The sequence below is a fragment of the Limanda limanda genome, chromosome 8 (genome assembly GCF_963576545.1).
Source record: "Limanda limanda chromosome 8, fLimLim1.1, whole genome shotgun sequence".
Lineage (NCBI taxonomy): Eukaryota > Metazoa > Chordata > Actinopteri > Pleuronectiformes > Pleuronectidae > Limanda > Limanda limanda.
In genome coordinates, this window is record NC_083643.1 from 17,427,604 (window position 1) to 17,549,224 (window position 121,621).

A 121,621-nucleotide genomic window follows, 5' to 3' on the forward strand; every position below is an offset into this window, starting at 1 on the left:
GAGATTTGTGTGTCTTTTAAAATATACTATTTAAGTCTTACTCTAAATAATATCCACGAATGGTTGTGTAATGATTTGAGGGGAATTCTGTATCAAACATGCACCTCCACACTTCACTAACCAATCAAATAAGGAGTGCAGAGTGTAATTATGTATTGATTAGAGCTAACTATTGATCTAATCCTCCATTCTATAAGACATAGTTATAACTCAAACGCTCAAAATTAATGCTTGGGTAAAGAGAATCCTGTGATACATTTACTCAATAGCTTATATTTTTTAATATGTTATTTACAGCTTTAGATTTTTACAAAATGAAACTATACTGAATAGAAACACAAAATGGTATACTTTGTTAATATTACTCTGGGACCAGAGTAATTGTATCTATTCTGTGTATCTGGTTTGTGCAAACACAACACTTGTATACTACTAATACTGCTAGTACTACTACTAATAATAATAATATTTTTTTTTTAATCTGGCCTATCTAGACATCTTATAAATGTTATAATACATCATAAAGTTATCAATACAACATCTGTAACACAAAAATAGTAAAATAGTAAACCCAAGGTCTAATCAGGTTAAGAGGCATACACACCTACAGTGTCCAAACACAAGAGTAACTAATAGTATAACTATTATGATCATAGTATTATTATTATAGTATTAGTAATAGTAATATTACTTTCCAATACAGGAGGCAATGAAGGGAAGATGTGGTTTAGTTTAGTTTTTCAGTAGAGTAGTCAATGCATTACCTATAGATTTTGAGATCAGTTTATTAATTATTCTAAATTTAGTAAGAAGCATATTCATCTAGTATTATGTATTTAAATAACATTTATTAGAGAAACATTGTAGCTTACCAGCAATGGGTGTTTATCATTTTTTGTATTGACATGCATCAGTTCACAGAGATGAAAAATGCTGATATTAAATTTTTGTGGAAAAAAAATTAAAATGTCCTCACTCTCATTGAGATCTATTGTCTGTCAGTTACTCAAATAAAGAGTCATCTGTAATGATGTTTATCTTTACCTATATCTTCACATTGTTTATTGTGAAGTGTTGTGTTATTGATAAGTTGTGTACAAACAGGAAACACGATCACTTATTCCTTCTGAAATATGTCGACTCACAATGACTAATGTTGTTCTGCGGAGGTCGGGGTTAGCGCTAGGAAGGCGGTGATCAATACGGTTAAGGTCATTAACATGTTATGAATATCACGAGGCCATGGGAAAGCAGAGCAGGGGGCCGGCGAGCTGGACTCTGATTGGCTGGTGTGTGTCTCTAGAAGAGGCCACCCCCCGCTGACCTCAGAGGTCATTTGAAGAGCTGATGACCTGTGACCTCATGTCAAGGGCTGACGGAGAGCTTTCGCATTTGCATAGACTTGACTGATGAGATATTAAAAGCGTGCGGTCTGTGACCAAAAACAAATAAACAACAGTATTACCATAACATCTGGAAAAATCAATAACATTGTGTCATAAAGATGCGACAGTCCAAAATGTAGCTTTTGTCTTTCTATCATTTGCATTTAGAGACAGATACAGGTTTAATATCCTGAAATGACATGATCAGTGAAACTTGATATAGAAATTGTTGAGCTAATAAATAAACCAATTAAATTATTAATGCATATTATGAATATTATTAATCTACAATGACAACTAAGTCCTGCAAGGTTCATTTCTCTTTCTTTTTTATTTACCGCAATAAAAATACAAAATGATCAGCACATAAACACACAAGAACATTCTTTAAAAAAGTTTATTGGCTTTTAAAACCACTTTAAAAATCTCACCAGTGAGTACTTTCCATTGAAAAAAAGAAACAACGCGTTTGCAATATTAACAAGCTACTGTACATTAAGCAGTACACCAGACAACACCACAGAGGAGGGTTTTCTTAACTGGTAAAAATGGACAAGAGAGTCGAACAGAGTTGGTTCTGGGTCAGTCAAAGGTGAAGAATCAGTTACCACTTGATGGAGCTCCTGTACACATTAAGAGGTGCATTTCCTTCATTCATATTCAAATATCAGTGCCTTATTGTTAAAATAAAAAAAGAGAAAAATTTTAAATTTCTTCACAAACGCATTTAGCAAAATAACAATATGTAAAATCAACAGGAGACAGTTGTCAACAAAACATATAGAACAACATTAACTTAGTAAACAACACACAACAATGTAACTTATAAAACTAGCACTGCCAGTCTGGTTAACAGAACCTGCCCAAAATCACAGAAGACAGTGGTTACCAAGGATACAAAGTACAACATAAGTCATCACACATGCGTGCGTACAATCATTTATCAACATAATGAGCATGTAGGTTTTAAAAGGTTATTTAACTTTTTTCCCCCTCTATGCTTTAAATTCTCATGTATGAGAATGAGTAAGAAATGTGTATCTCACTGAGATTAATGCACATTTTGCTACAAGACAATTCGTCATTTTCTGACCGTTCAGTTAATTTCCTTACTCATCTTGTCTTTTTTTTTTTTTTTTGCGGGCATCCGTCGTTACATTTGTCCATAAAGATGTGTCATAAAAATTTAGTGCAATAATGTGAACCTCCAAAGTTTGTTGAAACATAAGTTTTTTTTCCAGTGTCTGCTGAAAGGCTTTGAGCACAATGTCTGTCACAGAGATGTTTGCAACCAGCTAACAGTATCACAACTTTTTTTTTAAACCATGCTATTGATCCTGCTCAAAGCGCACATCACTTCTGCAACCGCAGAGTCCTATTATCTTTGAATAGAAAATAATACAAATGAAAATCAGCAAGCGAGACCAGACAGCATTACTTTTACGACACATTGAGCCAGAAATGTAACACACAACATACAGTATCTTGCCGACTATAGATCTGTTAAGCTTTTTTTTTCTCTTTTCAGTGGCACATACTTAGCTAGAATAATGGCCATAATATAGTGTCTTGATACATCAAATCTCTATGTATCTATCCTATTTACAGATGGAGCTTAAACATGACTTATACAACATTGACAGTAGCCAAAAAACTCAAGCAAGCATCCTACTGTATCACAGCGCCTACCTGGCTAGCAGTGATGGTTTCAACATGCTTTCAGGTCCATGGTTACCTATAAAACATAGGACAGTGACCATTTCACAAATTTACATACTGTACATAAGATATCTGCAACTTAATCATTTTTTCTTAAATGCAATATATCGTCAGACGCTGCTCGTTTTCCTGTTGTTTGCCAGGAGTGTCTCTACGTGTAATAATCTCTTCATGTTATTCAAACAGATCATCTTTGGTATGGAAATAAGGCTGGATCTCCACAAACATAATGATTTAGTTTCTGCTTGATCTCAAAATGACATCAAATCAAACACGTCAGCCTTCAGCTTTTTTTTTTTCTGTAAGTAAGCCTTCTCCATACCGTTTATATTCTTATCCGAGCTGGGAGTATAGCATGCCAATAAAATCTATGACATGTGCCTGCTGTGTGTTTTCATGAAATGACAGCATATTCAATTCCTCTAAATCCATCACTGGTTAAGGGCACACAGAGTGTAGTTGTTTGCCTGTACAATACGCGTCTATATTGTAACTGCAAAAAAAAATAATAAAACAGAATAAGAAATTGTACTGAAAATATCACAGTAACAGCTGCCTTGATATGATGAAGCTCTGGATGGTTCTGAAGATATCTTAACATTATACTATATACAGCCTCTCTAAAGATGGCATAAGGCCTTGGACTTTGGGGAGTAAGGCAGCCAGTTGTTGATTCCTTTCCATGTATAGTCCGCAAAGAGGCCTGAATTCCCATCGTCTCCCTACTAATTCATCTACTCCCTTTATAAGATATTAAACAGTACAAGAAGTATAGGTTTTAAGAAAATTTCACTTGCGGACAATGCTCAGATGTGAATCAGTTTTCCACTGATTTTGGTTTATGATAAAAGTATAAAGATTATGTCATAAATTCAGCACCTGGCAGCGGTAAGATGCCGCCCTTTTTCATATTCCGATATGGCAGGCAAATGTACTACAACTATTATGTGCATATACAACAATCCCAATATTGTTTCCATTTGGTTGATCTTGAACTGCACACACTGAAAATAGTATACAACAGCATACAATTTTTGGTGAAGTCTTTTGTGCCAAATTTCCTACCCATCTCACTTTCTTGAAGTGTTCATTAAATACAAATATTGCATTATTGATTGGCTATAACATGGAAGATTACGTTCCTCATTATGTTGATACCATACAGATCTGCTCTCGTAGGTGCATGCCGCCACCAAATTCTTACGCTTCTTGATTTCTGATGAGGGAGAAAAATTGGTTCAGTACTGAAACTCCAGGTGACAAGTGTAAAAGGAGAGAAGTAACTAAACGTCAGTAGGAGAGATTTTCTGGTACGCCTGGCACTTTTAACAGAACGGATGGCAAAGTCCAGACAAATCCCAACAAACTATAGTTTCAAAACAGATATACTACATATGCACCAAACAAACAACAGAACGGAAATCATACAGAGTCAAAGATATCGTTAGCCCAGCATCTCTACTGTGGTAGGCTGGTCTTTGCTTTCTAGCCAGTCGAAACCAGAGTTCACAGTATCACTGCATATCTGCTGAAAAAGCGGGTCGTTCTTCAGTTCTTCCAGTGTTGAATCTTCATATTGTTCCTGCTGCTGGTTTGGGTCAAACAGCAGGTTGGTGTCCAATGTGTTAAGGTCAGTGATGCTACTGGACAGATCCGAGGTCAGTCTGATGTCGTTCGAGAAGTCAGACGCCACAGCGTTGAGCTCCGAGGCTACCTGACCCACCAACTGGGAGCTGGGGTTGAGACCATCATCCCCCAGCAAGTCCTTAACAGTGTTGTTGAAATCCAGCTGCTGTTGCTCGTCCTCCGCCTCCTGCTGTTGTGTGCTCTGGAGGAGGAGCTGTGGTTGTGTCTGCACAGGATTCTCCTGGAGCTGCAGCTGTTGTTGCTGTTGCTGCTGCTGGTCTTGCTCACCAGGCCCTGCTTGTGCTTGGCTGTCCCCGGTAGAGAAAGTCACCTGCTCTCCACTGCCAGTGGTGAGGTAACTGTGTTGCTGGAGCTCGAAGGCAGCAGGGCTCGAGCCGACAGGCAGCTGAGTCTGGTGAGCAGTCCCCCCAGTGAAGCCAGGAGTCGTCTCCAGGATCTGTGTGAGGTTCATACGGGCCGTATAGTTAGAGGGGAGGTTGTTTATTCCCAGGCCACGGACTGAATCATCCCCATCCGATTCCATCTTGCTGAGAAGGACGTTTGTAATTTTTGCGGTGTTGCTCTGACCCTGCACGGGCAGCATCTCACTCTGCATCATGATGTTCAGAGGGACAGACTGACTCCGCTGGGCCATGCTGTGGACAGAGCTGACTGTCTGGCTGTTGGACAGGATGCTGAGCACCTCGGAGGTGATGGGAGAGTTAAAGGGCGAAACCACAGCACGGGTGGTGGTGCTGGTATTCGTGGTGGTGGTCAGAGGGCCGGTGTTGCCGCTGAAGTTCCTCTGGCGCACTGCTGGGCTGACGCTGCGGCAGCGGAAAGTGATGGACGCAGATGAGGTCGATGCTTTGTTGTCTAACGGTGCAGGCACAGCAAAGCTCTCCTGTTTAGTGGGAGTAGTTACACCTGTGACCAGCTGCTGCTGTGTTTGTTGTTGTTGCTGTTGTTGTGGCTGTTGCTGCACTGGAGAAATGGGAGTCAAGCGGCCAAAGTGAGCAGCATCTGGTCTCGGCTGGACTTGAAATGACTGGCCGGGAATTGCAAAAGCATGTGGCTTTCGAAACTGGTCGTCTACCAGGTCTTGGTAGCTGGGCAGAATACCAATACTGTGGTTGGATAGAGGGCTGGCAGAGTTGCTGTTGTAGCGGTTGTTGATCCACTCCAGTTTGGCCTTGTCAGGATGTGTCGCCATTGGCCTCTGCATGGGCTTTACGGGACTGCTGGAGACAATACTGGCATCATGGTAACCTGTTATACTTGAGTTTATGGGAGTGAAAGCAAAAGGGTTCCTGCACTCCACTGGGCTAGGGGGGACACTGCTGCTGCAGTTGGACAGTGGAGTGCTGATAGGTGTGTGGCGACCCATGGCTCCATCCACAGGGGTGATGGGATTCATGCGGGAGCAGGGGCTCTCTCTCGTCATGCTGTGCCCGATCGTCATTTCGGAAGTGGGCGTGGGAGTCGGTGTCGGTGTTGGAGTGGGAGTTTGGACGGGAGTGGTACTACTATGGGCAGAGTGGTAGAAGGTAGTGTTGGCCTGGTGAGCGTTCAGGATAGAGCCTTGGTTGCTGGCTGACTGGCCTTGTAGAGACACGTCAACACAACTACTAAACAGACCCTTCAGCTTCATTTGCTCCTCCATTTGCACTAGCTCCTCCACAATGCTGTCCTGGGTCATGTCGTCATCATTGAACGGGAAGTAGTCCATGTTGGGCTGAGAACCTGCAAAGTCAACCATCTCCTGTGTGAGCGTGAGCTGGCCCGAGGTCTCAGGGGGTTGAGCTATAAGGGAAAGTTGGTCGGTAGGGGCTTGTTTGTGTTCTGCTGGTATCTGCTGAGCAAACGCCTGCTTTCGAAGCTCGTCAAGGTGTCCCTCCTCCCATATTGTGCTCTTTAAGTCACTCATCACAGAGGCTTTGTGTGCTCCTGAGTTGGCTGGTATGGCCCGGGGGTCCCCAGTGATCTGCTGTAGCAAGGCCTGATCAGACGGGTTGTTTCCAGCGGCCCCGGTGCTGGTGTTAGTGCTGAGAGAGTGGTCATTCGGTTTCACAACCAAGGCCTGGGGTTTGACAACAGTCTGGGAGCCCTCTGTGTGTGTGATGGGCAAGTCGGAGAGTGCGAGGATCTGCGTGGGCCCAATGGTTGTGTGTTTCACAGTCACTTTGCAGGGGGCACTCTCTGGTCTGGCAGGGGTTCCCGGGCGAGGGATCCTCTTCAGTGCAGCACCAGCGCCAGGTTTTAGATTGTCAATTACAGCCATTGGCTGCTGGGAGATAAACACCCTCTTCACAGGAATCACGTGGGACTCCCCGACTGGGCCTGTGCGCTTTCGGGGGCTTTTAGCATCTAAGCAGGGATCTTTTGACGTTGGAGTAACAGCGGATGACCCATTGGAGTTGTGATTATCAACAGTCAAGTACAAAGTACCGTCATGGCAGTTACTGTTATTGCTGTCCTGAGTCCCAGCTACAGCTACAAAGGTGGGAGGCGATGTGGGGTCACTTTTTATCCTTAACCCTTTATCTGGTCCCAGAGAACACTTAACAAGGAAGCTTGGCTCACTGGCAGCCCTGAACTTGGCCACTCTCTCCTCTTTGACCCCAGCAGCAGTTCTCTCTGAGCCAGAGGTGGGGTTATTGTCGTTTCTAGCGTCAGAGACCGCTCTAAAGTCTGTGAAGTTCAGAGTGAGGGCTGGGGCACTGGGCCTGACTGCAGGAGAATGAGACATGACCGCATGTGATTGTTGGGAATCATCCAAAGCAGCCATGGTCGTCACACCTGCCGAGGCGGGACGCACAGTTGTGCTGCTGCTGCTGCTGGGAGCCAGAGCGATAGCCGTCATTTTCACCACATTCATAGAGCTCACGTGGGAATTGGGCATCACAGTTTTTATGGGGCTGTTGGTGATGAGGAGGGTGGGGGGTGAGCGCAGCGTGATGGCACTGGTGGCAGAGGGCTTGGGCAGGATTTGAGCGTATCGCGTGCTGTGTCGCGCCAGTCGGTCACCCACTGGACTGGCCGAGATATTCTGGGGAGTTTTGGGGGACTGCTTAAGAGACTGAGTGACCACTTGGAAGTTCACAGGCAGCACTTTTCCCTCCGCTGTCCCCATAGGGCTGGGCGATGTCATTAACTGCCTGGTTCTCTGTACCTGGAAGAAATATAATACCGAATTTAGGCACATTGAATCAATAATATAACTCAACACAATAAGTGGGAAAAATTCAGCCCCATACCGTGACTGGGCTGGGGACAGCTGCTACGACTATGCCTATTGTGGGCTGCGGGGAGAGCATAGCAGGGCTGCCACAGGGAATGTTGGGGCCAGGGGTGCTGGCCTCTGCTCTCTTGACCTGGCACTCATTGGGCAGGGGCGAGTGGAGCTTCTGCTCCTGCTGCTTCTTCTGGATCTTTCGCTGCAGTTGCTGCTTTGCATCAACAGAGGGCGAGGGCAGGGTCTTCACCTGTGGCTGGAAGGAGTTTGCCTCTGCTGTGGGCACGAACGCAGAGATAGGAGTTGGCGTCTTCAATCCTGTCAAAAGAAGAAAAGTGTTAGGAATTATGATGAGTAGCTTGCTGTGACACAAATACAATAACAAAGGAATATATTAACTAATGGAAAACAGTATTATCAAGGATTTCAAACTTGCAAAATGGATACAAAAATGGAAAATAACCTGTAAGTCTAATAGTCTTTCCTTGTCTATTTGCACCACACTGTCTGATAACGCCAAATCACTGATATGAATATGTCAGCAAACCATTGAAAGGATTTATTAAAGATGGGTTTAATTGTTTTTTTCTCTTAGGAGATTATGTTTTTGTTCTCTGTTAGTGTTTGTGTCTGTTTGTTTGTTTTGTGCAAAAAACTACTGAATCGAATTCCAACAAAGAGCCCATGCAATTTTGGCAGAGATCTGAAATGAAAAGTGGCAATGGGGTTAGGTTTATATAAAAAATAAATTATCTTTACAAAAGCTGTCATAATTAGGGGATATACTTCAATAAGTGTGTGCAAATTCATGTGTCTATAAATTAAATGTGGCAGATGTAAATGTGGTTTCATAGGAGATTGTTGGTTGATATTAGGTTTTAATTTGCATTTAATCCAAGAGCAAGTGTGATGATGAATGATTTAAGAATTTATCGTATCATTTTAAACATCTATCATATCTAGCACAGACAGCGAGATGCAGACACATACAGTAATCCAATCCCCTAGAAGAAATTAACTTAGTGCTACTGTCTACAATGCCTTTATAAGCATGTTTAACATGAAACATGTCTTACAAAAAGCTGAATCACGATTCCAATGACCTAAAATAAGACTAGGAGAGTACTTTTTCAAATCTTTAAGCTTTTAACTTGTTAAACATGATGACCAGGTATGATCAACATGAGGCAAATAAGCAGCAAAGATATGACAGACGACAGTATAATAACACATCAGCTCAGAGGACATCTTTACCTGTGGGTGTGCCAGTCATAACAGTGAGTGCAGCCATGGATTTAGTACCAATGTAGTGGCTGTTGAGCAGGAAGCGGGCCAGGTCCTCCACGTGGTCAAACTGACGACTCAGGACCTTTTGAGCCCACTCACACACCAGTCCGCAGGCTGCAGATCTCATCTCATCTTCAGCGCTCGGCGACTGACCCGACGACTCCATCAGCTCACACTACAGTCAGACAGAGCAGAGCAGCGTGTGGATGAGCAATCCAACGGTTTAAAGTCTAACGAGATATGTACTTCAAGTTGAAGGTGTTTATGATGAAACTTACCCCATCACCAGATTTCTGCAAATCCAGGTTGGGTAAAGACGGCATGTGAACAAAAGCTTTCTTCCTTAACCCGCTATAACAGTACGTGAGAAGGAGTTAAGGCGTCTGATACGTAATGGCTGTGGATACAGAAATGATTACAATATGCTAATGCTGACTTTACACTGAGTCCGTCCATATCTTTCACTTGAACTGTTTCTAATCTATCCATCGACAAAAGAAGTTACTCTGCGAATCTGTCAAGGAAGTGTAAAAAACTAACTTCAAAGCCCAACATTAGCTTTTCAGCTGAAGCACAAATGCTTTTGCTGTTTGTTTGATCAAAATCAAAGGATATTTGGATTTGCCCCTCATGCCCAGTCGACGGGCCTTCATGTTCGGAAAGACATTCTTCATGATCTTTCCAAAGTCTGCTGCACTCAGTGGATTGTAGCCGAGATTGTCACAATAGCTCCTGTAGAATAAGAGAATCAGCCATGAGATTAAAAAGGTTGTTCATACGTACTCGCCGTCACCTCCCCTGACCCCCACAGCGAAGATGACACACTCACTTGTACTCATCATACACCTCTTGCTTTGGGAGGGAGGTCTCTGGGTGCTCCTCCAGGTGATTCCGTATCCAGTTGAATGCATACATCTGTTGAGTGCGGCTTGATGACATGGAACTCTGGTCACTGAAAGTGGTGCACAAGAGAACCAAAGCTTGTGAGGCAGTGTCCGGGACTTGTACGCATCATTTCTTGTTAATACAGAAACTTTAATACCATAATCCAGGAGTGGAGGTCCCCCTCTCATTCTCAGTCCAAATGGGCAGAATTTGGGGGTTGGGGTGATGAATAGATATGGGGAAACAAATGAAACACAAACAGCTAGGTATAGCAAAATTCTACATATTTAAGCGGTTTGCTTTATAATAATCAGTCAATCATCAACAAATAAAAATGAAAAAAAACTCACCAATGAGCAACAACCCCTCAAAAAATGTCACAAATCACAAAAGATCAATTTCATTTCGAGGAGCTATCAGCCCAAACTAAGTCTTTGTAGTGTGAAGATTTTGGACAAGCAATCAGAATCACAAACAGCACCAGTAACGTAATGAGAGCCACAACAAAGCAGCGGTGCGTCACAAAGTGGAAAACGTGGGGACAAGTGTGTGTGTGTGTGTGTGTGTGTGTGTGTGTGTGTGTGTGTGTGTGTGTGTGTGTGTGTGTGTGTGTGTGTGTGTGTGTGTGTGTGTGTGTGTGTGTGTGTGTGTGTGTGTGTGTGTGTGTGTGTGTGTGTGTGTGTGTGTGTGTGTGTGTGTGTGTGTGTGTGTGTGTGTGTGTGTGTGTGTGTGTGTGTGTGTGTGTGTGTGTGTGTGTGTGTGTGTGTGTGTGTGTGTGTGTGTGTGTGTGTGTGTGTGTGTGTGTGTGTGTGTGTGTGTGTGTGTGTGTGTGTGTGTGTGTGTGTGTGTGTGTGTGTGTGTGTGTGTGTGTGTGTGTGTGTGTGTGTGTGTGTGTGTGTGTGTGTGTGTGTGTGTGTGTGTGTGTGTACCTTTTATCATTGCCACTGCTGGGACCAGAAGGCAACTTAAGGTAGAGGTAGAGTTTTTCGATGTCTGTAAACTTCTCAACATCTTGCTGCGAAAATAAAAACATCAACAAAGAAAACAAGTCCATAGATTATTCAAATACAAACGAGTGAATAAAACGCAGGCTGGTCTACATCTCTATAACATAATTATTTCACCTGTCGGATACTCCTTCACAAATTAACAGGCAGAGGACCCACAGATATAATAACACTGATATTTTTTTATTTGCTTCATAATTTGGCCCCGATTTAAAAACACTACACGAGCTTGATAGTCGCTCACAACGTCTTTGACTGCTTTTCAATTGGCTTCTAAGAATGGATTCTTTCTACCTGTTCCTCTTCATTTGTCTCTTTGTTGCTAGGGGAACCACTACTTGAATGAATGAGGTGAGAGCTGTTAGCCAATGAGCACTGAATGAAAACGCTATTTACTACACTCACTGCGTCCCTACGAGCATAGAGTGAATTACCTGAGTCATTCTCTGATTACATCTGGGTTGGAGCTTTAATTCTCTTCTTTTGTATCGTTTCTTTACATTTGTGTTTCCGCGGATTTTCGACGATGGCCTGTATATACCTGCTATTAGCTTGTATATAGGTTACCATGGCAACTGTAGACGTTTGATTTAATTAACATGATTTGACTTTTGTTGCGGTAGGCAGGTTTGAATAGCTCAGGAACTGAACATTTCACATCAAAATACATGACATGAAACACATTAATAGCAATATAATACTATCCTTACAATTCTTAACTATACTAAATCAATGTCAATGAAACAGGACAATGGGGAGCGGTATTGTTCCACACAACAGTTCATCCAAATATACAGGAAATGTCCTGAGATGTGGAGGTTTCTGGTGCTGGAGTTTTCCTATTTTTTAATATATAGTTTTGGAAATATAATTGTACATATAAAATTAATTGTAAGAGATTTTTCGGATACCTTTATTCTATGGTAATGTAATGTCCATAAAATTGTATTTCTGCACATATGTGATAAGTATCTTAATATTTAGGTACGTAGTATACTGAAGACACTCCAGGATTAGTCAGATTACTGTGTCAATGTCAATGGTTAACATCAGTAAGTATATGAACATCAGATTAAAAATCATAATAGAAACTACATGCATGTCATTAGATGATTGCGTCCACACATCACCAACCCCCTGATATAGTTATTGAAAGTGTTTCGAATATTTTTTGGAATCTTACATTATATCCAAATTTAGACCCAGTCTACCTGTGAAAGTCGTATTTTGGTACCACGTAAACTCTAGGTAGATTTATTTGACTGAAATTAACCCTATATTCTAGTTCTTTAAACTCAGTTAATCTGGTGTGCTGTGTCAGTGTGTAACTATCAGATATGCAGGAAGGTGGATATTTTATTAGGACAGACTGACCGTCTGTATATTCTGTTTTAAAAGTGATTTATAAATAGACAAAAGCTTTATCATGCAGCTTTGATCGTGGCTGAAAACAAGGTGTGTGTGACACTTAAGCTCAGACAAAATGTGCATAAATAGATCTGGTTTTACCAACTTAAAAAACACTAATACACTTACATACAGTGTATATCCCTCTTGTATATAGTTGAAATATTATCAAAATTTGGATGAAAGAGTATTTAGGGGTCAATAATGTGCATTTATATAATTTAGAATTTGTATTATTATTATTCTCCTAAATCCGTGATGTAAATGATAGATAGCAAATTCAAGCATCATGGTTCCAGTCAGTTATTTGTACATTGTGGGACAACTAAATAACTTCATCAGGTTATAATCATTAAACATGTATTTATTAGTTTTAAACAAATGCTAAGCTTCACACCAAATCTAATGATCCAACAATAGACGGTTACATGTGTCTCTATGATAATAAGGTGGGTGACAGAGTGCTAGGTTACCACAGAGAGTACAGAGAGAAGGACACTTTGTTACTTGTTTACACTGATACTCACCAATATGCTGTCCACTTTTGATTGTACAGATTTGCTACAATGAGAAACACAACAAAAGACAGAAATGAAAATAACATTGACACGTCAGACTTAATCAAATTTTAAAAGTCCAGTGTGTAAGAAATTTAAATTTTAAAATCATTTATATTTACATCAGGGGCAGGTCCTCTCTACGGAGTACACCATGTTGTTGTTTTTTTACCACTATTCACCACTAGATGTCACTAAATTATACACACTGTACCTTAAAGCAAGTTATTTTTCATTTCCTAACACTTTTACCTTTTTCTATAGTCTTTGGTACCATCAGGGAAATTGTTTTATCTTTAACCATGTACTTTTCATTGAATTAATCTACTCACAAAAACCAAGACACAGAGTAGAAAAATGCTTAAGAAATATTTGGAAATGGATAAAAAATAAAAAAATTCAAATTTTTGGAATATTTCAGAATATTTCACTTTTGTCATGTCCCTATTTCTAGCAGATGCAGTCAAGGTCTCTATTAGATGTTTTTTCTGTGCCACAACCTCCACTTTCTCCCTCACTCTATCATGATATAAGATTTTTCTTCAAGGACCTCTCTGTGTTAGGGTTAGGGTGTAATAGTTCTTCTGACTACTCTGACCAGTGTCCCTCCTCCTGCACCTCCACAGCCCGATGCTGCCATCACTTGGTTTTATTGGAGAGGAGGGGTTACCGAGGTGAAGAGCAGCTCCCTAAACCTCAACTTCCGGGTCACCTCCCTGAAGACCCTCTTGCTTGGTTACAGGAACATCAACTCTTAAAAAACATCCTAGTGGCTTCAATTGTCATACAAACCCAGTGGGCTACTGGGAACATTCAAAGCTCAAGACATGGTTTCACACTCAGGTCTGTGCTGTCTTATGATTCATTTGAACTAAATCATTCGCTTCACTTACCTGCTGTCGTCAGTCAACTGAATTCACCACAATAAACTCCTGGGTTGTGTCTAAATTCACTTCCTGGTTCATTCAATCTCCCTGAACATAAACACTACAGAACTATTAGACCTGAGGCATTCATGCGTTCACAAACACGGTGTATCACTGCCTTCAGGAGCAGTGTTACACTACTGTCATTTTCACACAATAAAAGTTGTGAATTGACAGTTGTGGAAGAACCATGGATGCAGTATCAGTCGAGCTGAGTCTGTGGTTCAGAGACTGTGGATCAGCAGCTGTGGAGGTGGACCAGTGTCTGTTGATCACTCTCTGTGGACTAGTGTGTCTGCGGATCACTGCCTATGGATCATTGTCTGTGTACCAGTGCCTGCGGACCAGTGTGTGTGTGGACCAGTGTGTCTGTGTACCAGTGCCTGTGGACCAGTGTGTGTGTAGATCAGTGTGTCTATGGGCCAGTGAGTGTGTGGGCCAGTGAGTGTGTGGAGCACTGTGTCTGTGGATAAGTGTGTCTGTGGACCAGTCCTGGTTTGACACCTGTCATCCTGAGCATCAGCAGCCCTGCTGGATCATGTGTAACATGGCCTCCTGTGGCTCCACACTAACAACTAAAACCACCACAGCTGGAACTAACCTGACGTCCCCGTGTCCCGGACTCCCTGACAGGAACCACGGGGTGGATCTGTCACCGTGCTGCGGGTCACACGTTCCCCGCTGCACTCGTGTTATTTTCGGCCGCTTTGTGCAGCCCTGCCTCCCCACAGCTACACAGGCTAATTACGAGGCTACGGCTAGCGAGAAGGACAGTGAGCCACCACATCCTTACCAAATTGAATTCTTGATTTTGAACTGCAGAGCGTTGGCCTCGGGCCCCTGGAGTCCCGGCACCAGCGCTGGAAGAGAGCCTAATCCCGAGGCCGGCTTCTGGCCGGGCTGTTGTTGATCATCCGCCATCGCGACGGAGGGGTGGTGGGGGGGCTTTAACGAGTAGGCCTCATCCCCGGCTGTGCACTGCACCGGACCCACCGCTGCTGGAGCGGCTCAGGCAGCTAGGACAGCCCGCTGGATCCAGCGCGGAGCATGGCCACGAACACGGAGATCCGACCCTGGCGAGGACGCAAAACAGAAGCGGGAAGAAAAACACACCCGGGCGTACAAAAAGGCATTTCTCTGAGGAGGGCTCTCTCTGTGTGCGCTGCCGCAAACAGCAACCAGCGACCCGCACGCCTGCAGCAGCAGCCAGCGAGCAGCCGAACACGTCAGGTCAGACACCGGCAGCGGAGAGCAGCCCGGAAACACCGCGACAAAATAAAAGCACCAGGTGAGCTGTGCTGGCAGGGATGAGTTCCTGGTTTCAGGGCGGCTACGTTAGTGCTGTCAGCGTGGAGAGAGATGTGCAGACGGATCAAGCATTTCAGGTTGTGTGAGGAGGCTTTTAGAATTAAAAAAAATCCATGGAGTCATTAAAAATTTGATGCCAAGTGGAGTCAACAGAAAAAAAACATCATTTTTTGAAAGGAAGTTAATAATTGAACAGACCACACTGTACCTGCTCCTCTTTTTACCCATCAACCCTTCCTATACCTGGTCAACCCATCCTGCTTCGCTTGTCTCAGATCTCTCGACCCAACCTCCCTTCCCTCATCCATTTACCTCCTTACACCATCCTCATCCCTACCTACATCCCTCCATCCTTCCTTCTCTCATCCATTTACCTCCCTACTCCATCCTCATTCCTACCTACATCCCTTCTTCCTCCCTTCCCTCATCCCTTCCAGCTCAATCCGGTGCATATTTCTCTCATGTCGCTCCCTAGGTGCCTGAGACGGAGGCCCCATACTGAGTCTCCATGCGCCCAGTCCACAGCATATCCTCCCAGACCAGCCTAACAGAGACCATCCATCTCCATCCTCGCCCTTCACATCCATTCATCCATCCGCAATATCCCATACTGCCTGAATTTCCATCAAAAGATTTAATGCTACATCATTGTTGAGTGGTCCATGCCAGTGAATGTGTAAATGTTTGTATTATTGGGTTTTTATGGGAAAAAACTAGAATGACACTCAGTAAAGCACAAACCTCCACCAAGGCCCAGCACTCTCCTTCAATTACTCATAGATATCAGTTCCTTACATTTGTCTGATTTTTTGCTCATCAAGATCCATGAATTATTTTTCTGGGAATTCTGTCAATGTTAAAGACATTGAAAAAAAAATATGGACCCCCCCCCCCTGTTGACCCAGATCTACACCAAAATGTTATATACAACCACAATAACTTTCTTGGTAGAGGTAAATATCCACAGTTCTTCTGTACTTCGTTGAAATTTTATACTGAAAAGACTTGATATGTACAACTGCAGACATTTCATAAATGTTTTTGTTCCCTATTATTTACATCAGGAAGGGATCATCTGATACCATAAGTGAGAGAGGTGATTACTGTAAGCATAACTGTTTCAGAGTTCACCTGGCTCCTGTCTGTTTTCACACATTTTCAGTTATACAGTGCAATGCAATGTTCGATGTGAACCATATCCAATAAAACTATTTGGGCAACTGGGGACATTTTTCTTTATTGTACTGAACTTGAGTGGTTTTATTTTTCTACTTTCTTCTACTTAAGTATATTTCAGAGGGAAACAATTTACTTTATCACGCACATAGTATGAAATTAATATCCTGTTTTGTCTCATATCAAATTGAAAGTCCTTACATCAGTGAACAGTTGTCAGATAAAAACCAGTATCTACAAGACGGATATTTACAGGAATAATTTTTTTTTGTCATTATCCCACCCTTCCTCCAAAATACCTATGTTTTATCAACCACTTCTAAAAACTAGAAAAACAACGTTTTCATTGATAAATAACAGCATCCATGCCTTGTCAGTTTCCAGTTGTTCATGTTATTTATTATACTGTTTTAATTTTAAAACGCTGACGGTAATTTGACTCCTCATTACGTCTAGCTTGACGCTGCCTGTGCCTCTGTGTAGTTCCGCTGTCAGCTAGCAGGGGCGCTGCTGCAGGAAGCCACTTGATCAGATAGTGACAATGACGGGTAAACATCCAGGATCACATCACTCCTTCATGTAAACCGCACATTGAGCAGCGCCTGCATCGATCCCGATACCTTTCAATGTTCCTATCGAACGATCATCTGATCAGACATGTGATCGGGACGCGCGCACACACCGGAGCGTGTGCACGTTGTCCGGGGTTTGTCTCAGCTCATCACACCGCGGACTATTTTCTCCTTCGCCTGAAATCTGAGACTCACTTGGTGGAAGGAAAATAAGCTGAGTGGGTGAATTGTAAAGAGAGCAGATATAAATATAACGCTCCCTTGCATCACACCAGTAAAACTGCCATTAATCACATATTACACTCATGTCCTGATCGTTTGATACTAGCTAGTGATTTTAACATATTGGTAATCGATAATGATCCAGATCCTCTCCTTATGTGAGTGAAAATGTGGAATAATCAGAAGAATGAAGTCACCAGGTCAAAAAAAAACAAGACCTATAGAAATGCTTTGATCATGACTTATTTTGTGCTGCCATCTGTTGATGAAAACAGGAAATGATCCTCCACTGCTCCGTGACGGCTCAGGTCCTGATGATGCAGGACAGCAAGAGACTGAGGGAGTTCATGAACCTCTCTATAGACAGTCTGTGGTTTGATTCGAGCTGTGACCTCACTGACTGACAGATAAGTAGAGCAGGAACATAGAGGGAATTACAGAAATGTGTTTTTATTTTTTTTGCACAATCACTAATTGCTCTGCTCTAATTTAGTTTGTGCACATGTTTATTAAATGTCAGCTTTTTCTGTTTGTCCTCTGCAGCGACTCAACCTTTTTTTCCACCCATTGTGCAGAATGTGATGAAGATGGGGAAACAAGAAGGGAACGGCACCATTACGCCCTTTAAACCACCAGAAAGCTTTTTAAAGCGTTAAAACAGATATTTGTCTCAGAATATTTTAAAATACATATTAGAATTTGCGGTCAAGGTTGTTGACAGAGCAGGAAACAACAAGAACTTGTTAAATGTCATATATGTCAAGATCCTTTCAGTGCTACAGACCAGGGAAATGGTTAATATAAAGTTAAAATTAGATTAAAATTCAAACTAGGGCTACGTTGTAGCACTGACGAGGCCGAGCACCTGCACGTTGAAGCCTGTTGCGGTCGGTGGAGAGAGAGCGATTGATGACCAAGCACACGTCTCCGCGTTGCATGCGTTTTGCGCACCTCGGCAAGGTTAAACGCTTCACTTCCTGCGTCCGTCACGCGAGGTCGATCCTTGCCTGCTAATTGCGGTCCACACTATCAAATAACAACAACTTAATTTTCACTCTGATCAGTAGGTGGCACTATGACCCTGAACTAATATTAATATATGGATGTGTTCAGGTCACGATTGTGATCATAGGTCAGTAGTACGGAGCCGGTTGGATAATGCAGAGTGGATTTACAAAGTACTTCCTGTTTCATGGCATATCAGTAGGTGGCGCTATGACACTGAGGAATTAATGACACATAGAGCTGTGGTTTCTGATCATGAGACAGAAGTTTGGTGGTGATAGGACAATGCAGAGTGGAGTTATGACAACATTGTCTCCTTTGCCAAAGGAGACAATGTTGTAATTGATGTGCAGCGAAGGATGATCCGTCGCCGCACATCAATGTTTACACGGTTTTAGGAAGGGTCACAATTCTGACCTTGATCCAATGAGTTGACTGAGCTGTTTTTGCAGGAGCAGTTCATCAAAGTATAAAACATGTCACTTCCTGTAGCAAGCAGGTGGCGCTGTGATTTTAAGCCATGTTTTCTGTGTAGATGTCTTCAGGCCAAGACTCTTGTCCTACATGTCTAGTTTGGACCCGATTGGACCAAATATGCCAGAGATACAGAAGCTTGTGTTTTGATGGCGTGTAGTCAAACTTTGATGCCATGCCATGGTCACACCATGTGATGAAATCAAATACACCGAGGTAGTGTATATCTCTATCTTGTTGAGATGACATTCCCAGAAGTTGAAGTTGATCTGATGAAAGCTGTACGACAAGTTAGTCAAAGTACAAATGTGGAAAATGGCCAAAATAGCCATTAAAGTAAAAATGGCGGGCTCCCTGTTTGGTCTAGCATATCTGTCCCAGAGACGTATTTGTTTGTTATGAAAAGACACATGTCCCTCTTAATTTTTGTAGATGTCGGCCAATCGTAGTGCGGGGGCTGCCCTTTAGGGGGCTGCCCTTTAGGGGGCTGCCCTTTAGGGGGCGCTAGTCAGTTATTTTGCCAAGCCGTTTCCTTAAAACCATCTGAATGTCTGTAGGGGGGGGGGGGGGGCTGTTGCTACACACATGTAGTTTGAGGGAGGTTGAACCTTTAACACCGAAGTTACAGCAATTTCGCCCTGAAAAAATGGAAATGCAAATCCTTCGAAATACAATAGGGCCTCCCACCGCTCACTGCTCGGGTTCTTTCAAACACATTTATGTCAGTGTAATTATAGATTTCTGTCTTTACAAAGTGAGAACTAAATATGTGTGATAAAGGAAGGTCGGTGTTTGATTGACAGCTGATCTCTGTGCGGAGCAGAAACGTCACCACGACGAACTTTGATCAACAAATATGGAGACAAAAGAAGTTAAAGATTTACACACAGAATCTTAATCACTGCTTTTAATGACTCGAGTCTATTTGAGTTTACACAACTCAGCTGTGTTTTCATGACAATTAACCTTAGCTCCAGCATAGAGAGGCTGAGTGAATGTGGTCTGGACTCTGTGGAGGAGAGTCATGGTGCCAGAGACGCTGTAGAAGGACAGAACACCTGCACTGTGATCCAGGTACACTCCTACTCTGGAGGACACTGTGATTTTAAGTCATGATATCTTTGTAGATGTCATCAGGTTGTGAGTATTGTCTTACATGTCTAGTTTGGACTTGATTGGACCAAATATGCCAGAGATACAGAAGCTCGTGTTTTGATGGCATGTAATCAAACTTTGAAGCCACGCCATGGTCACATCATGTGATGAAATCAAATATACTGAGGCAGTTTATATCTCCATCTTGTTGACATGACATTCCCAGAAGTTGAAGTTGATCTGATGAAATCCCAAGGACAAGTTAATCAGAGTAAAATTGTTCAAAATGGCGGGCTTCCTGTTTGGTCTAGCATATGTATCCAAGAGACTTTTGTGTTTGTCATGAAAAGGCACATGTCCCTATTGATTTTTGTAGTTGTTGAGTTGTTGGCCAATCGTAGTGCCGGGACTGCCCTTTAGGGGGCGCTAGTCAGTTATTTTGTATCTGAATATCTTCAGGGGGGGAGGGGGGCTGTTAAAACACACATGTAGTTTGAGGAAGATGGACCCATGAACACGGAAGTAACAGCAATTTCGTGTTTCACGGCGAGTTGATGAACTTTAATGCCACACCATTAATAATGCGCTTGATGAAAAGTCACAGTATTCTTATGGCTACATTATAGATGTCTTGAGACCCATTTGACACAGTTTGACATTGTTGCTCAAAGTGGATGAGGAGGAATACATCCAAGTGTAAAGGCCGGCGCATGCTTCTGCGTTTTCACGGGAACGGAGACGCAAGAGCCCTTCCGGGCCCCTCACGGCCCTTCCTACATCCTTACGTGCGTCGGCCAATTTTTCTAACTAGACGGCAAAGCCCCGCAAGCGTCACCCGGCCGCGAGGGCTGTGATTGGTCTGCTGACTACATAATTTCCGGAGTCGCATTTCCGGTTCATGCCCGGAAACCACGGAAGATTTAGAAGAACGAATATGGACCAGATAGAAGAGCACTTGGCAGAAGAGATCCGACACTATGTCCACTAGTATAACCCGTCACTAACCGGCGGATTTTTCCGCCAGAAAAAGGCTCTGCGGAGCCGCCGTGGCGATGTAAATAAATCGCTCTTCTTCGTGCAACACACGAAGAAGAGCCGACTTCGACAAAAAACATTACTGCGCCTAGTGTTCTGGCGGGGAATTGCACGGCAACACGCGCAACGGTTGGAGAACCATGAATGACAACGAGTCCTGCGTTACAGCTGCGTGCTTGCAGGCCCCTGACAACGCAGAAGCATGCGCCGGCCTTAAGACGTTCCAAAAACACGACATTTCCTGTAGCCAGCAGTTTCTAGTTTGGGATCAATTGGACCAAATGTGTCAAAGATACAGAAGCTTGTGTTTTGATGGCGTGTAATCAAACATTGACGCCACGACACAGTCACACGGTATGCCGAAAAGTTAAAATTCGAGCAAATTTTGATCTCCAGCTTGTTGTGTTGACACTCAAAATTTTAAGTTTATCTGATGAAAGCCCTACGACAAGTTCGTCAAAGTAAAAATATGGAATATGGCCAAAATGGCCACTAAATCCAAAATGCGGGCTTCCTGTTGCGTTTTTCATAATGCTCCTTGAGGCTTTTTTCACCTTTTCCTGATTTTGGTTAAGATTGGTCATATGGAAACCTAGGGGCTGCGTTCCAGGTGATGCTGTTGACCCATTTTGCCACGCCCATTTCCAAATACTCCAGAATACGTAAATTTTCACCACTTTCTAATTTACTGCAAACTTAAGATGATTTTGGGGCATGTTGAAGCCGTCAAAAAGCCCATTCTGTTGCTTGAATAATAATAAAAAGAATCCTTTCAATTTCAATAGGGCCTCCCACCGTTGGTGCTCGGGCCCTAATAAGTATATCAGTATATCAGCGTGCGTAGGGTTCGTGTTAAATAGGTTTTGTGATCGGTAACCTTCTCCCATCAGTCAGACATTTCAGGAGAAAGTATATGATAAGAAATTTGGTAGGAGTTTTTTAACAAACTTGGAACGCCATAAATTTATGAAATTTTCAAAAACCAGAATGAGAACTGGACTGTGACTGTTGCTTGCTTCTTTGAAAAAGTTTTAATCAGGGTTCTTAATTAACGTCCACGTGTTGTTTAATCCAAGTCATTCAGTATGTTACCAAAAGCTGAAAGTCGTTTTTTAATTTAAATCCAGCTCCTCTTTCTGTGTGAAACCGAAATTTGTGGAATCTCCCTTTTTACGTGATGTTGACTGTGGAGATGTGTTTTATACAAACGCCCCAGCAGCTCATTGTCTTCCCAAGCTTTTATCACTGAGCTTGAAGAGATGAGTGTTGAGCAGCACAGGGACATGGGGACCCACAGTCTGCTGGAGTGGTGCCACAGTGTTCTTATGACCTGTAGGGTCACATCTTTCAGACAGACAGAGGACATGCTGTGGTCAGGATCCTGAGAACTGTGTGAGTCTACCACTGCACCTTTCCCAGTACTGCCTAGAAGTCTTTTACATATTCACAGCAGTACTAGGAGGATGTTACGGTGTTAGACCACATTAGAAGAGAGCCTGGGGATGACAACACCGTTACAGCAGCATATCAACATTTTATTTATTGGCAACATGACTCTTTAGCCCAGGGAAACCTTCCTGCCATCCCCAGCTGCTGTATTTGTCCCCCTGGAAGCTTCATATAGTACCACAAGTATTCACACACCTGCATATAAGTGCATTAGGATATAATTAGGGTTATTATTATAACTTATTTTTTAAGTAATTGTTTTTCAATACACATCTCTCCATCAGAGGATTTGTGATGAGGTAGACCATAGAACCATAGAACCAGTCATAAATATGATCTATTTTATGAAATATATATACTAAAGTTAATTTGTTGCTGCAGAATATAATGATAATGATATAATATAAATATATGGGATTCGAATTGCATATTCATTTATCATATAAAGGCCAATCAAGCCTATTCAGTTTGTCTTAGTGATGAAAAGTATACAATTATGTAAAAAAGAAAACAGGTGATGTAAAGTTCCAGGGTTATTTCATGAATGAAGTTGTGAACAGTGTCTGAAACTGTGTAAAATTTTCTCATACTCTTAAGAGGCAAATTATTTTTATCATTGTTATATTATATAATTAACAGAGAAATCATTTGATTATTATTATTATATTATTAAATTCTTTGCTCAAACATTGAGATAATCCTGATAACCTCCCCCTCTCTCCACAGTGTATCACACACATCCATCAGGCCTTGTCATTTGCTGACTTGTTAACGACACCGGAGGTGAGGAGCAGTGACACTTCATCTAAATCTCAAGAAAAAAATGTTGTTTCCTTGTTAGTCATTGTTTTCTCACTCTATTTTTGACCTGTGGTTGCTGGCTATTCTGCGCTGATTTATTTCACTGTCAATCTCCTGTCACTTCTGATTTGGGCTGGAAGGTCTCATCTCAGCAGTCTTTGCCCTTGTTCATTCCTCCAGATGTTAAGATTTACAGAGGAGTCCTGCTGAAGAGGCTGCCGACTCTGTGCAGCTCTGCTCCACTCACAGTGTATCTGTGTAGGTTGGACACAGCACACTGCTCACACTAAATATTACCTCTCAATACCTCACATTATGCTGTTCCCTGCTTATCAAACACATGGCATTAGATTTTGTAAAATTTTTCAAACTCAAGCTTTTTTAAAGAACATATTGAAACAAAGAGAAATATATAAGAATGAGTGTGATAAGGATCATTCAGAGGTTTTTCATCAATATTTCATCGATGTTTGTCTGTTTATCTGGTTTGTTTGTCTGTTTTCAAATTTGCTTTTTTAACTGGCTTATTGTTTGACTTCAATCTTTTTATTCCGAACTTGTAAAGCAGCTTGTAACTGTGTTAAGAAAGATACCATATAAATTAAGTTTAATATTATTTTATCTCGGCAGGATTACACAATAACTACAGAACCAGTTCTGTGTGTTTTTCAACATTTTAATTATAATTCTCTCAGAAAACAATTTCTTGGATCTTGATGAAAAAAATCAGACGTGTTTCGGGGGACTGATATTTATGAGTGTGTGCAATTGGGTGTGGCTCCAAATAAAAAACTAGATCTAGTGAATTTACATGTGGTTTCATAAAGGGAATATTGGGTCTTGGTGCAGGTTATCAGCAAACCATTCTAGTTTGTTGTTTGGTTTGATTTTGAGCAAGATTACCCACAAAAATACAAAAGCGATTTCTACCAAACAAAAATAATTTAGTTCTGGGGCAGATTTGAGCTCATTTAGATCATCAAACGACTTCCCATTGTCTTTTCTACTGTAAGAACTAAACAATCAGGTGTAGGATTGTTTGACCTTGGTCGAGGTATACGGTCTACTGAGTTTCAGATTTTTATTTCATTTAATTTCATCTAAAGAAACTAATTAATAGATTTCAGGTCACACATGAGACTGACAGTGACCAAAACACACCCTCCTCCTCCTCCTTATAGGTGCTCCTGAATGTGGGACAGCGAGGTCACTGCGGTGCAGAGGTCGCAGAGTCTGGCTCGCACGTGCACCGTTTAGCCACAGCCGATCCAATCCTCTTACGCTACCCCCCTACTTCTTCTTCCTTCAGCACTCAGGCCAGACTATAAGATCAGCTCAATGCATGCAGGTCTTATCCTGAAGCAGTAGATCCTCAGAGTCACGTCAGCAGGTATCAAACACCGCACACAACCCACGTACCTACAGGAGAACCTGTTTTGTTTTGAGATGCATTCACTGACCCTCTGTGTGTATAGAATATCAGCAATTAATTATATATAGCAACTAGATTAGAAATAAAAAAACTGGCAAAACCAACAATTGGTTATTTTATTATTTTCTGACATCTTAGGGACTTCCATCGACAGTAATTCCTCACGATGTCACCAGTGCTCACTGGTTCTGCAGGGGGCGTTTCTCAGTGGGCGCTCGGCTGTAGGAATAGGACGACATCTGAGCAACAACATTTACAACGCACATGGATTCATTTTATTCTTTTTTCTGATGTGGTCATCCTGTTTGTTCATGCCTGGCTGGGGAATTCCCTGATTAGTTAGTTCAATGTTACTGTCTTTGTACAAATAGGCTTATAAATTGTTAAATAACACTAAACACTCAAATTGCTTTTTTCAGCTGTTAAAATGCTAGAGATGACTGTTTTTGAATCGATATATGATGGGATCTTGAAGATAATATGGTTTTAAATAGATTTTTAGACTAAACTAATTTTCTGAATATGTCAGACTGAGCTTTGGGAAATTAAATTATATTTCTTTTTACTCTTTCCATTTTCCATTTTATACATAGTTAGGAACAGTTACTCAACAAAGCAATCGCCAATGACAGAAGACAGACTAACATATAACAGAAATATAAATATGATTTCCCATAGCCAAGGATGATGTGTTCAAATAGTTTGTTTTGACATAACAAAAACAATATGTTCATTAATTCATCACATGTGAAAGAAAAGCAGCAGATCTTTACATTTTGTTGTATGTTGTTATTTTCCGACCTTTTATAGACAGTTATTAACAATTACTATAGAAAACCAATCAACAGATTAATCAATAATATTAAGAAATGCTTCAAACCACCGAGGAAGTGTCACGTTTATGTAGCAGCTATAAGTTATAGTTATATATAGTTATAAGGTGTCATGTATAAGTGTACATCAAGTATCCAGTGTGTCTGCAGTGCAGGTCTTCATTTAAGTCTTTTCAGCCTTTAAATGCAGTTATCAGGTTCCACTGTAATTTTGTAACATGGGAGTCCCTGGCTCTGACGTCACTCACACAGCGTATCCCAGGCCGGGCTCTTATTGCAGATTTTATGTTGTGTGTGTGTGTGTGTGTGTGTGTGTGTGTGTGTGTGTGTGTGTGTGTGTGTGTGTGTGTGTGTGTGTTTTTTTTTCCCTCCTTCTTTTTTCTTAGCATCCTGTGGAAGAGCGGATGGGAAATTCTGATGTCATCAACCTTGGCACAGCGTGGCGGAGGAGCATGCAGGCCCTCAGGGTGCCACGATCAGTGCCCGTGTATTTGTGCCCCGTAGATGGTGAAATAGATGGTGTGGTGCTGCCCGCCTGTGCTGCACCTGCGTCCCAGCATGCTGATTGATCAGTTTGGTCATGTGGAATGTCACCATCTGCTCCCCAGTCCCACCCACCCCTTCTTGTGTGAATGCCAATCACTGGCAGGAAGATAGTTATTTAAGCCATGTCAAATCAGGCGCATGACGATGAGGAATATGCCAACAGCACTTCAGATGTGTTTCGAAGGCATCGTATGCACAGCAGCACAACACACAATAAAAGCACAACCATGACTTCAGACTGCGAAGAGGTTCTGGTTTTGTTCTTATTTGTCTCTCACGGCAATACCGATTTTCTTTTTCCCCCATACAAGATATAATCAGATTTTGTGCACCTCGAAACATTTTGAATTGAATTTGATAACCAAGGATTGCAATGATGGTGTGATTACGTGAATGTGTTTTTATTTATTTGCATATAAACGTCCTGATTTTATTTTGAGCTCGACTCCTTGTTTATTGATGCTCCATCCCCTTCAGTTCAGCTCCTTTTTTTGTCCTCTTAATGGCCAGCAGCGTATCAGGGGGCCATCAGCAGCGACATTCTTCATTGTAGAGCGCCATAACCAATGACATTTCAACCATGGGAAAATAAAGATATGCAAATTTGAACTCATTAACATTTGCATTACCTGTTTGAATAATCGCACTCCTGACAAGACTGCAATTAACTAAGATTGATGCAAAGTTCAGGGTTAGAGAACTGTATATATTTGCTCTTGGATCATTTAGCCAAGATGTGTGCGTGTGTGTGTGTGTGTGTGTGTGTGTGTGTGTGTGTGTGTGTGGTATGTACGCTTAGTGTGTCAGATAGGAGAACTGATCTCTGTCAGCAGAAAAGGTCATTCAGTAGCCACTGATGTTCCTCGATTATTTGTAATATATACATATATTTCTATTTATTTGCATCTTCAGATTATTTTTATTATATATTCAGTTTAATACAATTAAATATGTCAGTTTTTCCCAAAGTAGGGAAACACAGATAAGGGGTTACAAGATGGCAAATTAAATTATAAAACAATTTAAAAAAACATATTTAAGCATTGTTACTAAAAGTGAAAAATGTGTTTAAGTTAAAATTAAAGCTTTGAAAATCACAAAATTAGTTATTCGGATTTACTTCATCCACACATACTGTGATTACGACAAATTAATGACTGCAACATTTACAGCAACCCTGGAAACATTGTGACATGTGCATGTAGTTGATTTTAATTTTGGGGGGGATAAAGGTGGTCCCAAATGTCTGCTACACTTATTTGACGTATCAGGGGCTGAATGGTTATGGAAGCCCTGCTCTACATAACCAAAATCTTTAATCAAGCAACATCTAAAAATCTATTACTAAAAAACAGGAATCGTACACTGTTGATCGTTATGAAGATGAGGAGACTGACCTCCTAACCCAGTTAACAGTAGCGTGAATAGTCAGGATTAGACTCAGATTCTAAGGAAGCTGCGTGTTCACAGTTCACCTTCCCGCTGATTGAAACCAGTTGACAGCAGTTTGTTTCTCTTTCAGATCAGTTTATCGGAGCCACAGTAAACACTAATCTCCTACTTACAGCCAGGCTTCCCTAGCAGTGTCTTATTTTGGGCCATCGCTTATTCAAATGGGAAACAAACAAGTCAAAATCACCTCTATGAACATGTGTTGACTACTTCAAACTGTGCATTGAAAGCCTCTGCAAACATTTTCTCGGAGACTCTGAACTGAAATAGATGCGTTGGAAAGAGTCCAAGATGGCCGCAGTGCACCCAGTCCCCTGGAGCTTCAGAGTAAACACTGGAGGGTTAGTAAGACAATGTGTTTAAGATAAATACTTTGCGGCTGCCTCACTGGGAGTTATTTGATTGGATTCTTGTGAGGTGTCTCCAGGACAACGTGCCGTGCCAGGACAGCGTGCCACGCTGCATCGTGCCAAGTGCATTGCTTTTGTCCTGCTTCTCTTGATGTACTGTACAGATGATGGTGAACAAGAAATGTGCCCCAACTTCTTGCATTGTTTACACTTGTGCAGCACCTGTCCTACTTCAGGATTATTCCTTTTATATTAGTGAGTCCTCTTCAAATAGTTATACAATATACTGGCACATTTTATTGTTTTATACGTTGTATGCAGAGCTCTTTAAAAACAGTCTAAGGGGCAGAGGGAAGTTAGAAAAGTCTGTGTTCATCCTTCCTGGTTTATCTGCACTGAAGATTTTATTGTTAAGGTTTTTATCAAAATTACACTGAATTTGCTTTATTACTGTTCCTGTGTGTGGTTTATAGACACATTTGATTGATTAACTTAATATGTGTTGTTTTTGATACCTAACATGTCAGAAATTTCAGAGATCTGTTTAGAATCAAGTTCAAAACTTTTCGCTTGTATAAAGCATGTCAGCCCACCGCCCCGCCCCCAGTGACTGCTACAGACCGCTGGTCACATGTTCAGTCAAGCTTTACTAATATTGAACTTATCCCGTGTACAAATTGCACCAAACTTGCCTCTGCACTTCTAAGGACAACGAAGAATACACGTGCCAACTGTGAAGCCGATAAGATGAACGGATCGTGAGATATTCGTTCCACAGACAGACAGACAGACGTTTGTGAGTATCTCAATGGGAAAGTATTAACCAGTTGACTTTTCTGGAGTCAGTTCTTGAGGCTATAATTCAGAAAGTATAAATGCAAGTGGTTCAGCTGCACATGCGATATTAGGTCACAGCAGCACTGGCACGGCAAACAGTGGATTTGACCACAAACAGGAAGTTTGACTGCAATCCATTAACAGCTCACCCAGACAGTCTGCTGTATAAATAACCTTTGACCCAGCCTCTGGAGGAGCTCGCCACACGTGCCTACAAACTAAAGACTTTGCTTCTATTTGTGAATGTAGGTCAGACAGGGTGTGGTATCCCCGTGTTTACTGGAAACCTTCACCTGCCTAACAGGAGCTAATCTCCATGACTTCACCACCGCTCGCTGACTGATCCTGAGGAGGCATCTCTGAGCGGGCTCACTTATGATTTCACACTAACGCAGGATGTCACAGGAGTGGGATGACACCGAAACAACAACAACATCAACAAAAACAACAACAACAACAACAACCTTTATAGTCCTAATTCATTTGTCTGGTGTGGTCAAGCCTGGGTGGGGAATTCCATAAATACCACAAGTTTCAATTATTTTCATGTTACCTTTTTTTTTTTGCACAAACAGCATTTTTTATTGCAAACTCCCACTTTACCCTCAACGTTATAAATATATCTCTAATGTACAGATTTGTCTCTGATTAAATTAAAGAAAAAACGATGCTCATGATATAATGGACCAGGCTTCTTGTGAGTACAATAATAGCATCATCTCCTGGCCACCCCTCTCTGCTGCCTGGAATGGTCCAGCCCTGATTTGCATAAGTTGTCTGCGGGTAGCTGCATGACCAGCAGGGGTGGGTTAGTGCATGTGGACCATATACACATGAGTAGAGACACGGACAGACGAGCTGTGTGTGGACTGTACTGTGAGCCTGGAGTCTTGCACTGAACCAGACAGAGTTATGTACTGTGCTCATCCTGCCTCTGGCACAGGCAACAACTCCATGATGTATTGCTACAACATGAAACCAGTGAGTACATCCCTTATATGTATATTTACATATTTTGTTTTATCTTCCAGAGGCTGCAGGAGACTGTATTTGTGGTGATGCTGTTGAAATGGTCCAGTCTGATGCTGTGTGTGTTTGTTGTGTTGATTTCCATGATTCTTCACTAGTTTCCAGATTTATTTGTTCACAGGTGTTCAAATATGTGTGTTTTCTGACAAATGTGATATACAAAATGTTGCAAAGATATGCATCTGCATGTGCGACCAGTGTAAAAGTTATGGGTATTATAATTTAACATTTTGTCAAATGGTTATAGCTGTAGTGATGCACTTCAGACTGTCGGGCTGTGCAGAACATACGACATAAGGGATAACAGATTGTTTGGTGTGTGTGTTCTTGTACTTACATCTTTGTGAGGACCATTTTAAGCGTAGACCCTGCAGAGTGAGAACCTTTTTGGAAAGTGAGGACATTTTGACCGGTCCTCACTTTTTCAATGGACTGCTTGAGGGATGTGGCTTTAGGGTTAGGGTCAGAATTATGTGTGGGTTAGGGTTCGGGTTCGGTTTAGGCATTTAGTTTGGATGTTTAACGTTAGGGTTAGGGTCAAGGTAATTTATTATGTCCTCACTAAGACAGAGGTACAAACATCTGTGTGTGTGAGTGAGTGTGAGTGTGAGTGTGAGTGTGTGTGTGTGTGTGTGTGTGTGTGTGTGTGTGTGTGTGTGTGTGTGTGTGTGTGTGTGTGTGACAGTGTGAGAAAGAGCTTTATGTTTTAAATGTGTCATGTATATATATTGTGCTGTATGATGATGAGTTGTGTATATGGTTTGCTCTTGTGTAAACTTCAGTGTTTGCACCTTGCAGGAGTTAATGTGAAACTGTAAGTTGTGTAACTGTTATAAGGTCAGAAATCTTAGTTTGTTTCAAAATGTTATGTTATACGCTCATTTATTTCCTCTTCAACCTCATTTCATCCAATGTTTATCTTGGGGTTAATTTATCAATCACAATTATTCTCAAGTCACACCACCCCAAACCACAGCACCCACAATAACCTCATAATTCAGCCAGATCAAACTACAAGTCCTCCCTCACTTGTGGTTTCACGTCTGACAAAGTCATGTTAAAATGCACCAGCCAGGCTCGTGCTTCCTGTTAGTCTGGGCACCGTGTAGTCAGGCCTCGCAGCAGAAAACATCTTGACATGAAGCAGATTGCTGCTATTTCTATTTGATTTAACCCTGCTATGTCAGAGCGGTCTCTCCACCACTGCAGCCATTATCAAAGGCAGCTTTGATCTCTGTGAGACTAACCATATCCAGACATCGTGGATCACAGAGGCAGAAAATTGGTTGCATGTGGCTGGAGTTGGCCGTGGTGGAGCACAGCATATACCCTGAATAGCAAGTTGATATTTCACTCTTGTAGCGTCATAATGCTGAGTATATTTACAAAGGGAAAACAATGTAGTTGTCTGTATAGACAAATTTATGAGTGTATTTAGTTTAAAATAACTTTATTAATTCAAGGTCACGCGTTCAAAATGATAATTTCATGCCGTTATTAAGGTTTCATTCTATTTCAAGTCTCTTTTAGTTGCACAAGTTGCTGGAAAAAAAGTCCCTTATTATTTGTGATGCCATGATTGATGGTTCTTAAATCAATGCTATGCTAAAAGAGGATGCCATGGTGACGGCCCCTCTCCAGCGGGGGCCAGAGAGGGCGTGCTGGGGCGGGGGTGTGACCATTATTAACGGGTCGCCTGCTATGCTGATGGTAAGGAGGACAATTGGCTTTATCCTCCGCCATATGCTGCCCATGGCGGCTCAGACGGGCCCAGTGTCGGCAGGGGCTCCTCTGTTTGGCGTAGCCCACAATCACCATGGGACTCATGCCAGCCAGGGTCATGGCTGCATGTGTGTGTGTGCGTGTGTGTGTTTGTGTGCTTAAGTACGTGTGTCTTTGTGTGTGCACATGCGTGCGTGCGTGCGGGCAAGAGAGAGAGAGAGAGCCTGTGAGTGTGCTTGCACGAGCATACTCAAGAGAGTCTTTAATAGCCTGCTCTACAGAAGTTGTCGTCCGGGTAACTGACACCCCATTGATGCTGCGCAGGGAGGTTTATTTTCATTTCCTGGGGCACATCAAAGCAATCGAGGGAGGTGCAGGTGCAGCCCAGACCTCTTGGTGTGTTTGAGTGAACGAGCATGTGTTGGTGGGTTTCGTGTGCATATGTGCAGTTTGGAGCGCGTCGCTTACACGTAACAAGAAAAAGAAAACAAATAAGCTGAAGGTGTCCTCAGTCGAATCCTTTGATCTGTTTATTTTGTTTCCTGCAGGAGAGATCATCAGGGTGAGCCTCAGTTCTCTGTTTTGGTTTCTCTCTGAGGGCGAAGCGTGAGGAGGCCTGTAATTCAATTTTATTTGGGAGGGAATTGTATCCCAGTCCTCTGAAGCCAGCCGAACCTGATCATGATTAGGGCAGGGATTTCTCATGCTGAATGGTTCCTAAATCCGGATGAGGAGGTGCATGGATCTGCAGCTTATGGATTATCGCAATAGCTCTAAGTGTGCATCAGCTCTCTGCTTTGTTTTCGTAATACTGTTGCTCCAGCCCGCGCTCAGAGCACTCGCGTGTTTATGTCACTAAGTCAGTTTGAGTCATACAGATACCTTAGAAAATGTATGATTACACATCATATTTTTCCAACACTGCCTTAAATATACGTTTTTCTTTTTAGGTGTATGGGCAGTCTCCCACTAATGACGACATCAACCAGAACTTACCTTCACATGCATCCAACAAGATGTCCACCAATGTGTTCGCAAGCACCTTCTTTGGTGAGAATCCAAAATGGACACGATTAGCCATCAGCCCTTCTAAAGCAGTGACAATCTGCCATCAAGACTTTGCTCCGTGTAAAGTTCATTTAAACCCATTGTCTCTTTACAAATACAGTTTTCAGGGAAAGGTGCTCTGATTTCTAAATACACAACAGTAAAATGTTCCAATTGTTGGTTTTCTCTGCTTGCCTGTGGGTATTTATATTTATTTAAATTTTTCTCCATTAGGTCATTTTACCCTAATAAAGATATACTAAAATTCAGGACATAATAAATAATGATATTAAACACTTTACAACATGATAAATATAAACGAAATGCTTATAACCACAATGCTAACATGCTTATGCTACATGTAGCTTGTTAAATATATCAGTTTAGCATTTTAGCATGCTTACATTGGCTAATTAGCCATAAATAAAACATACTTCATAGGCCGATGGGACTGTTTTGACCTGATGGTGGCACTGTAGGAAAAGTGATTTCCTGAAGGTAGGAAAATATATTCACCAAGTATATTACAGTTACAGTCAAGAGCATAGACTCTATGTGAAGATGGATAACATGACAGTTCCCCAAAAGTGAAGCCAAATAATCTTAATTGCCCCCTGGTGGCTGGTTGCAGTATAGATCATAAACCCTGCCTTAGCAGATGGGATGTGGATCAATTAAAAAAGTCAAAAAACACATCAAATACATATTTCAAACAAAAAATTAGAAAGGAATTTCTGAACAAGTTGTTAACATTAGCTTAATTCAACAAGTGCAACTTTGTGATGGGACTTTATTGTTGGCTGTGGAGCTTCATGGCTGCACTGGCTGCTTGAGATGCTGTTCCAGTGCAGGCTATAACATATCGTTATGCATTTTAGAGGGGACGAGCAATTCACCTGACATCTGGAATGCTGTAAATGGGCTGAACCAGCAGGGCTATGAAGGTGCACTGGGAGCAGCCACAACCCACCAAACACAGCCGGGGAGCTACAGCAGCCTGCAGCCACCACACAGTCACCTGGTGAGATTTACATCCAGGACCTTGGATGTTGACAGCACAGCATTTTTTGTCGTCCCCTGTGTATTAAACTGTGGGTTTGCTTATGGTTCAGGACTACTCCTCACATTCAGTGATGGCTACTGATATGAACAGGGGTCTTCCACCCATGTCCACATTTCACCGCAACAATACGGCACCACGCACCCCATCCATCAACACCTCAGAGAATTCAACAGGTGAGGAAATAATCTCCGTTGCTTGTTTCAGCTCAGGTTTGACTGTTTATTCTTCTGTTTTATGATGATTGTTTTTCTTCTCCAGCCTCAGGGAGCCAGGGAAACGGATCAGGAGGGTCACAGACAGGCGCTACCTTGGGCAAAGCTCTGGCCTCTGTAAGTATGCACCACCTCGGTCCCATTAGGCCGACTCATCCACGCCTTGTTATGTTCAAACAGACCAGCGCATAAAACCAAGCCTGTGAGAGTCCCAGTAGTATAATGCAAACAGGAAACACTGCCACTAGCAGACGAGAGCATATTAATGAAGGGCTACTTTTTATCGGCCGGTGACTTGTAAAATGACCAGAATTGATGAGTTTAGCTCAGGTTACGATCCCGCTCCAAAGGCTGTGGGAGCAGCTGTAAAACCTTACGCGGAAATGACAAGTTGTGCTTTTAAAATGATGCATGACCTGGTCCCGCCCCTCCCCCCTCTCTCTCTCTCCCCCTCCCTGTTTCCCCCACCAGATTTATTCCCCTGATCACACCAGCAGCAGCTTCCCCTCCAGCTCGTCCACACCAGTGAGGAGTCCGTCTCCACTGGCCAACACAGCCGAACCCGCAGGTAAACCGGGGTGACGGAAGCAGCCGGAGGTGCTGCTCCGAGTGTAATAACGTTTATTTTTATTTTGTGTATCTCAGCCTTTTCATGCTCTATTTTTGTATTTTTCTTCTGCCAGGTTCTGACATGTGGCCCCGGAGTTCAGTCCAAGCACCAGTCTCACCACATTTTGAGTCTTCACTAATATCGATGGTAAAGACCTCATTTCATAGAACAAAAAAAAATCAAACATACACACATATATATATATGTATATTTAAATGCACTAGCATGTGCACACATAAAATGGACCATAAAATACTAATACAACAACAAGAAATTTATTATTATCAGATAAATTATAGATCATAATATGAGTTTGTCACATTAAGTAAAGATTGTGGACTGAAATTTACTGATAAAGAAATAATATTTACTATTATACTACAATGGCACTAGAACACATTCCCTCGCCAAGGCCCATAGATAAATAAAGTTTCTGGATCTGCCCCTGACTCGGATCCACACCTAAATGTAATGGTTTGTTTCCTGACCCATACCCATACCAGGTCCTGAAATTAAGTTTTGTATTAAAATGTCTCGTAGTTTTCTGTAATCATCCTTACAAACAAAAGCAAACAAACAAACACAACCTCCTTGGCGATGTTCATAATGTATAGTATTTGTCTATCATACCTGTTCAGAGAACAGAGACTGAAAAATGGAGGGAAATGTAAAAGTACAGTCCACATATTGTTTGTACATTACCGGAGGGATAATTCACTATTTTAAAAGATTTGATTATTTACTGTCTTCAACATCCAAGCCACTCTCCTTTCTGTCCAGCAGTTAGCTCAGCCTACGATAGGCCATATAAGAGGAAACAGCCAAAATTACGATGTCCAGCTCAAGAAACTCCAGCACCTGTAAATTTCACTAATAGACCTGTTGTGTTATGTTGAGGTGAAACAGGTGTTTATGTGCAGGGCTGGTTGCCTGGCAGACAAACTTTTCCAGCTATTTAAGCTAATTCAAGTAAACATTTTGACCTTAGACGAATACAGCTGCTTATTTTTGAGAGAATAATTTGTGCAGCTACGATTGAAAACAAAACATCCAATTTTTACTGATGGGATATTCAAAACTCAATCCCCCCCCCCAAAAAAAATTGCCATATTGACCTTCTGTCTCCCGGTGTTTGCAGTCTCAGGTGGAGGACCGTCTGGACAGACTCGACGATGTGATCCACGTTCTGAGGAACCACGCCGTGGGCCCCACGTCCGGTCTGCCCGCCGACATCCACGCCCTGCTGAACCAGAACCACCACGGCCACCCGGGCTCCGCCAACGCTCTGAACACCACCTGTCACACTCAAGCCATGGTGAACAAGCAATACTTTGAAGTGTTTAAGAAAGGACAGGGCAGTGTGTCTGGAAATCCCTTGTTGTGTGTGTGTGTGTGTGTGTGTGTGTGTGTGTGTGTGTGTGTGTGTGTGTGTGTGTGTGTGTGTGTGTGTGTGTGTGTGTGTGTGTGTGTGTGTGTGTGTGTGTGTGTGTGTGTGTGTGTGTGTGTGTGTGTGTGTGTGTGTGTGTGTGTGTGTGTGTGTGTGTGTGTGGACAGTATGCTGGTATTCAGCTACAGGAATTTTCCGCCCGCTATGTTTTTCCTCAGGTTGTTGTCCTTGAAATAGGAAACTGAGCACAATGGCAGAGCGCTGTGATGCGGCGCCCTTGTACGGTGCGTGTGTGGCGTAATTCCGTGATGGGGGACGCCTGCATCGTGCATTCACATCATAGCATGTTTCCCTTTCAGCAGACCAAGGGGATTTTAGCCCAGCTGGAGTGGAAGTAGATGCAGGGGAAAGGGGTTTTTAGTCTAATCCTTTGGGGGAGGGGGGTATTAAATTCTTTCACTTTTATTTTTTTTTTTCAAAATGATGTGCCAGGAGTGAATCGTTCCTGAAAAGAATTAGGGAGTATATGTGGTAGTTTTAAGGGAAAGATTAAGATTGACTGAGATTAAATTAATTCTGCAGAGCGAGAGATCTACTCAGGGTTACGTCGGAAATGAGAGGGCAGATGTTGGTTTTGTGACTTGTTTGTCGTTGGTTGGATGTAAGAGATTGCGCACTGCACTCGGCTGAGGCTGCCTCGCTGTCTCAGAACGATTAACAGAGATGCTGCATCGATCACGTTTAACATTATGAGAAATTTCACGTGCTCAAGACTCAGGAATATAAACCCTGCCCTTATCTCAACCTGTTCTCTGTGTGTCATAAAGGTTGAAGCTGTCGGCATGAACAACAACCTCTTGGCCTTCCAGGGCCGCACACAAAATGGCCACCCGTACCTGGCCAGGCAGAGGGCCACTCTTCAGCCCATGCAAGGTGGAGGTAAAGGCGGATTACTTCCACTCATTTTATCCACTGCTGCAGTCCTGAAACACTTTGAACTATTAAAAGATTTCACCCTTTTGATTTTTATTTCTGTTTGATATTCCACAGGAGGTGTGGGAGTTCCGGGTAATCTGGAGCTGAAGATGGAGAGCAGGGAGAGGGAGGAGATGATGCACAACAGCCACAGCCCCGACAGCCTGAGATCAGACGAGGAGAGCGAACACAAAAATCAGGGAGAAAACAGCAGCAGGGACAGGTGAATGCTCACAAACACCCGGCTTTACTCTGAGGGGGAAAACAACACACACAGGATGCACCTGGTCTGAAAAACCACGTTGTTGTGTAAAATCTGCTGCTCAAAGAAAAAGTCAAAGATTTATGGCACTGATTATGCAGAGTCAGCCCTCCCTGCTGACGTGTGGAGCACATGATACTTAAATTGTATTTTTAGGTGTTTTGTGACAAAGAAATGAAGCTAAATCTGTAATTTCTTGAATTTCACACAACAGTTTTAAAAAGAAGAGCCTCTCACTCTAACGCATTTATTTGTGCCTGCTTGCTGTTCAGTTTCACTCGCTTTAAGTACTGTCAGACCCCCCGGTGTGAAGGGCAGCTGTGTCCACGCTGGTCTATTTAGCTCTGCCTCATATTTCTTCTTCATGTCGCTTGAAGTTGCAGTAAATTAACAGATGAAAGAAAAAGAGGGATAAGAGCAGCTGCTCGGACATACAGTTAATAGCAAAGACATCACGGCGAAGGCTGCTTTACATTATACTGCATTATACATTAGAGGCTACACTGCTTTACATTATACCACACTGTCCTCAGTCAAAATGAAGAGTTTGCATTTATAATATTTTTAAATACTGCTGCTGCTGCCGATTATTTTCATTATTGTTAATAATCAATCATTACTAAAATTAAAGAAATATGGCTTATGTCAAAAAATTGCTTATTTTGTCTATAAATCTGAAGACGTTAAAATGTCAAAGATATAAAGCTATAAAAACCAGGCACTGTTATATATACATTTGTTTTTTTGCTTGATAAATTTATTAAAATATGAATCACAATCAATTACATTTCTTACTATTGATTGATGAATTGACTGAATGAATTGTGACATCAGATGTGATCATTGTGGATAATCAATGGTGTTTTAGATTCATTAACACGGTTTTGGTTTTAAATAATCCAGTAGAAGAAGTCGGTCTGATTTAAACCCAGAATGCACTTTTGGAAAATCACAGATAGTCACAGACTGAACCTCCAGATGTCTGAATTCTCAGAGGTCACATCAGGACGAACCTCGTCATGACATCAGCTCTGATGTCTGAGTGCATGCTGTCTTTTTATTTAGATCTATAATCTAGTTGAGGGACATCAATGCTGGCATATGTGAATGACCTCCAGCAACAATTGCTTTTATTGAACATTGTTTGTTTTCAATTTTCTTCTCAAACTAAATAATTTAATAATTGAAAATATCAATCAATCGAATCAATCAAATTGTATTTGTACAGCCCATAATCACAAATCACAATTTGTCGCATAGGGCTTAACAAGGGGAGACATCATTTGTTCTTAACCCTCAGCAAAAGGCAGGAAAAACTACCAAATAACCCTATTAACGGGGGGAAAAGAGCGTAGAGAGATCCACATGTGTAACTGAACACATCAACACAATAACAGCGAAAATTGATCAGAATATAAGATAAATAAATAAATTAAATAATAATCATAAATTCTGTCAAGGATTGATTATCAATGTATTGATGTGCAGCTGATTACATGAGCGTGTTATTTGTCAAGGATCCAATGAGAGCACCAGATTATCTCAGTAACATGGTGTCAGTTTAGTGACCAGCAGAGGGCAGAAAAATCCACGTTTTACTGAACACACTTTATTTTGTTTGTTAAAAAACATTTTTAAAATAGTTTTCACATTCATGATCATTCTGTTTTGTTCTTGTACCCGCTTGTTGTTGTAGTAATCATGAGGACGAGGACCTGAGCCCCGAGCAGAAGGTCGAACGCGAGCGCGAGAGGAGGATGGCCAACAACGCCCGCGAACGTCTGCGCGTGCGGGACATCAACGAGGCCTTCAAGGAGCTGGGGCACATGTGTCAGCTGCACCTGAAGAGCGAGAAGCCGCAGACCAAACTGCTGGTGCTGCACCAGGCCGTGGCGGTGATCCTGAGCCTAGAGCAACAGGTCAGAGGTCAGTACATCGCTGCTGCAGGAGGGTCGGGAGGCAGGAGAGGCTGCAGGTCCTCTGTGATGAGTAAGGGAGAGGGTGAAAATAAATAGGGGGAGAATCTCTGAGAGAAAATTCAAGGTGTTTTTCAGCATTTAAAGTATTTGTATGTGCATTACACGGGCGTTTGAAATCGATAATATCCTCATCAAACCAAACAATGCCTAATTTAAAATTCTGAATTTATAATTCATATTCTAACCCTGTTGTTTGTTGAATCCCACAGAGAGGAACCTCAACCCGAAGGCGGCGTGTCTGCGGAGGAGAGAGGAAGAGAAGGCGTCCATGATAGATCCGCAGTCCATGCATCTCGCTTTCCATCCCAGCCTGAACGACCCAGGAAACCTCATGGGCCATCTCTGAGCATCTGATACGAACAGCACGTCCAACATCAAGTATTTAACATTCAATTATACATTTTAATATCAGTCAGTCAATCACAATCATATACAGTAGATGTGTAGAGGTGTTTCTTTTGTGTTGTTCAAAACTACATACAAACTATAACATCACTAGTTTTAGAGATATTAAAATCAAGGATGTTTCTATTTGGATATAAAGTACATATTTGTACTAAAACTAATTATTGTCCTTTTAATGTTTCTGTGTCTTTGGTTTTCAGACGCTGACTAAAGAGCATCTCCGGATCTCCTCGGGAGCCTCCAGTGTTCCAGAGTGGAGAGGTCGACCTCTCTGATTGTAAAGTGTGATGCAGTCGAACAATCATCTCCTCACTTCCCCCAAACTGACTTCTAACTTTGTGCCTAAACTTTAGACGTAACAGACAAATGCATTGTAAACTGCAGATGTTTTTTTGTACATATTTTGTATATTTATTGATTATCTTCTACCTTTGATTATATCTGAATAGATGAGACCCGGTAGCGGCAAATGTGTCACCTTCAGTCTTGACTTTTACAGTGCATCACTATTTAACACGTACACTCGAGATTTCCACCGAGCTCAGAGGACCGGCGACACCACAGTGTGTTCAGGCGACGGATTTCATTTGTCCTGTGGTTTGTGTGTGTGCCAGTGTGTGAGTGCTTTTTGTGGGAGTTTGACCATTCTGTGAATGAACAGATCTCCAAGAATGTTCTTTAACGTGCAGGCATCATCCGTTACTTGTATATTTGTTATGAGTTTGTGTTATAGCACTATTACCAAGGTTACACTCGCTGAAACACTGGTGGACACAATCCTTCTTCTTCTGAGTGTAATCACTGCTCTTCACGTGTAGTCCAAGCTCTTTGCATGTTTGAGTTTTTAAATAGGACATTTTGTTTTTTCTAAGTTATGTAAGTTATCTTTTATACAGATCTTGTGAATTGTTAATGTCTCTATTTGCTTTTTTTCATTCTGATTTTACAAAAACACACTTTTGTGTAGTCTTTTTTCTTTTAGATCTAGCCACGTTTCATGCTCTGAGCAATACAGTGTTACAGAATAACTGATGTCTTGTTTGCTTATCACACTGCCGAACAGGTAATAAATATTAATCAAGAATAATCTGAAATACTATCATAACATGTACAGTGTGTACAGTTTGAAGTAGCCAACAGGCATGTGTCAAAATGATAATGTAGCAATAAATGTATTTTTTTCCCAAATACTTTGAGTTGGTGTGTCTGATTGTACATTTTTGATAACAACACAAACACACAGTATAAATAGTTCAAATGATCAATTAATGACACTTGAAGATGTTGATATTAACTGATCATAAAATAACAAAATTACACCACAAGCAATGTATTTACTGAGTGTCACATCTGTGTTCCCTACATCTGTAATAGCTACAACACTTACAACTAATACTGTACCTCCACCGGGGCCAAGCAGTCCCCTCAACCTCGATCAAACTAAACTTTAATCCTTTAAAAGTAGTGGACTGCGCAGGGTTAATTGTATTTAATTTTTTTATTAATTTTGATTTTAAATTGACATAGTTTAAGACATTGTGCAATGAATAGGTGGTTAAAGTTCTGACAAATTTAGGGATCCAGTATGTTGCTAAGGAAGCTTCGGCATGCAGATGTGAGAAACTAAGCACACACAGAAGACGGACACATTATTTTGTGTGTGTGTCTGTGTCATTCTATGCTTTTTTAAATTCACATTTCAGAGAAAACCATTGTATTTTCTACTTTACTACATATTTTTGACAGCCTTACCAAAAAGTTACCTTTATATTTTTGGATTTTAGATACTGGATGATTTAACCTGCTTTAAAAACCTATTATTAGAGAATAACCCAGTTGTTTCCAACCTTGGCTTCTGATGCCTTAAAAGAATCACAGTGTGGGACACATTTAATTTAATATAATTACTTTAATCAGAGGACTCCCCTGTATCACAGCACAATAATCTCTGTTAGAACATCTTAGATTGTATGCCTCTGTCCATTAAGTGTTATATAGACCAGATCCTCTTTGTTTAGGGAGTGGTTCAGAGGAGCGGTGCGTACTCATGTGTATACCTAGACTCCCCAGGAGGTGGCGGTACGCATTAAAAAGTAATTTTACTCCTGTGGACAAAAATCACATATGCTGTCCCTGAGTACTGGTTCTTTAATGCCTGGTAATGTTAATGAAAGTGAAAAGTAATCCCGGATTATGATTCATAGTTTATTAAGAAAATAAACAAACCAACAGTGAAGGACAGATACACAACGAGACAATAAAAAACAAGTATGTAAACAAAAACAGTGATGATCACGATGTTTAAAAGTTTTTTATAACCAGGTAAAATATTGTGTTTCTATATATAAACAACTTCTTACATGCTATAAGTAATGTGGGAGAAGGAGCATAAACATTATAACATCTTTGTAACATCTGAGGCCGGAGTGGTCCAATATTTCTGAAACAAAATATTGTTCGGAAGAGCTGACCAAGATAGATAGAAAGATAGATAGATAGATAGATAGATAGATAGATAGATAGATAGATAGATAGATAGATAGATAGATAGATAGATAGATAGATAGATAGATAGATAGATAGATAGATAGATAGATAGATAGATAGATAGATAGATAGATAGATAGATAGATAGATAGATAGATAGATAGATAGATAGATAGATAGATAGATAGATAGATAGATAGATAGATAGATAGATAGATAGATAGATAGATAGATAGATAGATAGATAGATAGATAGATCACAGTCATATGTGCTGTGTCTGTCAAAGGAACGCCTCTCAGAGCGAGGCAGGCAGGAGGAGGTGCCCGGACAGAGGAGGAGGAGGAGGAGGAGGAGGAGGAGGAGGAGGAGGAGGAGGAGGAGGAGAAAGAGTGTGTTAGCGGACAGACTGTGATCTCTCTCTCTCTCTCTCTCTCTCTCTCTCTCTCTCTCTCTCTCTCTCTCTCTCTCTCTCTCTCTATTCCTCCCCCCCCCCCCCTACACACATCGACTCACTACAGTTCGTGTGATATTGATCATGGACAGACGCGTCGTTTGCTGCTGCTGAGCTCTGTGGTGAGTTCAGGGACCATCCTGTCCCTTCTTATTCACTTTACCTGCTCTCTTCCACAACTTCAGAGGAACCTACAGTTTTCTGTGACGTGTATAGTTTAGGTTCCTAAATATAATGTAAATGACGGTTGAGTCTGTTTGTGTGAAGGTAACAGTGTCAACAAGTAGCCCAAAACCGGATAAACCAGCAAGACACTTAAAAGTTATTATTTTTTGGTTTGTTGATATTTTATTTTTATTTTGTTAGTATATTTGGTTGTGGTTTTCATATAAGCTGTGCCTGGTTTCTACCACACCCTACAAGTATTTTTGAATTCATGTTGTGTGAACTAATCTAAACTTTACTACATTTACAAGTGATATTATACAAGTATTTGTATTAATAGTCGTATATGTATATAAATCATTATAATCTGTAATTAATGTTGTTGTTAATGGTTAGTAAATATTTTGTTTCAAACACAGTTTATTCTTAGATATAAATAAGTGTATCAATTGGTTGCCAGGTTGTATAAAATCCTACTTCTGCATGAGACTTAATTTGGCTTTTATTCATTAAGGAGACCCTTAAAGACTCTTTGACCTTTTTAAGAAGCCAGTGTTGATGAAGTGATGTTGTTAAAGATGCTGATGAATGAGTTTCTGTGGTCAAACAGTTCATTTGAATGGACTTTCTGATGAATCTTAAGTGTTTAGTTTAAAGGCAAAGGAAGCAACATGTTAGAGGAGGATTCTTCACAACCTTCAAAACAATACAATCTTATTCATGATTTCTAACTGATCCATGAAGTTTTCTGTTGAAGGTTCAAAAGAACAACCTGCACAGAATTGTGGTCTCCGTGGTAACTCAGGGGTGCAAGACGCTGGTCGTGGAATCACAATGTCCCGAGTTTTAGTCTGGTGACCTTAGTTGCATAAAATGCCACAAAGGGTCTATTTTTACAGACTTCCTCATTTATTTAACAGTTAACTAAAAGACCTGAGCAGGTGTGCTTGAGGAGGACAACCTGGCAACCCGAAAGTGGTTCTTCTTAATGACTTATAACATAACAGATCCATCAGTGAGGGAGTGATTACTTCTGTTAAAGCCATTCATAACAGTGAATAATTCTCTTTTGAAGGATATTGAACACTTCTTCCTAAACGTACTCTTAGGAGCTGCAGTCTGTGGTGTAATAAATTATGTATTCATTCATTCATGCAGAGGATGGTGCGTCCAAGAAGATGTCGTTTTGTCTGCAGCACAACACCTCCTCTGTTCTGGTGTTTCACCCTCACCCTAACATATTTATCGACAAAGATTTTCCTCAAGTGTCAAACCACGAAGCGGGTGACGACACCTCGGAGACCTCGGCCAGTTGGAGTCGTCATTCCATGGGCTCAGCTCGGGTTGTACAATAGTACGCTGTCATACGCACACAGGAGGAGCTGTTTTCATTGCATGGCAATATCAGGCAGTTCTCAGTGTCTGTTTATTGTGTGTGTGTGGGACTGACGCTCCAACCCGGCTCTGGTGTTTTGTAAACACCAACCCCAGCTTGACCAACCAGATGCATCAGTTTTCAGCTCACCTTCCCACACAGGATCAGTCTCCTTCAGTGCAGACTCTTAACCTATACCTGTTTTTGTTTTTTTGTTTTGCCAGTTGATCTGTTCATCCCGTGGAGTCAGGATGGAGTCTCACAGACTCAGCGGCTCTTCAGATGTCAGGATACAGAGGAGCTACGTGCAGGAGCAGGACAACTTGTTTGGAGTGAGGGTGCAGGTTCAAGGGATTAAAGGTCAACCTTACATCGTTCTGAACAGTTCGAGCCAGGAGAGCCACAGAGACGTCTCAGTCATAACTCACCAGGCCGGGTACAACCCAGGTACGGTGAGGAGGTCAGTGGATGAGAGACGCTCCCCAGCTGAGACACAGAGGGCTGCTTCCTCCTCCGAATTTCATTATCAGCAACATCCAGAGATTCTGAGCCCTTATGACCCTGAAAGTAATAACCTCACCCGCCTCATTCCTTCAAAAAAGGCCTCGGCTGCCCAACCTGGACTTACTCCTGAGAAAACCACTAACATGACCAAACCCAGGATCCCTCTGCCAGCGGAGGGCCCAGTTGAAGAAGCCCAGAACAAGATGCCTCCTGCAGGTGGACACATCCCTACACGATCCCCGAACTATGTGGAAGCAGACTCCATCGTATCTGTTGGGAAGCTGATAAGTCAGTTCAACAGCAGTCAGCGGAGGGGAAGGGGTGGCCCGAGGAACAGGCTGGACCCTGAGCATTGTCGAAGGTCACGTAGCGTGGACAGCAGACATCCCTCAGACTCCTCCACATGCTCCTCTTCCTCCAGCAGACCCTCAACTCTGAAGGGCCTCAGGGGGGAGACCCCAGGTGGGACATATCTCTCCCGGTCAGCTGGGGCTCGAAACCATAGCGTAGACGGCTCTTTGGCGAACCAAAGGGAGGAGAATAAGCACAGCACACTGCCCAGAGTTCATAATGGAAAAGAGACCATATCTCCACATGCTGCAAAACTGCTTCACAGAACAGAGAAAGCGTCCAACTCCAGGTCATGTAGCGACCAGACGGATGAATCAGACGAACGAGACACTCAGGTAATGAGATCTGCTTCAGAGCACAGTTGTCCTCTCCAAGGTTTTATTTATTCGCTGTACGTTCTCTAACCAGGTCACTCCTGATCTTCTGAAAGGACAGCAAGAAGTCTCAGTCGACCCAACTGAAGACACCGCGAAACAAGTACTGTTCGCCTACCTCCAGGATGGGTGAGTTCTCAGCAATCTGCACTTTCAATTGAAATAATAAATCAACGTTTTTGGAAATAGTGGTGATTTAACTTACTGCTGACAGTGAGATGAGAATATTGATAGCACTTTTCTGTTTTTACAGTAAATATGAGGCCACAGCAGCTGCTTAGCTTAGCGCAAAGCCAAGTTAACTTTATATATATAGCACCTTGTAAACACAGAGGCAATTCAAACAGCTTCCCTACGAAACAAGGCATGAGTGTTTCTAATACAATGAATATCTAAGTGAAGTGAGGTGAAGTTCAGCTGGCAACTGTCAGGGTGTACACCACCCTTTGCCTAATGTCAGTCGTGATTGGCTCCATCCTAGAGGTGACGATAATGAACAGATGGATTAAACTAGAAGAAAATCACTTATGAAAGAATATTGGAAATGGGGACATTTCTTCAAGTTGTGATTTCACAAGTGGTCATATTCTGGACTTATTATTGGTCGGGTGTGCAGTAACTTCCTGGATGAAAACAAATGAGATACAAACATACCTTCACCAAGGCCCAGTCTTTTTAAATTCGATCATTCAATCACCAATCCATCTGCACCAAATAACACACACTCTCAGAGATACCTCCCTATAGCGTGCCTGATTTGGGGATTAAGATCTATGAATTTGTTGCTGAGAAAACTCGCAATGTAAAGGATTCATGGTAATCCGTTACATAGTTTTTGTGTGATGCTCCTAAGTAACTCAACTACAGCTAAATAACTATTGTGCAGATCCAAGCTAGCAGTTTCCACCTGTTTCTAGTCTTTATGCTAAGCTAAGCTAACTGGCTGCTAGAACTGACAAGTGGTACCAATCATCTCATCTAACTCTGCGATGGGAAGATAACAACATTTCCTATAATATCAAACTGCTCTTCTTTATAACATTGTAATAAATGTGTTTGTTTTTCCTCATTGAGCTGAGGTTGAGCTGGACGGTGTGTAGTACAGTCAGATAAGGGTGTGCTGATCCAGCTGTGTGTGCTCAAACACACAGAAGGCAGGAATGCGGAGCATAACTTTTGTTACACTGAAGGTTTTTAACATCCATCAGTGCCAATTGTCAAATATGTGCAGATGCAGAGCTGTTATATTTCTAAGAGTTATAAGAATACTTGTTTTCCTCTCTGGATACCAAGAGCTCAGAGCCCTGTGCCACCAGGTATTTGTTGAGGTCGTGAGTGACTACTTTTAATTCTATCATTACACCCTGTAAGTGTGTTTGTGAAATATTTGTCTTGCTTTGCAGGACGACTGACGACGACTCCACAACTGAGAGGAAAGTCAATCTGCTGCTCCAACGGATCAACAAGCTAAAGTGGAGGACCGCTAAGAATGTGGAGGAGGAGGAGAAAGTGAGTGTCAGGATGATGTGTTTGCCAGCGTTGATGGTTGTTCAGCAGGATTTTGCCTGAAACTCCCGCGCCTCTCCTTTCATGTAGGATTACGCTGCAGAGGTGAAGCGGCTACAGGGGAAACAGACGGTGCTGGAAAAAGAAGTGACTGGGCTGAGGCAAAAACTGGAAACTGAACTGAAGGTGCAGCGCGGCCCCATCCTGCTGACTCACGCCTAAACCACTCACTTCCTGTTCCTGTGACTGATGATGGTGTTGTTGTGTTGTGCAGAATGAAAAGACCCTGGCCCTGGCCTGTGAGAAGGCCAGGACAGAGAAGAAGAGGCTTCAGGAAGAGCTGACCAAGAGTCAGACAGAGCTCAGCAAGCTGAGGGACAGGCTGGCTGAAATCCAGGCAGAGCTTCAGTCCACCAAACAGGAGTAAGGATTTCAACTCCCGCTCATTCAGAAAAGTCTCAGAGTACATCTTGTAGCTCTAAGGCGCTACAATAAAAAAAAACTATTGTCTTATGTTTACTCTCTACTGGTTGTAGATTCATATTTACCACACAGACATGAGTTGTATCAATGATCAAGTCTTCTCTTAGCAAAAAGGCAAATAAAGTTGTTTTAGTTTTTCTCCGGAAAAAACGGTCTGGACATTTTCCGCCATTTGGCCTTTAACATATGAAGAACACAGCAGGAGATTATCCAGGTCAGGCGGGTTCACAACAACAGGAAAATGTCTGGAGCGTTCAGTCAAGGGGTGGTGTCTGAGTAGAACGTGCAGGAGGCGGGACGCAACGTTTAAATTCCACTGCGGAGATCACATGTTTGTGTTTACAGCACATCGGCACCAGCGTCACATCATCACCAAAAACCCATGAATTTCATTGTCTTTCCAAGTGTACATGGGCTCACACGGACATTTTACATACATTTTGCTGGGAAGCTGGCAGGAAACCACTTCAGAAAATGTCCAGAGCAACTGACTTAGACATTTGCTTCCTCCGATACAATCCCTCAGGAAAAGTTCAGGATATTGTTTGTACTTCAGTGCATGTCTGAGAGCAGCTTAAGTGTATTCCCTATTGGTTCTTTAAATAAGTCTCAAAGCTATTTCAGAGCCACAGAGGATAATGCATGTTTTACATTAACAGCAAATAAAACAGACATGTAGAACTAAAGTGAAAACCCAGACTTAAGCTCAGTGCTGTGTCTTAGTGAAGCTCATGCTCGTACTCATTCATGTTAACTGTAACATGTGATCTGATGGAGATCGTCGGAGTCAAATACCATTCGGATTATGTGTGCAGATATTATGTTTTTGTTATCTAGTCCTGTTCTACAAACCCAGAGCTGGGTTACACAGAATTCTAACTTCACATTCTTGTCTTGCGTGTACGTCGTCAGACTGAATCAGATGAAGGCGGAGAGGGAACGTTCTCGTACGGAGATGAAAGATCTTCAGCAGCAGCTCTCTGAGATGCACGATGAGCTTGACCAAGCCAAGAAGGCCGAGGTGATAAACACAGAGAAAGAAATCCTCCTGAAGGTAAATGAAAGCAGGTGTAGAAGATACAGATCACAAATCAGCAGCAGCTTCAAAGCGTCTTCATTGCACTGGTGGTGAGTGACACTGAAATGTTATGGATTATCTGTCAGGATATGGCACAGCTGCGTGCCGACTTCCTGGAGACGCTGCAGGTGAAGGAGGAGCAGGAGGAGGTGCTGCACCACCTGGAAAGGGAGCTGGTTGCCCTGAAGGGGGCGCTCAAAGAGGAGGTGGAATCTCATGACCAATACATGGCCGCTCTGAAGGAGGAATATGAGCAGGAGCTGCAGAAGCTGCTCGGAGATTTAGACCTGGCCAAAGAGGTAACATGCAAGACGTGCAAGACTTTTTGACGTGTCTTCTATTTCCCTTATGGGGTTCATCGTTTATATTCTCCAATTGGTCTTTTAGAGCAACGGCATGCTGTGTCAAGAGAAGGTGGAGGTGGAGGAGGAGAAAGGTGTCGCAAAGGTGCAGCTGAAGGAGCTGAGCCAAGAGCGAGACCAGCTGAGGGGAAAGGTGCAGGAGCTCAACAAGAGAGTGGATCAGCTGAGTCTGGGGATCCAGGAGGCTCGAACCACCGAGAGGCTTCTGGAGCAGAGGGCGAAGCAGCTGGAGGTGGGGAGAAGGTGTTTAGATAAACTTTCAAAAGTTTATCTAAATCATTTTATCTGGCATTTTTGTGTTTGGCGTTTCTATGTGAGCTTTGTGTGACTGGGTTTTCTCCGGGGACCAGCTTCCTCTTATCATTCCAAAAACATGCAGGTTGGGGTAAAGTGGATTGGAGTCTCCAGGCTGTTTTTTGTTAATGGTTGGATGGATTTATATGTTGATCACTGCTGATGTCTTGTTCTTAGAGAGAAAAGCAGCAAGTTGAGGAAATGCTGAAGGATGTGAGGAGGAACGAGGAGGACATGAGTCAGTCTAACCAATCGCTGCTCAGTCGGCTGGAGGATGTGCAGGTAAGACCATGTTGGTCTCTGAGGAGCAGCTGCGATGTTGCTTGTCATCCCACCTCTCTTTCAAAGTGCCTATGTTAAACAAATGATTGGTACCTCACAGTTCTCCATTGTTTTTCCTCTGACAGAGTAAGTTGACCAAACTCAATCACGAGCACAGGGACCTGAAAGAGAAGCTCAAGGACGAGAGGAAACAAATGGAGGAGCTGTGGAAGCTGAAAACTGAACTGGAGGATGAGAGGAGGATGCAGGACCGAGCAGTGGAGCTACTGCAGAGGAAGGTGAGAGGAAGACAGTGGCTATTTATTGGCTTATTTATTTATATTTACCAAATCTGTCCCCATTCAGAGGTGTCCTTGGGCAAGATACTGAACCCCAAATTGCCCCTGATGTGTGATAAAGAGCTGTATGTAGATGCACATGCATGAGTGTGTGTGTGTATGGATGAAAGACTAGAAAAACACCATTTATTTATTAGACCTAAAAAGACCCTGAAGCAATATGAGATCAGCAGCTGATTTGTCTTGTTTCCTTCATCCCTTATCTTCTTGTATACACTTAGCTCACCGTAGAAGCGCTTTGTTTTTCCATCTGCTCAGATGAATAGCATCATGGAGGAGTGCGAGGCGTCCACAGACGTGCTCCAGAACCAGGTCGACGAGGCCAGAGAGAAGAGTCAGAGGGAGTTGGCCGAGCTGCGGAGACAGCTGCAGGAGAAAGGAGCAGAGCTGGAGAAATCCAGACAGGCGGCCAAAAAACTGCAGGAAGAGGTGTGGTGCTCATTGTCTCTCTGATTCATCAGCTTTAGGTTCAACTGTCTTAGTCATCAAAATGAAATCACCAAGTCCGAGGGAAATAGGAGTTTGATGTTAGATGTGTTACCAGACTTGATTAATTCCATGTTCTCTTAATTACCTCGTATTTATTCGCCAGCACCAAAGTCTCCATGTTACCCTAACTCATGGTGTGTGTTTACTCCATGGTCTCCTCCCCGTTCAGCTCCTTCCTCTGGATGAGGAGCTGCAGCGGTGCCGTGGGGATCAGCAGGAGGCCCAGCTGCGGGGGCAGGAGCTGGAGCAGAGGCTGGAGGAGTTGGAGGAGAGGAGCGCAGCCACCGTGGAGGAGAGAGAGCGGCAGGTCAAACTCATGGAGGTAAACGTCTCTGCAAGACTTCCACACGGGACTACAAATAAATATACAGTCTCGTTTCCTGTATATAAATATATAGGACAAGACTATATATAAAGGTGGATGACATCATGACGCCGCAATATTGCCTCAATCGCCCCCTTCCATATACTCTGCCTCCTCCATGTTAGTGGTTGGGACATGGCCCAAAATAAAAGGTCAAAGTAAAAGTAAAAAATGTTCTCTTAGATGTTATCTATCATTTTAGAAAAAATGCTATAAGGGCGTGTTCAGTATTGTATAGTATTTATTTTATAATTTGTATTTTATTATTACAGTTGTGCTTTACTATTGTCATTCAAGTCAAACATCCAGTTTTTAAAAGTTTTTAGGACAAATGGTTTAGAATGTCTCTGAGTGTAAAGCTGCTCTAAAACTGTGTTTAACCACTGTAGCTTTTAATGTGAGACTTAACTAAACTTAACTCCTCTGGACTGTTTATCTGTTCAGGTGCCAGTATTTACATTCTCTTGTTCCTGGGAACTAAAAGGGCGCTGGACTGAGCCGTAGTAACTGCATCTCACAGCTAAACACTGTTTGTCTTGCTGATGACAAAACACAACACTGTGACTCCGGCACACTCACTGTTGACACAGCGTATCAGCCGGGGAAGCTGGTGTTTACAGTCAAAAGTTATCAGACCTGTCTGGGTGTTCTCAGGAATCTTCTTTTCCTCTTTCGCCCGGTTTCCATTGTCGAACTCTCTGGTCCACACAGAAATCTCATTTGATTCAGTTTTTCAGAAGCTATTATATTTGTCTTGCTTCCCCTCCAGGCTCCACATATGTTATTACCCAATATCCCTTTTTCTCTGAGTCAGTTTTCCAACCACAGCCTCTGGAGACGGATTCATCATGTCCTCTGTATTATTGTGTTCTATGTATTGTAATACGAGTGTTTTGATGATGATTTGACCCATTCTTCATGTTTTCCTCTCCTCTCAGGGAAGAATCAGTCACCTAGTAGAAGATCTCAATGATGAGCGCAGCAGTGCCGACTGCCTGATGGAGCGATTAGACAAAACCAAAGATCAGGCAGGTTCACTCCCTCTCTGTCTCCTTTTTCCTTTCTCTTTCTCACGCACTTCTCATTTTCTTTTTGTAAACGTTCATGAATTTGCAACGAGACGACCCATCAGTAATAAAATAAGCTCAGTCTCTGGTGTGAGCTCCACGCCCTACATCTGTTTTGATCACAAACAGATGTAGAGCTGAGCGCTCGGATTTCCCCTCCGACCCTGAAAGCTTCTGATTGGTGTGTTCAGAGCGGATCATTAGACGAGTTATGCTTTCATTCTTCACACTCGCCGTGTAACTGCCCTGAAATATGTCACATCTCCTCTGTCTTAACATACACGTCTTCATCTGACGCCGTCGCAGCAGCCTCACGTCCTCGGTGCGTCGGTGAAGTAGGCCACCATTCATGGGAGAAAAGTGATGCAGACTAATTGCTACTAAACACTGTTTTGGGTGCAGTGCAAAGACAAATAAGAGTGAACTATTGTGTGCAGCTATTCACACTCCCTTCACTGGGCCTCTGCATGTTATTAGAGGGGAGAGAGACTGGAGATCTGATGTGGCCGCTCACGACAGACAGAGCATTTCCTCTGGGTTCAGGAGTTTAAGCTGGAAACTTTTCATTTAACCGGAAAATGCCTGTTGTCATGTCCTGTCCTCTTTAATAACGCACAGGCATGTTTTTAATTAAGAGGGACCACATATGCACAGGTCCTGGTTAACTTACCAAACATTTACCCTACTCACTGTGTTGTGACTGAACTCTCGCTCTGTGTGTGTGTGTGTGTGTGTGTGTGTGTGTGTGTGTGTGATTGTGTGTGTGTGTGGCAGATGGATCAGATGAGGAACGAGCTGCTGCAGGAGCGTGCGGTCAGACAAGACCTGGAGTGTGACAAGATGAGCTTGGAGAGACAGGTACTGACCTCTGACCTCTGACCCCTGACCCCATCACACTGCCCCAAAGTATTCATTTGATAATATTCCTGCTACATATATTTGTAATTCTCCTATCTTTGAAATACCGTGTTAACCTTTAAAACAAATCTTTAGAATCTGCTGCATCTCCGATATACGTCTTCTGTTTGATTTTCCTTCTTTAGAATAAAGACCTGAAGAGCAGAGTGACTCATCTGGAAGGATCACAGAGGACCAACCAGGATTCACTGGTCTCCAAACTCAGCAGTCGCATCCAGGAGCTGGAGGAGAAGCTGCAGGGAGAAGAACAGTCAGCATCTGCATATTATTATCCCTTATACACATTCCTCTACACACAGTTTGTATTTACCAGTGCAGTGCAGGCCAACACTTTGGATAAGAGCTCAATCACATACTAAACTAACCGACTCCTATCACTTTCCCTGTGGTCGTGGGAGTCAGAGTATCTCGGCTCCAAACACACTTGAGGTGTTACAGCAATGTGATCTCCCGATGCTTCTGCTCACAGGGACAACAACAGCCTGCAACAAGCGAACCGCAAGCTGGAGCGCAAAGTGAAGGAGATGAAGATGCAGGCGGACGAGGAGCAAGTCAACCTGCAGAGCCAGAGAGACCAGGTAGACACCATGCAGTTTTTTGCTTTTTTAACCACGAAGAAATGAATTTGAGTCATCAGGAGCAGCAGAGACTTGACTCGGGATATAATGTTACACTTTGGTGAACTCTGCAGCTGACTCAGAGGCTGAAGACGTCGAAGAGGCAGATGGACGAGGCGGAGGAGGAGATCGAGCGTCTGGAGCACAGCAAAAAGAAGCTGCAGCGAGAGGTGGACGAGCAGATCGAGGCCAACGAGCAGCTTCACGGCCAAGTGAGCACGCTGAGGAACGAGATGAGGTGACCTCTCCCCCTCTGCCCTCGGCCTCCATGTTTGACCTTCTCACTTGAATGTAATCACGAGGAGTTCTGTTCTTTGCGTTCACAGGCGAAGGAAAAAATCTCCTCCTCTCATCAAGGTGGCGGAGGACGGCGGGAATGAAGCGGACGACTTTGGCTCTGATTGACTAAGGAATCTTTAATTTAATAATTCTGCATATTAACAACTCAGGTGTGATTTCATTGTGTTTCATGTTGTGAGCAGCAGTGGCCCCTCGCCAAGGCTGCCCTCCGGTGGCGAAGTGCATAACTACAATATCTGATAAACATGTTTTTTCAACCTGCTACAAACTGACATATTTATACTTCCATAGATTTTTTTTCAATCCATTGCCGTGTGAGTTAATATGGAGCAAACTGCCAATTTTAAACTGATGAATAAATGTATTAAAATGCATTTGTGTTTATACACCTCCAGAAACTGTTAAAACTTAAATAAATCCAGCTGTCTGATGTTTCAGTTCATCTGAGTTTGTCCGTAGCAACACATATAAATCAAAGAAATCAGATTTTAATGCACATTTAAAGGGAAACGTGAGACAAACCTCGAATGTGGATGTTTGCGTGTTCTGAAGAGGCACTAGACGAGAAGCGTGTGGTTGTACCCACGGATCAATGGTCTGTGCTGAGTGGCTGCGGTGGGGCAGAGTTGGGGATTTGAACCCTCTGATCAGCTGCAGAGGTTCACACACTGCTGGACGTCTGGCAGCAGTTTTCACCGGCGATTTCCAAAGTGATACATGGCAATACCACTCAAGGGAATCATGAGGCAACACTGTGCTCTCAAACATGGAATACTCAAGGAATTCCTGGCAGAATTCCTGGGGACGTTTGTCTTGGTCGTGAGTAAAATTCTGTTTGATAAAAATGTGTTTTGACAGAAAAATATATTGCACTTAATGTTTTTTATTCGCTTTATGATTGATTTAAAGTGCATCTTCTTTTTCTTTAGTTTTCTTCTTAATTGAATGTTATGTGTTAATTTCACTTTGTTGTTCAAGTCCAGATCCCTCAGACTGATGACTTCCCCTTGAAAATGAGTTTAAAGGGACTTGAGTTGTGGGTAACATCCTGTCGTCCTCTCCCCCCCTCTTTGGTCAGTTGTTCGGCTGTGGCTCAGTCGCTCAGACCGTCCTCAGTCGAAACACCCTGGGCGAACCTCTCACCGTCCACATCGGCTTCTCTGTGGGACTGATGATGGCAGCGTATGTTTCCGGTGGAGTGTCAGGTAAATATCACTTCAATACTTATATTACACGAGCCACAGCACCTCACCAGCAGGGTTTGAGATGATACTTTGAATTGAATGCATGAACCAAACAGTGAATACGTGTTGATGGACGATATTGAAATTTGCTGCTGTCAAATTAACTAAAATTTAGAAACTGTTTTAATACCATGGTTGTTTTTTTGCATATTCAGCTTCCTTCCTGCCATCCAATCTCCTCTTTACTGCTACAGACTCTTAAAAAGAATTGATAGTTATTAAAAACAACCTGTGCCAGAACATATAAAACAGTCTGAGTCAGTTTGTTCCATGTGTTCCAATCCAAACACAGTTACTCATGCGGTCTGCAGCTTGTTAAAAAGCAACTTTATGGTCTTCTGTCACCTCAGCAGCTCCAGTGTGGACGGGAATGGGCCAGCGTTCCCTTCGGATTCAATGCATGCGTATTGAGCATTGATTTGTTAGCGCTAGTGCACAGACTCTCCAGGGTCACATGTAACCCGGGGCACTGGATGTCCTGCAAACTCCATCGATCACAGGCTACGTTCACTCGTCTATGATGGAGACCGGTCGCCTCCTCTGAGCAGCATCAACACATCAAAACGACCAAAACATTTCACTCATTTCAAGGACAGATATAAGTATTTCAGACAGTGTACAACATGCACTGCAAACCTGCACATTACTCAAAAACAGGGAAGGAAGGAAGGAAGGAAGGAAGGAAGGAAGGAAGGAAGGAAGGAAGGAAGGAAGGAAGGAAGGAAGGAAGGAAGGAAGGAAGGAAGGAAGGAAGGAAGGAAGGAAGGAAGGAAGGAAGGAAGGAAGGAAGGAAGGAAGGAAGGATGGAACGGAGGATGGATGGATGGATGGAAGGAAGGAAGGAAGGGAGGATGGATGGATGGATGGATGGATGGATGGATGGATGGATGGATGATGGATGGATGGATGGATGGATGGATGGATGGATGGATGGATGGATGGATGGATGGATGGATAGATAGATAGATAGATAGATAGATAGATAGATAGATAGATAGATAGATAGATAGATAGATAGATAGATAGATAGATAGATAGATAGATAGATAGATAGATAGATAGATAGATAGATAGATAGATAGATAGATAGATAGATAGATAGATAGATAGATAGATAGATAGATAGATAGATAGATAGATAAAGAGTTCATCTCGTTATCTTTTTTAGAGAAACCAACCTTTCTAATATGTTTTTAATTAAACACCTGCAGGATCTGTGAACAGTTTGATTAAAGAAGGAACAGAGTAATGCTCACTTTTGCTTTTTGACTTACAGGATGATTTCAAGATTCAATTCAATGAAATTATTATATCACAGGCTCCCTTTGAACCATGCTTGAAAATATTTTAAAAAACCACACAAGCAATTTTTTTTTTATAAATAATAGAATATACAAATTAAAATAAAACGTATGAATTAAAGTATTAAAATAAAGTATATTAAATAAACACCTAACATTTAAATTATTACTGCTAAAATATAAATTATAAAATAAAGTACATTTGTGACCATTGTTGTGCCCTTGTGGCCTGGAACGAATAACCAAACCCAGCAGCGTCCCAGGGGCTGCTACCCTCCTGCTGCTTCCTATAAATTGGGGGGGCCGCCTTGCATATAATGAAGAGGGTATGATGCCAGACACCCCCACCCACTGCTCCCCTCCTTCACCCTGTGATCTATCCTCCCTCCCAGGGGGCCACGTCAACCCTGCTGTCTCTCTGGCCATGGTGATTCTGGGCAAACTGAAGATTTGGAAATTTCCCTTCTACGTCATCGCTCAGTTTCTCGGTGCCTTTGCCGGAGCTGCTGCAGTCTTTGGATTATACTACGGTGAATACACCTGAACGTCACTCTCTTCATATAATTTATTAATGCTTCTTAAAACGTGACCTCTCATGGCATAGTGTCTCCCAAACTGTATTAAAACGGAATATGTAATCATAAGCAACAATTTGTCTGTTTGTCCTCTGCACAGATGCTTTCATGGACTTCACCAGCGGGATTCTGTCAGTGACTGGAATCAATGCAACAGGCCACATCTTTGCTTCCTACCCAGCGAGACACCTGTCAGTCCTCGGCGGCTTCATCGACCAGGTGAGATCTGGTCACCGTGACCCAACCACACACACACAAACACACACACACACACACACACACACACACACACACACACACACACACACACACACACACACACACACACACACACACACACACACACACACACACATACACACACATACACACACGCCTCCACTCTGACCTGCCGCTCCCATTCAGCCTCTAAATTCCACAAAGTCTGGCAAATGTGGCTAATGCAAGATTGATCGTCCCATTTAGTGTGAGAACATCCCTCTTTTGCTCGGTTTTGACCCATTTCCTGTCGTTCACTGGGAGGTCAGATCCATACTTAACACCATTTCTCAGTCTGGTCTGGCTAGTTGGTGCAGCGATCCAAAGATAACACGTCTACCTACCGGCTGAAAACCACATCAGATGAAGCTCTGAGATAAATCCAGTCAGGTCTAACTGCTCATCTCAAAGTTTCCTTCGTTAGATCTGTGTAGCTGAAGTGCTTTGAGGTGTAGGGCCTAAAAACCTTTGGTTAAAATAACTTACAACGCTTAAATACCTACATTTGAAACTTGCTTTAGTGACATATATTCAGGTACAAGGTCTGAAAGACCAAAAAGTCAAAGGTTTAACGCAAAAAGCCTGATATATGTAAAACTACACATTTAACATATTAGTTTGCACATTTAAATGCAGTTATTAAAAAGATATACAATATATATACATGATTTACTCAAGGCTAAGTGCAGGAGAGGGAGGTAACTCAAAGCTAAATAAGCAACAGGGTGACATAGGAATGATGAATAAAAATAAATCACTTATAACAGGGAGTTCACCGGTGTCTGTTGTGTCACTGCAGCGTTCATCCTCTCGCTCTGTTTCTCCAGGTGGTTGGGACAGGGATGCTGGTTTTGTGTATCCTTGCCATCATCGATGATGGGAACATCGGAGCTCCGAAAGGCGTGGAGCCGCTGGCCATCGGACTCGTCATCATGGCCATCGGAGTGTCCATGGGACTGAACTGCGGATACCCCCTGAACCCTGCCAGAGACCTGGGACCCCGGCTGTTCACGGCCATTGCTGGATGGGGGATGGAGGTTTTTAGGTAACTGTGCGACAGAAGAAGACAGATTGGGTTCTTGTTTTTAATACATCATATTTATTCACTGTGATTTCTCTTGGTTGATTCAAATACCGATAAATATAACATGTGTGGGTCTTGTTGCAATGATCAGGGTGAAACTTGTTTAATAGTTTGAATATGCCAAAGTTAAAAAAAAGTTCTGTTAATTAAATAGAAAAACATTTTATAAAATAATATTTAAAAAATATATATTTTACATCTAAACATCTCCCTAATTGTAGAATATGAATGAAAGAGATAAAAAAAATAAACGTTTCTGGTAATTGTCATAAACAGGGTGTTTGATTAGTTGTTTGTGTAACTTCATAAAATCAAATATACTTTATTGTCCCCATGGGCAAATTCTTCTTGATTCAAAGTGCTGCAGCAGCTGTAGAGCAGGACACTGGGACATATCGTGTAAGGCCCAGAATAATAATGCAGAATAAAACGGAGTTGAATATTGCAACTGCAAATAAAAACACTTAAGAAGATAAATCACTGAAAGGTTATATTGTATACAAGATTAAAAAACTAAACTGGCATTACAATCTAATAGCCAGAGTGTAAAATGTGTCTGACAAAGTGAAAAGTTTATTGAGATCCATGGCTGAATCAACATGCTTCCTCAGTGAGTCGTGTGATAGATGTTGGTATGAATGAGAGCTTCATGTGGGTGTAATGCAATTTTGGTTTTATATTCCAAAAATAAAATTTTGGGAATCTAATCTTTAATAACAAATAAATTCAGTTTGTGATTAAAATTTGATACATTATGTTTTTATCTTATGTGCAATATAGAAATGTATATGTGTCTGCCTAGATCCTTTTGTCAGTTTCATGTGTTCAGGTTTGTTTTGAAGCTGCTGACATGAACCCCACTAGTTATATAAGGTCACATGTATTTGACAGATGCAGTCGATGGTTGTAAATGATCCAGTGACGGCTCCTCTGACCTGCGCTGATGTTGCTGTCAGATGCTTGACTCACTGCCAGAGATGTGTTTAACTGTCGAACTCCTTCATCCCCTCAGCACTGCAAACTACTGGTGGTGGATCCCTGTGGCGGGGCCCATGGTCGGGGGAGTGGTCGCGGCCCTCATCTACTACCTGCTCATCGAGCTGCACCACCCCCGCGAAGAGCCCGAGAAGCCCCACCAGGTGGAGGAGGAGGAGGAGGAGGAAGACGAGGAGGACGACGACAACAGTCTGAAGGACAAATATGAGATGATCACCATGAGCTAAAATAACATACACCAGACATGAACCTCCTGGACTGAGTGTATCCAGATTCGCCTGCTCTCAGTGTCGGCCGCTCAGACGACAAACACCCAGCACAGCCTCCTCTGTCAGTGTCAGCTGTCTGTGTTCAACCTGTTCATAGGCTGTAGGTCCACCTCTGATTGACTTCATGCTCTGCAGAGACAAGCTCCTCCAGCTCAGCGATGACAACATTAAAACCTGCACAGCTCAATGCTCACAGAAAAATAAATAAGGAAACCGTTTAGATTGACAAACTGCTGCTGCACGAAATAAAGATGTGTGGACACCGTTTTAAAAAAGCAACACTGGACTGTCTCCTCTGCAGTTTAACTTTCTATGTTTTATGTTTCATAAACACATGAAAATCTCGGTCCTGCTTCACGTTGTTCTGACTTTTCATATATTTGTGTTGTAAATACTGTATTATAAATATGATCCTCTATTTGAATGTGCTCAGTTGGAATACTAGTTTAATATGCATGCCAGTTTCCTCTTATTCTTATTATTTGTATTTTACTCCATGTTGTTTTGTCTACATTAAAGTTTATAAAAATACCAATTTCTTTCTTCAGGGACTGATTTCACTTCAGCATCTGTTTTTTTAAATTTTCATTTATCACTGAAAACTGCAGTTAAACTAAATGACTTTACTGAAGAAATTCTCCTCTCAGCATTTTCCCCATTAACCTCATACATCATTTAAATTGGTGTAGGCCATAGTGTTCCATATGAGATGGCGACAGAAGACAGTAACAGCAACATGAATCTTTTCAGTAGAACTCATCATAAGAGATGGATGATTTGTGACTCAGAGGATGATAATCAGGCCCAGAATAAACTCAGAGCTCTATCAGCTTCTTCCTATTTGAGACATCGGTCCAGTTAAGGGGGACGTGAGTCACAGTGGGACGTCTGATTCCAGCTCCTCGGGTGGTGACCCCACTGATGCAGAGATGAAGACGCAGAAGAAATGTAGTTACACAGTAAATTAAACAGTGAGTTGTGCTAACATCCTGTGGAGACGCTGCACATATTCAGCCAGACGAAATTTCATTGCTTTTACTAAAAGGCAACCTCCTTAAAGACCCCACGAAAACCATAAATCAGCCGGATTTGAAAATTCTTGGAAGTATATTTTCCCGTTCTCCAACATGAAAAAGGCCACAGTTTATAAACATGCGATTAAATATGCAATAAACTCTCTCTCTATATAAACCACAATAGTGTTCTATATATATTCACACATTACGTTTATATATATACTTTTCTACTTATACCTGTGTTACTCTCACTTCAGTACATTTTGGTCTGTTTATTTGAACTTTAATTTGATTAAAAAGGGACATGTATATGTATAAGTCCTGCATGTTACTTATAACTTTACTTTTGACAGCCCTTGCTGCTGTAACTTTGCAAATTTCCCTGCTTTGGGATTTATAAAGGATTATCTTACTGCATCGTGTAGTATCTTATCTTATCTTACAGCGAGTAGTGGCTTCATGTTTTCATGAGATACACAAAACTAAGTCTGACTAAATCTCCTGAGAGTAAATGAAGGAGATTTAAATATGAAGTGGCCGCTACTTGACACTAAACAATGACCTGTCAGTTGTGTCTCTGTATCTGCTGTGTCTCCATCCTTTTGTGCTGCAGGCCTCTGGTTCAGCTGGTGATCCGAGCCAGTGTCGGTTGCCCCCCCCGGGTGACACTCAGCGGGCCGGGGCCACTTCTACAATCCTGCTTTGTCACTGCAGGGAGACAAAAGGTGCTGCTCGCTGACATGTGTGACGTCCGCTCCTTGCACAGAGCTGCAGCTCTAAATGTAGAATATTGACCAGGGCTGTTGACACGGGCCTCTCTGGCTGGATGCCGCTTTCAGGCACAGAGTGGCGTCAGTTTGTGGAGAATTGTGGGAAAATTGACCACAGCACGGGCAATGACAACAATATAAACTCACTGGAATAGGACCCTCCATCTGCATTACACAGAAAGTATCGAACCCCCTGCTGCGGGTGACGGTGCTCGCTCATGACACAACCAGCGACTGCAGCTCAGGATCTGCATTGAAAATCAATGGCAGGCATCATTCCATTGCATGTGCAAACGCGTGCTTCCACTATCTCACGCACACGTTCCTGTGGCTGTTACATCATCTCACACACTCACGAGGGGAAAAGTCATCGATAAATATAAACAGTGAATGATGAAGTGTGTGATGAACACGTGGATTAAAGTTGATGTGTTTGCTTGGGCTGAAGTTAACATCAGCAACATTACTTTCTGTCAAATTCACCCAAATAATATTCAGTATCAATGAGCCCACGTAACATTTGGATTTTAGTTCGATGAAAGTCGTCAGCGATTGATAAACAACTCTTTAATGGAAACAGACGAGATGAGGAGTGGGTGCTGGTGTTGGCAACTGGCCTCACACACAGCAGCTGCGCCCTCTGCTGTGGACGCCCTCGTACTGCATGTACTTAAGGTTAAAGATACAGCAACCTAATATCCAGGAATTCACCAAAATAAAGGATCCTTCACTGAGCCGCCTCACAGAGCTCCGACACTACAGAGAGACACGTCAACAAACAGATCATTCATCTGAAAACAATATCAGATACATCCTAGCATCTCTTCTTAACTGCACACAACACACGATTGTTTAGTTCTCACCGTAGAAATATAAACAAAAACAAAATTCTTCAAACCGCCCCCTAAATCCCTTCACCAAGTTTAGTGGAATTCGGCTTAGAAAAAAACCTCAATAACCAACAGGTGTAAAAACATAACCTCCTTAGTGGAGGTAAACAGAAAAACAAACTGAGAATGTCATAAACACATTAACATTTGATGCGACTTCAAACAAAACAAGTTGTATAAACACTTTTAATCTTTCAATTGATTATTGATGAGAATTTTCATATCACTAAAGTTGGGGAATATGTTGGGCAACATACACATATTTCAGCAAAAGAAAAAGTTAAAATAAAATAATACAAAGCATCTGCACAATCTGATCTCTGCAGAGTGAATTTATTTTTATTTCAGACCCAAACATTTGCCTGAATAAATGATCCCTGAAAAGACTCCAGTGTGCAGATGCTTTTCCAATATAACTTGTCACATCCTCTCAGCTACAGCAGCACGGACTATGATTCGGCGGGTGTTGTTTATTAGAGAAATGAATTACAAAAACAACAGACAAAATCATTGCAGGAGAAATATTTGAACTTTTAATCCCAATTTGTTCCAAAAACACTGAAATCCAACACGTCCCGTCTGTGAAAATGTCCACATCTTTAAAAGCTCACACCAGTTTGTAACACAAGTTGCTGTTAATTCATGTTCATGTGTTTAATCAGACCTCAGAACACACGACTAAAACTGCACCGAACAAACAAGGAAAACCAAAGACTGCACACTTTACAGACAGTAAACAGGGGTCTATTTTATTTTTGAATGAGTCTTTTAATTAATGCATTTCAAGTACTCCAAAAATTACATCTCTTTGCACAATACAATTTGAATTTTTTTTTTTTTTTTTTAGTAAAAATGTTCAAAGTGAACAAAAATTTCCAATACTGTATAAAACACAGTGAACATTAAAATCAGACAGTAGTATTACTTTTTAATCTTGTGTTCTTTCGGCCTACATCACCTACCACATTTCAACTCAATTTGGACATTTTCAGTGCACGTTTATCTAAAAACTTTACCAAGACTACGAAATTAAAAAGAAAAAGTAAATTTACAGGCATTATTTCTTCTGCTCGTCTACCCATACCATGCCACAGGATAACGAAGACAAAAATGAGAATGTAACATTGACTCCATCACACTGAATTTGTTTTCACCATTGATGACGGTGGAGAAAAAGTATCATCGTAAGCAAACCAGTTCCACTAGCACATAGAAAGAACATAAATAACTTAGAGGAGAGGAAAGTTTGTCACATATGAACATCTTTGAACAATTTACTCTGGAATTAGAATACAAAAAATGAAACTGATGTATCAAAATGTCGTTTTCATCTTCAAATGAAATCCAAATTTGTCCGAAGTACTGTACAAGTTTTACACGTAGGGTTTTCTAGGCTCAATGGGCGCGACGCAGCCTAGACGGTGAAATTTAAAAAGAGCTCCATTTTGTACAGACGTTAAGAGTTGTAGCAACAGCCGACCTGCCTGATTCACCTGCCATGTGAAATGAATGAAACGGCGAGACACAGTATTTTCATGTCCCCCTTCAGAGCACGCGTGTGATTACTACGACCATCAGGACCGTGGTGATCGATGTTATTTCAGAATCGCGGTGCATGCGTTGGAAAATAATAATGATGAAGCCAAGTCCGAGCAGAAATTTGCTGAATGTATAATGCAAAGCCCTGCATTTGAATGCTTGTGCAAATCCAGACACCAAATTATTTTTGGTGTGTAAAACATTTGCATCATAAATAAATCCCAAGATTCTGCATAATAGATCATGACCAGATTTATCACATCCTCTCCACTGGTTTCAAAAGCTTTCCCGGATCCACTTCCTGCACCGAGAGGAAGAAGAAAACACCTCCTCCCACAGAAACTATCACATCTTCATCTTTTCCGTTGAAAGTGTCTCCAGAAACCTTGACAGATGCTGCCTGTGCGCAAAAATCAGCTTTTATAAAGTTTTATGGCACGCTGATGTAAACTCACACTAGGGCCTGCGCTCACGGGCTCGTAATGGGATTCAGTCCATGACGCGATGTGACCAGGAGAAAACTGCAGGTGAGTTTTTAAAAGTAAACAAAAACATAACAGCTCCTCGTCTCCTGTGAATCTAGTGAACACACAGCGGAATGTTTTAGTGAATAATGTGAACACTGCTGCGATACACGGCTCCTTCCACTTTGTTTTAAGACTAACATTAACATTTGTCAAAGTAAATAGTGTTGAGTGACATACAAACATTACAGACCTTGGTCAATTAATAGTCACATTTAATAAATGTGTCTGCATGCCTACATTGAAAAGTTCTTAGATTCACTATCTTGAAGAATAATAGAATGTTTTTCATCTTACATTTTTTTTTTGTACATCCACACCGGAGTCATTTTTCAATTTACTTCCACACCCACTTAAGCTAACTCTGAAACATGATACACTCTCATTTCTAAACTAAGCGGTCTTCATTTTCCCTTGTTTTTATATAGCTGAACAGGTAGAATCCTCTTTAGCTTCATTTCATTTAGTGGTTATTCGTTCTTCTTCATCAAAAACAGTAAAGACAATAATAAGGTGTACCTTCCCTTTCTGTTCCCGTGATTCCAAACCTCATCTAGCTTGTTATGCGACATGAGAAAAATGTGATGTTAGCAAGACAGTTAAAAAAAAAAAAAAAGATGGAGAAAAGGGGACCTTAAACAAACAAGGCCTGGAATGGGGGATATGGTGACCTTGTTGTTCAAATCTGAAACTTCCGCAATCGAAACGTGAGGGAGCTCCACCTGACTGGACGACGCCAGAGAGAACTTGACGGCCTCAAATCCTCGGCAGCGGCATCCAAGGAACTCCTCACAACCATCAACCCTTCATTCATGTGTTAAAGAGTCCTGAGAGCACTAACCAAAACAATAAAAAGAAATAAAAGTGAAGAATTACACATTTACAGTAGAAGAAATAGTTTGTTTTCACTTATGATACACTAAATATGTACAGTCACATGCAGAAGACTGTCTGCACAAGAGACCGGAGCCTGTGTCTTTTGCCGTTTGACATGTGTAAATCACAAAAAGTGCCGCAAATCCTCTCGGAGTGTCTCTCATTTCTGGCTTGAGTGTCAAAGGAAAAGCACAGAACAATTTACCAGCAGCCACGGGTGTGTCACTCAAAAAGACGTTGCAATAGAACGGAAAAAGAAATGAAAAAATTAAAATTAAAAAATAAAACACGTCACAGAATGTACTAAAGCTACACATTATTCCTTAACTCCTTGGCACTCCTCCAAAAAAAAAAGAAAGAAAGAAAAAGAAAAAACGTGGAGATGCTAGATCGCACTGCATTGGAAATGGCTGATGGTCGAGTCAACTCCACAAAGAGCCAATTGAGTTGCTAGATAGTGTTTTCTCTTTTCCACGTGTCTGTTTTGTCTGTAGATGGAGGATATGGTGGTGACTAACAACCATGTCAGGCTTTTTCTTTGGATGGAGTGACGCTTTTGTTTCCCACTGTAGGCACAAGGAGGAGCCAAGGCATTGGGGGGAGGTGTGTGGGTGGGGGGGGGTGGGGGGGGGCGGTGTCCACAGGGTCTCAGCGTCTCATCTGGCCCATCTGATAGTTCTCTCTGGGCTGACGGTGGTGCCTCGCTGGCTGCGCCTGCCGCTGTGGCTGCCTCGCCGGCTGCCTCTGGGCCCCGTGCCCGGCGTGGCCGTGCGGGTGGGCGTGCTGAGCCGCGTGCTGCACCTGGGAGTTAGCTTGCTGCTGCGCTCGCCGCCTCTTCAAAGTGCCTGTTGGAAGAAAGGTTCAGGGTGAGCTTGTTGAGAGACAGACTAATCGATCCACACAGCAATAAAAATCTTTGTGTATCATTCTTCTTTCGAGAAACTCTAGATCTTTACACCATCGTATCCACAACAAATGGAGGAATTCTACTGTAGAAAAACTACAGAAAACCTTGCTGAAATTTGCAGGCTTTGATCGCAAACTCGATTTTGCTAACAAAGCTGCCTTTAGCCTGTACACACACATCGAATTAGGTTTCTTCTTTGGGAAACTTTTGCCCCATTTGATATCAAGTATAACAGCCGGGCTGCAGTACATTTGTGAGTTAGCGGGTGTTTGTCGCAGGACGTCTTGCTTTTCATTTTGGTGAGTGTGAGTCGTGATGATCTCTCACCAACATTTCAATGTCTATATCTGTCGAATATGTCACCAACATAAATACCATTGATTATTACCGACACAACGCTTCTTAAACCTTTTTCTGTCCAAATAAAATGTAGAGTAAAAAAGTACAAGTGGGGTAGGCCGGCTTTGGGGGATGTTAGTGGTTGTCCTCTAACCAGGTCAGTGGTTGGATCCCAGTCTTCCCCATCTGAATGCCGAAGTGTCCTTGGGCAAGATACTGAACCCGAATTGCCCCTCATAGAAAAAAGGTGCTGCCCATAGATGCACTGTATGAAAGTGTGTGTGAATGGCAAAAAACTCTACTGTAAAGTGCTTTGAGTGGTCATCAAGACTAGAAAAGCACCATATAAATACAGACCATTATCATTACAATGATATCAAGTGAGAAATCCTATTATCTATGGGCATTTGCAACTGCAAACCTTTTGTAAAACATATATTGCAGCAGTTCCGCAGCAGACGCGCTCCCTGTGTGGACAACAGATTTGCTCAAGACAACAGATCAGCAACACAATCGTCACTTGCGGTACAAGCACCCAGTGTGACGCTGGATATGTTCTCTAAGTTGTGACCTTTTTAATACTTGAGCTTAATCCATTGCAATATCCATAGTGTCTATATCCACAATAACAGTTTTAAATATTAAATACATGAATGACTTTTATCTAATGACTATTTTGCACTAGATCATAACCTGGCGGCTTTATAAGTATGTGTATTTTTGCACTATCTTTCTATTTGCTGAAATATCCTAACAGTCTAATCAGAATTATTTTTTAATATATGAAAACTAAACCTTTGCTCAGTAAAGTGCTGCAGCAAGTGATGACAGATAAGGACTCGTGAAGCTCATTACTCAGTCGATGAGCCAGTTTCCCTCAGAGGAGGCTTTGTAACTTTCTTTGTGAACCTCTGAACTCACCTGGAAGTGGTTTGGGAGGGGGGAGTTTGGGGTTACTGCTCGGTGTGTGCACACTGCAGATCTTAATAAATCCAGCCATGAGCATGATGAGGGCAATGCCCATCAACAACACTGCCCACCAATGAGCCTGAAGGAGAGAAGGAAGTAAGTCAAACCCAAATCGATAGAAAAACACTTCACGCATTAATAACTAATAACTGATCAGAATCCTAATCAAGAGGTCAACACATACCACAATCCACTCTGCAATGTTCTCATAGAGCTCAGGGTTGAAGATGGCCTTCTTTAGCCTGGCGAGCGGCCCGTCTGCATCCACCAGACGACATTTCATGAACACGTCACAGTAGCCCTTGAAGTCGTTGCAAGGCGAGCCGGCTGGAAGGGTGGTCACTTTCTTGTTGAAGAAGCGAGCCAGCTTTTCTGATCCGGTGCTGCTGCACGTGTTAGGATTCACTAGGGAGAGACATCGCAGACAGTCAAAACTGTTTGAATGACAAAGACCTAATCTAAAGCAGAAGAAGAAAATACTTATGAAACTGAGTAAAAGGGTAAGGGACTCACTCTTCTCCATGCAGCACACGTGGCAGAGCTCCGTTTCGTCCTTGCCATCTTGGCTGGCACAGGTGCACGCCTCGAGCCCATACTTTTCACAGATGGAACCGGAGCAGCCCTGTCGGGGAGGAGCGTGAGGACAGGTGAGATCAGAACAATGGCTGCTTTGAATGTGACATCGCTATGACAACCACTTCGTCGGAGGGTAAAGCCTCTGGCTACTGACCCCGTTGAGGCAGACTTGTGTCTCTCCGTGGCAGGCGGTGAAGTTGGCTTTGGGCTCGGACGTCGGGCACTGAGGACTGACTCCGTTGCACATGCCCTGGTGAGCGCACTCCGACTCCTCTCTGCACTTGTCGTTACGACCCTTGTAAGAGCACTCTTGCGTGCAACAAGGACCTTGGCTGGGACTGGTTGGAGAGAGACAAGTGTTGAGTCGTGAGGGGTCACAAACAAACTTCCCTACGGAACACCAACACAATTCGGGAAAGAAATAGCATCCGGGTCTACCTGCAAACTTTGTTAGGCTTTTTCTTGCACTTCTTGTTGTCGGCCTGGTTGGCGTCGTAGCAGCACTGGTCCTTGCACTGATCACTGTAGCCGCAGTCACACTCCTCTCCTGGCTCCACCAGACCGTTACCACATATGGGCTGACCGGACTCTGTTTAGAGAAGGAAGAATAAACACTAAGCCTGGGCCGCAAAAACTTTCTTCACAACTTTTACTTTTTGCACAGAGACAAACTATTTATTTCAAAAGCCAAAGCAAAGGAAAATTGTTGCAAAAGAATACGTTGCTGCAGTAATAGGGAAATAAATGTTTAAATAATTTGGTTAAAGTGATCAGGTAGTCTGCCTACAGTGTTCACTTTGAGTCTTTTCATACATGTTTGGGTTGTAAAAAGTGATTTGTTGCAGTTTTTACGGCTCTGTGACTATCGACGATCCTCTCTGTGTCCATCGAAACAACTGAAACAACCGCCATCTCCTCCGGATCTAAATACATTGTTTAAGTTCACAAATTCTATCATTTTTACCCAGTCTGAGTTTAAAGTCTAATATTTTCCATCATCAGCCAAAAATGATTTGCTTGAAACTACATGTACAGAACTAACCAGGTGTGCCACTCTAATGAAATCACATTACCTGTCATTTGGCTGAGGCTTTTTCTCAAAAGCCTCAGCCAAATGACTGAGTGCTTTCAAGGACACTACAGGATGAATGTCTATAAAAAACATGGGGACACTTCAGCCCCATGTTTTTATGTTGCTCTTTGAAAGTTGATTTAAGTGACACACAAAAAAGAGATAGATAGATAAAAAGAAATTAACGACCAATGTGAATGTTCTGGGGGATGATGCAGATTGCGATATTTTAGAGTTAAACAGGCTCTGTATTTTACAGTTGAATTTAACTAAAACATGTATGTTAAGGTTGGGAAAAGATATCGGCCAAAATCATTGGTCAGGTTCTAGAAAAAAGCTTAAATATATTGAACTGTCTGTGATTAAACCTCGACCTCTCCCCCTTTACTGTTTATCTACTATTGTATTTATTTGTAATCTATGTTGTTGGTTTTATGTGGGTCCAAGGCAAATTTAACGCTTTGTGGACAGTAAAATTGAACCTAACCTAACACAATCTTCCAAATACTACTTGTGAAAAAAGTATACTAATGCCAATATTGCTTTGTCAAAGCCAACACGAGGTGCTTTCTGAGTTACATTGTATTTATCTTCAGCCTTCATGTGGATAAAAAACCTCCCACACTAATAAGAAGCGTGGAGAATCTGAAACTAATCTCGGTAGACACAGTTAAATTTAAGGTTAAAAAAAAAAGGCAACACGTACCGACAAAGCAGTTGCTTCTCTTTTTCTCCAGCACCTGGCTGATGTTGCGAACGCTACAGATGGAGAACTTATTGTTGTTGAGCTTGTCTCCTGATGTGGCTCTTGCATACATGATATAATTGCCCTTCTCCTTCTTGTCTTGGCTCTTGGATTCCCCTGGGGTACACTCAGATCCAGAGTCGTGCTGAGAGTTAAGAAAGGAAAAAAAAATATCAGAGGTTAAAAGTGCAAAGGATAAAAAGTACAAGCCCCTAATAAATCTCACTGTGTATAAATGTGGAACATCTGAGTAACTCACCGGGGAGCCAAAGTTGTGTCCTACTTCATGCGCAAAAGTGATATGGGAGACTTTGGGAGGTACGTGGGAGGCATAGTTCTGTACAGTGATTATACCAGTGTTGAGAGATTTCTTTTTTCCATCCGAGTAGAGCTTGCTTTTTTCACAGATGCCTCCAGAGCTCCCTGAGAAGCAAAAGCACAGGTTGGAACAAACCTCCCAAACCACAGCTACAAAAATTAAGGATTTTGCTCATTAGAGAAGAAAATCTGCTTTTTGTCAGGGCAATTATTCATTATTCTACCCTCAAATGATCTCACTTATAAGCAAGGTTTGGTGATAATGGGCCTATTATACAGTACAAGGAATGTGAAAACGGAACAGAATTTTACAGTCGCAGATCACTGATGATACACTGTCTTCCAGTACCTGAGGGGGCTCCCACCCAGGCCAGGCCCAGCACTCCGTCATCAAAGTCTCTGTCGGTGAAAACGTAAGCGAGGCAGTAGTCGTCATGGTTCTGCTCAGAGTTGAGCTCCAGGAACTTCTCCACACCGATGTTGGAAAAGCGGAATGGGTTGGACCTGTCCCTATCCACATTGGTGGTGTTTATCTGTGAGGGATGAGGAGGACAAGGTCAGAGGAAAGGCAGTGACTGTATGTAAAATATAATGTTTAGATTAGTTTCTCAATATTTCACTTACCCTGATCCTTTTCACCATGAAGCTGATGTTGCGGATGCCCATAAAGTCAGTGCCCTGGTAAATGGCATCAATGGCCTTGACGTGACTGGAGATCTGAAATTGAAAAGGTTTCACAAAACTTTTTTAAAAAAAAAGCTTTGACTGTGATGATCTAAACGGAGAATAAAAAACAAATCACACGTCTCACTGTATGATGCAGTCTGTGATTTGTGATAACTTACTATGAAAGAACGCCAAATTAACTAATATTATCAAAACTATCCACTCATTCATTCTGCTGCTTATCCTTTCAGGGTCACAGGGGTACTGGAGTCAATCCAAGCTGACATTGTGCTAGAGGCGAGGAGGTACACTCTAGATTTTTTTAAAGTTGACATTTAAAGTAACCTGCCATGTCTTTGGACTGTGGGGGGGGAGCCTGAGTACATACAGAGAACTCACACAACACCTTCCTCCACACCACTCCAAAAGGAAAGGTCCTCACCAAATCAGGGATGGAACATATGTATATGACAAATAATGTGAATTTGCTTTGAATTTTAGAGGAATAGTTTGATAGTTTGATAAATACCATTATTGGCTTTGTGCCATTTTTTCAGTGAGGAGGTTGATACCAATCTCTTACTGTACAGTAAAAAAAAAAAAGTTCTACCAGCAGGTGGCTAGCTTTGCTTAGCACAAAGAAAATAAACTGTACTTTGTATCCAACTGTATCTAAAAAAGAAATTTAGCATCTCTAAAAAAAAAACTGAAAATATGTTCACCTCTAACTGTAACTCTGAACATTTGCTCTTTGGCCATGGCTCTGAAATTAAATTCCAGACAGGAAGCACTGAAACCTTGATGTTAACTCTCGTGTGATTTATTTTTCCAAGGTTGTTAAGTGTTATGATTAACCACTGGCGGAGGGTTTATTATTCTGATACTAGGCAGCCAATTTTTGATTATTAAAAAACTTCCCTGCGGATGATATTCTTTCATACTCGCTTTGTAGATCTCATTTCTACAGTCCCGCAGTGGCAGGACTCAAGTGACTGATGCTGACTGTGTGTTACCTGAGCAATGACAGCCTCTCTGGTCTTGTAGTACTTGAAGAAGAGGTGGTCAGTCTGAATGAAAAGCTGGCAGGTGTTTTTCTCCGCCTGCGCCATCCTCCTCTTCCTCAGCAGTACAGGTTCGTTAAAACCCGCCTCAGTGTGGAGCTCCTGGTGTGAGCAGAACCGGAGAGGAGAGCCGGAAACAGACAGTTAAATAAAACATATATATAACATTTTCCACCAAACAGTGGCTAAATAAATAATGACTTGTATTTTTAGGCTGTGCTTTTCAGCTGCAGTATGTTCATAGGCTGCAACTGTGCTGAGGAACATGTACTTTTCATGTCACATGAGGAGAGCGGGGAAATCAGAAGGAATGATTAGACCGAAAGCAAACTTGCGTTCCATTTAAATGAAAGTTATTTATTTTTACTTTTGGGAAAATGTCTCTTTTATAACCTCAAAGTGACAACTGGAGAGTGCTTCTCTTGTGATGTTTGCAGCTTTAAGAAGCTCCAGTTTGTGTCTCTCCTGTATTACCAGTTCAGTAATATACTACAGAGTAAAAATAAATAACCAGTGATAAAAATTAAATACTTGCACTTATCTGAGGGTTGTGATGAAAAAAAATATATAAACAGCGTTCAAAAAAAGACTTAAGCTATGCAATTCATGAAAAAAACATGAAGTTATTAAAAAATGTAAGAAACAGCAGCACGTCTTAATAATATTAACAAGAGCACTTTCACTTTTGGTTTATGTGATAGAAATTGAACGTAGACATGGACAGGTATCTTTGCTTGGATTAGAAAAAGAGGAACAACTTGAGAAAAGGCTTAAAAATATTTTTGGGTTTTCTTAGTCTGAGGATTCTGAAAATACCTTCAGAAAAGTGTTGCGTGTTGTTTAAAGGCCTTTCAGAGTTTTCAAAGCTTGCTGCCGAGTTATTTTCCAGAAAATTGGATGCTTAGCTCAGTGACTTTAACGTAATGATAGTGGTGAGCATGGGAGGCATAGTCCTTTGCGGGTTCAGAAGTAACAGCTGCTCTTAAATGAAAAATATAATGTGAAATTTCTCTCGAGATGAATGGCTGATCAGATTAAATTATAATTTACATTTTTATACTATGTAATTTCACAATTTACAAACAGAACACATTACACAAAACCTCTATTATTAATCTTGATGTGAATGCATACACATACAATACACCAAAAATACAAAGCAGCAGGTCATTTGAATTAGATTTTACTCAAATTAATTCTGAACATATTGTCGCTACTACAACACGAGTGCTGATAATGTGTCTATGTGTTTGTTGAGAAAATATTATTAGGCTAACAAGAGCTAACTGTGACTCGAGTCACTATTTTTTTTTAACTTTGGGTTTGAATTTAAAATATTTCCATGCAAATTCTTTCATGAAAGGAGTTTATGTGTGCAACCCCACTTTAGAATGAGAAAGTAAAAAACATTCAGCAAAGATCGACTCTTTCCTGGTGTTCAGATGAGCTGCTCATTTATCATGTTGACAACCACTAATTAAGTAGAGATTGGCTATTCCCACCAGTCTATGTTAATTCAAATTGCACAGAGACACTAAAAAGGTCTATAGGTATCTCTGGAGCCTAGTAACAAAAAGAAATGTCTTTCTTTAACTGTGAGGGCTAATTGTGGTGTGTTGAAGTTTCACCTTGGGTGGCTCCTCCATGGCAGATGTTTGGTACTTCTTCATCCTATCAAACACTGAGCTATCAGCACAGCCTCCTTCTGGGCCGTACTTGTGCGGGTAGTCTGAGTGAGAGAGGCAGACACAACACTATGAGGATTACGGGAGACAATGTTAGCTACTTAACCCCCTGAGTCACTCTATTTCTGGCACTATTTATGATCAACTAATGGATGTACTTACACGCCACTTGAGCCTAGCTTTGCTGTGTTAGCTGTTACTTCCCTGTCTCCCTCATTAGTGATTCTATTCACATTTCTGTTTAATTTGCCCCTCAGCCACAAACTATATGTACACAGATGATTTGAAATTACAGGGTGCCAGGGTAGTGAAGTGTCTTTGGTGCTCACTATCAGTACCAACATTGTAAAGCCTGTGTAAGTGAGCTAGCAGCCCCAGAGAAAGATCGTATTACTCATCTAATGAGCACCTCAGGTATCTTTACTCCCTGGGAGGTGATTTATACCAGTCAGCCTCCATCAGCTCCACGGCTCCAACCCCGCGCTTTCCCGACCACACATTTATATATGTGTACATTCAGACTGTCAAAGCATTTATGTGACTGAACTTGCTGGAAACTTACGTATGTCGTCTTCGTGGTACATGACAGAGTGGAAAGGCACATCTTTGCCCTCCAAGTATCTCTCTGCAGGCTCCACGTAGTAGTTGCCCTGGTAGCTCTGAATGAAGCCCTCGAACTTACCATCCACAATGGAGCCATGAGTTAGGGTACCCTTTTCTCCTGGGAATCAAAATAACAAAAGTACAGGCGTTTACTACACAAGATCATACCATAAACAAAATAATTAACAAAAATTCCATATAAAACAAAAGGCCTTGCTTTTACTTTAATAAACACATTAAAACAATGGGGTTTTAAAGGAAGCCTCACCGTAGATTTCTCCAGTGTAGATATGAGCCGTATCATAAGGAATCTCTTCTCCTGAAACATCTACCTTTAAATCTGGGGAAAACAAGGTGGTGTCCCTCTTCATCCGTAAATTAAAATGCCTAAAATCAAAGACATAAAAATATACAATACGGTGAAACTGGTTCTTTGATGTCCAAAAACTGTCTCCTGATTAATTCATGCCATATCCATATTCAGCAGTGTGAGCCCATGCATTTGGGTGTGGATCTGAATTTGGCTTCACTTTGGGGGGTAAGCAATATTTCGCAAGCCCTTGAGAAAAAGTAAAAAGGGAATGAAAAAAGTGAGGAGAAGGGTGAAAGCAAGGGCATGGTTTGGTATCTAAGCTCTTTTCCAAGCGGAAGGGGGAACAATAGTCTTTATCTTTTAGGAGAGAGAAGAGAAAAAATAAGGACAAATTGAAACAATGCTGTTTTTTGTTGATCAAACCTATGGAAGGGAAACAAAGATGTTAAAGTAAACCTTGGGTTTCATGTTACACCTACACAGTGCTATCATTGTGTGCTTGTGTTGTGTGCATTTTGTTGTTGTGTAGGTCAGTGCATAGTCTCTAAATTAACTGCAGGAAAACAGAGGGCTTTAGATCTACGAAATATGCTGAAACTTAACATATGAATAGACACATAAATCGTGCCCTTATATGTGAGCAGTAGCTATTGAGTCACGGATGTTTTGTTATGACTTCAGGGTGAAAACGCAAGGTACACAAAGAAAGCAGCAAAATAACAGCTATTTCAGCCATATTTAGACATTTTGTTCAAATCAGGCAAAGAATAGCGCAGCAAAGAATTTGGGTTGCATGTCTAGCTTTTTCACAAAGTCAAAGGGAAAAGGAGCTGACACACTTTTCAAAAGGAAGATATATCTTCTGTGCCTGTTTGCTCAGCTCTTATTATCGTTGACTTCCCTATTAAGCACCATCGGAGTTTAGGAACAGCAGGCTCTTCTACGGGCAGGGTGATAAACAGCCTCTGCCAAGATCCTAGCCAGATGGTCTTGACTTTGTCATGTAGAGAGTGGGCACTTTCTATCAAACAACACCACCTCTTCAAAAGGCTGGACGAGGAACCATGATAAGGACTTCATGAGTCCATCCAGCCATCCACTACTATAGCTTGCAGGAACCTCAAGCTGATTTTTTTTTAAGCTACAAAGAAATTATTTTTAAATCCACCGTCACCACAGAGTCAAAGGGTTGCTTCTGACCAGGTCTAGGATTTCATAAAATAGGAGTAAATGTCAAAAAATTGTAATAACTCTGCAGATCTCTGCTACAGCTGACCTCCATCTTTAATCATAAAGCAAGTAGACTTATGGGATGAGCAATACAAGGTAAACAGGCAGGTAAACAAGGAGATAGACGAGGATACATCAAAATAGACAGAGATGCTGTTGAATTTCCCTTTAGGTTAATATCTGCAAAAAATAATCTTGACAAACCTTCCATGGGCATGAAAATCTAAATGAAGGAACTTGTCTTCGTGGGTGAGCGCCCTCTTGGCCCTCTGATGCTTGCTGTGCACAAGCTCTGTGTCGTAGGACAGGCCTTCATAGTGACGGATGTACTTGGTCAGGGGGTTTCTGTAGTGTCCTGTTTGAAAAGAACAGAGGGACTCCTGTTAACAACAAGAAGCAAGGACAATACAAGGCAAATAAACTCTTGTGGACTACACAATTGTCCAGATTTTCAGAAATGGATAGATATTTCTGGCCCTGCTCAAACCTGGTATTAACATCCGGCCTGAGAGACCCGATCCCAAAGGGACAGCTCTATTTGTCTGTTCACACCTGGAATCAAAACCCTTCCTGAAAGTGTCTCCTGTGACTGCTTGTGATCGGATTCCACTTCTACTCTGTATGGAAATAAACATGCACATCCTTTCTGTTCACAAACCCCAAATGATGTCATTTTTATCCATACTGACTATAGAGATGGGGCCACCTCCAATGTGTTTGGGTGTTTCCAGTGTGTGCGAGCAAGTGTGTGTGTGTGAGCAAGTGTGTGTTTGTGTGTGTAGTGTGAAAGAGAGTCAGTGGAGTTGCGTAAATCAATGCACTAAACACATCTTTAAAAACTGAAATATAGAAACAGTATAGAAAAATATATAAAATATGAAATATGTGGCAGTCAGTGCTGATATAAGTGTGTAGCGTAAGTTTTCTAAATTCAATTAATTTCAGACAGGGCTTCGTCACAAAATTTGAAGAGAGTTAACCCGGATAGCTTATTTAACAAACCACAAAAGGCATCAAAGAAAAATAAATCCCAAATAATTAATTTGGTTAATTCAATTGAATTATTTAATCAAGTTAACGATCAAATAGGTATGTTTAATAAACAGACAAAGAACTCATATTCACCAAAATATCCAGTAATCAATAGTAAACAACTTCATTTCCGAATAAGAACAATTAACCATCCATTAAATAAGCATATGAAAGGAGTTTCCATTAAGAGTACATGGTGAGTTCAGATGTAGAGTGAGATTCTGGGTGTGGGGAGAGTGTTCACGAAAAAAACTGTTTGTATATAATATTCCTTTCAGTTCATAATTCGATTTGTAAAGAGGGATGTGTGTGTGTTTGTGTGGTTGTGGGAGAGGAGCTAGGGTCCAATGAAAAGGTAAAGTGAGAGAAATATGTGTTTTTGTCGGAGGTCCTTTAATCTTCTGATAGAGGGAAGATGAGGGGTGAATTTTCTAGAATTTTCTTTTAGCGGTCACAAATTATTCAGTGTATTGGGAAAACACTGAAAATGTTTCTAATACTTTCGGTTCATTATGAAGCTGTAGCCTGTCCGCTGAGTAGGAGGTCCTTCAATGAGGCCCACGTCCCATTTGCATCCACACAGCTTTAAGAATGTGGACCACATTAGGAGGTTGTCTGAGTGATTGGATCCTAAATACATTCTTAATGTTCCTTCACACCTGTACTTAGGTGTCCACTTATGATCAGATCCCTCAGGATGGATCTTCACACCAGGTCAGATCAACGTCTCATTTGTTCTATGATTTGAATTAATTTACTGTTCATACTCAAAAATAATAATAATAATAATGTGTGTACATGTTACCAGGAGGTCATCGCAAAAATTTACACAATACATGACCAAATGTCAGGGATAAAACACTAACGTTCAAGTCAAGAGGTTCATAATATTAAATTGAATGTAGTATAAGCAATAATTTGATTGAATCTTCAAAGTATGTTTTGTTTTAGAGTAATTAACTGAGGTTTACATGGTACATGTTAGGATAACTGAGGTGCTCAAAAAGATGGATAATCTGACAGATATTTGACATGAAGGATTAGAAAGATGGAAACTGACAGCAAACCAGCATGGTCTGTGTTTTACATTTCAGCTCAATCTGTTTAAGTCAAATGGATGCCAGTTTTCGAGCTGCACTAAACAACTGCCCCCGGCGTCGCAGCATCATTATTTTGCCACCAGAGGAGTGGGTGGCGGGCTCGAAGGAGAGAGATTCTCCAGCACCTCCACCCATTTCACCAGATGCTTCACAAGCCTGCTGACAAACTCCACCAGCCATTTAAGCCCTTCAGGAAGATTCTTATACTTAGATCTTTGCCCCATAGCGTGAAACCCAAAAGAAAGTATTTTCAGTAAAACCAGTTTATGTAATTAGTACTCTCTGAGAGGTAATTATGTCTGACTACCGGGCCATAAATTACAGCATTCAGGGTAACCATGTAACAAAGGTGGGTGAGTAGACCAAGCTTCAGCTTCTTCTCCAGTCATGTGCATTATGAAATATTTAGGTGCTAACATTGAATTTTTCATTGAGGTGACTATAAGAAGTAAAGGCCACGACTATTCAGAAGTATCTTAATTCCTCCGGGCCCACATCAGATCAAACCATAAACACTGAGCAAGAATTACTGAGTCTTACACTTCTGCCATCATACGAAACTATCAGAAATACTTACAAACCTACAAAATACAGCAGAGTTGTATAATAACGACGTGGTTAATATAATATATCCCATATAATGTATTTACCTACACGAGATTGATCAAATGTTAGAAAACTAATAGCTTCTATTAACAGTTTGACGATGGCTCCAATTTAGGGTGAAACATAAACATATTACACATTACTGGGTGATATTTATGTTATGCTGGTGGCTATCTATTAAGGTACGATTGATTTCCTAGGGGATTTGTGAAAAGAAAGGTAATCAAAAGGGATGTCATGTGTATCTATGTTATTTATATGACATGGGAAGGTAATACAAGTCTTGTCTTCCTTCCTGCTCCTGATTTCGTTGAGGGAATGTAAACAAGTATATAGGTCTAGGCTTTGTTTTTGGATTACACTGAAATGAACGAACTAAACTAAACTAAACGGTGAATATGGACACTGCTGAGTGACTGACACATCATTGTGTAGAACAGTAACAGAGCTCATTTAATTCAATTCATTGCACCAGATTTAACACCAATACACAGCTTGTATAGTCTCATAGGTACAACAATTCAATTCCTATCAAACAGGATCATTCACATTATCTCTGTTCAGATAACACTGCGGCTAACAGTGTAAGCCCGAACCCAACAACACTGACCAGCAGCTGAACAGACACTACACGTATGCCTCCAAACATATTAACTCATTACATGTTAAGTGTGAGCTGCAGCCCAGCTCGGGTAACACATCGTCGGGGGCTAAACGGGCTGTTTTCACCACATTGTCAACGTTAGCGGCTAAAGCGCTAGCTAGCCCAAAGCTAACGGTCCGCTAGCCGAGTCGGCATCTCCATCTTCTAACAACAATGGCTGTCGGCGCTGTTCGCACGATAACAACAAAACCGAGGCCAAGCCCGAGAGTAAGAACCGTGACAACACTCGCAGACGACCCGGCGACGTCGCCTCATTTCCCCGCAGTGCGCGGGTCCGGCTCGGCTCCTGCGCTGCGCCCGGTTCGTCCGCTGGAAGCGAGAAAAGGGCGCAGTTCTGTTGACAACACGCAGGCCGCGCGGAGCCTCCCGAAGCTAGCGGCTGCTGCACCGAAGCTAGCGGCTGCTACACCGAGCCCTTTCTGCTGCTCTCCACCGAGCCCCGGACCTGCTCCCCGGACCTTCTCCCCGGACACGGCTCACTCACCCTGGGTGTAGCTCAGCAAGCAGGCGAAGAGGGAAACTTTGAGAAGAAGCATGTCTGATAAATCCATTGTTAGAGCATTGATGCCGTCCTCACTTTATTGTCCTACTTAGGGAGGCGCAGACGCCCTGTGTGTTTATTGCAGCTTCCTCTCATCGCCTCCCTCTCTCTCTCTCTCTCTCTCTCTCTGTCTCCCTCTCTCTCTCTCCTACGCTCTGACGTCACACGCACAGCAACCTGCCATCCCTTCCCCCAAAGCGCGTTCACGACCCAGGCCTGCAAACCAAGATGTAACGCAACGTAATGTAATGCAAAGTAATGATTGTGTCTTCTCCCATCCTTACAGACACTTTCAAAAGGAGGAAACCAAGGTGATTTCTTAAAGTTCCAGTGTGTAGGATTTAGGAGAAAGGGATCTATTGGCAGGAATAGAATATAAAACAATCCTAATGATGTTTTCACTAGTGTGCTTCATCTAAATTGTACTAATTGTTGTTTTCTTTAATCTAGAATCTGTCCTTTATATTTAAACACTTTGTATTTACATCGGGGGCGGTTCCTCTCTACAGCGGCCGCCATGTTTTATTTACAGTCATCCAAACTGGACAAACTTTACACCTTTTTGAGTTGTCATGACAACTGAAGGCTGCCACATGTTTCTCTTTCTCTTTCCTGATTGGAGAGGGAGGGTAAGGTGAGGGGTATTCAGCTGCAAAATGCAACTTCACCACTAGATGTCACTAAATTCTGTACACTGAACCTTTGTTTCCCAGACTCCGCATAATAATGTGCTCTTAAATTTCAACGTTGGTAGAAAGATATCAAGTACATGCACACAATTTTGAGTTACTTCTACTTAACTTAGTGTTCTCGTTTTTGGGTATTTCAATGTATGCCACGTCTTTAATTTTGCACTTTTCCTTTACACTCATTTGAAAGTTATAGTTCGTAAGTGCAAAAAAACTAGCTAAAACCTGGTGTATTATTATGGACTAAAGATTCTGCAGTGGTGGAACGCCCTGATAAGGTTTACATGAGGTGATTAAGTATTAATATACGTGACAAAGAAATTTGTCTAACTACGATAATGATCAAATAACTGAAATCATTCCTAAATGGAAAGGCTGAAGTTCTTCCACTTAGTTTGTTTTCATCTTCTTGCATAATCAAATTTTAATCCAAGGAGGTGCGCAGATTGCTACTGCGCAGGATCAATTTAATTAAATTTTTATTAATTTAATTTAATTACATTTTTTATTATTATATATTATAAATTATTCTGACCGATCTTCACAAAAATCTATACACATGTGTATCATGACCAGACAAACAAAAAAGTCTATATATTTTATTGTATTGTACTGCTTTACATTTTTTTTTAAAAGTTATTTATTATAAGATGTTTGATTATAATGAGGTATCTGCCCCCCGAAATCCATATCGCTCAGGCTTGAGTACTTACAAGATTAATTTTTTTTAATCTATTGACAGCCCTACATAAAATACATCATTTAAATTTTCTTTAAAAGGTCCAATTGTTGGATTTGCTGCTTTTGTGTTATGTGATGATTGTTGTCGTAATTCAACTGTTATTCAGACAAACCGACACAGCAACTGTGATAATATGGGCACAAACATGACATTTTATAGACCTATTAATTATTCACATTATGGTGAAAACAAACAGCAGTTTAATCAATAATGTCAATAATTGTTAATTGCAGCCCTATTATCTTCTTCTTGGTTCCCAACTGATGTTTTAATTCTGGTAGAGTAGCAGCAAAATGAATATATAGATATATAAAGCCACCTCACTTGCATAACAAACTCACAGAGCCATCATACAATTCATAAGCAGCCAACAACATGTTTATGTTGCTTGGCAACCCAAGATCCTGTGAATGCGGTGTTGGAAGAGAGAAGGAAACACCATCAGGTTCGTGTGGTAGTTGGATCAATTTCCTGTCATGCATAACCTCTGATTATGTGTAAGCTATTTCTGATCCTGGCAGTTCTCTGTGATGATCATCCCATGATGTGCCTCTTCCTGTTGATGCAGTGGTTGACTTGATGATAAACCACATTCCCAAGGAACACTCCTTTTGACAGCATTACTAATACTCAAATAGGGTTAAAGTTGTTGTACTGTTTGTGGAAGATAACCATCAGATTCAGCACCAAATCATGTTTATTTCAGTCTTTCTGCTCATGTTTCCATTTAATCTCTTCAGTCATTTCTTCTGTGTTTTTATTCCAGACAAGCTCCTCGGGCTCCACAAGCTTCCACGTGACACACTTCTACATCGGCCCCCAGTTTCTGCAGCTCATCCAGCCAGATCTGTTGTTTCTGGGACAGCCGGTCAGTGGGCCCCTTCACCTCCACCAGCTGCAACAAGACAACCCGTGTCACAAGGCTATGCAAAATAATCAGACATGATTCAGGGATCAATCTTATTTCAATAGCTAAAAGTGTCGATATCTCACCTTGTAGGTGTTTTCTGAGGTGTTCCACACCACCAGATCAGGCAAACCTGCGCGACAGTGTCTGTAGTCTTTTGACATTCTTGCTGTTACTCCTCCTAAGAAGGCTCCACCGAAGCAAGACACCAGGGACTGCAAAATATCAGTGAATAAAGGTGGTTCTGTTAGAAATATGTTAGTACCTAAATAACAAATGTAGACACACATATAATCAGTTATGAATTGAAACCGATTATTTGTCACAATACAACATCACACAATGTAAGTAAAATATACTAAACATCTATTAGATTCATATAATGTATAACACTATATATACTGACCTTTATTTTTTACAAACAATTTTAATTGGCAAAACTGCCATTTTTGCTTATCAATCTACACAGCGTACTGATGAAGTATAACTTGTTTTCAGAAATTGAAACTTCACGATTGACCCCTGAGATTGACCCGTGAGTCATCATTGATCGAACTCATGTTCCTGCAGGACTTCAATTCCGTGGCTCCATTCATTGCTTCAAGTCAACAGAGTTCATATCCAGGATATTTTGTAATGGGAGGTGATGGTTACATGATGTCAATCTTTATATACAGTCTTTGTTTATACTGTGTCTTCCTCTCCATGCTACTTAGAAAACACCTCCAATCGCATGACTACATTCTAGAGCTCTGTTAGAATGACTTTTGGTTGTTGGACTCCTCGCTGACCAAGGCCCTTCTCGTCGGTCAGTTGGGTCGGACGGACAACTCTCGGAAAAAAATCAATTTCACAATAACTGTGGCTACTGCACTCCTGGGAACATTCAAAGCTTCAGAACTGGTTTCGTACCCTCTCACTGATCTATGCCCTGTTAAAGTTTTATTGCAGAGGTCTACAGAGACGTCCTTGGACTTGATGACCTGGGTTTTGTCCTGACATGCAGTGTGAATTAGGGGAACTTATTTACAGAGGTTTGTATTTTTCTAAACTATGTACATTTAGTTTGCCACAGGTGGATTCCAATCGACATCTTGACATTAGTTCAAACAAGAACTGGAGTGCCAAAGCAAAGGATCTTGATACTTTTGTAAATGTGAGTTTTGAGTATTTGATTAAGAGATTTGATGAGGATTTTATAATTATTTAAAAACATATTTAATTATGTTGTGTAGATTGATGTGCATTTGTGGCAATTTAATCAACTTAAAATAACATCTACAACACAATATAGTTTGCAAGTGCTTTATTATACTGAATACTTTCTGAAGACACTGTATACTTGCAAGATTGACAGTAAATACCTGTGCATGTTGAAGAGATGAAAAGAGCTCCCAGCTGACCAGGGAACACACTTTACCCTCCTGTGAGGTCCAGACATCCTCCATCATGCTATGTAGCGTCTCCACCGACGCCTCACTGAGTAACTGAACACGAGAATCAATCGCCTCCTTCCTGTTCTCATAGAAACAGTCGGTGTAAAGATCCAGTGGACATGTCTATGAGGGGAAACAAACACGAGTTAAAACCTATTCCGATGCGTGGTTATTCGACAAAAGTTATAGAGGGCTTACTCTACCTGGTATGGGTTTCGGAAAACATCTGGAATTCCTTCCATGAAAATGACGTCCCACAGCAAAAGAGCAAACAATGTAGAGAAAGTTGAACCCTCACCATGGATTCCTGTTACATTGACAACAACAATATATTGTTTTTGTGATCAGAGGAACATCCACGTTTTGTTTTTTTATAGGGCAAGAAACTATGTTTACCTTGGTCAAATCCTTGTTGGCGGTAATGTGCTAAACACAGCTCTTCCACAGAACATATCACAGTGGCTTCGTGGCTGTCTCCCCCCTCTCCATTTGTATGTAAAAGAAACCTAGATTTGCCCATGCCTCCCTCATGAGGAATCAGCTGTCCTCGGATTGTAACCTGCAGACAAAAGGACAAGCAGGAAAATATAAAAGTGATAAAAGTGTTTTCCCGAGGATGCTCAGTGCGAACATACTGCAGCAAAAACTCACATGTTTGACGTCTTGGACTTGGATAGTGGGTAAATCTCCGAGTTGCAGGCGATACTTCTTGAAGCTGGCAGACTCCTTCATCCGAACGGCTCTCTGATGCAGGGAGAGTTTATGTCCCGTTCGTACCAGAGTGTCTGTCAGCCCTTCTCTAATAACACCAATTGCCTGAATGCAACAAGGAAAAGAACAGCAGCGATGCAAATGAAAACACGAGTCATCTATTACTGAGCACATGAGTGAATGAGATGATGAGGATGTCTCTGAGGAGGTGAGCGGACACTGCAGCTCACCTGCTCAGTTTTCTTAAGGTGTTGCTGAAGGTTTAACGCCAGTCGGTCCCACCATCGCCCTCGGCTGTCAGGACAGTAAACCGACTGGGACAGTAAGGACTGCAGCTCCTCTACTGCTTCCTGTAACACAAAACTCTCCGTTTTAATTATGACATACTTCAAACATGGTTACGTATGTGTGAGTTTGAGTGGATGAGGTCAACAAACCTCATATTGGCGTAGCCGCTGCAAGATCTCCACCCCTCTGGATAAGATCCGAGTGTAAGACCATCCTGTGGTGAAGCTGCGCAGGAACACAGGCAACTCTTCCTGATGACTATCCAACACAAGGATAATGGTAATGTTAAACAATCACAAAGGACTCTGTATCTGTTTTTCAGACAGAAACAAAGGGATTGATAAATAAATTCATCGCTCATCACCTGAAGTCATGGTTTTTCTTCAGCTCCTGCCAGGCACTTTTGGCAACAGTGTAAAGCTCTAGGGCCTCTTCCCACTGACCTGCCTGCATCGCTGAGTTTACCTCTTGCAGGGATCGCATGGATACTTCATATCTGGTGGGATTTATGGGGTAAGATGTATATATTCCTGTTTGTACTTCTTCAACAACAACAAATCTTTATTAATCTGAACTCTGTTGGCAGGCCCTCACCTAATCAGGTCTTCTCTGTCCAGGAAAATCTTGGTGGTACGTTGCAATGTGTAGTCTGGGAAGGCCAGTCGTCCTGAGTTGACGAGCAGGATGGTAAAAAGCTGGCTCTGCCCGCCAGCTGCCGTCTCCTCCTCATCCATGGAGTCCGTCAGAGAGAAGAGCAGAAGGATGCGGGAGAACACAGCGCGAGGATCACGACACAGACGCACACAGGAACCTGCGAGCTGTTTCGCCCTTTAACGTTGGAGAGGAAAGCACAGGCGTGAAATCATAACATTACTAGTACAGTAAATGAACACAAAGTCACTGCTCATCTCACCTTTTGAGGATGACAGCCCTGATGTTTTGAGCAGGGCTCATAGAAAAGATTGACTTTTGTTTGCTCCGATTAAGCAGCCCGTCCACAAGCTGCTGTTTCTGCGTGCCAGAACTGCCCAGATGGAAGCTCTTAGCCAGAACTTTGAGTTCAGGAGCGGGCAGCAGATCCAGAGCCTCTCCGAGGTCCTCAAGATCATTCTCTTTAAAATACAAAAATAAAGGTTAAAAATAAAAAATCTACACAATTTGGTTGGGTTGGATTTTCACACCAACCCACAGATGGTATTTACTCCCAGTTACTACACAACAATCGATAATTCATTCTCTCAGCAGTCAAACAAAATAAAGAAATATGAACACAGCTTGCAACAGTATACAAATATATTTCAGTAATTTGAAGGTTCAGCCAACTCAGACAGAGATGTGAGATATTAGAAAGATTTGGGCTTCATCTACCTGACTGCAGAAAACCACTTTGAACCAGCTCCTCAGCAACAGGTCCCAGATCACTGCATATCTGCTCATAATCCAGTTTATTAACTTGAAGCCACTTCAGCTTCCTCTGAAAGAGCCTCACATACAGCTTCTGCCCCATGACTTTTGATAGAGACGACACATGAGAACAATAAGATATTTTCATTATTGTAAAATAATAACTGTGTGACATTCTAGCGTACCTGATAGCTTCTCAAATGCATGTATGAGTGACATGTCATCCGGGTTGAACAACGCTCTATCGTCTTCATTCTCCAGCACCGCCTCTAGTACAGTTCTGAAGTTACGGAGGTAATATGGAAGATCTGGTGGATGAAGGCTCTCGACAGCTTGGTCGCTGGTGGTCTGCTCAGCAAACTCTGGCAGGGAATCACTATTAATGACTGCAGCAGTTAATTCACAAATCTCCTCTGAACTCAGAGGGGGGTCAGACGTTGTGGAAGGCACGACAGTTTTATCTTGGTCTGTATCAATTTTCTCAGCTTTTATTTCACTAGACAAGACCTCATCCCACTGCCTGCTCTTGTCAATTTTTGCTTTCTTAGTGAAAGCGGACACCTTGCCAGTGGAAGTTGTTTTTTTCCTCTTTGCGAGTTTGGAGGAAGAAACATGCAACTTTGGAGTGACTAGTTTTGGGGAAGTTTCTGGTTTGGACAGTTTCATAGTTTCTTTCTGTTTAAGATTATGTCCTTTTTCTGAACAGGATAGATATGCCACTGCTGCTGGAGACTCATCGCAGGTCTCTGTCAGGTCAATGACTTTCACACAATCTTTGTTGTCCTCTAAACTCGGACTCAGGAAATTCTCTTTCTGCGAGCTGCCCAGAGTCTCAGGAGGGTCTCTCTCCTTTTCCAGTTGTTCACCATCCTTCCGTGTCCTCTCAGGTAGGTCCAGGCACTTTTTAGATATCTTGGCGGAGAGACTTCCAAGGTCAATCGTCCTGACCACGGTTTTACTGTTTATCTCACGTGGAGCCTGCTGAAAGTCATCCTTTTTGAAGTAAGGGCTGGTGTTGGTCTCTTTGACCTCCTCCTCCTTGTTTCGATCCAGCTCTGGGGACTTTGCAGGATTCCGTCTGGGTGACAGCTGGGTGCTTGGCACAACATTATTACTTGCTGAGGTGGCACTGCTGTCTCCTCTGTCAAAGTTCTGACATTGCAAATCGATGTGCTCATTGATCCTGAATCTTGGTACCAGCTGGCCACACAGGGGACAGGCCAGCTTGGAGGGAGGCTGGCTGTTGAAGAACGAGGTGATAGGAGTCATGGAGGAGGCAGCACTGGCAGGACTCCCGGCTGAGACATTACCTTTCTTCTTGCTCTTGGACAATGACAGACTTCTCCTGGGCTTGTCCTTGTTGGCTCTGTCGGTCATTGTGTTGTTTCTCAGTGAAAACGTCTTTCAGAAGCTTCTCTTCGCTGCAAACTCTGCAGTGAACTCCCAGTGTGGACAGGGCTAACACTGCTGCTAAGTTAAAAGCTAACTTTGCTCAGAAACTATCACATTAAACACAGCACATTTAACACGTCGCAAATTTGCAGCTCTAGTAGTCTCATGCGTGTGTCACAAAAAACACAGAAACACGCACAGGAGCCCTGTCAGTGGCTCATGATGTTAGCTAACATGCCGGTAGCATCTAGCCGAGGAGGCGCTGCAGGGTAACAACAATCCCGTTTCTCAGGCGTGACCAGCAGAGCACAGAATGACTGTCAGGGGGAAGTAATAGATCCAAAGTGCATCGATGGTTTTGAATTAACTAAACAAAAAAAGACGGAAAAGGGGAAATAAACACAATTTGATTATAAATATGTATGTGTATATATTTTTTAACTATACTTATATTGTTTGAATTGAAATCCAAAAAATGCACATAACTCCGTTTTTTTCCCAACATCCTAAATAACACATTGAATCACATATGGAATAAATGCTTCAAAATGAAATAAATGCTTATTTAGCCTCATGTTTGGCTGTGCAGACCTCACACGGTGCATGTGTGCGTGTGTGTTTTAGTGTGTGTGTGTGTGTGTGTGTGTGTGTGATGTTGGGGGGCAGTGAGCACATAATGGAGGGTGGAGTGGGGGGTGTATTTTCTTACACACGTTCCTGGGCTGCTGTGCGGCTTTTATTCAAAACTCACCATTCCGGGGAGCGACCAGATGTGATCGGCACTCGGGCGTGTTTCACCTGGAGGGACAGCACCGGGACTGATGCTGGTGAGTGGGGACACGCTGGACTAGGGTGTATGCGCGGACGGATGGAAATGTCACAGTGATGCATTTTCCACAAATAGGCCCCGATAAGAGCAGGTCTGAGGAGGACAATGCTGTGATGGGCTCCAGCAGCAGCAGCCTCCGAGCGGCAGGTCTGCTCGCTGCAGTCTCCACATCAAGGTCGATGGGAATTACAGCAGCAGCGCGATGATGGGGATGAGGATGATGATGATATGATGCTTACAGATGTGTGTGTGTGTGTGTGTGTTGTGTGCGTGCGTGCGTGTGGAGGGAGTGGGCTCCATTAATGCACGCTACAGTGTTCGCGCAGGGAAAACCATATGTGCGATTATGCTATCGATATGTGGCCAGATGTGAGTGCGGCGTCCACACACACACACACGCACATGCTGCGGCAAAAGTTTGGCGTAATGGCTTTATTAAAAACCACCGCAGATCCGCAAAGGGCAGGGCAACATGCGTGAGAAGAGGGGGGGCGGGGGTCGTAATGGTCCCTATTGTTTTCAATTAGCAGAGAGGTCAGGATGAGGTCTGCGTGGTTTATTATAGGGTTAAGACCACCACCATTGCAGCTTCATCTGATCTGATCGACACTGCTGTGACGACAGCGTTGAATCATTTCCCCCAAAGCAGTGTTTCCAGTTCAGCCACAAGATGCTTCATGTTGAGGGCTTGGGGATGATGACATGTTTCTACTGGGCGTGTAGTGGCAGCAGATCCAGGACACACACACACACACACACACACACACACACACACACACACACACACACACACACACACACACACACACACACACACACACACACACACACACACACACAACACACACACACACACATACACACACACACACACACACATACACAGTATATATAATTTTAAACCGAGGACCCAAACAAGACAAAACACATTATATATACATGAACATTTATACATACAGTGTATATTTACATGTATATATAATGTTTATATATTGGTTTACATATTCATATTATGGGGACAAAAAGCAAGTCCCTATATAACATAAACCATTAATTTGAAGGTGGGGACATGTTTTAAATTTAGGTTAAGAACAGGTTTAGTTTAAGATTAGGGTTTAGGTTAGATTAAGGTTAAGGTAAGGATTAGGCAAGAGAACTAAGGTTAGGATAAGTCTCCAAGAAATCTGTTTAAGTCAGTGTAATGTCCTCCAAATTCTCTCTGTGCGTGTGTTGTTTACCTTGTTGAACTGACGAACTCTATAATATTAACATTTTTTGGTGTTATGTATGTGTTTGTGTGTTTGTAGAAGTGAAGAACTTAAATTGTTATGCATTATCAATTAACCTGCCAATACACCTGCTTCACGGCAGCCATTTTGACCTGAAATAGCAGATGTTACAACATTATGAATGTTCTGTTATATTTGGTAACAATGTGATAAATAACACCTGTCTTTACCTACTATTTTCCTGCCATGACAAGGGTCTATTATTTTCCTAATTCATATATTAATATAGATAGATAATAGACAATGCATTACTTGGGCCATAGAATGTTAGTAAGTAGTGAAAAAGGCCCATCATATTTCCCTACAGTCCAAGGTGATCGACTTTAATTTGCTTTCAAAAAATGAGCATCACTGATGTATATGTTCACATTTCAGGGGCTGGAACCAGTGAATTGAGAGATTTTACATGACGAAATGCAATGAAATGATTGCCAAAATAGTTGCAGATTAAAATTCTGTTAATTGACTAATCAATAGCGCTCAATCAACAAATATATTCACCTCATATATATATAGTTTGATTCATGCAACTGAGCCGTGATGGGTATATGGCTTCATTTTTGTTGTGTAGCTCCTGAAATATATAAAAATCCCAAACAAGAGGGGGCGGAGATATTTGTCTTCTACCATTTGTGTTTACAATCTTGTAGAACTATAACATTATCTGTTCATTTGCCAATACACAGGATGTTTTGTTGTGCTTTGGACCAGGTCAAACATTTATTCAGAGATGCTTTTCAGATGTCAAGAGAATGATGTACTGTTCCACACACAGCATCCTCAGAGACTGTAAGTCATGAATCATAAATCTGGCACACACACTATAACCACACTGTATGGATTATTCTGGGATGCATCTTTGTAAGAACTTTAAGTAAACAATGATCAAAAAGAAAAGATGCACTGCATGCTGCAGGCTCTGCTAACTGAGAGCGTTTTTTTACAGCAGGTTTCCTGTTCTGCAGGACATCAAGACAGAATTAGAGCATTCACAACAAAGCAAGATGACAGATAACAAACAACATCAGCAGACAAAAGGAGTGACATGACACGTGTGTGGGTGCTGAGGGCGCAGAAATAATGGATGAATGTAGATCAGCATGCATTAATCAGTGGATACTTGTTTGATGTGTGAAACAAAGACATTATTTCGTTTTAATAGGGGATGTCAGATTGTCATTCTGGAGGCTGTGCAAGTGTGGAAAATAATCACTAACCACAAGTTATTTAAGTCTGGTGTTTGAGTGATGCTCTGTGAGTTGTTGGGTTTTATCTCAACAATGTAAAACAGGTGAAATGATGGTTTTGCTCCTGGTATTAATCTTAATGGCTTAATAATTTGTGTATTTACAGAAGAGAAAGAGATGCCATGCGATAGTTGATTTCTACAGTATTAGCTCCAATAAAGAAAACACTTTAGTTTATTCGTTTATTTAACAGAGGCCATGCACAACACAACAATTCAGCAAGACATATACAACTAATTACTTTCACAAAGGAGGTAAAGTTTTCATCTGTGTTTGTTTGTTAGCAAGATTAGGCAAAAACTACCCAACGATTTTCATGAAATTTTGTGGAGGCGTGGCCCAAGGAAGATCTCACTAAATCTTAACAGGGATCTAGGAATGTTTTTTTCACTTAATTTCTGTAGCTGTGCAAGATACGCTGTTTTTTGTGCAATTTGGTGCAGGTCCCAAAATTTCAGATCTAGTGAATTTAAATGTGGTGTCATGAGGGGACTGTTGGGCCTTGGTGGAGATTTGTACTCTAGTGTTATTCTAGTTTGGCAGGACGATATAAGAGGCAATACATTACAATTCACAGAAAACTCACAGAATGTAAGCGAACCTATGATTGGTTCAGTGACTTTTCTATGAGTATGAGGAAACAGGCAGCATGGCATTGATGATAGTATGAAGTGAACGTTTACTACAAATTTTTTCACTGACCTGAAAAATGAAACAATTTGTTATCTATTGATGTTGACAGGGTTGACAGTCGTGGGCATACAGGGCCAGTGATGGCTCATGGTGAGAAGCCAGGAACCATTTCTAAAATATTGGGTCCCAGCCCTCCACCGTGCCCCAGTCCAGGACTCACCGAACAGATCCACGAGGAGCAGCAGGGCTCGGTGAAGGAGGCGTCTGAGCAACCACCGCACACCTTCGAGGATGAAGACACTGACCAGCTGACGCCTCCTGCCTCTGCAAAACACGTTTACACGAGCTCTGACCCCAGTCCCGAGGACATGGAGGACACCTGCTCTGAGTACGACAACGTTGGCTCTGATGTTGAGCAGGACTACGACGAGGTGCTGCATTTGAGCAGGGAGGGCATGGTGGACATGAGGTATTACAAGCAGTACTGTCCTGAGGATGCCGGCTATATAAAGCATGCAGGAGGTGATAATATTAATGAGAACAGCAGCACTGCTGACCAGTCGGCTCCCAGAGTTCGTCATAGCACAGAAATATGTGAGGGCTCGCAGTCTAGCACTAAGCCTCTCAAGACGGGCCATCGCTTCAGGTCACACTGTGCCCCGGTTCCTGCGGATGAAGCAGAGAAGGGAGCGGAGAGGGGCCACGAGAACCGGTTCCTTTATAGTGACGGAGATGAGATAGAGGAGGTGCTGGATGGGGCCAGGTTTGTAGAGGATTTAGAGGAGACAAAGAACACTGTTCAAAGACCAACCAGCCTTTATCCTGGCAATGATAATGAGAAAATTAGAAAGGGAGTCGATGAAAGGGATAGAGAAGATGTCACTCGAGTTACAAGAAACCCTAATATCCAAGGAGCCAGTAAGAAGTGTGAGTCATCCCACATGGGTACAAAAGAGAGGGAGAGGCAGGGCAAAGGGCGAGGGAGGAGGGGAGCAGCGGAGGACACTGAGCATATTGTCTCTGGGATCAAACGATGCTCGACCAACAGCGCTGAACAGCGTCCTAAGGCTTCAGCGAGGGACTGCAAAAAGGCCGCTGTTCGGACCAAGGCTAAGTCTGGTTCCAGTAAGCAACATCCTCCTCCGCCACCTCGTCATTCCCACCCACAGTCACCTGCAGACCCCCAGAAGCCACAGCCTCGTCAGGAGACTCCCACAGCTCCCAGACCCAGTCCCCCTTCTGCCAACGGCCAGGAGAACAGAGCCAGGGTCCCCAAACCCTCGCTGGCTCCTCAGAACACACCAGAACAACAGAGGGAGCCGCTGGAGGAGAGGCAGAGACGGCCAGAGAAACCCCAGCAGGTAACCACGGCAAACAGGGCAGATCTCTGTCAGATCTCGTCCTCTGTAGCTTGCGTTTGTTAAAGCTTCTGCCACATTTACTCTTTGTCCCCAACTTTCTTCTATGCGGGACTTTTAACATCTTTTAACATTTAAAAAAGCCGAAGTTAAACAGATGTTTGTGTACAAAAGGTTGAGAAAACAAGCACAGCCGTGATGCCTGAGGATGTGGCGGAGCAGCCGAGGAGGCCTCAGTGTCAGGAGCTCGTTCCTGCAGAGACGACCAACACACCCAAGGTGAACATGTGTTCAACAACAACTGCTTAAAGCTGTTTCATCTAATCTGTCAAAGACATAAATCAACAACTTTGTAAATTCACCCTCATTTCTTAATCTTTCATTATTCACACATATGTAGTTTTGTATCTACTATTAACCAAAATACACACAAATACATTAGAAGTCAAACTTACTCATGACTAATACCTTATCTTAAAGAAAACACAGGAGGCTACTTCTTTCCCCAGCTTTGAAGATGGTAAATATCTCCGAATATTCTTCATTTTCATTCAGATATATTTATTTTTATATAGTTTATCAATGCTGCAAGTTACTGTGTTACAAGGTGAGGTGTCTGTTTTGCTGCACAGTCCCAGGTCCCTGTGAGCCAGAGGATCTTATTGACGGGATCATCTTCGCTGCGAACTACCTCGGCTGCACTCAGGTGTTGTCTGATAAAAACCCAACCAAGTCTGTTCGCATGTCCCAGGCCCAAGACGCTGTCAGTCGTATCAAGGTAAATCGTCATTGTTATGGTTTCTGAATATTTAAATCTGCCACATGTAGAAACAGTCTATAAATGATTCGATTCTGGATCTGGGATCCTGTTAAATCATTTTAATGCCATTGGAGCCTTAGTTGTCAAAGTAACAGAGATTTGAACCTGATTCTAAGTTTTAGTTGCAGGTTTCCAAATTGTTGTGAGACTTGTTCTGTACTGGCTGACGTGTATGTCCCTCAGCACTTTTCAATTAATACATGTTTTTTTAAGTGTATAGATTTAATCCGTATTTGCAGGTGAACTATGAAAGGTCAGCTCTGCAGTAGATTCATTTAGTTACCACACGGTGGAGCTGTTGGTCCTTTTTTGCCGACAGCTATTCCTTGCGTCAGTGTTTTGTCTAGAGACTATTTACATATATATATATTTTAATATCTTTTACGAGGTCAACGTTTGCTGTGTGAGATGAAAATACAGAAAATGAAGTACCTGATAAAAACACTATGTTATTATTTAAAAGAGCCAAGATGAAGACGCTCACATGATGACAGAGGTCGACCTGTTCATCTCCACTAAAGCTGTCAAAGTGCTGAACGCTGACACACAGGTCAGTAACTCTGTGTAACTCTGAGTGTGTTGAATCTTTTCGAAGATGTAAATGTGCCAGCTCTGTCCTTCTAGAATAATCTGCATCTGCAGTCCCTGGCAGTTAGATGATAAAACATACAAACAACATACTGTATATGTATAAACAAATACACTTTGCAGGAATTATTATAAAATTATGGAAAACATGGACAAAAGTTAAATAGCACATAGAAAGCACAAAAGTTTAAATGATGAGTAAAACAAGATACAGACACAGACGTAACGAGCAAAAGCAAATAAATGACGAATCATAACACAAATACACACAACAATTAGTAAAATGAGATAAAAATAATGAATGTTGGCTCTCTGATATGCTGGAGGTCCAGATGGTACCCTGCTTCTCACGCAATGTCAGCTAAGATTGGCTCCAGCTCAAAGGATAGATGAAATGGATGAATGGAGGGATGGATGGATGGATGGATGGATGGATGGACCAAAAGAACAAAATAAAACCAAGATGAAAAGAATATTTAGTTAAACAACAACATAGCCTAACCACTAGTCCAGACAATGACATGTTTTTTTTCTTTTTGCTCCATAGGAGACGATGATGGACAGTGCCTTGCGTACCATCTCCTACATCGCAGACATTGGTAGTATCGTGGTTCTGATGGCTCGGAGGCGCGTGTCTCAGGCTTCACCGGAGGATCTTTCAGAATCTCCCGATTCAAACGGCGAAGGGAAGACTCAGTACAGGATGGTCTGCCACGTCTTTGAGTCCGAGGATGTGAGTGTTGTGTGCGTTACTATGGACACACGTTAAGTTTTAGGTTTTCTTTATTTATCCTGTGGTCACTTAAACCACTGTGATCTCTCTCACCTCCTGGCTGATGTCAACTGGGATATCCTTTATTCTGAGTGGTTTTCCCCAAACGCTCCCCTTCCCACAGGCACAGCTGATCGCACAGTCCATTGGTCAGGCCTTCAGTGTGGCCTACAGAGAGTTCCTGCGAGCCAACGGCATCAACCCCACCGACCTGAGCCAGAAACAATACAGTGACATCATCAACTCCCAGGAAATGTACCACGACGACCTCGTACATTTCTCAAACTCAGACAACTGTAAAGAGGTGCAATGCTTTTTTCCTCAAGCATAATGATTGATGGCTTGGCATCACCACGAATGACTCAAGCAGAATCTCACATTCAAGAATCTTAAATTGATGCTTTTTCTTCTTTGCAGCTTCACGTGGAGAAACAGAAGGGGGAGAGCCTCGGTGTGGTGATTGTGGAGTCCGGCTGGGGCTCCATCCTGCCCACCGTCATCCTGGCCAGCATGCTGAACAGCGGCCCCGCAGCTCGCTCGGGAAAACTCAGCGTCGGTGACCAGATCATGTCCATTAATGACACCAGCCTGGTGGGGCTGCCGCTGGCCACATGTCAGGGCATCATCAAGGTACTGAGCTTCTCAGGGAGCTTGAGTTAGTCTTAACAGATACTAAACTAAATGGCGGCTGTGGCTGAGGGGTAGAGTGGTCGTCCTCTAACCTGAAGGTCGGCGGTTCGATCCCCAGTCTGAACCATCTGCATGCTGAAGTGTCCTTGGGCAAGATGCTGAACCCTAAATAGCCCCCCATAGAATAACAAAGTGCTGCAAGTAGATGCACTGTATGAATGTGTGTGTGAATGGGTCAATGTGAAACTGTACTGTAAAGCGCTTTGAGTGGTCTTCATCAGACTAGAAAAGCGCTATATAAATACAAATCCATTTACCATTTAAACTAATCTTGATGATACGTCACTTCACAACAAAAAGGTCTATCTATAGCACAAACTACAACCTCTGATGACACCCTAATGAATTAAAATGGATATAAACACATAATTTAGTCATGAAGCCATACCAGCGTAATGTTAAGTAATTCCATCCACATTATGATGCAAAAACACACCCAACATCCCCAAACAAGACATTAATCCAAGCCCATTGGTACCATTTCATGATGTTATTATATATTTTCAAAAATTTACATTTTAATCAAATAATTGTTTTTAAAAAAGGCTAAATAGAGAAAAATTAAATAAACATAACAAAAAGGTATAAATAGTTAATTTTATATTGTCAGCTGTAGATATGTTGCACTTGTGTTTAGTAGATTCATGTGGGTTCAAATCAAAATAAATGTCTTTAAAACAGCTTTTACAGCCTGCAGCTTTAAATGGTCTGTATTTATACAGAGCTTTTCAAGTCTGACTACTCCAAGGACTTAATACAGTTTTCGCAATTCACCCGTTCACACACAAAGTCATGCTGTGCATTTATGGGCACAGCTGTCAGGTGAAATTTGGGGTTTGGCCTGTTTCTCCAAGGACACTGAAGAAAACTTCCATCATCTCTTCAGCCAGTTCTAGCCTGTGAGCTCCAGGAGGCACTATAGAGTTCCTCTGGCAACTTAAAATGTTTCTTAAAAGGCCTTCCTTCCAATGGTCATAAGCATTCGTCACTCCACAAAGCGACATCCAGTCCACAGAAAGGCGACAACAACTCTTTGTGTGTGCATATTGTATCCTATCCTATTCTATTCCATTCTAAAAGTTAATATTATAAACTGACTCCTTTTAAAATGAGGTGGTGTATTTCGTTGCAGGGTCTGAAGAATCAGGTGAAGGTGAAGCTGAGCATCGTGAGCTGTCCTCCTGTCACCACCGTCCTCATCAAGAGACCTGATCTCAAGTTCCAGCTGGGCTTCAGTGTTCAGAACGGCATTGTGAGTAAGCCCTTGTCAGTGAGCAGCGTGACACTGAACTCTAGGGTCAGGCTCACAGTGAACGGTTGGCTACTTCTGAAGAGCACCGGTGTTGTAGATGCAGTCACAGAATCTTTTTCACACCCTCAGATCTGCAGTCTGATGAGAGGTGGCATTGCAGAGCGAGGCGGCGTCCGTGTTGGACACAGAATCATTGAAATAAACGGCCAGAGTGTTGTTGCCATGGCACATGAGAAGATTGTCCAAAACCTGTCCGTGTCAGTGGGTGAGGTAAGAACTTTTCATGCCACAAGATGGCAGTTTTCAGTAATTACTGAGGCACACAGAGCACTGAGCCATACAGGCCTTTTAAAGAAACACACACACATTAGATCAGTTTGAGTCTGGTTCAAATCCCAGATCATTGCATACATACTTTAATGATAAAGTACTACTTAGTAGTACGTAGTGTAAAAAAAGGGAGGTTGATAGTTTGTGAAGATTCAGTTTGACAGAAATTAATTGTCATGCCATTATATATTCAAATTGTCAAGCTAATTTATTTGATCCAGATAGACCTATTGATCCAAGTGCATATTTATATGTACACTGAAGTAAAAGTGAGACATTTCACGTTATTTCGGATACCACTCTTTTGTATGGATGATAATAAATTATTATAATACATTTTATTCATACAAAATTTATATTTGCACTTTTTTTGGTTTTGTCAACGACTCAAAATGCCTTAAACTATATTCCACATCACTCATTGTAAATGCTGCGCTTTTTTCTTTCTTTCTATCACATACCATTCAAACACTACCAGCACAGCCATAACAATTCACCTCCTGAACCACAGCCACCCAACTGTTAATACCTAAAATACAGCTCAAAGGGATTTACAACAAACAAAAATAATATATCAAATTAAGAACATATTAATAAGTATAAATATGGTAAATGTGAAGCAGCAGCTTGTTAGCTTGTTTTAGCATAAGACTTGAAAAGAAGGGGGCAGCTAATCTGATTCTGTTTGACGGTAACAACATCATCTCTGGACAGATGTAGGCTGTGTTCATCTGTTTCCATCTGTTTCCACTCTCTATCTTGAATTAAGCTAATTGGCTGCTTCATATTTACCATGCAGTCATTGAAGTGGTATCAATGTTCTCATGTAACTCTCGGCAACAAACCAAGTATGAGTGTTGACCTAGTCTTTTCTTTGTAGATAAAATTAAATAGATTAGTTTCTTACATAACTCATTTTTTAATTGCTTTTGATCTTCTCCAACACTCACACATCTCACCAGCTGCTGTCGTGTGAATTTGTTGTTGCGTGATTTTCTCTTCATTTCTCCAGTTGTACATTTTTCCATACAAGCTCATTATTTGTCATGAATGGATCTAAACTCTCCTCTGACTCAGACTGTGATGGCTCATACGGGAGTAGATCCAAGTGATGTGAATAGTGACCGTGCCTCTGCAAGTGGACTCTTAGAGTTGACAGTGTAATGCTGGTCTTGTCTCTTGTCAGATCAACATGAAGACGATGCCGGCTGTGATGTTCCGACTGCTGACGGGACAGGAGACGCCCGTCTACATATAGAGTCCCTGCATGGATCGGCCCACTGCAGCTCTGCATGTCTGCGCCGTGTGACGACAGCCGACAGACAGACGACGGACAGGCGGCTCGGTGGGACGAGGAGAATTTATTTTTCTATCATTTTATTTTGTTTCGGCCTCTCGTTGCAATGCTGTAAAGAACACCCAGTTCTCATTTTCAGGTTTTATCTCTCAAAGTACATTGTCATAATGGCCTTACAATGTGAATACTCTGTCTGTAGTACTGTATGTGAGTTTCTGGTGATGAAGAGAAGTAGCTTTAAGGTCATGGTTATTTTCTTATGAAGAGATAAATTGGTACATTTATTTTTTATTTAGTCATTTTTATAATGTGTATGGAGCTTAAAAATGTACGTCTACTGTAAATACTTTGGATTACTCAAGGACTCCATTGGAAAGGCCATATTACTCCTACAGTATATGCATGTTATTATGAAGAATTACTGACCAGGGATTAAGTCTCAATCTGACATGATAATCTATTACAGTAAATATTAAAAGAAGATAATAATATGCTGTACAAAGGCACTAGACTATGTGTATAAAGGTGATGCTGACGGCCAAAGACACACACTGACTTTTCAAAGACACACAGTATGGGTTATTATTACCTTTACCAGAGCGTACAAGAATGTATAAAAACACACATTACTAACTGAATGTAATGTTAAAACACACAAAAAAAATTCAGACTCACTGCTGAACACTCGCTTGTCTTTAATTTATTAAGGTGTTGCTGCAAAAAACAAACAGATAAGACAATAAAATATGTTTGCTTGGTTTAGCAATTGATGGTTTGAACTTTCATGGGTTGTTTCCTTTTGTGTTTTCACATTTTCTCTGGGGGGGGAATGCTGCTCAGACACTATGCAGAAATTACCAGAAACATGCATGCACAGTTAGGAATCCTGCACTTGCTATGAAACCTGCATTGGCTCTGAAATGTCAAAGTAAGCCAGATTAAATGTCTTGAAACATAGACTCCAAAAAGTGAAGCCAAATCGTCTTGAATGCCCTCTTGTGGCTGGCTGGAGTATCGTTCATAAACACTGCCCCCTCCATGTAAGTTAATGAGACATGGACCAGACTAACAAGTACACTAGAAATAGAATGTTCTCAGATTTCTGTCATCGTAGTTCTTCGGACACTTCGAGTCTCAGTGCTAATTTCGCTAGTAAATCTGGTTTAAAGAGGTGTTTGAGCTTGAGAATTGGGTGAAACATCATGATTGACAGTTGAGACTGACTCATGATTGGTGGAGAGTGTAATTTTTTGCGGAACCCAGATACTTTGGCTCCACTCCATGATCATTACTGTGCAGACACCATTTTTATACACATTCAATGAGTTAAACAGTAACATAATCCATAATGCCCATATAAATGTATATACACATTGTATGGATCCCATACAAGTTAATAATTATTTACAACTACTGTAACATGACAATGAACTTCACAATTCTTCACTTCAAACACAACACTTACATTCTCACATAGGTATTTAAAACAAACACAGAATCATTAGCACATTCACTAAAAACATCTTCAAGTAATGGTTGGAGAAGTTCCCCGAGGGAAACATGGACGGCTTCATATATGAACCTGAAACACAGAAATAAAAAGGATTGTAGTCAATGAGCAGCAAAGGAAGGTATAATGGATTTAAAACTGGTTTATAGATGGAAACATTTCACCATAATGCCTGTGAATCACAACCTCAGCCCAGGAGGTTTTGTTTGTCTGTTATTTAGCAGGATTACGCAAAAACTACCTGAAGGACAACCAAAAAACTTGATGTAAGGATGTTTTATGGCTCAGGGAGGAACCCATTAAATTCAAGTGATTTATCCTTTTTGCAATCCTATAATATTAACTTGGTCAAATTTTTCAGATATCCAAAATGAGAGGACAATGAATAATTAACTTTTGCTGCTTGTAGTTAAACGACTATTACATTCATAAGCAACTAATATTTACAAGGGTGGTAGTTATGTATCAAGCGAAGGTATTACCCTCTTAATTCTTTGTTATTCTACCAACTTACCATGCTGAATTTTGATGTGGAAATTGTCACTCCTTCAAGAAAAACTGAATTTAGGTATCCCTCCTCGTCAGTAACATCCTCATCTTCATCACCGTCGGCGCCGCCGCTGAAAGCCTCCTTCATCTTCTCTGGTATCATGAAGTCAAACACCACCACCAGGATCCCAATGATGGTGCACAGGACACCTGGAAATCACCTCAGTTAATAGAAATCACCACCTTCCAGTCGGATCTGTAAGTAGATACTGAAGGACAAAACATCTGCAGCCATGTATGTGTACCTGTGGCCAGAGCAAGCCAGAACGAGTGGCTGTACTCTGTTTCGAAGGAGTCGGTTCCTATGGAGAAGACACACTGTGGCACATTCATGATGGTGGAGAAGGAGGCCATGGAGAAGAAGATGAAGGCGGCCGTCGCCATCATCATGTAGCCAGCGTACAGGATGACCGGCATGGAGAACAGGATATTGGCAAGCATCCAGCAGCAAAACGCAGTCCTGTGAAGGTGGGCAGCCATTTGTGTTTCCTGCTATCTGCTGAATTCAACTGCATAACTTCATACTGTGGGTGACGTGTGGTTACCAGAGGGTCGCGGAGGCGTATCGTCCAGAGTATCTGTACTGGAAGATGAGTCCACACGGGCTGCCGAGGGTGAATTTCTCAGCGATATACAGGATGGGATTGGGTAAACCTTTCTCCAGTGCTTCCTCGTACTCTTCCTCGATGGTGTCGTGCCAGCTGAACATCTCATTGTAGTCGATGGTCTCGTTGAACTGCACAACAGGATTTCCTGAGGGAAAAGAAATGCAAACTCATGCACTAAGACAAATGCTAAAACCCCAGCTTAAAACGTCTAACTCTTAGGACCATGACAGCTGGCAGTATGTGAATTTATCCTGCGTTACATCTGCACACAACCGCAGCGACAGTGACTCACCCTTCAGCGTGACGTTGATGCCGTAGAGTCCGACATGCAGGCCGATCTCAGCGTTGACCACGGCGTTGCTGAAAGACTTGTAAGTGGCAGTCGTGGTCATCCTGGCCTCGGCCCAGTCGTTAGTAAAGTTGAGAGCTGTGGAGGAAAGATCATTAAGGTTAACCATGACGCCAGGAAACATAAAAATCTCTGATGTATTCAACTTTGATGATAAGAACACAAAACTCACCCACTATCACTGCACCTATGAACAAGCTGATGATTATTCTAAACATCCAGAACAGCCTCTGATTGGAAGTGAAATAAGAGAATGAATGTTATTTTGGTGCATAGGATAAAAAAGGTTGAAACAATCAAGTAAAATCATCCTAACAAGCACAGAGGGGCGACAGCATCTCTGAGGTTTTGTGATATGAGTAATAGTTAACCTGATGGCTCTCACTCACCGACTTCCCTCGTATCCCCGGCAGAATGAGGAGAAGACTCACTGCGAGCACAAGGAACACCAGGATAATGGTGAACAAGCGGCCGCTGAAGATGAAGGAAGTCCTTTGTAGAGGGTAGAATGGGTAAATGTCATCGTAGAAAGTCATCTTAGCTCCTGATCTCGCAGACACAGCTGAGAGTGGACGTTGTGACAGAGGAGACAGTGTTAGAGGCGGCGTTCTCAGTTTCCTCCAGATGCACAGATAGCAGCTCCTGTTTCTTTACGGCAGATAAAGGATGGGACGTCATTATCACCGTGTAACATTGGACATGACAAAGTGGAAGCATGTCAGTGGCATTCAACTTTCATCTGCACTGTTTGGCAATCTCTACTGTCAAGACAAATGTGCATAAGTATGATGCATAAATGCAATTCTGTACATCTGACCAGTGTCAGAGTGATATAAATATGTGCTCTTTATATTTGAACCTAAATGAATAGGAGAGGTTCACAGATTGTAGTAAAGCCAATCAGTGGAACGGAGAAAAACCCAAAATGTGTTCCTTACCTGAGAGTTGAAAAGATGAGGAGTGAAGAGGCGGAGAAGTGAAGTGAGAACGCTGAGGGGAACATACACTTCTTTTATACCACCCGTCTCCTTTGTGTCACCGAGGAGGAGGATGCATTCAGCGGAATGCTGCGGGAAAGAGGTGTGATCGGCAGATGTTAACCATTCCCACTGGTTTGGCACAGGTCACATGCAGTTTGTGATAAGCTGTACAACACATGTTTGGCTTTAGTATTGCACCATAACCCCTCACCTGCACCTGTGCTCCTGCACCTACTGCGTTCAACCTCTACAGGAGGTAAGACTCAGCTATCTCATCTTCTCATATCAGGTATTACGTGATAGCAGGAACATTCTTTTTGAGTGTTTAGAGTTTTACAGTTAGAAACTCAAAGTGCTTTAGAAGTTTATTCAAACAAACAAAGGGTAACTTTTATTCTAATTTCCAACTTCAGTTACAGACTTAATTACCAACTAAATTATTTGTATCACTTGTAAATGTGTAACAGTAATAGAGCAGTAAACGTTAGTTACCTTCACCCTGTCTCCAGGTCTCCAGCTCTTCTCTGCTCTTGTCAGGAGTCTGATCTCAGGACCATCTCTCGCATCAATGGATGTGCGTAAACAGGTTTGGAGTGTGTGCGCGGTGGTTGGCTTGGTGCTCCTCGTCAGTGAACGTGAGTAGTAGGAGACCACCGTTTGTAAAAATCACTCTGCTGAAACTCAGATGAAGTAGAACAAAAACTGTTAAAACAAACTCTCCATGTGTTGATCAGACTCGGGCGGAGAGAGAAGCTGGGAGGTTCCTCGCTTTGACGGCTGGTACAACAGCCTGGGCTCTCCAAGACGCGGAGCTGTCGGTGAGTACTAGTAGTCATAGTAGTGATAGGAGAAGTTGTAGTTGTATTACACACAGTGGTCACCGCTGTCTTCTTGCCCGCTCAGGTTCTCACCTTGTGCGTCTCCTGCCCGCGCACTACTGGGACGGGGTCTACCAGCCGCTGCAGGAGCCGCTGGTGCCGAACCCGCGCAGCCTGAGCAGCCTGCTGGCACAGGGCCCCCCCGGTGCGCCCTCCACTCGCAACCAGACCGTGCTCTCCCTCTTCTTTGGTAAATATGCTGACATCTGTTGGATTTTGATCTTAGAATATTACTTGGAGTGCGCAAAATTGGGATAGAAGCCAAAGCAACTGTTCCAGCATGATGTAGCTATAGCTCCTGTTCTCTACCCACAATACACTGCAGGTGCCACAGAGGTGTGACACGATTTATGCAAACTAACATATAAAAAGATTTCAAAAATGCAAAATCAAGCTATCTGTCTAGCTAGCTAGCCAAACTGGGAATTTACAGCAGGACGGAATCACACTATACAAACTATGAAAAAGTTACAGGGAATTTCCCTGATGACTAATACTATAATTGGATGTTTACTCCAGTGCCCCTAACAACATGTTAATTTAATTGCTAATTGCATTTTGATGTCATTGCCTTTTCTTGAATATTTCAGGGTATCATGTCACCTTTGAGATTTTTGACATAAGACCTCCTGGGTGTCCACCTGAGTTCATGAACATCCCCGTCCCAAAGGGTGACCCGGTGTTCGACCCCGCTGCCACAGGAAAAGTCCTGCTGCCCTTCCAGCGAGGAGCGTGGGACAAAGAGTCTGGACAGAGTCCCAGTAACCCTCGCACACAGGTGCTGATCACTGACTCGTATCAATGTGAAGTAGAATCATCTTTGTTCATGGGAACTGCAGCCTCCAGAAGCAATCAGGGACTGTGAACAGTGTTTCCCTTTCCCAAAATGCAATAATAAACTATTTCCACACTTGCAGGTGAACATGGTGACAGCGTGGATAGATGGCAGCTCCATCTACGGCCCCTCCACCTCCTGGTCTGACTCTCTGAGAAGCTTCTCAGGAGGGCTCTTGACTTCAGGCTCTGAGTGGAACATGCCAAAACATGGAGGCGGACGCAACCTCATGTGGAGCGCTGCTGACCCCTCCACAGGAGAAGGTGGAGCCCATGGACTCTATGGTGAGATACGTCGTACTTTAAACCTTTTGACCTGCACCAGAGTTCATTTTATCATCCAGAGTTGTTTGTCCAGAAGCGTTTTATAAACATGACATGGTTGTTAAAGCAAAATCCCATAAACTGACACCTATTGTATTTCATTGCTACAAGAAACAGTTCACACAAGTTTTTCCGTCTTATCTGTAGTGCAGAACACAACAGAAATCTTGGCTGGAACTCAATCTAAGCACTAGTGCACAGTGATGTGAATGAATGGCCTTTAAAGCCCCCAAACTCAACTACAGCAACGTCTCTTTCGAGGTAGAATGACATTATTGTCCAAAGCTCGACGATTTTTTTTCTGAGCATTAAATCTGGGATTTTTTTTCGTGAAGAATATTGGAGACTGATGGAGACTTATGCAACTTTTTTGCCATTTTGCACATCAAACTGACCTTGACTTTTCAACATATCTGTTCTGTATTTCCATGTTGTATATCCGTGGAAATTCCCTCCCAATCGATGCGGTAAGCTGCTGAAAAAAACACACGAATTTCATGCAAATATTATTTGACTGCTTGCACGGTTGCAGGTTGAGTCAAGAGAGGCCCCGGCCTGACGTGTGTAATGACCCTTTAATTATTGTGTAAGTGGATTGTCACACTCACCGCAGTAAATCCCTGTCTCTATAGCGAAGAGAGCACAGAAGATGCCACACAGGTGTCATGAAACCAGTGTTTTGTTGCTTGTGTTGTTAAAGGTGTGTAGTTATTATGTTGGGCGGGGGCGGAGGATCTTCTCCTGTTGTCACCGCTCTGTTGTCAAGTCCTTAAAAACAAACCAAATTATCATTTCATTAGTGGTGAGAGATCAACACCAATCAATCCAATGAGAGTGTGATGGTGTTCTACTGGTAAGGAGCAGAACACCCAGGGATTTGGGATTTCGATATGAAAAAAATTATCTACACAACCTATTCTCTGCTTATTTTGGTGCAGCTATAGTGTTCTACAATTCCCTCTGACCGATACTATCTTCTTCTTCTTCGTCTAGAGTTGGGAAACGCCTGGGCCAATGAGAACATGTTCACGGCAGCAGAGGGGATTATCTGGTTTCGCTACCACAATTATGTAGCCTCCAAACTGCATGAGGAACACCCTGAGTGGTCAGACGAAAAGCTGTTTCAAAACGCCAGGAAGGCCGTTGTGGCCACATTCCAGGTACTGGGAAAAGTCTCCTTGTAATCTCCTTGCTACGCAGGTGCTGATTTACTGTGCACTCTGGGAAAAAAACTGAGGTTGCATCAACGCCAGGTGGTCGAGATTTTATGGGTGAAATTGATGGTCTTAGTGGAAGGATGAATGCATCATCTCTGACTGGTTCAGACTCTGCAAGAGCAAGAGCCTGAACAACATTACACACAGTTTACTTCAACTGAGAACAGTAGTCATACAAATTATTTGACATTACATCAAATCAAAAAGTGAAAAGCTAAAGTTACAAAATCTAAATTTATAAAAGAAGAAGCTACATAACCAAACTCAGATTGCAGGATATCATCATCAAGAGTTTATCCCTTTATGAAAGGGTTCAACCTGTGCTGTGGATTCAAATAACAACTTCTACATATTTAAATTTTTTGCAAACAGAATATCGCTCTCTACGAATGGCTGCCTGGATTTCTCAGAGACACAAAGCTCCCTCCTTACCCAGGTAAGAATGAGCCGCAATGCGTGTGCGTACAAGTGGAGGGTAAACGGGTAATGCACCGCCGACCACAAGCCAGAGTGAGTTGTGCTATCGTCGCTGGTGTTTGACAAAAATGCGCTCCGTCAGCAAAGCATCACCCTGAGCCTCCTTTCTTCTGCTGAATAAGCACTCGCGGCAGAAGAAAGTTAAAGGGACACTGGTCAGATGAGCCCATCACCTCAACTACTCTTCATTTGTTTGTGCATATACTGTCTCTGTTGAACATTTGGATGGAGACGATGCACCGGAGGAGGTTTTACATGCACAGGGTTTCTTGAAGTTCGCTTTTTGCGTCACTCTCATTGTGTTGTTTTGTATTATGAGCTGATTTGTGTGTGCACAGGTTACCAGAAGTTTGTTGATCCCGGAATTTCTCCAGAGTTCCAGGCTGCTGCCATAAGATTTGGCATCACTATGGCCCCACCTGGTGTTTACATGAGGTAGTGAGTCTTTTTATCTCCCCTCGGCACACACTGTGGAAAATAAGAGCTCACTTTTGTCTATGCACTGCTGTGAATCTATTACATGATACCCCTTTTTTTCCAACAGAAACCGGACCTGCCATTTTCGGCAGATCCTCAACATAGATGGGAGCTCATCGCCAGCAGTGCGTCTTTGTAACAGCTTTTGGAAACGTCAGGTATGTCACAATCATACTTGTGCATTTTTCATAAGAGTGCAAAGGAGAATAAGCTTTTTGTCTGTGCCCATTTCAATACTTTTTGTGTTTATCACCACAAACTTGTCTCCGTCACCCTTTTGTATGATGGTTTCCTTCTTGTTTGCAGCGACCCAATGCGAATACAAGCCAGGATGTAGACGAGCTCCTCATGGGCATGGCCTCCCAGATTGCAGAGAGAGAAGACAATATTGTTGTGGAGGATCTGAGAGGTTATTAACCTGTCTTATTAACATATTGATATTGATATTTATTTAAACTTAAACTGAATATCCAATTCTGTCTTGTTAAACCTTGATAGACTACATGTACGGACCTCTAAGGTTCACCCGGACTGATCTGGTGGCCATGACCATCCAGAGAGGAAGAGACTTCGGCCTGCGGAGTTACACCGAGCTCAGAGAGGCCCTGGATCTGCCTCCTGTCAAAACGTTTCAGGAGATAAATCCTAAACTGAACAGCACCAACACACAGGCAAGAAAACAAAATATATTTAAGCTTGATCAAACATGAGCTATATGAAAAAGTTTAACAGAGAATTAAACTGTGTTGTGTACAGCTGCTCCATGATGTTGCAGAACTGTATCACAAAGACATCTCTAAACTGGAGCTTTTTCCTGGAGGACTCCTGGAGTCCCTCGACGGTCCGGGTCCAGTTTTCTCCGCGATAATCATGGACCAGTTTGAACGAATCAGAAATGGAGATCGCTTCTGGTTCGAGAACAAACAGAATGGGTAAGATCCCCTCTGAAGCACTTTGAACTTACACTTTGAACAGTATAAATAACTGTAACATAGTCTTGATGCTACAGAAGTCTGACTGATCTCACTTTTCTGTTTTATTCCATCCCTGCGGGTGCGTCAGTCCTCCACAGCTTTTTACTGACTTGGAGTTTTCCAGTTTGTTTACAGATGGGGAAATGCAGGCAATCCGCAACGTGACGTTTCATGACGTCCTTATAGCGGTCACCACTGCAGAGGCTGCTGATATACAAGCTAATGTGTTCTTCTGGAGGGATGGTACAACATTCAGCATGTGCATTACACAAATAAATAAATATTACACTTACTGAAATACTAAAAATAACAGTCTCCCACTTGCCTTAGGTGACCCTTGTCCTCAGCCCACACAGCTGAATGCGTCGATGCTCTATCCCTGCAGCAATGTTACCAAACTACATTATTTTGATGGGAGCAAAGCTGGCTTTGGCATATTTATCATTGTACTCTTCCTCTTTCCTGTCGGTCAGTATCATTGTTAAAAATCTGCCTCTCATTGCACTGTTATTAACACTAATATCAGTCATCAGCAGTGTGATCATGTGTGGATTATACTTTGTTTACCTTCACAGTGAGCTTTCTTGTGGCCTACATGGTGGCGTATCTCCGCAAGTACAGGTACAGGAAGTTCCAGAGAGGAAGGAAAGCTGGCGCTAAAACAGAGGAGCTGGCCGTGGGAATCTCTGGTGGGAACCATTGTGCCTAATGTTAAAGACATCAATCCATCATACATCAGATCTATCAGATCTTACAACTGACTGTGTGTCATTTATTATTAAACGCCGGCCAAGTATCAGCAGCTTTGATATACTGCTACACTGGTGTTCAGCAACCACAAATAACTTCACAAGCATTTTATTAACCCAAGTACCTATTACCTACACGCTTTATTTTATTATTTTTCATTTTTTAAATCCCTTTTTTCTCTCTAAATGCCATTCTAGTTGTTATTGATTTTATTCTGTATTTTAAGTTATTATTTAAATTTTATTTCTGAATTTGTATCCTCTGATCTTAGTCCTTTAATTATTGAATCAATTTATTATTATTATTATTATTATTATAATTATTATTATTGTTGTTGTTATTATTATTATTATAAGGTACGTCACAAACAAATTCGGACAAGTGCAAAACATTTTATGCTTCAGCCACAACACTCATTTGTTACAGACTCTTTATAAACAGTAGTAATACTAAATTCAACTCATAATGAGTCATTCCCAACACAGTGAATCCAAAATGTCTTTGCTGTTGTCACTAATTTCAGTATCTGCTGTTATTTTACACCCACATGCCATCTTTTCTGACTCTGTTTCTGTTTGTCGCAGCGTTCGAGTGGCAGGGCCGTAAAAAACCTTTGCATCCAGTCAGCGTGGAGGTCGATGAGCAGAGGAGGCTGCAGGTCTTCGACAGATCTGGACCTGCTCTGCGCTGCCTCAACCTGGGAAACCAGGATTACCTGGATGTCCGGCTCTCCAACGACCGTCGCTGCAAAGCTCTGCTGCTCAAAGTAGCCAAAGAGTATGACCTGGTGAGCGGCTGGAAATGGGGAGGGGATGGTTGGTTGCAGAGTTTAATCTAAAAATGCAGTTGAAGTCTAATTAAAGTTACAAGAAAAATAATGTTGCTGGGGCTGCATCTTTTGCCAGCCCGCACAGCGAAATTCTGTCTTCACATTTAGGGTTGTTTGCACTTTTAGCAACTTCTGCATTCTCAGTTTCACACTCAAGTTGAACCCTCTTGTTTTTCATCTCATCCAGTCGTTGTTACAAACACGATTCTGCAGATGCACATTCGCTTACACCTCTGTTATCTCTCTGATGTCCTCTGTTTGCACACACAGGTGCTGTTTTTTGATGATGAAAGTAAGCGCACAGCGTTTGTCAAGCATCTGCGAGCTGAGGTTTCAGACGTCGGGCAGGAAATTAGAGTGAAGGAGACCAGAGAGAAGGAGCTGCTGAAGGAAGCTTTAACCAAAGAGAAAAGGGCTCAGATTGTGGAAACTTTCATTCGACATGCATTCTCTAAGGTACCATCAGCCTCTGGGTGTTTACCTCATCCTCTGCTATGTTACAGCTGCAGCAGCTTTAAGATCCACCACAAAATGTCGTCAAACCGCTGTTTGAGGTCAAATTATGTCCAACTTCCAGCCAAAAGAACCAATCGTTGGTCTCGATGGTGACCTCACCTGTGACGATAACCTCAGCTGCCGTCAGTGATATTACTAATGCCAATCTGGTGACATATAATGACACTGTCCCTCTGGTGTGCAGGTCCTGGAAATAGAGAAGTGTGACGCTGGTGACCTGAGCGGCGTTTCCCATGAGAAAGCCAGGGAGGTGCTCCAGTGTGAGCTCACAGCCTCAGAGTTTGCTGATGCACTGGGACTCAAGCCCGACTCTTTATTTGTGGACTCCATGTTCACGCTTGCTGATAAAGATGGAAACGGTTACCTCTCATTCCAAGAGTTTCTTGATGTGATGGTTATCTTTATGAAAGGTAAAACCTCTGACCACAAAATGTTTTAGTCTCCAGTGTGAGGCCAACTATCACACAGTCACCCCTTACTGTATAACATGAAAATTCTGAAGATGCTAACGCAGGTAGGTTAGAGGAATTTGGTTTCAGGGAGATGGAAGGAGTTAATTTGTGAATAGGAAGTAAAAGCCTTAACAGAATAGAAATTATCATACGAAACTTCGTACTGAAACTAATAATAATCAGTTTAGTGTTGGTTGGTAAGCAGCTCCCTCTCCCCCTCTATTGTGATTGTCCAGCTCAGTGGAGTGTTTACCTCCACCAAAGCCCAAAAGTCCCCTTGTGAAACCACATTTAAATTCAGATCTTTCAGATTTGATTTGGATTTGCTCCAAATTGCAAACATGCATAAATCTTCTCTTAACATGTCTTGATGTTTTTTCATCAAGATCCATGAAAAGATGATAGTATTCAATGGATATTGGGATCTTCACCAATATTGAATATGGTCCTTTCAAAATTACGCTGGAGTAGTTTTTTCATACTTGTGCTAACAAACAAACAATTGCAGATGGAAACATCACCTCGTTGGCGGTCATACTTAATATACAGAACACCTCCACTACAGAAGAAAATCAATAAATTCCTTAAGCAGAGAAATTTCCATTTCACTTCAGGTTCATAGACTAATATTGCTTAGATTCATACATGTAGAGCTTAACAATGGAGTACACAAATGGCGGATGCCTGATATGTAATAAAAAATACCAATACACAATATTTGCCATCAATGACATGCTGCTTTATCCAGGGTCTCCTGAGGAAAAATCCAAACTGATGTTCTCCATGAACGACATTGGTGGAACTGGTTTCTTGTCAAAAGAAGAATTTGCCAGGATGCTCAGGTCTGATAGACAGTTTTTTTCTGCCGAAAACCAAGTCTATTGTGTTGTTTTTTTATGTTTTGTGATCCGTTGCTTTCACCCCTCTTCAGGTCTTTCATCGAAATCTCCAACAGCACCCTGTCAAAGATTCAGGCAGAGGACGGCATCAAGGCCATGATGGAGGCTGCGTGCTTCGACAACAAGGAGAAAATCTCATGGCAGGATTTCCATTTCCTCCTGCGGGACCACGAGAAGGAGTTGCAGTTTGCTCAGCTCAACGTCAAAGGTCTGAGAAAGTTTTGTTGAAGAAGAAGATCTTTTTATATCCTCATATCTGTGACCTTGTCTGATGAATTATCTGCTGTGTGTGTAGGGATGGAGAATCAGGGGAAGAAGAGGCTGAGCCGAGACCAGAGGGTGTCCTTTATCTGTCCAGCAAACAGGTAAGAGAACGGGTCACGCAGGCTGTAATTTGTCATCCAGATCACTAATGTAACTGTTAAGATTTTAGCATATTTTCCGTCTCTTAAGGTGGAACATAGAGTTGGAGGCATTATTAAAGTCCAGAGATGAATGTACAAACCAAAATATGGTAATAATGACTCAAACAAAGGCTTTAGTTCAGTGGTTCTTAACCTGGGTTCGATCGAACCCCAGGGGTTCGGTGAGTCACTCTCGGGGGGTTAGTTACACAAAAGAAATTCAGCCCACTCGTATTACTCGTGAAGTCCCCCTCCGCTTGGCCGTCATTGGCTGCAGCTGATCACGCCACATTGCTTAGCTTTGATATCTGTGCTGCAGGGAACTTGATGCGCTCAGTAGTCGACTTGTGGCTGTTGTGATTGTACGTCATTCAGCAGAGCCAGCTTCAACAGCAACTCTTCAGAACAACAACGCTCTCAACGTTTTGGTGACCCTTGAGATACTCACACCGTTTGTTACAACTTATTTTTGCGTGCAATACTTTTCGAGGATGGTAGACATGAAAATTAAGAAAAGGAACAGACTTTGTTGTGAAAATGATATGAGAGTCGCACTTGCCAAAGTGAAGCCGCGCATTTCTGAAGCTGTATCTGAAAGGCAACAGCAAAAATCACATTGATTTGCAATAAATATTGTTTATTATATTAGTTATGTTTTTGTGTGAAATTCCTGTTTGTTGGTTTTGTTCTTTGAACACCGTGATTTTGTGTGCACTTGATGCATGGTTAATTTTGTGCACTAACAAAATATATACCTATGTTTTGAAGAAATAATATTTTATTTGTCCAATGACGAAGGGTTCAGTGAATGCACTGATGAAGCTTGCAGGGTTCAGTACCTCCAATAAGGTTAAGAACCACTGCTTTAGTTAGTAAACCAGGGGGGTTCCAGGTCCAACTGAGCCCTGTCTTTGATTCAGAGAATGTTTGAGTCCAGGGGGGTTAATATGGATGAGAGGCTGGCTGATCATGGCAGGCTTTCAGAGTTGTTGCAGGTGATACTGGGCAGAGAAACTTAGAGTTAGTGTTCCAGGCGCAGAAATACAAAAAGCTCTCCAAAAGGTCAAATTCTGACAAGAGTTGGCTGAGGCGTTAAAGCCACAGGGTATCCAACGATTTGGCAGAGCGGTGTCCAAGCTGGTCCTTTCATACTGCAGCACGGGGTAGTTGATTGATGAATGAAATGCAAGGGACTGAATGAGTTGACGGGATAGATGAAGGAAACCGGAAGCCCGGGGCCCAGCAGGAACAGGAACAGGGGGAACATCCAAAAGTGATTCAGGAAAAGTCAGATGATGAACGATCCTGATTGCAACTGTTGCATACCACTGTCAACTAAAACATTATGACTTGTCATCCCTTGTACCTGCACCTTTTCGAGTGGTAAAGTGGGTAGACCTCACAATAATAAGGTTGCCGGTTTGAATCCCTGTCAGGCCAGACCTGGTGTCTGTGTTTTAGGTCTGGTTTCTGTATGTCAAATCTGGTGACCAGTCCAGGTGGACGCTTGACTGATAGGTGGTATAGATAATGATGGATGGATGTAACTTTTCATTAACTTTCACGTCATATTAGTTTCCAACCTCATAATGCGATGATATTTGTGAATCTCTCTTTTGCAGCTACAGCATCACAGATGGACCACAGATACGTAGACGCAAAAAGTATGTTTCTAGTTTCACTTTTCTTGCAAACGTCTGAAGAATATTGAGAAAGATGTAATGTGGTAATACTTCTAATGAACAAATACCGTTGAATCTTATCATATCACTATCTGGCATGACATAATATCTGATAAGTAGATGTGATTGTCATGTCACTATATTTGCTCTTACATAGTTCAAACACTTCCTTGTGTCAATACAGCCTCTGGCTTGGGTGACCTGAGTATGGTCAAATACTTCTAAGTGATAGACACGAGATCAAATATATCACTGAATAAAGTTGAGTGAATTTTCATATTTTCAGGTTAGGCGCCAAGACTCCGAATGTCTACGTGAAGCCAAAGCGTGACCAGTACATAAGAAACCCAGTGCAGCAGAAGATCCAGCACTTTAAACGTTTCATCGAGAATTATCGCCGTCATATTGTCTGCTTCATCGTCGTATACGGCATCGTGGCTGGTGTGACGCTTGAAAGATGTTACTGTGAGTGTAATACTTCCTCACGACGTGTTATGGTCCTTCCTTACCCACTAGTGTCATACCTTTTGGTCTGACCTCATTACAAATACTGTGTCCAGACTATGGTTTGCAGGCTGAGTCAACAGGCATCCCAGAGACTTCAATGGTGGGCATCATAGTCTCCCGGGGCTCAGCCGCCGCCATCTCCTTCCTGTTTCCCTACATACTCCTCACTGTGTGTCGAAACCTCATCACGCTGTGCAGGGAGACCTTCCTCAACCGATACATCCCCTTCGACGCCGCCATCGACTTCCATCGCTTCATGGCGATGACCGCCATCATCCTTTCAGGTTGGCTCACAGAAGTGTAGAGCATCACAATAATTAGAGCAATTTGTGATGGGGCTGTGATGGAAGAAATTCCACTGATCAAAGTCTTACCACTGTTTTGACTGTTTTCTGTGCACTTAGCTGATGCAACCTCAACCTTCCACCTCCTGTTGATCTATATTTGTGCAGCTGTGTGCTGGGTTTGATTCCTCTTTCTGTAGGAGTGATGCCAGACAGCAGACGGTTCCTGTCTGCTCTCTGTTTTGTTCCCTGTTCATCACATTATATAAAAACCTTCCTTTTTAAGTTCTCGTGGTTGCACTCTGAGCAATGTTGCTGACTGTGTAACCCTCTGCAGAGCTAATAATTAAACCTCTAAGACAACTCCGGTCTGAGAAACTCATTATTTCAAAGCTCATGATAAATTTCCTCGACAGGGCATTACATTTTTATGTCTTCACCAGTCCATTTTATTCATTATTTATTCTAATTTCTTTTCTCGCCGTAGTTGTTCATACTTTGGGCCACGTGGTCAACATCTACATCTTCTCCATCAGTGACCTCAGCATCCTGTCTTGTCTGTTTCCCAAAGTCTTTTCGAACAACGGGTAACGTTTGAAACATCTGATCATCAGATATTTCTACACTGCAGAGTTGAAGAAGAAGATCTTTTTATATCCTCATATCTGTGAGCATATTAAATGTCGCATCTGGTTAATTAACATTCGGTTTATATTTTAGGTCTGAACTTCCTCTCAAGTGGTCGTGGTGGTTCTTTCAGACTGTTCCAGGTATGATAAGAAACTGACCTGCAGCAGTTATACACTACATGAGCTGTTTGTAATACTGTATAATCCTGTTTGTACTTTGTCCTTTTTCCTAGGAATGACAGGCGTCCTGCTCCTGTTTACGTTTTCATTTATGTACGTTTTTGCCTCACATTATTTCCGTCGCATCAGTTTTCGTGGATTTTGGATCACACACTACCTCTATGTTGTCGTGTATGTTCTAGTAAGTCGTTTTCTGCTCTCTGCTGCAGTTGGCTCTCACGACGGAAAGGATTTCTTAGGTATTGCAGTATTGTGATGCTGGCTTTGTTCTCATCCAACAGACGGTGATTCACGGCAGCTTCGCCCTCCTCCAGGAGCCCCGGTTCCACATTTATCTGATCCCTCCAGCACTCCTCTTCCTGCTGGACAAACTCATCAGCCTGAGCAGGAAAAAGGTGGAGATCCCGGTGGTCAGAGCGGAGCTGTTGCCCTCAGGTTACACTGTTATCTTTAAAATGTCTCACTATTCTCAGCCTCTCCTTGGTTTTAGTCCCTTCTAATCTTCCTCACTTAGCTCACGTAACGCGTGTGTGCATTCGAGCTCACACCTCCCTTGGTTGTCCTACCTGTAGGTGTGACACATCTGGAGTTCAAGCGACCACAGGGCTTTGTTTACCGTTCAGGCCAGTGGGTGCGCATAGCGTGCCTGATGTTGGGCACAGATGAGTACCACCCATTCACGCTGACGTCAGCCCCTCACGAAGAGACCCTGAGCCTGCACATCCGAGCCGTGGGGCCCTGGACCAGCCAGCTCCGAGAGCTCTACACCGAAGAAAGCCTGATCGAGATCGGAGCCTATCCAAAGGCAGGTCACTGTTGTTTTGTGGGTGTGAACAGTTTCTTCTCCATCCTTTGTCTCTACATTACATTTATATTCATCTTTCATTCACTACCCAGCTGTACTTGGACGGCCCGTTTGGTGAGGGCCATCAGGAGTGGGTTGACTTTGAGGTGTCCGTTCTGGTGGGAGGAGGAATTGGAGTCACTCCATTCGCCTCCATCCTCAAAGACCTGGTGTTCAAGTCTTCCATCAAGTCCAAAATTCTGTGTAAAAAGGTGCAGCTCAAAACTAACATGCGGTCATATAAATGTGATATTCCAACTCGTAGCATTCTGTATTTGTAAAGTCTTTATGAAAACTCTTGCTAACAGCCAGTGATTGTGTGAAGGTGTACTTCATCTGGGTGACACGGACACAGCATCAGTTTGAGTGGGTGTCAGAAATCATCAGGGAGGTGGAGGAGTTGGACACCCAGGAGCTGGTGTCAGTCCACACGTACATCACTCAGGTGGCCGAGAAGTTCGACCTCCGCACCACCATGCTGGTAAGATCTGCTGCCGCCTTTTCAAAGTATCACAAAACTTGAAAATAAAAAATGAAATTCTGTTTAATATTTGACAAACATTTTAATACTGTCATTATTATTAAAGGAATAGTTTGGTATTATTTTGGTTTGGACAAAAAGTCTCAGTTGGATCTCTGGCAACTCAATGGTGATGATAGGACGCCAAGAAGTCACTGCTCATCCCCAAGAAATAGTCCACCACATAACACTCTATAAAATCACAACTTGATATTTGCACACACATGACTTTACTACTAATGAACTCCTCACCATTGTGTGGACAGTATGTGTGTGAACGGCACTTTCAGAAGGTTTGGAACCGCAGTCTCTTCACCGGCCTGAGATCCGTCACACACTTCGGGCGTCCACCTTTCGTGTCCTTTTTCAGCTCGCTGCAGGAAGTTCACCCCGAGGTCAGCAAGCTTCATCTATCTTTATCAACCTCAGTGCACCAGCCTGTACCCAATGAATTATCTCAATGTTTAAGGTTGTCATTCTTTTCTATAGGTGGGTAAAATTGGTGTATTCAGCTGTGGACCACCTGGCCTGACCAAGAACGTGGAGAAAGCTTGTCAGCAGATGAACAAGAGGGATCAGGCCCATTTCATGCATCACTTTGAGAACTTCTAACGTGTCCTCAGCCCTGGACTACTCATCACAACAATAACCACTTTTATAATACAAGTAGCTGCAGCTTTTAATGCGAAATAACACAAGTGTCTTCTTTTTTAAACCTTTATTCTCTAATCATGACTTTTATTGTTTAATACATTTTAATCAGGGCAATTTTATTTTCCGTTTTGCAGAAATACAGGATTGTGTTAATAATTTATGTCAACTCTTTATAATCATCACCATCATGTGTTTTTAAATTTCTGTTTGACCCAGAAATGGAGTATGAGGAATCTTTTCAAAATAAAGTTTTTTTAGTTATAATTTTAGATCAAAATTTATGAATGATTTTATGTGGAGAATTTCTTTTGTCTTCCATATATTGTGAACAAATATGTATTTCACAAAAATAGTTGTAACAGTGTCATATTAACCGCTGTCCCAAACCAGAATCAGAATTTTAGATTATGCAAGGATCTGTGGGGTTTTGTGCACTGGGAGGTGACTAAATTCAGCTGTTGGCTCCTGCTGATGCCTCAAGCTTTTGGAAGACAATTACACTTGAATTAACCTAAAAAATAAATTTGATTTGTTGGTTGAGTGATGAGCCAGACACTCGTCCATCCAGAGGAAAAATAAGGAGAGAAAATGTTGATTTTCCACAGGGAAACCAGACATGTCTTCGGTGCTGCATTACTTATTATAGCCAAGTCCTCAGACATCATCTTTCATATTACTGTGTTAGACATTTGAACAATACACTAAGTTCTGCCAGTAAATGTTGGGCTGCTGCACATTCCCTAAAGAACTGGCTGCACACATTTGTTTGCTTATCAGATACACGTATACAGGTGTTAGCTCCTTCAACACACATTAACACAAATTTACACCTGTCAGCTGTTTAACCACAGTCTGATGTGATGTTCACTGGCCTTTAACCCACTAAGCTTTGATATCTTCAGCTGCTACACACAAATCTGATACTAACCAACCAGATTCAGTACGTGACAGTGACAGTTTAGGGATCAAAGTGCTGAATGATGTAATTTTCAATTCTGTAGCACTGAAACTAACAAGTAGCTCACTTGTATTAATACGATTTGGCATACAGAATTAATATTTTAGTTTCCCCTTCTGTTTAGTAAAGACAAGAAGACAGAAAAAAAAGTAAGAAAAAACTGTCGAGAAAGTTTTATTGTGTGACATTGTCTTACACTATCTTTGACTAGTTTTTTTGCCTCGTCACTAATCACCTGTTTGCCACACAAGCTGCATACAAATCAAACATAGATTGGGTCATGAAGCAAATACATACAACTTATCTTAAAACCAAATTGATACTGATTTAATGTCAATATGCCAGTATTAGGAAAACTGATTAAGAAATAAACTGGAATTAGATTAAGAGCCTTTTTAAACAATAAGTTACAAGCCTTGAAGTTAATATTAACTTATAACTGATAATTGATAAGCCTTGTTCATTTTATTACTGAATTAATATGTTTGTTGAACCTTTACATCGACAACTGGGTCATTTCCAACTGATTGCCTGTTCGTGTACAAGAAGACATTTATTGTTAGGACATACAACAACATTTAGCAAAATACTCGACTTAAATATTACAGATTATATGCCTTACACTGTAGAGTCTGGTCCTTCAAGATTAATAAGATATAAATGATTGAGATGAATATAGTAAAATATCAAAACTGTTAAATCTGTCAAACAGCTTCCGTGTTTATCTCACACCATCTCTTTGACCACTGACAGGTGCATGTCACCCCCTGATACCCTGCACCTTTCATATCCAACCACAGTTTTTTATTTCTGCAGCCATAATGAAAATACTTTCATAATGCACATTGAAGTATTAAGTAATAATTGGGCAATGAGATATGGAACTTTGGATAGAATTGGCACAAAAGATCAACACACACCTTTAGCATGTGGTCTATTTGCTTATTGTCACATATACAGTATCAGACTGATAGAATTTATAACCACAGATGAGGGAACAATGAATTTTAGGTAACTGCAAAAATGTCTTTCAGAGCCAAATTCAACTTGTCTGGATTTATTTATGCTGAAAATGTCCACCACATTCATCTAGTAAGAATTTAGACCAATAAAAGACCAATTAAAAACTTATATATTATATAATACTAATATATTTAATATTTATTTCACACGTTCATTGTCATTGTGCGGCAGATTGTTGGATGCTCACAAAAATTCAAATTCATTTTTTCTTTATCATTAATGACCATATAGGATTAATGTTCAGCTTTACTGGTGAAAACTGGTGTTTCTGATTTTCAGGCTGGATGATTAATTATGTATTGATTAACAATCAATAGTTTTAATTGCTCTAGTGTCATGTTAAATAAAGACATTTGTAAAAGTGGAGTACAAAAGCAATATTTATTCTAAAACACATGTATTGTATGAGAAAGGTCCCATCAAAAGTAAACATTAAAGACTCTCATTATCGTGTGTCCCCTGTCTCCCATGTATCCTGTCCATTTAATTGACATTGTGTTCAATTGTACCGAAGCCCCATATACTGTATTTTCATATACATGTACAGTATATACAGCCATTAAAATGTATTTGACAGGTTATCTGTCATTTGTCTCTCTTGCCTTTTTACAGATCTAATGATTTTGTTCATTTCATTGCCCAACGCTGCAAAGCTCGGAAAGGCTTTTACAAAGTGTAACCTATGATGATTTTATATTTTGGACACAAAATCAGTTTCCAAGAGACATTGATCACAGATATGTTTGTAATTAGTAAGATTTTGGTCTAAATCAGATTCTTAGTATAACAAGTTCTGCCAGTTTGATTTCTCTGTTGATCTTTTCCATTTAGGTGGATATTAAAAGCTTTGAAGGTTAAATATTGGATTAAATCATAAAACTGTCAACACATTATTTACTGTAAAAGTGACACCTAATGATCAAACAGCACCCTCCTCTGGCACAGAGCAGGCCGCCCTCCATCCTCTCACACAGCAGCTGGAGGAAATGTGATTCAAGGTCATGCTGGTTTGTGCTTCTTAAAAAAAAAAAGAGGAAAATTGATTTTCAATACAATACATCACGCTCTCCTTGTTGTCCTTGTTCCATTTCATTATGGGTTAATGATTCTCCTGAATGAAGGCCTGACATCTCACTATAACAGATCAATGCTCATTGCAGAGAGTTTTAATCTCGTCTTAATCAGGTGTCACATTGACAGAAATAACAGAAAGGTGAGTGTGAGTTGAACTCAGGGGCAATGTTAAAGTATGATTCATGCACATTCAGGATTTGAATCTCTCAAGCCCTCTTTTGTTTCTCCCTGAGGATTTTTAGGCTACTCAGCATTACCTGAAATAACCCAGGAGCTGTGTGCTTAATTTCCCTTCAAGGCACTAAAAGAAAAGAGAAACTACTTAGAAGCGTTTGGTGATTAAATGGCCACTTATAGCTCAGAGGTTTGATCATCCACGAGGAGAGGCAAAATGATGTAAAATATGTCGCGGATGCACATGTCTGTGCAGAGCAGTTTGCATTGGTGTTCTTAAGAGTCGTGTAATCTTCTTAGTGTCAGTAAGCACCCAGCTAGAAATCAGCTACTCTCCAGATTGTCTCTTCCTGCCCCAGATAAACCCCTCAGACAAAAACAACGTGCGACTCGAGGAAATATGTGGCATGGTCGCTGCACTGGCATGAAATATGCACCTCCCCTCCTTTGGGACCTGTGTTGACAGAGCCGTGGAAGAAGTCCTGGTGGGTCTCCTCAGCTTGAAGATGTTTAGCAGTGGCACCAAGAAGTGGTTCGTGAAGAAGCAGAAGCGGCAGCAGCAGAGGGCTGGCAGGAGGCCATGCACCAGGAAGAAGAAGAGGTGGGCAAATAACATCCTCAAACAGAACCGACAAAAAATCCTGAGCGAGCTGGACGTCAACACCGTGCTCCCCTACCTGGTCTATGACAAGGTGTTCTCGCTGGGGGAGTACAAGGAAATACTGGGACATGAGTCCAGCAGGAAGAGGACGGAGATATTCCTGGACCGTCTGTCCTCGAAGGGGCCTGCTGCATTCTGCTCGTTCTGCTCTGTTTTGGAGGAAGTGTGTCCCCACCTGCTAACCTGCTTTCTGCTGGAAGGAGAAGGTAACAGCCCTTAATAAACCTCCAATTACGTCAATGACAAACACTAAGTAAAGTTCATGGAGGGCAGCGTGATCCTGTCCCGGTGTTTTCTGTCAAAAAACATTCCAGTTTGCATTTGTGCGAGAAGAACCGGAGCAACAGATCATGAACCTGTAGGAGCTGTATTCCTATGTGTCCGTTATTTATCTTGTTATTTTCTGTGAGAAGATGATAACAAAAATAAATAGAAAGAGAGGGAAAATACTTTTCAGTAAGCTAGTGCCACAGACTAAGAGCCAGCAAAAATAGCTTCTTAAATCTGGATGGCTGAGGGGATTACTGAGCCGCCAGCGTTCCTAACTACCCTCTGACAACATATGGCCTAAACGTGGCTGCAGTCTGCAGGGCCTTGTCTGTGCTGCACGATAACAAATCAATACGCTTTACCTACATTTAAATAAAACCGAGCGCTCTCAAGGACATGGCTCGCATTTACAGCTTAGTGTCTACTTTATCTGTGCCTAATATCCTGCAATTAAGACCATATGATTGCTTCTTACTCCTCCAGACACAGGGGGAAGAAGTGTAAATTAGCACAGCCATAAAAAAAGAGTGGCTAATATATTAATCTGTTCCCACAGATGGTGCTGCGCAGCGGGGGAGGAAAGGGGGCCTCCCCGTGCCCCCAAACGGTCCCGGAGAGCAACCTCTGTGCTCCCCTCCCATGTACACCGACCCAGTGTTTGACTCGAGGTGAGCCACACTTTACATATCGCTGATGTCGTGGGAAAACCTCACACTGAGAGCCTTACAGCCTTTCTGATGGATTGCATAATGTTCAAGGAGTTGATAAAGTCATTTTGGTGAGAAAAGACTTGTTCCAAGCCACATTAGATAGAGTCAAAACTCAAGGACCAGGTCACATTCAATGGTTTATGGTCTGAAAAGTTAACATGATGGAGAGATGTCAAATCACACAAATATCTTCAATTTCGAAAACTCCTTATGTCTTAACCCTAGACCGACAATCAAGGTTGATTTCATCTATTGTCAAATCTTATATTCCTATTGTCATCATATCATCTCATACATAATCACACCGATGGATGGAGGCACTAAATAAAAATATTGGGAAACAGAACAGACGTAGATGCCTCCAAACGTGGTACAAATGTTCATTGAGTGGTTTGAAAAGTGTGGAAACTATGGGCATCAGATTCTTTGGCATCTGCTGTCACCTGATCTCAACTCGACTGAGCACCTACTATCTTTGGACCACCTCGGCCAAGGAGCGCTGAGAAAGTGTCCGGGCACCTCACAGAGACTCTTAATGCTGCTTTTCCCTTTAATTTATCACCCGGGTGTAATGTGGATACTTTGCAGACATTATTATTCTCAAGTGAAAGCTCTCGCTGTTCTATATTCATGTCTTATAATGGCAACACTTAACGGCGTACATTAATGAATTGACAGAAAAGAGGAAGCGTAAAATGTCATCTGCTGAGCTCTGCTGCATGTAACGATGTATGAGTGAGAGCGACTGGTTTGTATTGGTCCTGCAAGGCTGCTTCTTCCACTGTGTGTCAGGCCCAGTGAACGCATCATGACTGAGTGAGGGTGTCTTTCCCGTACCCTCTGGAGAGTACCCTTCACTCAAC

At 42.0% G+C, this 121,621-nt stretch overlaps 9 protein-coding genes across 11 annotated transcripts; 5 read left to right on the forward strand and 4 right to left on the reverse strand.

The window, feature by feature from the left end:
• Positions 1-1,766: 1,766 nt before the first annotated feature.
• Positions 1,767-15,214, reverse strand: LOC133009361 (DNA-binding protein RFX7). Of its 2 annotated transcripts, XM_061076843.1 has the most exons (10): positions 14,828-15,214; positions 13,079-13,112; positions 11,066-11,152; positions 10,295-10,332; positions 10,082-10,204; positions 9,868-9,984; positions 9,531-9,615; positions 9,220-9,427; positions 7,988-8,283; positions 1,767-7,902 (listed from the first exon to the last, which is right to left on the reverse strand). In XM_061076843.1, the coding sequence occupies exons 1-10, from the start codon at positions 14,953-14,955 to the stop codon at positions 4,549-4,551; spliced, it is 4,470 nt and encodes a 1,489-aa protein (XP_060932826.1). In that variant the 5' UTR covers positions 14,956-15,214; the 3' UTR covers positions 1,767-4,548. The 2 variants fall into 2 exon arrangements, with proteins under 2 accessions (XP_060932826.1, XP_060932827.1); XM_061076844.1 differs by lacking the exon at positions 10,295-10,332 and having other exon boundaries at positions 11,067-11,152.
• A 14,319-nt stretch (positions 15,215-29,533) lies between these two features.
• LOC133009513 (transcription factor 12-like) lies at positions 29,534-39,253 on the forward strand. The gene is made up of 12 exons (XM_061077032.1): positions 29,534-29,602; positions 32,323-32,422; positions 33,298-33,440; positions 33,532-33,655; positions 33,741-33,811; positions 34,166-34,262; positions 34,378-34,451; positions 35,443-35,619; positions 36,519-36,630; positions 36,742-36,889; positions 38,625-38,854; positions 39,117-39,253. Exons 1-12 carry the CDS (start codon positions 29,534-29,536, stop codon positions 39,251-39,253), a joined length of 1,482 nt encoding a protein of 493 aa, XP_060933015.1.
• Positions 39,254-42,334: 3,081 nt separating this feature from the next.
• On the forward strand, positions 42,335-53,548 carry LOC133009625 (cingulin-like protein 1). Its single transcript, XM_061077153.1, has 19 exons — positions 42,335-42,373; positions 44,016-44,981; positions 45,055-45,149; positions 46,424-46,529; positions 46,617-46,712; positions 46,801-46,949; positions 47,922-48,063; positions 48,174-48,386; positions 48,475-48,681; positions 48,921-49,025; positions 49,151-49,303; positions 49,622-49,792; positions 50,022-50,174; positions 51,155-51,244; positions 52,058-52,141; positions 52,327-52,451; positions 52,671-52,779; positions 52,893-53,056; positions 53,145-53,548. The coding sequence occupies exons 2-19, from the start codon at positions 44,043-44,045 to the stop codon at positions 53,221-53,223; spliced, it is 3,180 nt and encodes a 1,059-aa protein (XP_060933136.1). The 5' UTR covers positions 42,335-42,373; positions 44,016-44,042; the 3' UTR covers positions 53,224-53,548.
• A 287-nt stretch (positions 53,549-53,835) lies between these two features.
• On the forward strand, positions 53,836-58,803 carry LOC133009701 (aquaporin-9-like). The gene is made up of 6 exons (XM_061077237.1): positions 53,836-53,937; positions 54,197-54,323; positions 56,056-56,193; positions 56,339-56,457; positions 57,324-57,541; positions 58,593-58,803. The coding sequence occupies exons 1-6, from the start codon at positions 53,836-53,838 to the stop codon at positions 58,801-58,803; spliced, it is 915 nt and encodes a 304-aa protein (XP_060933220.1).
• Positions 58,804-65,108: 6,305 nt separating this feature from the next.
• LOC133008905 (disintegrin and metalloproteinase domain-containing protein 10-like) lies at positions 65,109-79,003 on the reverse strand. The gene is made up of 16 exons (XM_061076282.1): positions 78,831-79,003; positions 75,149-75,299; positions 73,670-73,788; positions 73,361-73,519; positions 72,742-72,842; positions 71,066-71,215; positions 70,011-70,103; positions 69,736-69,919; positions 69,328-69,491; positions 69,030-69,213; positions 67,690-67,840; positions 67,406-67,589; positions 67,189-67,297; positions 66,860-67,080; positions 66,628-66,754; positions 65,109-65,305 (listed from the first exon to the last, which is right to left on the reverse strand). Exons 1-16 carry the CDS (start codon positions 78,895-78,897, stop codon positions 65,109-65,111), a joined length of 2,361 nt encoding a protein of 786 aa, XP_060932265.1. The 5' UTR covers positions 78,898-79,003.
• A 1,205-nt stretch (positions 79,004-80,208) lies between these two features.
• Positions 80,209-86,441, reverse strand: fan1 (FANCD2 and FANCI associated nuclease 1). The gene is made up of 13 exons (XM_061076932.1): positions 85,250-86,441; positions 85,029-85,169; positions 84,574-84,772; positions 84,255-84,488; positions 84,025-84,156; positions 83,810-83,918; positions 83,603-83,722; positions 83,313-83,477; positions 83,058-83,220; positions 82,865-82,968; positions 82,590-82,784; positions 81,312-81,440; positions 80,209-81,213 (listed from the first exon to the last, which is right to left on the reverse strand). The coding sequence occupies exons 1-13, from the start codon at positions 86,439-86,441 to the stop codon at positions 81,076-81,078; spliced, it is 3,021 nt and encodes a 1,006-aa protein (XP_060932915.1). The 3' UTR covers positions 80,209-81,075.
• Positions 86,442-90,594: 4,153 nt separating this feature from the next.
• apba2a (amyloid beta (A4) precursor protein-binding, family A, member 2a) lies at positions 90,595-97,522 on the forward strand. Of its 2 annotated transcripts, none has more exons than XM_061077011.1 (11): positions 90,595-91,815; positions 91,987-92,091; positions 92,293-92,332; positions 92,445-92,590; positions 93,096-93,182; positions 93,768-93,953; positions 94,117-94,296; positions 94,410-94,622; positions 95,815-95,934; positions 96,064-96,204; positions 97,451-97,522. In XM_061077011.1, exons 1-11 carry the CDS (start codon positions 90,595-90,597, stop codon positions 97,520-97,522), a joined length of 2,511 nt encoding a protein of 836 aa, XP_060932994.1. The 2 variants fall into 2 exon arrangements, with proteins under 2 accessions (XP_060932994.1, XP_060932995.1); XM_061077012.1 differs by having other exon boundaries at positions 92,302-92,332.
• A 1,775-nt stretch (positions 97,523-99,297) lies between these two features.
• Positions 99,298-101,128, reverse strand: duox2 (dual oxidase 2). Its single transcript, XM_061077238.1, has 7 exons — positions 100,967-101,128; positions 100,750-100,807; positions 100,521-100,655; positions 100,166-100,373; positions 99,866-100,080; positions 99,586-99,770; positions 99,298-99,312 (listed from the first exon to the last, which is right to left on the reverse strand). The coding sequence occupies exons 1-7, from the start codon at positions 101,111-101,113 to the stop codon at positions 99,298-99,300; spliced, it is 963 nt and encodes a 320-aa protein (XP_060933221.1). The 5' UTR covers positions 101,114-101,128.
• A 997-nt stretch (positions 101,129-102,125) lies between these two features.
• Positions 102,126-115,963, forward strand: duox (dual oxidase). Its single transcript, XM_061076978.1, has 33 exons — positions 102,126-102,192; positions 102,292-102,375; positions 102,461-102,625; positions 103,026-103,213; positions 103,353-103,554; positions 104,587-104,753; positions 105,183-105,246; positions 105,626-105,722; positions 105,832-105,922; positions 106,071-106,173; positions 106,263-106,435; positions 106,521-106,696; positions 106,863-106,981; positions 107,069-107,206; positions 107,314-107,427; positions 108,073-108,275; positions 108,588-108,773; positions 109,018-109,243; positions 110,034-110,127; positions 110,217-110,392; positions 110,480-110,549; positions 112,211-112,252; positions 112,557-112,735; positions 112,831-113,061; positions 113,549-113,648; positions 113,782-113,831; positions 113,924-114,051; positions 114,152-114,305; positions 114,443-114,675; positions 114,768-114,926; positions 115,040-115,195; positions 115,501-115,629; positions 115,724-115,963. The coding sequence occupies exons 1-33, from the start codon at positions 102,126-102,128 to the stop codon at positions 115,844-115,846; spliced, it is 4,587 nt and encodes a 1,528-aa protein (XP_060932961.1). The 3' UTR covers positions 115,847-115,963.
• The last annotated feature ends 5,658 nt before the right edge of the window (positions 115,964-121,621 follow it).

Bases quoted from the DNA above. Each gene is read 5' to 3' on its own strand.
- LOC133009625 (XM_061077153.1), top strand. From the start codon at position 44,043: ATGGAGTCTCACAGACTCAGCGGCTCTTCAGATGTCAGGATACAGAGG. The intron at 50,175-51,154 runs GTAAACGTCTCT...CTCTCCTCTCAG, and splicing joins GGCAGGTCAAACTCATGGAG to GGAAGAATCAGTCACCTAGT. The intron at 52,780-52,892 runs GTAGACACCATG...TGAACTCTGCAG, and splicing joins TGCAGAGCCAGAGAGACCAG to CTGACTCAGAGGCTGAAGAC.
- LOC133009513 (XM_061077032.1), top strand. From the start codon at position 29,534: ATGTACTGTGCTCATCCTGCCTCTGGCACAGGCAACAACTCCATGATG. The intron at 32,423-33,297 runs GTGAGAATCCAA...TATGCATTTTAG, and splicing joins GTTCGCAAGCACCTTCTTTG to AGGGGACGAGCAATTCACCT. The intron at 33,441-33,531 runs GTGAGATTTACA...CTTATGGTTCAG, and splicing joins AGCCACCACACAGTCACCTG to GACTACTCCTCACATTCAGT.
- LOC133009701 (XM_061077237.1), top strand. From the start codon at position 53,836: ATGGCAATACCACTCAAGGGAATCATGAGGCAACACTGTGCTCTCAAA. The intron at 56,458-57,323 runs GTGAGATCTGGT...CTGTTTCTCCAG, and splicing joins TCGGCGGCTTCATCGACCAG to GTGGTTGGGACAGGGATGCT. The intron at 57,542-58,592 runs GTAACTGTGCGA...TCATCCCCTCAG, and splicing joins TGGGGGATGGAGGTTTTTAG to CACTGCAAACTACTGGTGGT.
- LOC133009361 (XM_061076843.1), bottom strand. From the start codon at position 14,955: ATGGCGGATGATCAACAACAGCCCGGCCAGAAGCCGGCCTCGGGATTA. The intron at 9,616-9,867 runs ATATCCTTTGAT...ACTCCTTCTCAC, and splicing joins GGCATGAGGGGCAAATCCAA to GTACTGTTATAGCGGGTTAA. The intron at 8,284-9,219 runs GTAAAGATGTCC...TTCTTTTGACAG, and splicing joins TATGACTGGCACACCCACAG to GATTGAAGACGCCAACTCCT.
- fan1 (XM_061076932.1), bottom strand. From the start codon at position 86,441: ATGACCGACAGAGCCAACAAGGACAAGCCCAGGAGAAGTCTGTCATTG. The intron at 84,773-85,028 runs GTAGATGAAGCC...TGTATTTTAAAG, and splicing joins AAGTGGTTTTCTGCAGTCAG to AGAATGATCTTGAGGACCTC. The intron at 83,221-83,312 runs GTGAGTTTTTGC...TTTTGTCTGCAG, and splicing joins AAGTCCAAGACGTCAAACAT to GTTACAATCCGAGGACAGCT.
- duox2 (XM_061077238.1), bottom strand. From the start codon at position 101,113: ATGACTTTCTACGATGACATTTACCCATTCTACCCTCTACAAAGGACT. The intron at 100,808-100,966 runs GTGAGTGAGAGC...ACTTCCAATCAG, and splicing joins CGGGGATACGAGGGAAGTCG to AGGCTGTTCTGGATGTTTAG. The intron at 100,374-100,520 runs GTGAGTCACTGT...CTTTTCCCTCAG, and splicing joins CATCAACGTCACGCTGAAGG to GAAATCCTGTTGTGCAGTTC.
- apba2a (XM_061077011.1), top strand. From the start codon at position 90,595: ATGGCTCATGGTGAGAAGCCAGGAACCATTTCTAAAATATTGGGTCCC. The intron at 92,092-92,292 runs GTGAACATGTGT...CTTATCTTAAAG, and splicing joins AGACGACCAACACACCCAAG to AAAACACAGGAGGCTACTTC. The intron at 93,183-93,767 runs GTCAGTAACTCT...TTTGCTCCATAG, and splicing joins TGCTGAACGCTGACACACAG to GAGACGATGATGGACAGTGC.
- duox (XM_061076978.1), top strand. From the start codon at position 102,126: ATGGATGTGCGTAAACAGGTTTGGAGTGTGTGCGCGGTGGTTGGCTTG. The intron at 105,923-106,070 runs GTATGTCACAAT...TCTTGTTTGCAG, and splicing joins ACAGCTTTTGGAAACGTCAG to CGACCCAATGCGAATACAAG. The intron at 115,630-115,723 runs GTCAGCAAGCTT...TCTTTTCTATAG, and splicing joins TGCAGGAAGTTCACCCCGAG to GTGGGTAAAATTGGTGTATT.
- LOC133008905 (XM_061076282.1), bottom strand. From the start codon at position 78,897: ATGGATTTATCAGACATGCTTCTTCTCAAAGTTTCCCTCTTCGCCTGC. The intron at 75,300-78,830 runs GTGAGTGAGCCG...CTTTTCAAACAG, and splicing joins CTTGCTGAGCTACACCCAGG to GACACTACAGAAACCCCCTG. The intron at 73,789-75,148 runs GTTTGTCAAGAT...CTTTGATTTTAG, and splicing joins GATTTTCATGCCCATGGAAG to GCATTTTAATTTACGGATGA.